The 116,367-nt window shown below is 38.1% G+C and overlaps 1 protein-coding gene across 11 annotated transcripts; it reads left to right on the forward strand.

Annotated features, from left to right (window-relative positions):
• The first annotated feature begins 25,656 nt into the window (after window positions 1-25,656).
• On the forward strand, window positions 25,657-116,160 carry mbnl1 (muscleblind-like splicing regulator 1). Of its 11 annotated transcripts, none has more exons than XM_036556025.1 (13): window positions 25,657-25,782; window positions 28,376-28,531; window positions 58,588-59,306; window positions 92,765-92,935; window positions 94,781-95,032; window positions 98,132-98,371; window positions 101,463-101,510; window positions 103,357-103,510; window positions 106,171-106,206; window positions 107,892-107,983; window positions 108,407-108,451; window positions 110,375-110,446; window positions 112,188-116,160. In XM_036556025.1, the coding sequence occupies exons 3-12, from the start codon at window positions 59,133-59,135 to the stop codon at window positions 110,429-110,431; spliced, it is 1,269 nt and encodes a 422-aa protein (XP_036411918.1). In that variant the 5' UTR covers window positions 25,657-25,782; window positions 28,376-28,531; window positions 58,588-59,132; the 3' UTR covers window positions 110,432-110,446; window positions 112,188-116,160. The 11 variants fall into 11 exon arrangements, with proteins under 11 accessions (XP_036411918.1, XP_036411921.1, XP_036411917.1 ...); XM_036556028.1 differs by lacking the exons at window positions 25,657-25,782; window positions 28,376-28,531 and adding exons at window positions 41,310-41,729; window positions 52,485-52,524; XM_036556026.1 differs by lacking the exons at window positions 25,657-25,782; window positions 28,376-28,531 and adding exons at window positions 44,642-45,195; window positions 52,485-52,524.
• The last annotated feature ends 207 nt before the right edge of the window (window positions 116,161-116,367 follow it).

A 116,367-nucleotide genomic window follows, 5' to 3' on the forward strand; every position in this document is an offset into this window, starting at 1 on the left:
ATTTCAAATTTATATATTGCCGCAATGTTCCTTTTGTGAGTTGGAATCATTCATCTGTTTTGTAAAGTGCATCTTCTTGAAGGAATTTAGGAAGGAAATGTCGTTAGCTAATTGTATTCATGTCCTTATGAAATCCTATAAATGAGATAATGATCTTGTAACAGAACTTAAATAAATGAGATTACAAATGATTAATCTTATTAGGCAAATTTAACGTCAGTTCCTGACCTCAGACTTTTCCAGACGACCTGACAAAATTATATGAATATATGATTTTTACCACTACCCCACAACAAAAATGATTTTCTTTTTGTTGTTGTTTCTTAAGTAGTATCACCTTATGTATTTGATTCTATAAGAGTGAAGCTGTACATACACTCCTTTACATTAAATGACAATAAAAAACGACGATGAATCGTTCTTTTGAAGTTCAAGTCAACTGAATCGACTCTTTGTATACGCAACGTTTACGTCTGTGGCTCAAGACCTCTATTAAAATTCGAATAATTTTTCATAACACAACACAATTAAAAGCTACATTTAAAAAATATTCGTTTCAGAGTGTACCGAGCTTGACTATCTTGTCTTAATCCCAAATGACTCCATACTACGTAGTGCACTATGTGGGGCTTCTACACTCGTTCACCCAACGTTCATGAGCTTTACACTTAAGTCGTGAAATGAGTGCTGTAGCTTATTAGCTAGCTGGCACCTGTTTTGGCCTGTTTAGTGGTGTTTTGAACTCACATGAACAAGAAATAAAATGGTGAATAACTGTACATGTTTAAAATTCACAGACTATTTACTATATTTGTACAATTTATCTGATTGCATTCCATTGTTTGACTGCTCGCTCCTGTCCTCCGCCATGATGAAAATGATGCCACAGCTTGGACCCTTCTGAAATTTAGCCGTTCAAGTGAGACGTCAATAAAGTTGACTCTTGTGAATCAGTGTAACATTGAATCAATTCAGCGTACAGTTCGAAAGAATCGGTTCACTAAACTGAATCGAACTTCCCATCACTAACCGAGACAACTCGGTAAAAGTGTTTCGAGGCCCCGCTGAAATTTCGAGCCGAAAGAGCTGTCGAACTCAGCCCCTCTGGAGCACGAAATAACTCCGTATAAAGGTGTGTGTTTTAACCCAAATTTCAGTGAGTTAATAACGAGTAATTACACAAAGACGTGCGAGCACGTGACATATGAAGTCTCATCTAGTTAACCTTATAGTGCTTCAGCTCTTGCTCTTGAAGCCTGTGGCTCCAGTCAGGCGTAAATATGAGCGCTGCTGGAGTCTCTGACAATAATCTACTTTATTAATAATTTATTATTCATCGCTATTAATTCCTTATTGATTTTAGACAAATGGGTGTTTACATGCATAAATTATTCAGATGCGCTGCTTTTCTAGCTAGAGCTATTGCTGTTGCTGCTATAGCTAACGCTTGGAGGAAAACGTCATTTGCTCAAATCAGACATTTTTAATCTGTAAGCGTGCAGTTTTTGAGAAACTTTAGGTTTAAGCTGCAGTATCTAAAGGTGTCCTACAATAAATGAGTGGAAGTAAATAACCCGACTTCGGCATTCAACCACACATACACACACACACACACACACACACACATCTTCTAAGCTGCTTATCCTTCTGGGTCGCGGTGGAGCTGGAGCCTATCCCAGCAGTCATTGTGTGGAAGGCAGGATACACCCTGGACAGGTCACCAGTCCATCGCAGCGCATTCAACCATGTGTGTATAATTCAATCGTTAAGATGTACACAAAATCATTCTGAGTGGTTTGATGTGAAATTTTGCAAGAAAAACTTACTGATTCTGATATGTCACAATGTCTACAACACAAATATGGCCATCTGTTTATTATCCAAAACGACCAGTGAACCTGCACACGTCTTCTGGGTTTCCATATGTAATGTTGACAACAGTAAAGTAGTGGTAAATCCAGTCTAATTTGGGGTAACGTACTTTTACCAAGTCAGATCCATGGCACAATTAAAAAAGCAAAATTATTTCAATTTCTCTGTTAATATTAGCTTGTTTCACCCTGAGCTGCACTACAGTCCCCAGCATGCACTGCTACATGTTGTGCATTCTGGCCCCCGTTCTCCAACAACAATCTTTGGGCCAGAAAGTATTCAGTGCCTATTTTGTTGTTGCAGTTTGGGCATATTTGGAATAAACAATGGCCAGTTTGGGTCATGGCAAAATGTATAGTAAAAATGACCCACGGATTTGTTGAGATTTTTTAATATGGTCCTTTTAGTGTTTGAGTTTGACACCCCTGCTCAATGCCAAAAATGGATAGAAAAGAGCATTTTAGGCCAAACTTTTATCTCAAAACTAAGGTAAAGCAATGTCTTGGACATTGGCCAACATATTTATAAGCATTTCATAATGTAGCATATTCAAGAAGGCTGTGGTTGACAACAGCTGGAAAATAAAGCACCATGACTTGTGTGATAGCTGTGACTCTTTTAGTATCAGTGAATGCTTCAATATAATCTGGGAAGTAGCTTTTAGAGGCATTAAAAGCATCCAACGTCTGGTTCCTATCACTGCCGTGAACAAGTTTTTCTAGAGTGGAGCACATCAGACCACTCTGAAGGACTTTCTTAACATCTTAACTGTTTAATTACACAGAAGTTTAAAAAAATCAGAGGAATTCCCCTTTAAGAGACTGGTATGCTGTGCCACCTTGGATGGATGACCATCGTCAGGATTGCAAGGCAGCATTCAACCAGCAGATGTCAGGAAATGCTTTCTGTCTCTTAAAACAGAAAGCTTGCTGTAAAAGTAGTTTCTTCCAATCTCCAGGAGGACAAGAACTCTTTTTATTGAAACTATAACATGTGTGATTTCATAGATATGACAATGCTTCCAAGTCAAAATGATTGTATTAATGCAGGGACTGACTTCAGCTTTAATGGTTATTACTCAGGGTATCAAGTCTCTAGCAATTGTGGAAACACTGCTGCAGAGCTTAATGCAAATAATTCAACATGATAATTTACTAATGGGATTTGAATGAGGTACGTTAGAGCAGTGGCAATACTTCAGTGCAGACTGATGTAACCTTATAGACCTGGAGCTTGAAATCCTTGTTTTAATGCCTTTTGTAGACCCTGTTGGAAGGCCTTCTGTTTTACTTTCAACAGCCTGGAGACTCAACATGAAATTTTCAGCACGTACCAGGCCAGGAGTCATTTTATCATGGAGTATAAATTAGGGGTGAGTAGTTTATTTTTCTGAGGTTTGTGAGCAAGTTAGAATGAACATTGAGGCCTGAGCGACAGAGCGATGTAATTGAGTATTGTTGGTCATGTACAAGTGACCCATTGGTGATGCGTCAAAGGCGATAATCGCAGTGTTGGGAAAGAGAACCGAGCGAGAACTAGAAATGACTAATTTACCACTAAAAACTTGATAAAATGTTGGGAAACCGGGGATCACATTCCTTTAGGAAGTGTGCAAATGTGTACAGGGGAGAAAGAAAGAGAGACAGAGAGATTGTTAAGAAGCTGTCTGTTAGTTTTCTCTCTGCCACACACTGTAGTGCTAGCTTTACCACCACAGCTCTTCACCTTCTACTCATTTTACTTCACATTACATTTAGCTTGAGTGCATGGAACAAACAGTAAGTGTTGTGCTATGGAACTTCGGCTTGCTTCAGTGTCTTGCTGCAGTAAAACAATCAAGCTAAAGTGACTGGATATTACCATAGAGCAACTAGCTCCAGCCCTGGAACTTTTACAAGTAGAGAAAGTTCCTCTGATCGCCCACTGAAAGTTGACCTATTTTTCCACAAATCTGGGCTATAAACTATAAACAGATGGCATCTCTTCAGTGATCTGCTCTGTAAAAATTATTTTTTATAAAAAAATACAAAGAGCGTCTAAGATTTTTGGCTTTCAGCAGTAAATTGTAAGCATACAGGAATATGCATATGATCACAAAACACATTTTCTGTTCATTTGAGGGGAACTTTTCCAAAAAATAAATAAATAAATAAAAAATTACATTTATTTCATGCAGTTACTAATTTGCCTGATGGAAAAACCAAAATAAAACCAGTATGTTCTGTACAGTGTTAGTGTGCCAGTGATTATCTGAATTTTTTTAATTATAATACCACAAAAGCATCTATAGGTGAACTCCAGAGTGACTCAGCTGTAACTAGGGAAAACACCTTATTTAACATGTAATATATAAGCATGTGGACATGGTTTTGCAATTTGCTTGCAGTCTGAAGTTTTTCCAGCAGGGAGCAGTATTAGCATGCAAGTGGCCACAAATCTACACCAGAAGGAGCTCAAGAACACGCGTGTGCACAGTAACATCCATTAAAACAACAGGTGAAGTAGTTTTCAAAAGATGTTGGGGTATTCTGTATTATTATTTAATATATTAGTTTTATTAAAATTGGATTTGATTGGTTTTGATTTTCATCAAAACAGTCAATGTTAAAAACTATATAAACTAAAAATAGAACAGAGAGTAGGTCAGAGCTGCAGTGGAATGAATGTATTTGTCAGGTGAGGGGGGATATAATCAGTAACCGTGATTTTTTTTAAGTAGTATTTTTGCATATCTAGTGCCAAATATTCAATATAATAAAGAAGTGGAGGAAAAGGCAAAAAATTGAGGAAAAATAAATGGGACAATCACATAATGAGCTAACATCCAATTAACTGCTTGTTACGGTGCAATTTTAATTTGACATTGTGACATTACTGGTTGCTTACATGCTCTTTACTTCTATTTTTTTTTAATAAAAACACATGCAATTATTAACTGAACTTGGCCCAAAATCAGCCCAGTATCATGAAGGTAGTGGTGGAAATCACCAAAGGCCCCACGATACAAAATTGTCACGATACTCTTGCTATGATATGGTTCTATTATGATTTTTAAAGATATACTAAGCATTGCAATATGACATATAAATTCGTACCCAAAGGTTTGAACACTCCCGGTCAAATTACATGTTTTGTTGCAAGCAACAAACAAACACTTTTTATGCAAATTGTAGTGCACATTTTTTTAATTTATTTGCTGAGTTCAACATACTGGGAAAGATAAATCATAAAATGTAAGTGTGCTTTTGCACATGTCACATTTTATGTTTGATTTTTTTCCAATATGTTAAATTCAGCAAATAAACAGTAATTGTGCATTAGATATGTGCCAAAGTGTATTCTCTGTATAGGATGTGTTGACTTATTTTCACCTAGACAAAACATGTTATTTGACCTGGGGTGTCCAAACTTTTGCATACAGCTGTATAGAGATACTGTGGTGTATTTCTGTGCGATTAATTCCTTTGAAACGTTCTCTGAAAGAAGACCTGGTTTCAATGTAATGAAAAAAGTCTTGTTGACTAACGGCAACAACAAATACAAGACACAACTGTCATAAACCGAGGGGTGGCAGCAGGGTGGGAGTTTCACAGTGTGGTGTAGAAAATAGCTAAAGACAGAAGAGGTCCGACAGGAAAAACACTGGCTGCGGTTGCCCAATGGGAGCAGTCTGATTGCAATCAGCAGGAGGGTATTTGTGTGCATGCTCAAATGCACTCTTCAGGCGGGGGGTATTTTTAGTGTGGGCTATGCTAAGTGTGTGGACTCATCACCAACAATGTGCTCCAGACAGGCATGAAGCTTAAGGCATTTCTGAATCATTAGTGAAGTAATGCAGGAGAAAGTTATTTATACAAATATAGAGAGTCGATGCAAATCATGTACTAATATTGCACAAATCAATATATTTAGGTAGGCAGTTACCTTATAGACACTCTGAAAGAAATGCTACAAGAAATCATATCATGTGGTGTTACCAAGTTACATTTCGCTGCTGTCAGAAGAAAACCTTATATCTCCAAAGTGATAACTTTACAGGAGATTTTATATTTAATGTAAGTCAGTGGAATCAGACTTACAAGTCATTTTGGCCCATTATTTTGTCCATTTTATGAAAATTAAGCAGAATGTAAAGGATAAAAGGCATTTTCAATCCAAAACTGAAAAATGACAGCAGCGATTTATTGCTTGGTGAGCAGTTCCGTTTGTGAAAAATAGGGGGCGACATCCTACTTGGGGGCTTCTCCACTCACCTTGGTCATATTATTTTGTATGTAAGAATGGAAAAGAATTAATATTTCATTCATTTTAATCAGGAAAGAACAATGACTCAATAAGAACAAGTGCTAAATAGAACTAAATTGTAATTGTAAATAAAATGAATAAATAACAAGTACAATTAAAAGTTTGAGCGGCACTGGTGAAATGACATAATGACATAACTGACAGAAGTTAACACACATCCCCTACAGAGAACACACTTCTGCACAATTTAATGTGTAATTAATGTTTATTTGTTCAATTAAACATTTTGGGAAAAAACAACATTAAATATGATCTGTGCAAAAGTTATGTCACCTATTATATTTTATGCTTTATTTTCTTCCAATATGTTAAACGCAGCAAGTAAATAGAAATTGTTTAATACAATTTGCAGGAAAATGCCATATTAGAGTTAGACATGTTAACTTATTGTCACTTAACATGGGATATGACCAGGGGTGTTCAGACTTTTGCATATTATTGTATATAATGACTTTACAACACATATTATATATACTTACTCTATATTATAATAATATAATGTTTTATTGTATGTTATATATAGTAAATAAATAATTACATTGTAATAATTAAAAATAAAAATGTAAAAATAACAAGTTTTGTGATTTAAGGAAATCCAGGTACCCTTCTTCAACGCCATTGCTTGTCTGTGTTTTTTCATGGATTCGGTCTATGGTGGAATACTCGCTAGTCGAAACCTTTAATGAAAACACAGTGAACTTGATAGAAGTGCTTGCAAATTGTTCTGGAAATGATCAATAATCCACAACCACTCCTAGATTGTACCACTAACAATAACCTCATCCATTTAAAACCCTCCACAGTGAGGCTACAGCAATGTTTTAATTTCTAATTGACACTGCATCCATGTGAAGCTGAAAGCATCTCCAGCAGAATTCAATATTGCTAATAAAATCTAAATATAGGTCTTTGAGTGCACAACAACGTTTAGAGTTCACTGTGGTCGATTACAGAATGCATTACTCTGGTCAGGGGATACACCGAGACAGTGTCATTCCTTCCTATGAGCTAACTACATGAAATTTCAGAAATTATGACATAAATTTAATAAATTTAATTTTTTTTTGTCATTTAGCTGAGCGTGTTAAAGGTCCAATGTATTTCTAGTAAAGAATAGCATTTAAACAGCATTATCTACCAGGTGCAGATGATCCAAAACTAGCTGAAAGCTCTGCTTTGCTAGTTGCTGCTAGCTACTGTGTTCAGTACTTGCAAAAAGAAGTGGGAAGTGGGTAATTATTTTCAGCCCGATGAGAAGCAGTAGGCAGGCTTGGGATGTAAATACAGTTAATTTTTTGGCAGAATACTTTAGAAAACTTACTGACTAGACAAAATTGTATGCCATCTTTAAAAGAAACACTGTAGTATACTGATAAATCAGTGTGATGAACCAGTTATCAGTCCCAGCATTACTAAACTCTTTTGAAGAATGATGGAACAGTCTTCTTAGTAGTGAACATGTTCACGAGCGATAAGCTTTGCTATTAGTGTTGTACTGGACTAGTGCATGTGTTTTGTTACATGCCATTAACTGAAAATCACAGCTACCCACTTTAAAGACAAGTTTGCAAGATTGTGTTATTAGGATATGGTCAATTGTTTGTTTAGTTCGTGAGACAGCAGTAGGAATTTGTGAGCAGCAGTGGACTGAAGCAGGCCAGGAGAGCCAAATGACATTGGAAGATTTTGTAACTTCATTTAAGTGAATTTTTCAGGAAATATATTAACAGAAGAATTACATTGTGAGTGTGAGAATGGTGTGAATTAAATAGAAAGTACATCAGCAGAGTTCTTCATATATGGCTTATTAAGATGCATTCTAAATGTATTCTGAACAAGTAATTTTTTATGTGTTGTTATAAAATGCAGTACTGAATACATTTAATATAGTGTGTTCAGTATTCAGCCATCACTACTTTTCCAAGGTGTTCGGCTAAACTCTGACAGTAGTGTACAGCTTTTGTTAAAATACAAAGGTTTTGAGAATATTAATTCTAAATATTGGGCCTCATTCACCAATAATCTTCCTAAGTTCTTTCTTACATTTGTTCTTCAGAAAGGTCCTAAAAAAAGTCTATGTCAGATTCATGACTTGTTCTTAAATCACAGAACTGTTCTCACCTTTGTGCTCTTGATTCTGTTCTTAACTAAGAACAAATCCCAAATAAGAAAATATCAGTGAATGTTAGAATCTTCATGAAAACTGTGTAAGTGGGTTTTAGGAATAAATTTCTTTTCAAGAATGGTTGGTGAAGAAGGCCTAATGATTTTGACATAGCAGGTCACACTGTTAGGTAGTTTTTGAAAGCAAATGTTGTGTAGTTTAGGCCTTTAGGGATAAATATCTGATTGACAAATTAACAGAAAGTTCACAGATCAACTGAAGTTAACATAGCTGACTAGTTAACATTTTAGCCTATACCTGTAGCATTACTGAACCTACTCTAAAGCCATAGTCACAGCAAAGTGTTGCCTTGCTAATTTCTTTGCAGGGGTGGAGCAAAAATCATGTGAGGAAGGATAGTTTTGATTTGATTGGTTGATTGGTTTTGATTGATTGATTGGTGTTGGATGTAATGTATAGTGCTGTGAATAGGCCCTTTTCAAATTTCAGTTTTTTTCTGCTGGAGGTACTCGTCAAACGGTTATGCTGCTTCCACTAAAACAATAACAATGATGGCCGAGTAGAGTTTCTACAGCTTGAGTGTTCAAGCTGAAAGCAAAAACAGCTTTATCTCAGTTTTGATGGCTATTCAACTGATGAGCAGAGAAGAAATGTATTTGTGCAATTAAAAGAATAAACTTCGTCATATAGAGGTAAAGTAGCTTTGTGTCAGCATTTCACCGCTGCTGACTAACGTTACCCTGAAAGCAGTTCACATTTTAAAGTTGCTGCTGTTCCCAGCCGCTTTCAGTGGAACAGTTTTCATGTTCCCCCTCCAAAACTGTCGTCATTCGAGAGAGCAGGTGCTCGGTGGGGAGTAGATGATCATTCACTGGAGCTAGTGGTTGTGGAAATCATCAACAGTAGCTATATGGACCATGATGACGTAGCTTGGCCCCCTGCTGGTATGTGTGCATCTTTACCTTTTCACCAACTAGTTTTTTGTTAGGTAACTGTTGAATCATTTGGTCATAGTTAGTTTCACATATCCATGTTTTATCACTCAGTAGAGGTTACCTGATGTTATCGTGCTCTGACAGATGTGAAAGAATTCTTCCACAAACAGTGCACATATGCTTTATTTAGCTTGGATGAACACAGTGTTGTTTGTTTGGTATTCTCCAACAAAATTGGAAACATCCTCAAATTTCAGTCACGCCATTATTTCTGAGGTTAATAATTGTATGTAAGGCAGTAGCGGAATTTTTTTACCTGCCGTTTAAGTACTTGCATTTCTCGTGAAAAGGGCCTTTGGCTGATGTTACCTACTTAGCTTGCAACGGAAGCTGTGTAAGAGGATAGGTCCGTTGCGGGGACATGGGGGCTTGAAGGCACCACTGAGAGAAGGGCACACTCTTCCACTGAATCCATCATGTTTTTCTTCTTACAATCTTGCAAAACCTTGAACATTTCAGACAGTGTTGTAAGTACCAGCAGTGCAGGTGGGACAATTGCACTGGAACCTGTAGCTTGGGTGGTGACAGGGTGTCCTAACGTTATTGCTGGAGCACTTATACCGTTACTTGCACAATTTTGCACCTTGACTCATGTCTAGCTATGGGTCAGGTGTATTTTCTAGGGAGGGTGGTGGGATGGCGGGGTGGGCTACAGGGCCGCAGCATCAGACCATGCACTGTAAAACATAACAATTACATACTCTTGAATTTTTTGTTTACATTACTAATTTGTTAAAATTCCTAATAAATTCTAGCAACACATTCTATTTCTTGTATTTCTTGTACTCTCCTTCATTACTAAGGTAAATCTAGTTGAGATCAGTTCATTTGGAGAAGTCCTACAGACGGAAGAGTCCCAATAAGCTTCGCAGCATTCTTAGCAGTTTTGTTGGTTTCTGTTAATTAGTTGTTAGTTTTCTAATTCATAAATATAATTCTCTTGGCAACATGTTATTTTAGTGTCATAGCATTCTCTAATGCTAAGTGTTAAGTTGGGATGCATTTTACATGTTTTATTATTCTCACCATGATGGCGTTCTGTGTTCAGGTTTACCAGTTCAGCCTCTCACCATGAATGCTAACAGAATGGCATTTAAGCACATTTAAGCTCTTAGGATCCACAGAAATGGGTGTTTCTAGTTTGATCTAAGCCAATTATTCTTACTGTACTGAATAGTCCGGAATATAATGCAGTTGATTCAGTCGATGACAATATGTTACATAAAAAAAGTATTTGGTGCAAGTTAATCTGACACGTTCAAGAGTGAGCAGAACTTGAAAACTTAAAAATAACATTTAAAAAACTGTTTTCACTTTCCGTAGTCTTAGCTAAAGAAGGCTTCAACACAAAGCTATAGGTGGGATATTTTATTTGTTAGATATAGTTTAGATGCAATATCTATTTAGTTAAACGACAGCAGTACGTTTTACGTTAGTGAGCTAAATTGTAGGGCTCATTCTGCTTCCTGTGAGTGTAGTCATTGATTCCGGCTGTGTGAGTCTGTTTTAGCTGCTTGTCATGAGTGTCATTCACTAGAGGCACAGAGAGAACTCTCCCAGAGCACTTTTAATCCTAAAAACAATGTAATCGAAACTGCTCTGCAGGTTCTGTCATGTTGTTTCTGGTAGAGTTTTAACTTTTGCAGTTTAAAGCTCAACACGTGTAGAGAATTGGAATCAAGGTTTTGCCAATAGAATACAACCACTACAAAAGAAACAGCTGTCCAGGTTTGACAGCCTAAGAGCTGATCACCTACAAGCTGCAGTGGCCAGATTCCCATGGTGGACAATCAAATTTGAGAGGGCCTGATGCCACACCAGGCACCCCCAGACATAACCTAACTTGACCTTTTAACTAACTTGGACTTTAGACTAAACTTTATTAGGTTTATTTTATTTTATTAAAACAGGTGGTTGAACATTCCTTTCCATTCTACCAAAACAATCAATTCACTTTGTCGTATGCTTCAGTGGTGACAATTTTGGCTAATTTTGAGCAGAACTCAAACACACTAGCCACTTTAAACAGTTGTACACATATGAAATCAAAATAATTTTCATTGAAAGACAAAAGTTTACTTAACTGCAGAAAATATGTTTTTCGGTAGTGACAATTCTTAATATTACACATTGATTTTCAGACTTTGGGAAACATTTACTTCATACATTTACATAAACAGTGGGATCTCATTACTCACCATGTGGCTATGAGAGACAGAGATGCAGTCTCACTTCCTGTTCTAAAATGCAGGGGTGTGGCTAAAATAAGGCTCTGCCTGTGGACTAAAACTCTGTGTTTTGGTGGTGACATGAAGTGTTCTTCTTTTTTTTTTTATTAAAAATTAAACCCATGATAAATCTAAATCTTTCAACTTCACTTTAAAAGAAATGTTATTTTTAACAAACAATTTTAAGTATTATTTTCACAAGTTAAAATGTAAGGGTTAGGGTTTGGGACAGACACCTCCCAAGAGAATGATTAAGTGACCCTTATTAGTCCCACAACAGGGAAATTTCATCTCAGCATTTAACCTATTCGTGCAGTGAAACACCACATACACGCTAGTGAATGCACACACAAGAGGGCAGTGAGCACACTTGGCTGGAGCAGTGGGCAGCCCTATCCACAGCGCCCGGGGAGCAGTTCGCGGTTAGGTGCCTTGCTCAAGGGCACTTCAGTCACGTACTGTTGGCTCAGGGGATCGAACCGGTGACCATCCGGTCACAAGGCTGGTTACCTAACCTCCAGCCCATGACTGCCCTAATGTAATCTTTGCCATAGTGTAATCTTTGTACATATCTAAAGTTTAACTATTTTGGTGGAATGGTTCATATAGGCTATGTGTCGCTTGATTATGTGAGCTTAAACTCGCATGCACAGAAGTTTGCGGGTACGCAGTGTACAGAAGACGACATTACCCTATAGAAAGAATTTAGCCAGATGACATGGAACCATAAACAAGACCACTTGATTAACTTCTTTAGGTACTGTTTACTCTCTGAATGACAACCACTGAGAATCAGTTTATAGCCTGAGAACTGCTGTAACATTCCTTTGTCAGTCATCTATCGACCAGGGCTGTACAACAAATTCAGTAGCACAAAGGAAGCAGACAGATGAGTACAGCATAAATATGATTGTTTTTATTAAGCAAAATGCCTCAGTCATTTAAAATTGAAATGAAGTCTTTTAGCTGCTGGGTTAAATCAGTACATGAGCTAAAGCTAGAGCTAACAGCTTATAGTTAGATGAGAATCAGCCATTGTATTCCACATGGAGTGGTGGGAGTTTGGTGGAGGATTAAAGAAAGTAATTCATAATAACTTTTTTTTTGCAATAATTGCACTCAGGTATTACAAATATACAGTTTCTCTTTTGGTATTTATGTTTTTAATTTGACCTGTCTCGTTGCATTATATGATTTTAATTTAATATTAATAACTTTTTCTATTACTTTTAAACTTTATCACTTGTCTTTAAAGGAATTTGAGCTGCCGTCGGTATGAAAAGTGTTATGATATATTTAAACCTAAGACATTATTTGAGACAGTAATAAGCTAAATATAAACATTCATCATTTTTAGGGTACTTTCTATTGGGAGGTGGCTGTTCAAACCCTAACCCCGAAACTTTTTTTGCTTAAACTTTTGTTGTTTGTTTTTTTAAACATTGTTTGGATTTCTTTTAAAGTTAAAGCATTTGGATTTGTCAGATTCAAATTTGTTGAGTTTAATATATTTAAAAAAATGCTGTCCCATGTTTTCGTATCACTACCAAAACAGAAATAGTTTTAGTTCATAGGCGGAGCCTTATTTTAGCCCTGCTCCTGCATTTTAGAGCCACATGGGGCAGCAGTTAGATCCCATTGTTTTGAAGTAAATGGATCCGAAAGTCTGAAAATCAGTGTGTAACATTGGGAATTATCAGTACCATTTCCTGCAGTTAAGTGAACTTTTTTGCGTTTTAATAGTAATATTATAATTTTATATTTAACTATTCAAAGCTGTGTTTGCTAGTCATGGCTAATGTTTTTGAGTTCTGCATAAAATTAGCTAAAATTGTCACTACTGAAAAATTTGGTAAAGTTTAGCAGGCGTTATTATACTTTTGTTAGTGTCAAAATCGAATGTTCGGTCATTTGTTCCAATGAAATGAACGTTATTATTATTCAGAGCAAAAGGATTCTAGTCTGAAGTCCAAGTCATTTGAAAGTCCGAAATATGTTTTCAACTCTGACTTGAAACCAGGTCGGTAGAGTGTTCCAAAAATGGATGGCCTGTTGTGCTACTTTTCTCATTTTCAACCTGAGATCTTTGTTAGTACTGTAAAACTGCAACTAGGTATTCTTTTGAACTAAGAGAAAGAAATTTCTCAACTCTGCTGGTCAAGTGTAGTACCTGGTCAAGTGTAGTACTGTTTTATTCAGTAAAGTTCATTTTTGTATAAGGGGGCCCTTTTATTTCTTCATGCCAACATGTTTTAGTGCATGACTGTTAGTGAGCATGTCTGGGCCTCGTCCGCGCTACCTGAGCCTCGCACTCTGCATTAGCTAATCGCACAGGGGATGTCAACAGACTGTGAGAAAACTACCAGTGCTTAGCCATAATGCAAAGTGGTTGAACACCTCTGTGCACGTGTGGGGGGTGGAAGAGACGAGCACTTTTAGTTCATTTATGCTGCGGAACTGTGGTTTTCTCCTTCCTCTCGCCATCAACTCACTCTGTCTTCCTCCACCGCCACATTCAGTCATGCTATTGGCTTAGCTGATATGTGGTAATGCCCTAATGTTCTAAGGTAATGCCCTAATGTTCTAAAATAAAGAAAAACAGAGCTAGTCTGTCTGTTGTACGTCTCTCGGCCCCCTCCCTACTCTTTTCTTGGTTATGACTCAGTGTTTTGGACTTTTCTGTCTCCTCTCTCCTCCCTCCTTCAGCATGACTCTCCTATAACAAGACAATGACGTGCAGGCAGAAGGCGTTTGTTGACCTCTCGGCGTGGTCAACAGTCTGGGTGTTGGCCGTCCAAGACGCTATTTCCAGGCTCCGTTGTGCGATTGGCTCATCAAGGGTGCAATTATGTCTAACGCTTGAGCAACTCTGTCTCCTGTTTTTCTTCCACCTTCTTTTTCATTTTTTTCCCCTCTCCCTGAGTGGAGTAGGCATTCTGTTGTGTGGCCCAGTCGCTAGGCTATGAGTTGGCTCCTCCTCCACCAGTGAATAAATTCATGGCCTTGTCTCTGTTTTCATTGATTTGATATAAAAAGGTGGGGTCACTGTTCACAGATCATGATTTCAAAAGACATAAACTGACTGACAAGGTCTTTCTTGCACTAAACACAATAAATAAAGCTTTTCTCTTGGATACATTGTGTGCTTGAGGCAATGATGAGGCAAAAAGAAATATGTTTATTTTGTTTGATTTATTTTAAGAAGCAAAGTAAACCTTTGAAGTCTGAAATATTACATTACTATGTAATTATATAGTTGTACAATTATATAATTACATAGTTGTGTATTTAATTACGTTAACAGGTCTACACTTCTGACTTTTTCCCCATATCAAGAAAGGGCACAAATGGAAAATATCTTGTTTCCATAAAACAAGACTGCAGACCCAACAATAACTTTTCATCAAATTTAAATCATTATAAGAAATCTCCTCTTCAATTTACAAACACAAATGTGGTATCGAAAAGCTTTGAATCCACTTGACTGAAAGAATTTCACCTCTTGTTTCAATGAGCTGAGAGTGAGAAATAATTCTGTCTTAATCCCTTAAAATTAAACAGTCTGCTTTTGTTAAGACTGATATATGTACATGATCTCTGTTCTGATTGGCTGCCCTGTATTGTGCCTCATTCAGAAAGCAGTTCAAGCTGAAACACTCCTCATAACTTCATCATAGATGGGTGGGGCTAACCTGCTTTAAGTAAATTTAAATACACTACTTGGCCAAAAGTATGTGGACACATGACCATCACACCTATATGAGCTTCACCGCTCCCATTCCAAAACCATGGGCATTACGGCTGTAACAGCCTTCACTCTTCTGGGAAGGCTTTCCATAAGATTTTGATGTGCGTCTGTGGGAATTTATACCATTCAAAAATGCATTTGTGAGGTCAGGCACTGTTGTTGAATGAGAAGTCCTGGCTCACAATTAATTCATCATAAAGATGTTCAGTAGGGTTGAGGTCAGGGCTCTATGCAGGTCACTGGGGTTCCTCCACACTAAACTCATCAAACCATGTCTTTATGGATCTCGCTTTGTGCACAGAGGCACAGTCATGCTGAAACAGAAAAGGCCTTCCTCAAACTGTTGCCATAAAGTTGGAAGCACATGATTGTCTAAATTGAATTGTCTTCGTATGCAGTCGCATTAATATAATCCTTCACTAGAGCTAAGGGCCAAACCCAAACCCTGAAAAACAGCCCCAGACCATTATCTCTCCTCCAACAAACTTTATAGTTGACACTATGCATTCTGGTAGGTAGCATTCTCCCGGCATCCACCAAACCCAGATTCATCCATCAGACTCACAGATGAAGTGTAGCATGATTCATCACTCCAAAGAATAGTTTCCACTGCCCCAGAGTCCAGCGGCTGCATACTTTACACTACTTCAGCCAACACTTGGCATTGTGCATGAAGATCTTAGGCTTGTGTGCAGCTGCTTGGCTATGGAAGCCCATTTCATGAAGCTCCCAAGGTGCAGTTCTTTTGCTGATGTTACTTCCAGAGGCAGTTTGAAATTCTGTAGAGTGATGCAACAGAGAATAGACATTGTTTCCGCGATGCGTGCTTCTGCGCTTGCAGCCCTGCTCTGTGAATTTGCTGACATTCCAAAAAACACTGAATTCAAAACAGTCTGTTTGTGGTAGCATAGGGTGCTTTCATAGCCACCTTGCTTGGTGTGAACTTACAACTTTTTCTTTAGATGTGTGGACACTCTTCCCATATGGTGCGCACCAAACAACAGAACAATGATCCAGCAAAAATTACAGGTCTCATTCCGCTTCCATGCGAATTGCTGTTCAGATCTCTGCTGGTGGGCATGCAGTTTATGATGGTCTGCACCAAATGAGAGAATTTAACACCAGCGCATGCTTTTCTCTGTGCACATAAGCGCTGTACTGTCTGCATAAGCTGCCTATTTTAACATTGGACTCTTGACAGAGGCCCGTATCATTCTTGCAGCACAAGCTGCTGCTAATAACAGCAGTCGAGCCATAGCGAAGCATTTGGTTTTGTCACATGCACCGCTGATAGTATTTTTGGTTGGGACAGACACTGGCAACCTGATTGGATGAATTCAAACTGACGCATAATTAACTAGAGGTCAATTACTCTTATTGCTATGTGATAAGCATCTTTATTTTCATGCAACATAGTATGATAGTGTATTTTGTCAAGAATTTAAGTGCAGGATAGATCTGGATTTTGTTTTGCTTCTTCATGTTTTTGCTTTTTCGATGATGATTCACCCTCCCTTGCTTTTTTTGTGCTAAATGATAAGTATGATTCAAATTGATTCAGCCGCTTCTGTGTCAAAAATGTGGAAGGCACTCTCTAGAGCCAGTGTTTGATTTGTCCATTCTGGGCTACTGTAGAAGTATGGTGGCACAACAGGGCGGCCTCTGTCGCAAGAGGACCCTGTGTATATATGAGGGGTTTACTCTAAACTAACGAAGACACTACAATTCCTAATTACAGGTGATTATACACTAATTAAAACATGGTTTTGTTTACTTTATTTTATTTCTACTAATAGGTCCCCCTAAATCTTACACACTGCACTTATATGTGAATTTAAGTGCATTCATTTCACTCTGCATGAGCAGCTAATAGTACATAACAAACACTACACTCTCCATTCTGTGCAACCAGAGTTTAAATATAAAAAGTGGACAAACTAAGGTCATCCACAGATATAAGAAATGCTAAAATACTATAAAAGTAATCTAGCTGTCATGAATATTTTTAAATGATGTTCCTATTTTTCAGTGTGTTAGTTCTTGCAGCAGTGCATGTCCATTGATTTGATAGAATCATGCTTTTATTTAAACTCTGCAAGTATTACAGGACTACTCTCTTATTCCTACAACATAAATATATGCTAATATGTCTGTCACAACCTTTAAGTAAAAACATGGAATGTTTTTTAGAAGCTTAAAATATCTGTGTGTAGTCCAGAACTGCCAAATGTACATGCAAATTTCCATTAGCTTAGTGCTAACAAACTACTAATGTTCCATATGGGATGGTAGTAAAATTAGCATTATCCCAGAAGTGTTTTTCCCTTGTTTTGACCAAGTTTTGACATTTATGGCCCAAATTGAAGGCCTAGCCCTAATAATCATGGAAAACAGCCTTAGTTTCCTTATATGGAATGTATGGACGGGGAGTAAATGATATAATTTGGAACTTTCTTTAGTATCCTTATGTCTTTGAAAAGTGAGGAACATCGTTTTTCCATGATATGGGCCCTTTATAAATAAGTGCGTTTCATTTCAGAAACCTATTTCCATTGTGCAGTAAGCAGACTGTCCTTGTGACAAAAATATCACAAGCAGTGGCGGACTATTATCTGTAATTGCTACATTTATAACAGAAAACATACAGAGTTATTAGTGCTGTTGATATGAATCATATTTCAGTAATAATCTCAGAAAGCCATTGTTCACAGTGATAAAGATTGCTTGTGGCAAAAGATTGACTGCTTGCTGCTTCATCTTTTCTTTCTGACTTAATAGGTACTGACACACACACACACACACACACACACACACACACACACACACACACACACACACAACACAACACAGTGAGAGACGTATGCACTGCATTTCACTTTTCAAGAGTCAGTCACTTGGCAACAAGGTCAGTGATGCTGCATTGCATCTGACAGTCTCCTCTGTGCAATAATTGAAAACACTTGTGGTTCTGCGAGTGCTGACGTTATATCGACTCTGACAACATCCACCTCCTAATGGCAGCCTGATTGATTTGTCATGCTAGTCTGCCACTCCGCTAATGTGTGCTTGTGCAAGGATGTGTGTGTGTGTGTGTTGTGTGTGTGTGTGTGTGTGTGTGTGTGTGCTGTATTTTCTTTTTCAGGACTGTCTCAACAAAGGAAAATGTCTTGACACATGCTTTAAGCATTTTTTTTCTATTAAACAACACATAAACATTTCATCGTCTTAATACACTGTGTAATATTTGGGGATGTGGAGACCTCTCTGGTGGAAATATATAATTGCATGCAGCATGCAGAAGCACGTTCTGTAACGTCAGTTGTGCTTTGGACCCCTTCCCTGAGTGGATGAATCTGATAATTTTATGAGTGTGCTGAATAAGTATTCAAAGAGAACTTGGTGAAGGATGTGTCTTCCGAGGATGTGAATTAGCTACGATTGTTATCATATCTTCATCATTGTAATGCTGATTTTGCATTTGAGACCCAAATATCAAGCTGGACCTTCTTTTTACCTGTGTTTGTGATTTTAATACATAAAGATATATAACACGGTTCAAAAAGCTCCCACAAAACCCTACCCGATGCCTCTGACTTTTCAAATATTTAAAGCTTTGCAGAGTAGCGCAACATATTTTAGTGTGAGTTTTTTCTCATGACTCATGACTTCTTTCAGTTTTAACAGGGAAATCTTATATACCGCAACTTAAATTCATATATTTTTTCAATAAAGTAGTTCTTTGAGGTTCTTAGTAAGGGCAAAGGTTATATATGGTAATAATGGTTCATAATGGTTTACATTTCTGACTTTTTTCCATTTGTTTCAATGTCAAGAAAGGCTTGGAAATCTCAACTCAGCAGCAACAGTGGCTCAATAGTAACTTTTCATCAAATTCAAATAATCTTAAAATTTGTTCTTGTCTACCTACAAACACAAATGTATTGATTGATAGAAACTGCTTGTTTGATTGAATTAATTCACTTGTTTCAGTGAGTTGTGACTGCCAAATAATGTCATATTGCGAAACTGGCCAGTGATGGTGGCAAATTTGAAGGGTTAATGGGCCCATATTCTGCATTTTTCTTGTATTTAAATTTTTCCCTTATGAAAAGGTTTTTGGTTCTTGCTAATCAATGGTTGTACATAGAACTGTGACCATATATACTTACAGCACCAATGTAGTGAGATGACTTCACATGCCTGCAACATGGGAGTATTTCACAAAGCTGGATATCTCAGTTACTGATAAGCCCGAATAGTTTTTAACTGAAAAATGGCAGCAATTTTTGAAGTATAGTAATATTTGTAGACCTCGATATGAGCTAAAGCCATAATAATTACACAAAATATTTTGTTTGCTATAGCACTCCATGGCTTCATTTAAGAGGTTTGACATATAAAAGTCACGCTTACTTTAGATTTTGCAAAACATGTTGGGTAGATGGCGTCAAATGGTTGCACTTAAGGTAAATTCAGTTGTTTTGGCCACTATATGCAGCTCAAAACAGGACAAAAATGAATACTGTGCCACATTGTGCAGCTTTTGGGTGTGATTTTCAGTTAAAGATAAAGAATATGGTGTTAAACTTCACTAGCAAAAAGAAGAGAAAAGAAAAGTGGAGAAAGTGCTTGTGGACAAACAGAGCTAAACCAAGAGTGATGCAGCGTGAATGACAAACTGAACGCTTTTTATTTCAGACTGATCAGGCAGAGAGCATCGGCATTCCACATTTTTATTATTTTTTTCATTATCAAAATTGAAAAAGTCCTGCTATTCGAAAGTCGCCATTTTTGTCATGCACTGAGTAGTGACACGAAATGGTTGCACTGGATTGGACTCTGCGTTGTTGACTAATGAGTGAGTGTTTGTTAGCTGGACATGCCTGCTGTTCGGCTTTTTCAGTTTGCACCAGAGCGGAACATTACTCAAGAAAAACAACACCCTGATGGCAGCCTTCATCAGAATTCCGGGGCAAAATGAATCGTGTCTGTGCAGTAACTGCCTAAATAAATAAGTAAATGTAATGAATAAATATTTTTATTAACCATCTCACTTCAGTTGTATCATTTGTAAATAATAAAATTAATAAAGTTAATAAAAATAATAAAGGTCATGTAGACAACATTGGAGTATAATACAGTATACTCACAGCAAAAAGAGAGGACATGAACAGGAAAATCTGACTGTGTTAGCATATGATGCTGCTCTTAAGGGATGTGTTGCATGTGACACAGCAACAAAGTTAAGTTCTCTTCCCCCTCATTTTCAAAAGTACAGCCCACTAAAATTTTGGGGAAGCGCTGCAATGACAAGTGTCATTTCTAGCAAAAGTAATAGTGAAGCTCTTTACAGCGTATATATGCTATTTTACTCTGTTAAGCAGTTGCTACAAAGATGTCATTCATTTTGCCCCAGAATTATGATTTACTTGATGAAAACTGTCATCAAAGTTTTGTTTTTCTTGAAAAAAAGACATGTTTAGACATGTTTAGCTAACCAACACTCACTCCATGATCCTCAGCAAAGGGTTCTATCCAGTGCAACCATTTGAGGTCTCTACCCAGGGCATGGCAAAAATGGCAATTTTTGAGTAGCAGGATCTTTTCAATTTTATAGTGACTAAAATATTTACTGTGCTTTTTTGCCACATACAGTGTTTTAATAGATTTGTGTAGCTGTACTATGTAAGGTTTGGAGATTTGGAGACTTTGCTGGTGGAAATGTATAATTGCATGCAATGTGTGGAAGGACATTTTGTAATGTTGGTTGTACTTCAAACCCCTTTCCCCAAGCGGATAAATCTGATGATTGTGAGTGTGTTGAAAGAGTATTCAAAGAGAACTCGAATCAAATCAACTCAAGTCAAATCTTGGCGAAGGACATGAGGATGTAAGTGAATGATCTACCATTGTCATCACATCTTTATCAATGTAATGTTGTTACATTTGAGATTAGATCCAGTAATTACAATGTGAAATCCTTGTAAAAAATATTATCGCAACACTCTCCTGACCCCTATTACATCACAGTTAGGCTCAAATAGCACGTCTAAATGACACGACTGCACCATTAGGCCTGTGAGACAGGGGATTACACTCTGAGCTTGAACGGGGCAGCGAGGAAAATAATAGCCTATTTAGGCTACATCAAAGACTCATTCTAATGCATTAGTCGGCCCGATATGATTATGTCAGTGAGCCAGTGAGCGTGATTAGGAATGCACAGGCAGAATTAGGATACAGCAGCAACCCTACCAGGCATCTGGAGGTGGCCTTCAAAAAGAGATCAGGACGATGCATGCGTGCATAGGAATCCCTGGATAGTACAACTATAAGAGGGGAAAATTAAATGACAAAAAACCATTTACCCAATGGCTACACATTAACACAATGTATTATAGTAATCATTGTGCATAAAGCACTCCTGTGTAAGCAATATGACCTTTATGTTCAAAATATGGCTCTTGCTTTGATTTTTAGTGGATCTGCCTTGATAAAAAGAAACTAATGTGTCCTTATGACTAAGAATACAGGCAAGCAGAAACATGCATGTAAAATCACCCCAATCCAATTACTTAAAAAGAAGAAACTGTCAAGAGTAATAACCCCACATAATTAAAATAAATCAAAAGAAGCTTCTGCCAATGGAAGTTTAATGCCATTGTAATTGTCCTTGTTCAGTGGCAGAGACTATCACTCTTGGTTCTCAGTTCTAACGTGTTTGCAATACTCAGAAGAATTCAATATTTGACATTATATTTTTGCCATATAGCCCACCCTTGTGCTGATATTCTGGAACAAGCACTGGGAATCAATGTACTAATAGAAATAGAAACAGATTTCCCCATGAATACACTATATGGCCAAAGGTATGTGGACAGCTGTCCTAGTTCTTAAGTTCAATTGCTTCAGCCACATCTACTGCTAATAGTTGTATAAAATCAAGCACATAGACAAAGACTGACAGTGGAATGAGTCGTACTGAAGTGCTCAGTGACTTTAAGGCCCAATGCCATTTCTTCTTTTTACCCCTACCCCTTGTTTTCGAGTGTCACCTTAACCCCTTGGAACTGAGTTACAAGGGGTAGTGGTTGAAATCTTGACCTATGAAATGGGACAACCCTCAAATTAAAAAAAAAACAACAAAAAACATTGCTTCATTAATAGCCTAGTAGTGGTGCTCTGTAGGAGACCCGGCCCGTCTTCAGTAATAGCAGAGAAGGGAAAAGTTCAGCGACCTCACTGCTGGTTTTTAGTTACATTTAGCGCATCATATGCTGTCAAACAGGGGGTATAAGACAATTATTTATTATCGCCCACTGCTAATTCTTTTGTGATACGAAGCTGAAGCCCGCTGTTCACCAGCTTCTTGTTCGAATTTTCCCGTTCCACCTTAAATGGTGCAGCAGTAACATTGTGGCGCTACAGGCATCAATACTGCTGGCCTATTTAAGGTGGATCGGGAAAGTTAGCTAGCTAGCTACCAAGACATTAGCATGCTATTAGCGATTTTTTATGCTTGTTATGAAGAAAACGATCATAATACATTGAAACGCCATTAAACTAAGATAATACAATGGTTATCATATTTTTTGTAACAGAGAAAATTCTCACATTTGTGGGTTTCTTTGATCGCTTGCGCAGCCATCTTGCCGGTTTTTCTTTTTTTCTCATAACACTCCATTTGGAGTTTCTCTGAAAAATCTCCGTTTGGAGGGCCATGTAGCCCAAACACTTCGCTCTACCCATCTATCTCAACAAAAATTGGGACACCCTAACCCTAGACGTGAACGCGCAAAACAGAGGGCTAAGGGCTAAGTGGTAGGGGCAAGGGGTGAAATGGGATTGGGCCTAAATGTAATACTGTCATAAGATGCCACCTTTGCCAGAAGTCAGTTTGTGAAATTTCTGCCCTGCTAGATCTGCCCCAGTCAACTGTAAGTGCTATTATTGTGAAATGGAATTGTCTAGGAGCAACAACAGCTCAGCCACAGAGTGATAGGCCATGCAAACTCACAGAATGGGGCCACCAAGTGCTGAAGTCTAGGATGCATAAAATCAGCTCCTGAACTGCCTCTGGTTGCAACATCATCACAAGAACTGTGCGTCACAACCTGGGTGAAATGGGTTTCCATGTCCAAGCAGCTGCACACAAGACTAAGATCACTAGGCGCAATGCCAGGAATTGGCTGGCCTCTGGAGCAGTGGAAACGTGTTCTATGGAGTGATAAATCACACTTCACTCTGTCAGTCTGATGGACGAATCTGAGTTTGGCAGATGCCAGAAGAACACTACCTACTGAAATGTGATGTGCCAATAGTAAAGTTTGGTGGAGGAGGGATAATGGTCTGGGGCTGTTTTTCAGGGTGTTAGCTAGGCCTTCTTAGTTCCAGCGAGGGTAATGTTATTGTGAAAGCACAGAATGACATTTTAGACTATTAGATGCTTCCAACTTTGTGGCAAAAGATTGGGAAAGGCCCTTTACTGTTCCAACATGAATTTTCACCTGTGCAAAAAGCAAGGTCCATAAAAACAAGGTTTGACGAGTTTGGTGTGGAGGAACTCCAGTTGCCTGCACAGAGCCCTGACCTCAAGCCCACTGAGTACCTTACGATGAACTGGAACATCAATTGCGAGCCGAGCTACGAAAATGATTTAAAATACTTTCATTAAAATATGAGAAGGAGGACAAATAAGTGGAACTAGGAGGTTTCTTTTAGAACCCCAGCCAGTGGCCTCTCTTTTTTGCTGGGACAGTTATTTTACAGTTGACTGCCAGAGAAACAAATTACAAAATTTCTAAAGACCTTGTGTTGATATATAATCACAGTAAAATAGTCTGATCTGTATGTGGTCCAGTGAAATGGATTGCAACAAAAACAGCCCATTAATGGGCAATACTAAACATCTATAAGATCATAATTTACAGAGTTCTAAGCTGAATCTCAAATGGCTCACTACTCCCTGTATGTGATTTGCTGAACGGATTTATCAGGTTCTGTTCAAGAACAGGGCGGCATGGTGGTACAGTGGGTAGCGCTGTTGCCTCACAGCAAGAAAGGCCTGGGTTCAATTTCTGGCTGGGTGACCAGAGTCCTTTCTGTGTGGAGTTTGCTTGTTCTCCCCGTGTCTGCTTGGGTTTCCTCTGGGTTCTCTGGTTTCCTCCCACAGTCCAAAGACATGCAGTCAGGCTAACTAGACATGCTAAATTGCGCCTGGGTGTGAATGTGTGTGTGATTGTGTATGTATGCACTTCTGTCTGTCTGCCCTTTGATGCTAAATTGCCTCTGGGTGTGATTGTGTATGTATGTATGTATGTATGTATGTCTGTCTGCCCTGCAATGGACTGGCGACCTGTCCAGGGTGTATCCTGCCTTCTGCCTGATGACAACTGGGATAGGCTCCAACACCCCACTGCAACCCAGAAGGATAAGCAGTTTAGATGATGTGTGTGTGTTCAAGAACAGCACTGGCGTTTGACTGTTTCTGCTATAAAATGTGAACTTGCAATGCCTTGACAATGGACAATAATGGCTTATGTGACAAAACATAGTTAGGGTTCAGAATGCGCTGTGTGTTAAGAATAACTCACAACATTTAGCTTGTTTTTTAAAAGATGGCATTTAATGTTTTTTTGCAAATGAACTCTTCATATATTCTTAGTACAGTAGTTGGTGTTTAGTTTAGCAAACGCTCAGAAAGTCACACCTGCCTCTTGCAATAAGGCCAGCTCACTCACACCGATATTGATACTTACACTAAAGTTTGTGGACACCTGCTCATGCAGCATTTCTTCTGAAAAAAGGGTAGTAACAAGGAGTATGTTATGTTTTTTGCAGTAACAGCTTCGAGACACCTTCTGAGAAGGCTTTTGGTGTTTGAATATTGCTGTGAGAATTTGATTTCAGCCACAACAGCATTAGTGAGGTCAGACACTGATGTTGGAGGATAAGTTTTGGATCATTTTATCTCATCCCAAATGTATTGGATGGAGCTCCATCATTCCAGAGAAGGCAGTTCCACTGCTCCGCATCCCAGTGCTGGGGACCTTTATACCCTTGGCGCTGGACATGGTGACCTTAGGCTCACGTCCGATGGCTTCTGCAGTGTCCCTTTCTATTGGCAGCACTTTTCTATGTACATTACAAGCTGTGTTCGCACAATTTAACCACTGTCAGCAATAGGTGCATCTTAAAGTAGCTGAATCTGGACATATTTATCATCTTATATGATGAACTAGATCTGCACTGATCTTGTACATGTGGTGCCTATGAAGCTTATATGTTAACATTCTCATCTGTTCTAAGCCCTCACTCCCATCTCTCTTCTCCTCTCCTCCCCTCTTCGGTTGCATCGCTGGGTTAAGAATGCGTCAGGCGCACGGCGTACTGCAGTGTCAGGGGACTGTAAATAGGGACGGACCGATTGTGCTTCCTGTCCACCGCCAGCGGAGAGAGGACACGGTGTGTTGGATGTGAGGAGCATCGCCTGGTAGAGAAACAGGGGAGGTAAGCAAACGCCTCAGTGCGAGAGTGCTAACTGCTAACTCATGCCGCACTGACAGAAAGCAGCTGAATGCCAATGACTTGGGTGGGAAAGGGCTTGGAGGGGTTTGTTTTCTTTCTTTCTTTCTTCTTTTGCAGACACAGAATGCTTTGGCATGTCTGTACACTGAAAGTGCGGAGGTATTTATATAGAAACAGAAAGTCACTGTCTGCCTGTCTATCTGTCCAGTCTTCCCTCCATCTTTCCTCCTCTCTTTTCCCTCCCTTCTCATATCAGTACGCATGTGAGGTTATGCTTTTCTTCATTTTTTTCTTGTTTTCACCAGTTTTAAAACAGGAACCTGAACAGATTGAGCAGAACGAAGTAGCACACCTGGCTCTCGCTGAAAAGGGGAACTGAAATAACCCCGACCATTACACACGCATGCACACACACAGCTGACACACCCCTCTTCCTGTTTAACTCTCTGCACTGTTATCTTAAGCCATGCACGCGGGTCCGTTGCGCACGTTGCTTCCTCTTTCTCACAGGCAGGGGGTAGAGCCTCAGAGAGAAAGGCAGAGAAATAGAGAGAGAGAGAGAGAGAGAGAGAGAGAGAGAGAGAGAGAGAGAGAGAGAGATGGAGTCTGTATCACACCGCATTTGGGACAAGGTCAGGCCTTTCAGTGACAGAATTAGCTTTGAGGGATGGGGTTAGAAGCAGCATTGGGCTCTAAACAAGTCACATGTGTATGTGTTTTGGCTGGTGTGGGTATGTTTTTGTCATTAGGAACCATAGCAGAGTCAGTGTGTGTTTTTTTACTGCAGGAGAGACAGTCGTGACTGTCTGTGGATGATATTGTATGCTCAGATGCAAATAAGATAAAAGCTGGTTTCCATGGCGATAGAGAGAGAGAGAGCCATGTGGCTGGGCTTTGAGGACTCTAACACATCGCACACACCACACACACACAGTCAAACACTCTTTTGCGTACTGAGACCCCTGCTTTTTCCCCCACTTCTGATCAATATCTGAGAACAGCTAACCCACAAACACACACACTCTCTTTCACACACACACTTGTTTTAGTACATTGTGAGGACATGGGGGTACAAGTTGTTCATTTTTCAGCATTAAGAAACAATGAAAAAACATTTATTTAACACAAAAACATCAACAGCTAAACACAGTATCAAATGTTTCAGTATTTAGTGTGTCCACTCTGTGCCTTTATTACTGCATCTGTTCTTGTTGGGAGTTTGTCAAAGAAATCTGAAGGGATGTTTTTCCTCACCTCCAAAGTTCAGTCTTAGAAGCTGGTTGCATTTTCTGCTCCTTACAATCCAAGCAATCCAAAGTCCATTCATTGATGTTGATGTCTGGGCTCTGGGGTGGACAGAGCTGTGTTCTGAGAACACCAACAAATTCTTTGATTGATTTGTAATTTTTGTGTTGCCTAGTTCCTTTTCTCAGTGATAGTTTCATCCTCTTAGACCTACCGTGTTGAGTTGTCTTCTCACAGTATAAAGATGGACAGAAACACCTGTGGATTTTTTTTTTAATTCTAAACCAAGAGTAGAGCTTAATTTTCTTCTCTCTCTCAAAGATGAAAGCTTTAAGTACAGTTTATCTGTTGGGGACAATTTTAGTCTACAAGCTTTTGCTAGGTTGTTAAAAGTCCCATTTTCTCTTTTAATCTTTTTATTTCATTTCACTTTTGAAACCTCCTGTTTTTTCACCTGTTTGACATTCTTCTTCCTTATGCAGGTGAAATATTTCTTATTACTAATATATTGGTTCTGTTTAACTGGATTTAGTGCTGTGCAGTATGTAAAACACTGAATAAAAGTCAATATGGACTGTTTTTAATAGCATATTTTAAAAGTGACACTACGGGTGCATTGTGTTGGTTCCAAATGAGCAAATCTATGAAATACTGTGATGCATATTGTGTCTAGAAGTATTGTGATATCATATTTTTGCCCACCTCTGTATATAAGTAACTATACATAATAAAAACATGTCCTATATTTATTATATATATGTATTGTCTTATATAGTCTTTGTCTGAAAAAAAAACATGCATCTCCAAAATGAGAACTTTAATATTGTAATTAAACTTAATGTAAAGACAGTTTATTTATTTTGGCCCAGTGAAATAGAAAAAATAAAATAGAAAAAAAGAGATACATGTGGTGATATATAAGTATCTATATGAAATATAAGTATGCCCCATATGAGCTGTACATAAGTACTCATATGTAAGAATGATGTGCCCCATGTGTGTGTGTGTATATGTATATAAATAAATATATATATATGTGTATATATATATATATATATATATATATATATATATATATATATATATGTGTGTGTGTGTATATAGGTATATATATATATATATATATATATATATATATATATATATGTATATATGTATATACACTTCAATAACCTAAAGTAATTTTGGATTTTGCTCTGAAATTAACTTTGTATAAAGCCCTGTATAAAGTCAGGAGTGTTTTTGACCTGACTACGTATGAAAACAGATATACACACACACACACACATACACACATTGACACGTCTGTATTGCTATTTTGCTGCTTTAGGTGTCGTTTCCGGTTGCTGTGCACCACACACACACCACGGGGCCAACGTCAGGCTCTCCCCCAGAATGCATTGCGGCGAGCAGCGTGTGGTGTGTAACCCACGGGTGAGTTTCCGTCTTGCTTTCAGAGGGAGCGCTGCACCAGCACCACACACAGGTATGAGCTCACTTAGTAACATCTCTCTCTCTCACACACACACACACACACACACACACACACACACAATCAGATCTATCTGTAATGTACAACAGCATTTAAGTAATTCTGCTGACACATCTTGCTATTTACAGAATGAGGACAATATTCAGTTAAATTTTGCAGTACAAAATTTTCCAGTGTTACTAAATACTGATGTTTTGGATTCAGTGGTTAACCTAGTAACATACACACATGCACACACACCGTTTAGTACCTCTGGTGACATATTTTGGTATTTTACGCAGTTTCATGTTCACAGTATTTAGTGCTCAGTATTCAGTATTTACCATCGCAAAATATCACAGTGTTAGAAATGATATTTTTTGTGTTTGGTGGTTCACGTCATTTGAAAAAAAATCTGAATTTAACAGAATGTAACTAATTCACTTATATCCACTTTTTTATTTTGACTTTTGGAAAGTTGTATAGTGCTATAGGTGAATGCGTGCTGCTTCTTTAGTGTACTTGTTGGAATAGTGCCTACATTTGCTGCATGTACGATTGGTGTCAGAGAACGGATGATGGCTTCCTCCTGCCTTTCTTTGTGTGAGTTGTTCCGGTGTGTGCATCTGCATGCTAGCAAGGTTTGCTTTTGGGGGCAAACGGTTGGTTGTCACAGATCAAACTTGGTTTGAATTAAGGTTAGGTTGATGTCTCTGACCAGGCGGTTCACTTGATTATGGAACATTTTTCTCAGTTTTCTCAGTTTCCAATTTGGTGAATCGTACAGCAACTAGCATTTCATTTTTCTTACTTTAATGCCTACACAGTGTACAGTGGTGAAGTATAATATTCTTAATATTGTTAATAATACTGCTGCTGTTTTTGAACATTTGTTCCACTACAGAGAGATCTGACCCCACTACTTCTGTCTAAGAACTAGTTATGTTGACGGATTGATAAAGTGCATACTATAGTTTGGGTTCAATGACATCTTTGTTTAATTTTCTAAGTGAAAGTAAATTAACAAATCCTCTACAGAGAACAGTCTTCTGCACAATTTAATGCATAATTACTGTTTATTTGCTAAATTGAACATACTGGAAAAAAAGAAACATAAACATATGGCCTGTTCAGAAGTTATATAGTTATATAATCTAAGACACAATTTATAATGTTTAACATCTATCTATCTATCTATCTATCTATATCTATATCTATATCTATCTATCTATCTATCTATCTATATATATATATATATATATATATATATATATATATATATATATATATATATATATATATTTAAACTGTGTATCATTTTAAAGGACTTCTATATACTTTTCTCATAGATACTTTTTTCCCTTGAGATCTACTTATAATATATGTGTGGTTTTATGTACCAAAAAAGATGTCTTTGTAGCTTTGCCTTTAAGGCTGATATATGTAAATAAGCTCTGTTCTGATTGGCTGCCCTGTATTGTACCACATTCAATATGCAGTCTGGGATGAAACACTCCCTGGAATGTCAGTATGAATGGGATGGATGGGGCTAAACTGCTGTGTACATATATGTTTATATATATATATATATATATATATATATATATATATATATATATATATATATATATATATATTACATGTTACTTTCAATTCCTTTTATTAAAAAAAAATGGGAAATTTCATTTTCCATGATATGAGCCATTTAACTCATCACATTTTCAGTTTAGTTAAATATTAATTTAATAATAGTTTCAAATTAATACTTTAACTCAGACAGATTCTTGATTGCTGGACGAACAAACTAATAGGTCTCACTTTATATTAAGTGTCTATAATAACAGTGTTGTTACACATTATTAATACATGCAATAACAGTGTAACTACTGGTGATAGTCTTGTGAAATACTATTGTCCATGCTCATGAGTTAATGTTGACAATATAAAGTAAAACGTGAACCTTCCTGCTTTGGTTGAAGTGAAGGATTCGTTTGCTACAGTCTGTTCACTGATCACACACTGTTGGAGTAATATGATGTAGTATGAGTACTAAAGCTCGATGTGTGGGGTGTTGAGGCTGTTTTGCGCTGGGTTTGGCGCAGCTCTGTTAATAACTGTGCCATTTGCAGTAAGCTGACAGTGCTAATTAAAGATGGCGGAGGTCAGGGAGGGAGGGAGGAAGAGAGGGAGGGAGTGTTTTTTTTTTTATCTGTTTGTGACTTTGTCATTGTGAGATGTGTGTTCACACTTCCCCTTGCTCGCTTCTCTACGCCCTAATGAAACGTTTAAGCTTCCGCTTTCTCACATACACTCTAACAAATGGTGTAACACCCACTTTGTAACCTGATGTTGCTTCATTTTTCAAAGGAAGTGAGTGTTTAATGGAACTGTGTACTTCTTAACCCTACATAGCACTGTCGCATCAGTGTCATACCACCGCTAACGCTGCAGCCTTGTCCTGTGTGAGCATCTGCAGCTGGTAGACCAGCTCGAATGTAAATGCAAATGCCTAGAGCTCAAACTCACATAAGCAAACACAAGACCAAAGGATTAAGCTTGCAGTGCTAAAATTGGCTGTGGCTATCTAGTTGCTGATTTACATATTTCAGTTCATGCACAAAAGCAGTTAAGCATGAATAGGCATAAAGATGGATAATATATATCAGACAGGCATCAGAGCAGGTGTTAGCTGGGCCTACAGTGCACCATTGTGACAGCAATAGCTTTGTGTGTAATTTTATATGGGTTATTGACATAATAAGCATTTTTTTGTCCATTATTTTTATTATTTTTATTATTCAGCAATACCTCTTTTATGTAAAACAAGTTTCAATGCATCCATATAAAATTCATTTTAATTTTTGCCTCTAAAAGTCTAAAAAAATCTCAGGTGGTGCAACCATGTTGATTAAGTCACCAAAAAGGTTAAATTATTTATATAAAATGCTAAATAAAATAGTTTGGCATGAGTTTATGTTGAAAAGTCAGGTGGCCAGTAGTGGTCAAATGGTGCACCCAGACCAGTACAGTTTATATATATATATATGTATATATATATACACACACACACAGTCATATGCAACTTTAGTGCACAGTTTTTAGTTATTTCCTGGATTACACATTGTAAAGAAATTGTAACGCATTTAAAGAAATATTGTTATATTGTAACATATTACAATCTGTGCCATAAATTTTGCACAGGCTACATTTTAGGCTTTATTTATTTTATTATTTAATATGATTTTTAAACTCAGCAAATAAACAGTTATTGTGCATTGAAGTTACAATAATGTGTGTTCTCTATAGAGAAACATGGTACTGGATCAAAAGGTATGTGAGAACATAGAACAAAGCCATGTTTCTGGGCAGTAGTCAGTTGTTTGTTCATAATTTATTGTGATGTGATGTGTATTAGCTTAACCATGTCCAAACCTCTCTTTGATTACTATTTACTTTCTTCAGTTCAATCAATGGTATATATGGTAAGCTTTTCCACTAGGTTTTGAAACATTGCTGTGCGGCAGGGATTTGCTCCCATTCAGCCTTAGGAACATTAGTGAGGTTGGACACTTAGGTGACAAGGCTAGTCTGGGCTCTGTGCAGGTCAGTCAAGTTCATCCACCACAAACTCAGCAAAGCATTTCTTTATAGACCGCGCTTTGTGCATGAGGCCATTGTCATGGTCAAACAGGAAAGGGCCTTCCCCAAACTCTTCCACAAAGCTGAAAGCACACAATTCTCTAGAATGTTGTTGTATGTTGTAGCATTCAAATTTCTCTTCACTGGAACTAAGGGGCTCAAACCATGAAAAACAACCCCAGACCATTATTCCTCCTCTACTAAACTTTACAGTTGGGCCTTTGCATTTGGGAAGTTAGTGTTCTCCTTGGTGTCTACCAGCCCAGACAGTACTAGATAGTACCAGATAGTACTTTACATCACTCTGGCCAGCATATGGCATTGTGCATGACGATCTTAGGCTTGTGCGTGTCTGCTCACCCTCGGAAACCCAATCTCTCAACCAACAGTTCTTCTATTGACGGTGCTTCCAATGTCAGTTTGGAACTCTGAAGTGAATGTTGCAACTGAGGACAGACGACTTTTACTCACTACATGCTACAACGTACAGTGGTCATGTCCTGTGAGCTTGTGTGGTCTACCGCTTCTTAGATGAGCTGTTGCACTTTACAAGCACTTACAGTTGACCGGGACAGAGCTGTGAGTAATCCCTCACCTCCTGCAGTGTACTCAGTCTTACAGAGTTAATGTTAGTCCAGGTTGTTAGTGAGGGAGCGAACATTAGAGAGATGTATAGAAGGAAATGCTGGTCTCTTGGGGTAACAAAGTATGCAGAGAAACAGATGGACTACAGCCTGTAATTGTAGAAAAACAAAGTGCTCCTATATGGTGAGTGGAGCTGATTAAAGGGACAATGAATGTAGATACAAGAAGGTGTGTTTAATGAAGTGGCTGTACATAAAAACATGTACTTATTTGGGATGTGTCTGAGTTCCTCTGATAGGTGGCTTGCAGCCTAAAGTGCTGGAGTAGTTAAATCCTGTTGCTGCACAGAGAAGCACACAGCGCACATTTTCCGTCATAATCTGAATGCTGCTTTAGGAGTTGCAGTTATTGGTACCACTAACAAAAGCTTGTTTTATGTTCACTAATTCATGCTTGTTCCTGAATGAAAAAGAGAAGAAATTCTGTTGAAAGTGGCTTCTATACTTTTAGTAAACACCACATTTGTGTTAGAGATGTTTTACCATTTGTTTTATGATTTTACAAATTTACAATTCTATATATTCACCATGTTTATACCAGTCTTTGAATTTAAAAAAATGCCAAAAATGTAAAAATAAATCAAAAGTGCAGACTCAAACCTGTTGATGCAGAATTGAAATTGAATGTAAATGCAGTTGTTTGTGTAACTAATGATGTAACAAGTGATGTGGATATGTATTTATGGTTAAGTAATTATTTAAATCAAATGTTAGCAAAACATTTTTGGACTAAGTATTTCATAACTTTACACACAAGTTGATTCATATCAAATTATACAGTATCTGTGACTGTGAGATATTGAGAATCTACAGTATACTGAGTGTACTGTGTTTACTGACATGCAGTTTGTGTCTCTGATCTGAGTTTCTGTTGCGTGTTTCCTACTTTGCATCATTCAAAGTGATGAGGAGTTCTATTTCTGCCTCAATGACATAACAAGCCTCAGCTTTTTGAAGCAGGTTGCTTGTTCAACATGTTCTTCACAGTGCTACAACGCAGCAATAGGACTTATAGACCAGTTGTTTGTTTTTTTTACAGTTTCAGATATGAAAGAGTCCTCAGTGTACGCTCTCTTCTGTGCCAGAACATGAAGTAACCAAAGCTCACAGCTGCAATTCTAGCTCTCAAGCTTGTATGTAGACATCTTTTAATGAATTAAATTGCAAATATGTGAATTTTAGGCTGTCAAATGATCAAACCAATCGCAGTTAATCCCTTTATTTTGAGTAGTTAATCATGATTATTTGCATTTGTCTTATTTCAGATTATCTCAAGTTTGACCCTGAAGAAAAAGCTGTGCATTTTACTGTAGATAAAGATAAGTGGGCAAAAAAGGCTTAATACAGTGTATCTACTAATTATTCACTAATTCACTAACATTATTTTCATCATGTGAACACACACTTCACAGTTTTCATCAGAAAAGCAACAGTGAGAGCAACAGTGGCTGCATGTTCCAACCAGTGAGTGAATATATCATATATATCATGCCTACAGTATATGTTACACTCCTCCATGATTGTTTGTTAATTTATTGCTGATTGATGATTCCATAGGTCTCCTGCAAGTATTGTTTATAAAAGCCATTTAAAAGCTGTATTTAAATGAACGGGCTAATATTGCGGATTCTATCATAGCAAAATACAGCACACAAGCAGCTGATCTTCAGCCTGGAGCTGCTACAGATGATTCAACAGGTCAAACTAGAAAAACATGTTAACAGTTTTAAAGAATTAGTAAAATCAATAAATTATTGTATTAGTTTGTTATTAATGCATTAACTTTTACAGCCCTAATGTGAATATGTTAAAAAGTACTCTATGATCATCAGTTCAAAATTCATTTTGTCTTCTGCATTAACAGTTGAATGCTAATCATAGTATAGCGTTCTGGAAGGTGCTGGATGATACATCATTAAACTGTTGCAGAACTATAAACACAAAGCTGAAGGTTCAAATCCATGAAGGTTTTACTATGGAAATAAGCTGAACAACCTCAAATTATATATGCAGTGAAACAAACAATGAACTTAGGAAAGAGTGAAAGAGTAGCCCAACAGTATTGAGCAGTAGGTGTTAAGAAAAAAATGGTAGCATGTTACAGATTGGTAATAAATGGATAATAATATAGTAATAGTGCAGTAATAAGTTGTACTTACCTAGTAATTACATGCTAATTTCCTAGTTGTTACTAAATAATAAGTTAGTAATTGTAGCAATAACAAGCTTGTAATAAAATGGTAAAATAATGGTAGGAAGTTGTACTAACAAAAATGATAAGCTCAGTTGCTAGTTGTTACCAAATAATAAGATTGTAATTATAGGTAAATAATTGATAATACAAAAGGAAAAATAATGGCAACAAATAAAATATTAATTTTCCAGTTGATGCAAAATATTAATTTGTAACTATTGTAATACTATACAATTATTCAGTCTTTTTTTTTTTTTACACTTATAGGGATAAGGTGTCCAGTTCTTAATCAACCTTAATCAACAATCACCCTGAATCTTTTAAAGCATTATGGGGTTTTATAGTATTACCGTTAATAACCCTAAAACAATTATATAGTTCTGCTAAAATGATGTGTTTTTTGGGCTGTAAAATACTAATTCACTTCTATGTTGTTTCTTACCTGTTATGTCTTTCAGTGTTCAGCTGCTGTGTGATGTACAGACCAGGGTTATTATGTTTAGCTAAATTATAACTGAAACAAAACTAGCAGTGTACATAAACTGTAAAAAAAAATAAAAACCACTAAAAATCGTAAACACTAAAAACTAAAACTAAAACTGAAACCAATTAAAAACTAAACCAAAATTATTAAGTAAGAACAAAACTAAGGCTATTAATGTGCCTTTAAGACTAACTCAAACTAAACCAAAATCAAAACTAAACTGATAAATTTAATAGAAACTAGTCAGAATTACATATAGACTGTAATTACAATGAAACTAAATGGTATTAGAGCTTTAAAATCCATCTTGGTTTCTGAGTAGCTGCATCTCACATCAGATATTAGCATCAGCTCTTCACAATAATGTGCATTGAACTGATGACTGAATCACTGCATTTTAATCACCCATGGTTGTTCTTTCACGTTTACATGTAGTCCCTCCTACGTACAAGTGGAACAGAGGAGGAAAATGTGCAGAGATCACACAGAACCTGAGAAAAAACATCACGTTCCTTTTGTGTTACCCATTAACAAACTGTTACTCTATTATAAAGCACAGACCTGGCAGAAGGCTCAGAAATGAATTCAGTGATGGAAAGAAAACTCACATCACACCACATATTTTTATACATTTTCTTTATCTTACTTAATATTTATTAAAAATCAGAAAATTTGCATGCAATTTTTAGGACAACTTTTTTTACTGGTTTATTACTATCTTGTCACTGCTACAGTTACTAACTCATTATTTAGTGAAAACTTGAAAAGCAGCATATATTTTTAGTAAGTTCAATGTGTTACCATAATATTGCTGTATCATTACCCACTTGTTACGGATCTGTAAAGTGTTGAGAAAACAATGCTGAAAGACAGAGTGGCGATATGTTGACTTTAAGGAGAAGTGAGAGACGAAGACAAAGGGGTGAAGACTGAAGGACAATTAGAGGAACAGGAACACAGCAACAAGGCGCGAGCAACAACAAAGAGAATGTGTTTTGCTATGAGCTGCAACAAAAATAGGATACTAGCTAAAGTGTGCATTTTTCTTCCATTGTGATAAAAGTTATCTAAATTATGTCCTATTCACTATTTCAGAGGTGCTCAAAGGACTAGGCACCTCTGCACTATATAGTTCACTGTTTTGAAAGACTTCTATTTTGTAGTGATAAAATATACCAGAGAATATCCAGTATGCTCTCATTGCCCCACAATGCAACACATCAGTGTACCCTAGTTACATGGCATACCCATAATACATTCTGTCAAATGGTTTGAATGTTCACAGGCAACTTCTCTTAGTGTATAAAATTGCTTTCTCAAATAGTAAATCCTGTTGTCTGTAACAGTGTTGTAGGAAGTGCTCTTGATCTTCCTGTAACAGTGAATTGTGCTTAGGGGACCATTTCAAACACAGTGAAAGTGTTTAGAAACAGTACATGGGTCGAAACATAGCAAAAGCAAACATTTCAGCTACATGTTGTTCTCTTCTGGCTTCATTCTTTGTAAGCATGACTATACATTGTACAGTTAAAGCAGTGGTAATTTATATAATGAATAGTCATATGGTTCTAAAATCTGACCTGTGTTTGAGGCCATTATAAGATACTCAATATGTGTGAAGGGGAACCATCAGGGCCTCATAGGCCTTCACAGGAACTGATGAGGCTGATAATGATAATGCTGCGCAACACACAACAGCTTATCTGCGCTTCCGGAAAAAACATAAATCTTCATTTTTTCTCAATTTTTATTTTTCAACAGTATTTGAGCACAGCAGCTGTAAAATTCGTGATGAACAGAACCAACAGAAATGCTCCAAAATTGCTTAAATTAAAATCTTTTAATCTAATTAAACGTTAGATTATTTAATTATTAATGTAATTTCTAGCGACAGTCCTACAGCAAAGTGGATTATAAAATGAACCAAGACAAGTTCATTTCCCCTCACCCCTGGTGCACTGCCCTTAACGCTATCATGCAGTTTTCTCTTACTCATCTCATAATTTATGAGCTTATTTTAACACTCAGGTATGTGGTCCCTTATCTGGTTGAATGTCCAGGGATAAAGCCAAGAGGATAGAATTTACCTCTCAGCCTGTTAATGGATCATATGCAGATGGCAATTTGAGCACGTTAGCAATAGAAAGTTTAGAGATAATCAGAGAAACAGAGAAGCCTTTAATGGAAAGTGTGACTCTGGCTTTGCGACTAACGCCCGCCGTCCTTCTTGAGTGATCACCGTCCGAAAGCCAGGCCCATAGAACAGCAGACGGAGAGACATTAGCTGTGCAAGAGTAGAGGAAATAATCAAGTACAGCCAAGAAATATTTTCCTCATGCGTAATATTTGAATGAATTAGTCATAAAGAGAAGGACAGGGGAGGAGAGAGAGAGAGCTGTTGTTGTTTTAACCCTGTGCTGGATTGTCACAGGGTTGTCACCTAAATGTGCTAATTGGCAATGACTTATCACAACTGTAACACCAATGACAGGATATGCAGCAATGCTAACTGCTAGCAAAACTGCTAGCAGAGCTCAGTGGCTGTCATTGTTTGAACTTCATGGTTTTACACTCTGAGAAAAAACACAAGTGCTGTCACTGGGGTGGTACCCTCAAGGGTACGTCTTCAGGACCTTTAGTTAGGGGAACATTGTACCATATTTCATTGCACTTTCAGAAAAGTTGGGACAGTATTTGAGATACTATTAAAAACAGAAAGCAGTAGTTAGTAAATTCAGTTTGACCTGTAGATGTGTGTCTGTCTGTTTGCCCTGCGATGGACTGGCGACCTGTCCGGGGTGTATCCTGCCTTCCGCCCAATGACTGCTGGGATAGTCTCCAGCAACGCCCCCCCCACCCCCCATGACCCAGAAGGATAAGCGGTTTCAGAAAAAGAGTGTGTGTGTGTGTGTGTTTGACCTGTATTAAATTCAAAACTTTGGCCCAGAGAACATGATGTCCATTGTGCCCATAATTCCTTTTCCACTGTGCATCATTTCATTTCAGATGAGTCCAAGCCCAGAGAAGTCAACGTTGTTTCTGGACATTGTTAATATATGGCTTCCGCTGTGCATAGTACAGTCTTAACTTGCATTTGTGGATACAGTGATGAATGGAGTTACTGGCAACTGTTACCATTTTTTCTGACAGTGTAGGGTACAGTCTTGCACTTAGTAAATCATTAACCATTTACTGATCACATTTACAGAGGGTAGGCCTTGATAATGCAGCTAAAGTGCTGAAAGCTAATCTAAGCTAAAATGGTTCCGTGTTAGTTGGAAAAAGCCTAAAAGAATTACAGAAACTCATTGCATTGACTCATGTAAGTGGAGCAAGCGTCTCATAGTAATGAACACCCAATGTTTTCTTTGTTAGGTCAGTCAGTTTTGGTTGGATTCGAGTAGCAGTGTCCTATGGTTCCTCCTAGAATCTTCCACATGTGATGTTCTCCAAGCTGTCTTCTCCATTCTATCTTCTTCAAATTCACAAGATATTACCAGGTCAAATGAGCTTTCAGCAAGAACTATGAGTGTCTGTAAAGTACACTGTATGCACAAAAGTCCAACATATTTTAACCTAAAGGTGATTAATAGGGAGTTTGTTGCTACTTTGCTGCAGTAACAGCCTCTACATTTCTGGGAATGCTTTACATTAGATGTTGAAACGTTGCATTGATTTGATTACATTCAGCCATAAAAGCATTTGTGAGGTCAGGAACTGATGTTGGATGATTAGTTCTGGATCACAAACTCCACTCCCATTCATTTCAGACATATTGGATGAAGATCCAGCACTCCAGAGAATGCAGTTCTAATGCTCCACAGCCCAGTGCTGCAGGGCTTTGTCCCCTTCTCTGAACACCTGTGTCAGTAATGGTGGCACCTTAAAGCAGCTGAATATATGTATAACTAAGTTTACTTATTTATTTACAAAATATATATAATTAATATAATTAATTAAAAAAAAATTATTATAAGGTCAAAACTTTTTGACATACTGTGTAGGCGAGAGAGCTGTGAAGGCTGGTTTCTCGGGTATGGTTTAAACTTTAAAGTGTTTTGCTATTAAAAATCCTATTTAGTCTAGGCTTAGGCTTAACCTGGGTCTGGAAAACTTAAGAGGCTTAACTGCAGCTCTTATGTTCCTAAAAACATTAAAACCTATATTTATATTAGAACTGAAAATGCAGGGTGCATGCAGGATGTAGTAAGGCAAAATAATCCCTGAAGAAGCACATACCACTATTTTACTATTATAAACACTGCTTATAAAAACTCAGAAGGCACATGTAGGTTCACTGGTTGTTTAGGATAGTACATAAAATCACTGTATTTGATATCAAAAAACCCTGCACCAGTAAGTCCTGTAAGTCAGTAAATTTCTCTAGAATTTCTCAGCAAACCACTTGGAATGAGTGTGTTTACATCTCAAGCATTGAATTCTGCAGAAATTTCCCCTTTAACTTTTTCCCTTTAAAGTTTTTCTTTCCTTTCAGAATGTAGTGGAGTAGATTTTAGTTGCTGAAGCAGAACTGCACAAGTAAAGCTATTTACAGTGCCCTCCAGAAGCAATGGACCCATGGTGAAGATGAACGAACACAAGCTATCTTCATCATCTTTGATGATGTTGTTTATCAGCTTTGTCTTACACTGAAATGTATCAGTGAAAACTAACAGTTTAGTGAAATCTTTTCTAAGGACGACTCTTAAACAGGCTATGATTGAGAAAAACATTCTATTTTTTCCACACATATTTTATTCAGTCGTGTACAATCATCACCCCATGAACTTATGCAATATCAAAACTACAAATACAGTCATAAATACAGCCATAAACAGCACCCTTGATCCATAATAGAGCAGAGTGATGCTGCGATTTCCATTTTCTATTTATGTCAAAGTTTGCCTGCAGTGAATAAAGAGAAATTATTCTAGATAATCTGTAGTCTATTACATTAGACTCCCATCTCCTGATCTGTCTGTGACTGAGTGACTCAAACACCAGTAGAGGGTTTTCTGAGACATCAGTGTTTTATAGAGCCAAGGAAACATTGAGAGAGAAAGAGAGAAAGAAAGGTAAAAAGAGGGAGAGAAACAAAGAGTGAAAGAGACCGAGAGACACTGAGTGAGAGAGAGAAAAACATATAGAGAAAGAGACGAGAGAGAGAGAGCGAGAGCGATAGAGAGAGAGAGCAAGAGAGAGAGAGAGAGAGATTTTATTTTGTTAATTAGTTGTCTAATATGCTAATACGTAGTATCATACTTACACTTCAAACTCTATTAGTTTTATATTTTAATGATATGTCCTAATAAACTTCCTTTATTCTTTACATATTAATGAACTCAGTTTAACATGTATTCTACAGCTTTGGCAACATAGGCCTCACATTCTGTCATGCCAAAAAGCATATTTGATTTGATTAGAGAGAGACACAGAGAGAGAGAGAGAGAGAGAGAGAGAGAGAGAGAGAGACAGTGACAGAGAGAGATACAGAGACAGAGAGAGAGAGAGACAGACAAAGAAAGACAGAGAGAGATACAGAGACAGAGAGAGAGAGAGAGAGAGAGAGAGAGAAAGAGAGAGAGAGAGAAAAAGACAGAGGGAGAGACAGAGAGAGAGTAGCTGTGTGTCAGTTTGCTACCGAGGGGAAGGGGTCTGGTGGGAGAGCTCTCTGTAATCTCACACAGCCACCTTCCGTTTCTGTATTTCTTTTCTTTTTATTCTTTCCCTCGTTTCTCCCTGCCCTCTGTTTTCCCTCCTCCCAGCTCTACTTCCTGGTTTTGTGCTGGTGGGCGGAGTTATGCTTGCATGTGATTGGCTGCTGGGCTAGATGCTCTGCGCTGCTGTATTGCTGTGCTGTTAGACTGCTGTTGCTGCTTATGCTGTTGCTCTCTCGCTCTCTCTCTCTCTCCCTCTCTCTCTCTCTCTTTCTCACTCTCCGTTTTACTCTCTCGCTCTGCTGAGGCACACAGATCACACACACACACACACACGCACACGCACACACACATTCACACACACTCACACACACCCGCCCAGTAGAGCAACGAGAAGCCACACGCGTGTTAGGTTAGGCTGCTCTGTCTCTCCTTCTCTCTCCCTCTCTCCCTCTCTCTCTCTCTCTGAGAATGGTCCAGCCGGTGCCTGGGGCTCTGCTGTCGCGGCCTGCTGCCTGCATCTGATCACGATCACACCACACACACACTCAGACACACTCACATAGCCGGCTCGCAGGGAAGCACAATGTGAGAGGTAAGGACTTCCTTTCTTTTTGCTCTCTCTCTCTGTTCCTCTCTCAGCAGAGCCAGCTGCGGAGCTGTTTTCATTTTTCCTACAGAAAAACCTTCTGGCAGTGCAGCGCTTCGGGAGTGTGTGGGGGGCTGTGTTTTGATTATCAGTGGTCTCTGTGGCTAATAGTTTGTTGTGTCTCTGTGTCTTGATACACAGGCTCACTGTTTCCTCTCATGTTAAACAGGTCACTTTGCTGTCTCTGCGCCAGGTTAGAGCCACTGCACTGTGGAGACACACACATATGTGCAAGTGTGTGTGTGTGTGTGTGTGTGTGTGTTTATCAGGAAGCAGGCTGAAGGCGTGACCCAACTTCTGTTTCCCTCTTTGCCTTGTTTAGTCAGAAACTGCACGTGGTTGTTTAACTGTTCAAGAATTTGTCCTCCCTCTTTTAGACCCTCTACCCTCTTGATCAAATTCTTCACAATATTTTCCAAATACAGTGCTGTCCAAAAGTTTAGACCACACTTTTTTATTTAATATCCAGCCATTTACAAGTTACTTTTTTTAGTGTTAGGACTGAAAGCATACAAGAAAACATATAGTTGCTATCTAAAAAAAAAACACATGTATCTCCATTTTTGTCACTTTTTTATATATTTCTATGTCATTTGAACTCAGAAGGTGTCCTTTACTTTGTGTGAAAATTTCATAATGCTTGGATCAACATTAATGCTGTATAAATAAAACCTCTTTACATTAACTTACATTCAAAGTTGAGAATGTTTTTGCCCTCTCCTGAAAAGTTACTATTTAGAAGATACAGATAATATACATGGCACATGCCAGCGACAATATATTAGATAGAAAATTACACAGAAGCTTTAACAACTAAACATATTTTTCAGCACTTAGTCTGTCCGCCCTTTCCCTTAATTATAGCCTTAATTGTTTTCAGAAAACTCGCTTTCAGCTTTTTAAAGTAAGGATACTGCAGGGACCTCCAAATTTCAGTCTTAGAAGTTGGTTGCATTTTCTGCTTCTCACAATCCAAATAATCCCAAACACGTTCAGTGATGTTGAGGTCTGGACTCTGGGGTGGCCATTGCTCTGTGAACCCTAAATTGAGGTTAGGGCAGGGGTCGGGAATGCGCGGCTCCAGAGCCACATACGGCTCTTGTACTGCCCTGTTGCAACTCCACAGCAGATTTATATTATTAGGTAAAAATAAAATAATCCTCCTTTGCAGTAAAATAAAGCTCTGTTGATCGTTCTAACGCAGTTTTAACAATAAACAGTCTTAAACGCTGGAGTTAATATAGCCTCTATCTGCTAATTCACCCTTTAACCCTGAAGGTTGGTGCGCAGACAGCTGGTCACAGCAGCACAGACAACAGTCTCACCTCGCTAGTAGCTAACAAAAAGGCAAAGAGAAAGATTTAAGACGTACATCGATAATTTGATGACAAATGGATTTATTTGTGTTTACAAGCAATCAGCCGGTTTCCTGATTTTCCTAAGAAGCTGTCAAACACTTAAAAGTCACAAAGCTGAAGTCAGCTCCTCATTCGCCAGCTTCTTGTTCGAGTTCTCTCGTTCCACCTTAAAGGTGTAGCAGTTATGTTTTGAATTACATTTAAGGTGGAATGAGAAAATTGGAACAAGAAGCTGGCGAATGAGAAGCTGACTACAGCCTTGTAAAAAATCAAATGTTGAGAGACATTTTACAAGAAACTATTCTACTTTTGAGAAAAAGTTTCCTGCTGGAGATGCGAGAAATGGGGCTATAGCTGAGCTAAAGCTTAAAGAGCAAAGCAAGTCTGTGGGTTTGTTTATATATTTATATCCTAAACTAGTACATCAGCACGCAATGAGACATATTTACAGCCAAGATGGTTAAATGGACATAAAATGTTGTGGCTCCCAAGGTGGTTTGATTTTTGTTAAAAGGACAGAATGGCCTTTCCCAACATTTGGGATTCCGACCCTGGCTTAGGATTAGATTTAATAGAATCTTTCACACTCAACCTCAAGTTCAGTTGCATTTAATACAAATTTAGCTGAATGTTAGTTAAGGTCAGACTGAGAAGCTACAAAGCATCTACAGAGGACCATCAAAATAAAGTGTTACTGTGGTTTTTCTTCTTTTTTGTCTGTTTTCTTTTCTCAGTAACAGTTTTTTGACAGCTACACATCCTTTCAGACCCATAGCTCTGAGCTGTTTTCTCACAGATGGACAGAAACACCTGCAGACCTTTTCAGATCTGAAGCAATGGCCATTGAGTACAAGTTATTCACTTTTCAGGAAATACTTTTGAGAAGATAAGATATGAGACAATCCACTTGAATAAGGAAGGGAAAGGTCAAAAACAAAAAAAAAAATGGGATTCCTAAAAATGGTACAAGACCTGGTAAACCACCAAAACCATCAGATAAACAAACAAGCTTTTATCTTTGAGAGAGAGGAGAAAATCAAGCTCCACTCTTGCTTCAGATCTGAAAACATCCATCATGAGAAGACTGAACGCTGAGGGTCTGAAAGGAGGTGTAGCTGTCAGGAAACTGTTATTAAGAAAGGAAATAGAAAGTTTGCAGCAAAACACCAAAACTGGACATCTGAGAAGTGCAGTAACGTTTTATGGACTGATGAGTCTAAATTTGTAATTACACAAACAGCAGGCATGAACAACTTCTAAGACTGAACTTTGGAGGTGTGGAAAAACATCCCTGTAGTTTTTTTCTTCGAAAAAACGGAAAGCAAGTCTCCCAAAAAGAATGGAAGTTGTAATAAAGGCAGATGATGGACACATTTAATACTGAAGGATTTGACATTGTATTTGGTTGTTGAGGCTCCTGTGTAATTTAAGTTAAATAGGTTTTCTGCTTTTTTACAGACACTTTCAGATACTGCCCTTAGTGGCCATTGTGAATGGAAATGAAGTAAATGTCTTTCACTCAGCACTGTAGTGGCACCCAGCTAATGACAGTTAACATACAGTTCTCAAAGTTTTTGTTTGCTATCTTAACCGCTAAAGCTAAACATCAGCACTGATACATCGGTATAGACGATATATCACCCAGCACTGTCTCTCGTCCTCTTTATCGCCCTCTTCTCACTGTGTGGTTGTGCGCGTCTGTTTTTTGCATACACTCCATGTGCCGTTGCAGCCTCAGACTCCCCGCCCCCCAAAATGTAAATTACGTGTGACACGTTTAGCTGCTGTTGCCTAATATGGGGTAGTGCAGAGTTTCAGCAGAGCAGTAGGACCCTGCCAGCAGCTCCAGGATTCCACCAGGGTGTGTGAGAGTGAGTGAGAGAGAGAGAGAGAGAGAGAGAGAGAGGGTGGGAGTGTGTGTGTGTGTGTGTATGTGTGTGTGTCACTGGGGAGAGAGCGCGCAACAGTAGAAGGAGCTAGAGAGAGAGAGAGATGTCGACGCAGGGTTTTCACTTCTTCTCTTTGAATCAATCGCTCCACTCAACAGAAGCCATGTAAGTACACTCCGCTAAATCCTAAACACACACACTGTCGGGGTGTGTACGAGGGCCGAGTTTGAGACTTCTGCAGTGGAGCTGCATTGTAAGAGAAACTGAAAGCTGACGGGTTTCATAGGGCCACGTCTTCCTGTGTTAACTGACTGCACTCTAAGGCTGTTCAGTTACTAAGCATGAGACTTATTATTCAGTGGCTATGATATAATAAATTCAGTAGCTATAATTTAGCTGTTACATAGTTATTAGAGTGAGCTGTTGGGTCCACATACAGGGCCCTAGCAGTTTAAGGGGTTCAAGAGGAATTTTGTGCATAATTAAATGGTCAAGATGTAAACAAAGTCATTCAGACTGCTTTGATGTTAAATGCTCCATTCTAACAGCTCAGAATTGCTCACAGCAGTGGTGATAGTAACAAGACGTCTGAAGAGTTTAATGCCTCTGAAAACTACCGCACAGAAAGATATTACTTGAATGTTTCCTGATCCCCGAGATATTGTTATATGATAGTTTTGAAGTGAGCTTGGCTATAAAAATCCATTCAGGTGGAGAAATATTTGCAGGGTGTTCAAAATAGTCCCCAAAGAAAATGTAATTTTGCAGGTTACCACTAGTTTAACATAATCAACATTACCTATAAAAGTTTGTGTAAGTTCAGTGAACAGTGAATAAAATGACTACATATATATAAGTGCTGCAAATTTCATGACCCCTGTTTCCTATCACCATTGTAAAGAAATCAGAGTCAGTAAATTTCTTTCTGATGAAACATTTCACATCAAACCACTCTGAATACCTTCTCAACCTTCTGAAATTTGAAAAATTCAAACTTCCCTTCACTGGGCAGTTAATTTTGTGGCAGTGCCATAAACGTTTCATAAATATATAGGCTGCTGCTTTGTTTGGGTTCCAGGCTAGAGGTTAACCACATTTGGAGGTTATCTTGTTTTATATATTGATATTAAAAGATAACTTAAGAGAAGCTTACTCAGTCAGAATTGTTGGTGATAGGGACAAGATGTCCAAAGGTTTTAATGCCTCTTTACAGAAAGTTAGTTATGAATATGTTTTCTAATGCCTGAAACATTGTTTAGTGATAGTTTTGAGAAAAGATTTTGGCCTTAAAACATACATGCAGGGTGCTGTACGGCAAAATAGTGCCCAAAGAAAACTTTTTAAAATTCATATTTACCACTATTTTACCATTGTCAACATCACATATAAAAATTGTGAGTAGGATCGTTTGGATAGTGAATTAAAGGGCTGTATTTGTGTTGTGAAAGTCATGACCCCTGTTTCTCATCACCACTGTAAAGAAATCAGAGCCAGTAAGTTTCTCTGCAATGAACCATTTCACATCAAACCACTTTGAATAACTTCACATCAACTGAATTGAGAAATTAAAAAAAAAATGGTGGAATTCCCCTTCAGTGGCCAATTTTTTTGTGGCAATGCTACAAACGTATGTAGACTTGACTTATTAATACATAACTTGACTTATTAAGCTTTGTAAATAACCTGACATAATTTAGTAGCTGTACTATAAAATATTGAGCAACTACGATGAAACTGCATTGTACGTTATGAAGTTATTACACTGAGGAGTTAAAGAACCTCGCAGTTTAAGGGGTTAATCGACAGCAGTTGTTATTTTTGCATCACTGGCACAAGCGTTCTGCAGGCTTAGGTTACGAACTAGATGCTAATGTAAAATTTGGCAGTTAATTTTTTAGTTTTCTCACTGTTTTTGGAGCTTTATCTCAGACAGAGGCTCTGGATGTGGTTGTTTTTCAGAGGGAAGGTTGCAGTTTGAGGACAGTAACAGATGTTTTTGAATAGTAAATGAAAAAGAGCAAGTTTAATCTGACGATTACTGGCAGAGATGTTGAGTGGAGGCAGAAGCATAAAGATTACAGACTGCAACTAGTGCGTGTGTGCTGTGCGCCATGTTTTAAGGAGGATTGGGAGTGGTGTGTGTGTGTGTGTGTGTGTGTTTCACACTTCACAGAGGAAAGCGAAAGTCATGAGGAAGTTTTATCACATGCTGTTAGAGGGAGAGGCACCTCTCTACTTCAGCTCCATGCGCTTTACATATGTTTTTTTTTCTTCTAGGCAAGTTTACATGATCCACCTGTGTTTGGACAGGCAGGCTGCATGTAGGATATATACAGGGTTTTATCTTCATATTCAGGATTACAGTACAACCCTTTTAGGGCTGAAATTTCAAGTTCAAATTTAATCTCCTTAACTGCAGCCTTATTATTCAGTTAGTAGTCTTACAGTGAAATTCTGCATAGTGAAATGTTAAGATGTAAACAGAGTCATGCAGATTGTTTTGATGTGAAATGCTGCATTCTAGGGAAACTTATCAGGTCAGAGTAGTTCACAGTGGTGGTGATAGGAACCAGACGTCTGAAGAGTTTAAGGCCTCTAAAAGCTCCCTCACAGAAAGTTAAGTTAAAGAGCATGAAAAGATTATGAATGTACTGTTTTGAAAAAAGTTGTTGGTCTAAATTGTAATTTTATGAACACTTCCTGGCAGAGGGGTACATGCATTTCATTGTAAAGCAAAATAGTCCCCAAAGGAAGCATGTTTTTTTATGATTTACCCCATTTTATTATCATCACGGACATCACTCTAAAACTACATCACAGAAAGTTATTACACGAAATGATGTCTGAGACATTGTTGTACGATAGTCTTCAGATCAGATTTTGGCCTAAAACTTTTTTTAATGCATTCATAGTGGAGTGGTACATGCAGGAATAACATTGAATGGTTTGCATCTCATTGAATTATGCAGAAAGTTTGGGAGTGGGAGTGAATTGTGGACCAACACGACTGAACTGTTGACACATATGACCACTGAGTTGTCGCGAGTCGTAAGCTGTGTTTTGAGTGTGCTGTGAGAGGTTTACCCACATATATGCCCCCAGCAGTAGCTGTTCAGTTTTGTAAGCATGTTATGACATTGTTTACTTATTACTAATTGCAATGCAATAGGAATGTATATTTGCTGTTAGGGTTAGGTTTCAGTCCTGAATCAGCTGGAATTAGGCTGTGCTGGTTTGTTAAGCTCCAAATGAGACCGGGTCTTTCTGCTATCGTTTCGTAAGATACTCTCTCTCTCTCTCTTCTCTCTCTCTCTCTCTCTCTCTCTCTCTCTCTCTCTCTCTCTCATGAGCATGTAGACTACCAGTCAAAAGTTTGGACATATTTTCATAATATGAGATACTTTGTAATCTAAAAACCTTTATGTTTAAAAACAAATGAAATGTATTTATATGACAAATGCAAATAGTCAAGGTAAAAAAATACACTTTTGCAAAAAAACATACACCTCCAGTCAAATAACATATTTTGCTGATGGTCCAATTGAAGATAAGTTAAAATCCTTTACAGAGAACAAATGTAAATATGGCATTTTCTCCTAATTTTAGTGCATAATTTTTATATTGCAATGTAAGTATAATTATAAATATACTATACTTCAATATATAATATTTAAAGTGTGTGATTTGCACATTTGTTTGGGAGGCCCTGCTCAAATTTCATGTCTTACTGAAGTGAAAATGAGCTATAAGTAGTAAGTTCCTCTACAGAGAACTCACTTCCGCAAATTTTAATGAACAGTTACTATTTTTTTGCTTAATGCAACATATCAGAAACAAATAATCCAAATATATATTACAATTTCTCTTTTATATTAAATTCAGCAAAAAATAGAAATGGAGCACTAAAATTGCTAAAAATGCCATTTTTAAGTGTGTTCTCTATAGAGGGTGTGTTAACTTACTTGCACTTAGAAAATCAACAAAACATGTCATGTGCACTTGCATCTTTGACCATGAGACACTGCTGTAATCTGGAAAATATCACAGTCATTCATGTTTCAGTACCAGCTGGTCCACGGCTTGCTGTGAGAACAAGGTGCCTCGTCTCATGCAGCTGATTGAGTCAAGCGGCTCCTCAGGTGGAAGTGCACTAGTGTCAATGTTAAGCTAAGGCTAACTCTAAAAGACCATTCATTTCTTTATGTTCGCTGCCTTGAAAACAAGGTGGACTACTTCGGATGCAATGGACTAGACAGCGGGAATCCCTAGCTCGCCTAATTGGGCTAACTTGTGTGGTTTGCACTGTTCATGTGCTTATTTGTGGCAAACTAGTATAACCGTTATGGCAAAACCAGATGAACCAGTTCAGTACTAAACAAGATCTTTTCTCATTAGGATACACTAGAGTTACAAACATTTTTTCCTCCTGTAAAGTTGGCATTTTTTGAGTTAAGAGGCTTTGTTACAAACAGCGACAGTGTACCCATGTCAATGAGTCACAGAGAAAGTCAGAGACACGTGTTCATGTGTCTGCATGTCCTTGTTTGAGACTTGCATGCAGTCTCTCTGCGCTGTGCTGTTGTGCCCTCTATTGTCTCATTCTGTAATGAAATTAGTCCAAGTATGACTGCAATCTGCATCACATGCGCTTCCATACACAGTTCATACATACAGGTTGAATAAGGAACTGAGCTGTGACTGCCAGACCGCTCCCATTCCTGCAAGCTTTGAGCAGGTTTTTTACGAGTCAATGCCCAACAGAACCTGAATGAGTTTATCTTCAGTTTTACAGCGTAACCATGGTAACAGCAGTATTTCTAACCCTCCTCCCCAATTGAGGCTGTAGTCACCTATACGCATGAGTCAAACATTAGAGTGTCTCGGTTTTGCTAATGACTGTAATGTCCACCCACACACCTTTCTCTCCACACTCGATACCCAGAACCCCCCACTGCAGCGGCAGAAGCTTCAATGACCTCGATTATATGCTCCCTTTATGAATTGGCAAAAACAGAATTTGAATTTAAGCAGTGAAATGCTGTCATTCAGCCAAGACCAGTTTTCGTTTTGAACTGGAGCTATGAGGTAATGTAGCTAACAAGTAATGGATGCTAATACATTCAACCTGCATGCCTAAATCATCACATGCATCTTCGTTTAGACATAACAATTGTAGTCAATTATTCACTGTCAGCACCTCCTATTGTGCAAAATAAAAACAATGAAATACTAATAGCTACTTACATCTGAACAAGACAACACAGTGCCACTGATGCGAAGCACTGCTCTTATAAAGCATCAGGTGGTGCCCCCTTGTGGAGAATTTGTAGCCTGCGAAACGTGAGTGAGTTCCATGAGGTGCTTCAGTCTAACAGACTGACAAACAGTCAGCCTTTTTTTAATTGGTGTTAACAGTCAGCTACAAAAATATGTATATTTGCATTTTCAATATAGACCTACAAAAATGAATAAATATATATTTGATTCTTTAAAAAGCTCCTCATGATGCAGATTTGTTGTGACAGTAGCCATCACTGCTTCTAATGCAACTTTTCTGCCAATCTAATTACGTCACTTTGGCCCTACATGTGAGGTAATTTGATACATTCTGTCCTTGCAGCCTAATCACCATAAAAAACCCTGTTACTAAAATCCAGCTCTCTTTATCAGATTTCTAGGCCTTGGTCCAATGTAAGAAATTGGAGAGTGCTGTTTACATGACCACTTGAATAATCAGATAACTACTGAAATCCGATAATGGTCGGATTATTAAGTGTGTGGAAATGCACTCGGTGTTAAGTGTTTTATGTAAAGAAACCCACGGTACTAAGTTTGACTTTTGACTATCACCTCATTGTGGTACTGGTTTTAACTTGCCTTTACCAAGTTAAAAGGCAAGTTATGACTCACCAATCAGAAGTGCGTCACACCTGCATAAGTGTTCAGTCACAAGACAATGGGAGGAGGGGACGGCGAGGAGATTCTTTTATTGAAACACACTTGCCCTCAGTTAGCATAACCTCAGCTAACTAATTAACCATGCTAACTTTGTAATGTATATTGTTTCTTTGAGAAGTCTGATCATAATGCAGCTTAATTTTGTGAATTATTGCTTTGTCTGGCTATTAGCTTTGCTTTAGAACCATGGTGTGTTGCCTTTATTTTTTGTTGTGGCAATCCATGTAGTGTGCTACCTAGCAAGCTAACAGAGCAGTGAAGTGACATTACCAGTCTCGCATAACAGAGCAGTTTGCTATATAAATCCCAGTATGAGCACAGCAAATGAAATGTGTTTTGAAATAATAACTTTTAACATACAGCCGTGTGCAAAAGTTTGCACACCCCTGTTTAAATGATGATTTTCAAGGTGAAAAAAATGATAACATCCTGTACAGAGAGCACAGATTTTAATTTACAGTTACTGCTTATTAGTGGAATTTGACATTCTGGGGATAATAAAAATAAAACACAAAATGTGGCCTATGCAAAAGTTATGGCACATTTTATATTTTGTTTTATCTTTTTCCAATGTGTTAATCTCAACCAAAAAATTTTAATTCTGTGAAAATGTAATATTTGAGTTGGTTCTCTGTATAGGAGTAAATCAAGTAGAAAGTCAACAAAGGAAGATGTAATTGGATGCAACTATATGTTTAAACATTGAAATGCATCTGATTGCAATGATTTCTGGGCTCACAAACTTCATTTAAACTAACACAGTAATGGAACAACGCTTGACCCCTTAAAATCCCAGGCTTATTATTCAGTAACAACAGGGAGTGAAATGCAACCTGGTTTAGCTATTCTTAGGTTATAGAAGTGTGTAATAAAATGTTATTTTTTATTTAAGGGGTTAAGATGGTGATGGGAATTTCCACAAGATGAAATGACGTGGCCAAATCGACAAGGGCATGTTATAGAGTACTGAAGTGGGCGTACATTTAGATGTCAAAATGAAAACATGCTGGAAAAAGGCCTGTACACTGTTAGCTAAAAGCTGCTCAGATCGATGTAAAATTGGCAAAAAAAAAATACATTTAAAAAGGCTAATCATGCTAACTGCTTGAGGTAAAATGGTTAAAGACTCATAGTCATATTGTCATATTGACTCAGTCATGTTGATCAAGTTGGTATAGACTGTCAAAGGAAAGGCCCCAGACTGCTCTCAGTCTCTGTAGGCCACGTCAAATCAAGCATACTATACTGTTAATAAAAAAGTGTATAGATTGTATCTGATACATGCATAAAACAATATTTCTGGTTGAAAAACATGCAGATTAACACTATGAAATAACAAATATTAAATTTTAAACTTCTAGGAATTGCTTTCAGCTGTGAAGGTGTTTAGAAGTTGTTGCTGTTATTATTATTGCCTATTCGCAATAATGATGGTTATGATTACTCATTTTTTCTTGCCAGATTAATCTGCTTTAATCCGTTTTTTATTGTTTCAGAATGAAATGGCTACGCATGCCTCCAGATCTCTGCGTTGAGGTTGGCAAAGCATTTTATTGCCTGCGTTTCTCGCTTTCAGCCACAATGAAAAGTTCGGCATGCAGTTTACAGGAATGCAGGACTTTCTGTCTTCATAAGTATCAAATTATGGCTCAGAAGTTTTGCCAGAACTTTTTCAATTATGGCCAAAACATTTTGCTAAAGGTTTTGTAATTAAGGCCAAAAACGTTTGCATTGTGTTTGGTAACGGAGGCCAGGAGGTTAGCAAGGAGATGGAAAAAAGGTAGTACGAAACAGAAAAAGAGAGAGAGAGAGAGAGAAAGCGAGAGAGAGAGAGAGAGAGAGAGAGAGAGAGAGAGAGAGGGAGAGACAGAGTGAAATAAGTTATCAGTATAGCAGTGTATTAAAGGGGAATTTTGCTGATTTTCAACAATTTTGCATAATTAAATGGTTAAGATGTAAACAAAGTCATTCAGAGTGGTTTGATGTGAAATGCTTTGTTCTACAGAAACGTACTGAGTCAGAATTATTGACAGCGGTGGTGATAGGAACCAGACGTCTGAAGAGTTTAATGCCTCTGAATTACATGAAACGGTTATGAATGCACTGCCTCAAGCCTGAAACATTATTTTATGATAGTTTTGAGATACAATTTTGGCCTAAAATGCGTTTTGAAAAACCATGATGGAGAAGCAAAGCTTTTTTTAGTTTTTTCAGATTCAGCACTATTTCACCATCATTACCTTTACATATAAAATTCAGAAGACACTGTAGGTTCATTGGTCATTTTGGATAGTAAATAAAATGTTGTAGGCATCGTGACCTCTGGTTCCTACAGTGTCAGAAAAAAGGCTCTGTGGAAGTACATTTTTCATTCACTAAAGTACAAACAACGTAAAGGTACAACAGTGGTTTCAAAGTCCATCTGTGCACCTTGAATACGTTTTTCTCAGGAGAAAAGTACATATGTATACCGTTTTATAACCAAAAATTTTAAAACAGAACAATAAAATAAAAAGCCAATAAAGAGTCAATAAAGTTTAAAAATTATATAAATGCAATGGATTATGGTACAGTTTTGTTCCTTGACTGAAGACGTACCCTTGAGGGTACCACCCCAGTGACAAGAGAGGTACTTTCCCATTGAGAGTTCACTACCTTTTTTTCTGAGAGTGTATCACCACTATATCCAAGTCAGTACATTTCTCTACAAGGCACTATTTCACATCAAACCACTCTGAATGATTTTGTTTACATCTTAACAATTGAACTTGTGTAAATGTTGAAAAATTGGTGGAGTTCCCCTTCAGTGTGAATGTCTTTTGATTACTGTTGAAATATTTTCTCAGTTTCTCCTGAACGTGAGAACGTCTTTATTAGTACGTGTCCTGAAAGCACCCTGTCTCTCTCTCTCTCTCGCTCTCTCTCTCTCTCTCTCTCTCTCTCTCTCTCCCCTTCATGCCAGAGCAGCTCTATCGCAGCACATTTCATTGCAGTGATGCAAATCAAAAGCTCCGAGTCTAGACATGATTCTCCTTTAATCATCACAGTAATGATGATTCCTCTCAGCAGAGAGAGGCGTTGGCCCGCTCACAGAGGGATCCAGTAGGGCTGCATGATAAGGACAAAATATTGCATTACTATTATATTGCCATGTACTGCAGTAGTGATATAACTTGCAATATGTTAATGAAGTGCTAGTGCCATAATACTGTATACCATGGTTAAAGACTGGCCTTCATTACTTTGACCAAACTGACTTATTTACGGTGGATTATTTGAATACCTTGATTCATCAAAACACCCACAGGAACATCTGAGGTGGTTCTGGAAGCCTACAGCAAGTAATAAAAAAATTGACTGTTTTGCTGGAGAGTTCATTTACATGTTGCAGCCTTCCGGAATAGCAGTATTGCAAAAGCCAATATTGCTGTAGTGAGTTAAAGGAGTATTCCATTGTTTTCCAGCCAAATCTCTCTCTGCTGCATTCATATTGTACCCTTAATTTCTATGAAAATGATTAGAAAAGGAAAGAAAACGTGTTGGGTATAATAGGAGCCATTGGGCAGTTCCTGAATTTAGTGAAAACACATTGGATACTGTAATATTGCAAACCTTAGGATGGCACAGACAACTTTCAAACACTGGTGCTATGGGGTTCCAGTTGCCTTCACCTTCCCTATGGTTTTGTGGTATCCATGCATGATCAGTCACTGGTATGAATGCTGGGAATGGAGAACTACAAATCCTACCCTCTGGAAAACTGAATGAGGCCCAATGTTACAGCTAAATTTATACAGCTATCTTTGACTGAATATATAAATAAATAAAGTCAAGAGTAGTTGAAGCCAGTTAATAAGTCAGTTAATAACAGAGGTTGTGATAGGAACCAGGGGTCACCATATCTACAACACAAATATAGCCATTTTATTTACTATCCAAAATGACCTGTGTTTTCTGTAATGTTGATAGTGGGGAAATATTGGTAAATCTGTCTATTCTGACTCACATCACCCTGCATTTACCTCTCCACCATGCATGGATTTTAAAAAAATACGTTTCATGCCAAAATCTTCTCTTCTCTCAAAACTATCATAAAACCATGTCTCAGACATTAGCCATTCATAACTGTAATTACTATGTGATGTAGCTTTTAGAGGCATTAAATGCTTCAAAAATGCTGGTTTCTATTACCATCTTATTACTGTTTTTCATGTATTAAAAATATGTTTCGTAAAACTATTGTAAAAATAAGTCTCAGACATCACACAGCATATTTTAGAATAATTTTAGGTAACATGTTTCTGTGAAGTAGCATTTAGAGGCCTTAAAAGTTCAAATGTCCTGAACAATTTTGATTCAGCAAGTTTTGCTAGAGTAGCACATTTTACATCAACTCACTCTGAATAACTGTTTAGATCTAACAGAAATTTAGAGAAATCGATGGAATTCCCCTTCAGCAGAATTCAGCAACTGCGGTTTGGTTTCTATTGTAAGTGGGTATTAAGTTTGAGTTTTGTGTCCTATTCTAGCCTGCTAACTGACTGTATGCTACAGGCTGAGAAAGAGATTCAGTTGAAAAATGAAAGAATATGCCTTTAAAACGCCCGTATCCTGCATTTTTCTTGTCTGTTTTTTCTCTCTCCACTATGACATTGTTGTGGGTTTATGCACTAGTCATATTTCATTTTTATGTGAATAAAAAACTGAATTCAAAATAGACTGTTTTTGCAGCTTAGTTTCCATACATGGACCATATGGACTGAGGAGTGTACGGCATGTTTTGAGACTTGAATGATGTTTGCATACTACATGAAATTCATGTAGTATGTAAATATTCAATTCAATCTATGATATTGGGCCTTTAATAACTGATATATTGTGGGGCTGTAGAATCAAGTGACGGGTATCACAGTTAAACCTGGAAGTAGTGCTGCACCTTTCAGCAGAAGGGTCACATATTGCCACTGCCCAGCCCACAGCTTTCACATCCTGCCCATTCACTCTTATCTTTCAGACTGTTTAAGTTCCAAAGGTTCATTCCGTCAGTGTACTGGAAGTCATCTGAGGAGAATGACTGGTCTTCTGTGATCAGGTTCATTTTCTTGTACAGTTTGTGTGTGTAGCGGTTCTGAGGTTTTGTAGCCTGTTGCAACAAATCTTGACGTAAGTTGAGGGTACGCAGCAAATTATAAAGATGTCTAAGACTTGGAACAGTGGTAGCAGTATGCTTTCTCTCTCTCTCTCTCTCTCTCTCTCTCTGTTTCTCTCTCTCTTCTCCTGGCACAAGGCCCAGAATGTTGTTGCAACATCGGTTGCTCTGATTGGCTGGCTGGGGTCGTGCAACACTTCTGAGAAAGGGGAAATGACCTCGCTCGCCCGCTCTCCACTTCCTCCCCCCAAACTCTCTCTCTCTCTCTCTCTCTCTCTCTCTCTCTCCCTCTCTGTCTCTTCCTCTATCTCTCTCTCTTTAAATAGATTTGCCATGGCTTGCTGCTGAGTGCTCTGCTGTAAGTGATATGCTATTTGATTTGATTTTCCAGAGCCTGGACCGAAGCTGTTGAATCTGTAAAGGGCTGCTTTGTGCAGGCCATGTGCGTGTGTGAGTGTGAGTGTGTGTGTATGAGAGAGAGAGAGAGAGACTGAGAAGTAGAGAAGAAAGGTAGAGAGAGAGAGAAGAATGCGTTTGACAGAATGCTTTATTTGCTCTAGCTGACGGTGTTATGTAGACTGCGGTGCATTTTTGGCATTTTTGAGTGTGTGAAGAGTTTGTGCAGCTGGTTAGAGACAGTAAGAGCGAGCGAGGCAGAGAAAGATAGAGAGAGTCAGAACGAGAAAGAGAGGGACAGAGAGAGAGACAGAGTAAGAGCAAGCGAGGTAAAAAAAGAGAGACAGAATGAGAGAGAGAGAGAGACAGAGTGAGAGAGATAACAGGAAGGAGAGAGACAGAATGTGAGCGAGAGCTAGAGTGTTGGAGTAAAGGAGAAGGAGAGAGAGAGATAACAAGAGAATCTATTTTAAAAAGAGGAAAGAGTGAGAGTAAAAAAAAAATATAAGAGAATGAGAGAGACAGTGAAATAGAGAGACTCCATGTGAGGGAGATTATAAGGAGAGAGAGAGACAGCATGAGAGAGAAAGAGTTGAAGCAAGAAAGAGAGAGAGAGAACGAGAATGAGTGTGAAAGATATAAGAGAAAGTGAGAGAAGGGTAGAGAGAGTCACAGTCAAGTAAGAGTGAGGTATAGTGAGTCAGAGTGAGAGAGAGAGAGAGAACAAACATTCCCCTTCAAACTCTAGGCTTAGTATTTAGTTATCAATCTTAAAGCTGGTTGTAATAAACCTCACAAACTCAAACCATCGTTTTGGCCAAAAAGACATTGTTTTGCTTCAAACACATCTTTTATTTGAAATATACTGCCAACTTGAGGCCTTTTATTCAGTTACTATTATAAATTATTCAATAGCTACTATGAAACTACCATGTATGGTCTGTAGTTACGCCAGTGAAGAATGGAATTTAAAGTGGTCTTAAAAATGGTCTTTGTGAAATCTACATGTACCCTCTTTTTATGTTGTCAGTTGTCCCTGGTCCCTGGTCATATTAAGCATGATTGCTCATATCAACTCAAAGTCAGTCTTCCGAAAACAATAATAGTAACAAAAAAGAACATATTAGCTAATAATATCATGTCACACCTCCCACTTCTTACATCCCACCTATCATTGAGAAAAAATGCTCAGCTAGCTCAGAAACCCCCCAACACTGAGTTGCACTCCGAAATAACATCACTGTTCAGACTGAAAAATGTGTTATGATTCCCGATACATATTGACTAAAATATTGCCTTTGTAATCACTTTCTATTACAGAAATAGTGCACTATATAGATTATCAGGCAATTTAAAGTGTAATTTGATTCTTCAGTTCTGTTTAGCAAGCAGCAAATGAGTTACCCCTGAGCATCCTGCTGCCGACACATTTAGAGAATTTGGTGATGACCCCTTAAGCTTATTTAAATCTGCTGCCAGAAGAATTATGGCATCTGCATGTCCCCATAGGCCAGAGTGAAAGAGCATCAGTGTGTAGAATTGGAGCTTTCTGTGTGTTACCTTGTTTTCTATCACTGTATAAAATAGACACAAGGTTTCTTTTACAGTTGGAAACTGTGTTTTTTCTGACCAAGCATGTGATCTTATTCAGAACAGGATTCAGTGTCAGTGTAGAATCAGATTTGTTGTAGAATATTCATGCTATTGTGTTTCCTATAACTGTATAAAAGATGCACAAGGCTTCTGTTCTTCCATGCTATGATTTTTATATAGAGTACAATTCAGCTCTATAAGAGCTCATTACTGTTTTGCTCAATCAGAGTAATGATATAAAGTGACTGACGTTTGAATTACATTCCCATTCGTTCTTCAAAAAGTTAGTTACACTTTTTCAGCTTTGATAGATCACATTCTTTACATATCCATTATATGTGGCAACCTGCATTGAGACATCAGGTTATCACAAAAGAAGAGCAGATTACACTGTAGAAAAGCCTTGTAGAGTGTTGATGAGTGGGTTAAACTGATGATGATGATCTCTCTCTGTTTTGCAGGTGGGTACTGAAGATAGTGCCCTCTCTTGCTGCAGCTTGGACCCGCTTGTAGTGCCATTCCCTGCTTTTCCGCCAGCTTGCTGCCCAAAGCCAGGCCAAGAGCACGAGCTTTGACCTTTGACCCCAGACCCTGCGACCCCCTTAGTGACCCTGGTCAAACCCCTCCTGAATCTCACCCACCACATCACACCACCAACTTCCACAGAGCTACCGTAACCCCGGGATCAGCGGGAGTTTTAGCACTTGGAGCTTTCTCTGTGTGTGTATGTGGAAGGAAGAGAAAAAAAACAGCCCGCAGAAATCTTGGAGCAAAGTTTTTTGTTTTCGTTTCGGCTGCCCGGGATTTTTCTAGCGCTTCTGTGCCTCCCTGCCTCGACCCCACACTCTCCGCTGTGGAACAAGAGCACACTCCATGTGGATCGCTTGAGCGAGAGAGACCAACAGACACCACAGACAAATAAGAACGCAAAGTGGGTCCTCCTGACCTTGGATACGCACACGCACATTAGCAGTTAGCTTGCTGTGGGCAGCTTTTCACGGTCGCCATGGCAATGAGCATGGCACACATCCGAGACCCCAAGTGGCTGACGCTGGAGGTGTGTCGCGAGTTCCAGAGAGGGACATGCTCACGCTCGGACGCGGAATGCAAATTCGCCCACCCGGCCAAAAGCTGCCAGGTGGAGAATGGCCGAGTCATCGCCTGCTTCGACTCGCTGAAGGTAAGAGGCGGAGGCTGCTGGCTTTTTTTTCCACTGCAGGACGAGAGAATGCAGCAGAGTGAGAGAGAGAGAGAGAGAGAGAGACGGAGAGAGGCTCAATCAGAGAGAATGAAAAAGAGAATAAGAGACAGAGAGAGCGAGGTAGAGATGCAGAAAGCGAGAGAGAGAGGGAGCTTGAGAGAGATAGAGAGAGTGTTAAGTGAGACAGTAAGACAATGAAAGAGTAAGAAAGAGTGAGAGGCGCAGTAAGACAGCATGAGAGAAAAGAGAAAGAATAAAAGAGTGAGAGGGAGAGATGCAGATAGAGTGAGAGCGAGTAACAGAGAGACAGGAAAAAGAGAGATGCATAAAAAGTGAGAGAGAGAACTTGAGAGAGATAGAGAGAGTGAAGTGAGAGAATAAGAATGAAAGAATGAAAAGTGTAATACGACAGTGTGAGAGAAATGAGATCTAGAGAATGAAAGTGAGAGGGAGAAATGCAGAGAGAGTGAGACAGAAAGAAAGAGTGAGGCAGTGTGAGAAGTGCCATAAGAGAGAGTGAAAGAAACTAAACAAGCTAGAGGGAGAGAGACAGAAGGAAAGAGTGAGAGAGGAAGAGGTGCAATAATAGAGAGTGAGAGAAAAGAGAGAAAGAACAAATGAAAAAGTGTGAGAGATAAACTAAGAAACAGAGGTAGAGGGAGAGTGGGAGAAGGAAAAAGTGAGAATGAGAGTAAATGAAAGAGTGAGTTTGAGTGAGTGAGATGGAGAGATGCAGAGAGACTCAGAGAGACAGAAAGAACGAGTGAGACAGTGCGAGAAGTGCCGTAAGAGCGAGTGAGAGAAATAAAACAATAAGACAAAGTATGAATGAGTAAAACAAAGTAAGAGGGAGAGAGACAGAAGTAAAGCATGAGAGAGTGAGAGAAAAGAGAGAAAGAGATTGTATAAATGTGTGAGAGGAAGAGATGCAGTGAGACCAAGTGAGAAAAAGTGAGACAGAGGAAGAAAGAAAGAATGAAAAGAATGAAAGAGTGAAAGAATGAAAGAGTAAGACAGAGTGAAAGGAAAGCAAGAAGGAGGATGAGGAGAGGGAGAGATGCAGAGAGAAAAGAGTGAGAGACAGAATGAAAGGAAGAGACAGGCTGAGCGGTGCAGTAAGAGACAGTGAGAGAAACAAGTCAATAAGACGAATGAAAAAGAGTGGAGCAGAGGTAGAGGGAGACAGGTGAGAGTGAGAGTGAATGAAAGAGCAAGATTGAGTGAGTGGAAGAGATGCAGTGAGAGAGTGAAACTATACAAAGGGAGAGTGAGAGAAAAGAGAGTGTGAGAGTGACAGAGAGAATGAGTACGACAGAATGAGAAGGAACAGTTCAGCAAGAGAGAGTGAGGGAGATAAGAAAGAGAAAGAAACAAAATGAAAGAGTGAGAGAGATATATAACAACAGAGAGCGAGAGAGATGCAGGAAGGGAGAGTAAGAGAAGAACAGACTCAGTGTATCTGAGCCCGTCAGGGTGAGCGATGCAGTGAGAAAGAAAGACAGACTGAATGAAAGAGTGAGACAGAATAAGAGGGAGAAGTGCAGTAAGAGAGAGTGATTGAGAGTGATACAGAGTGATGAGGTTTATTTTGACCACGTGCATCATATGACTTTCACCACCTCCCTGAATTAAAACCCTGAACTGGTGCTGTTAAAGCTCTGGACACGCTAAGCTTGTTTTGCATTAGCGCGATGATCCGGCATTTGTTTTGTAAACCCTGCCGATGTCTCATGCCTGAGAAGGTTTGGAAAGACAGCAGTCCAGATTCATAAAACTCAGCAGTAACCGTGTTACACCGCGCAAAATGTGCACCACAGTAATTAAGTCCTGTTACCGTGGTGATGATCAGCAGCCTCTCCGTAACACTGCAGTATTTCTACGTGTTCTAGGTAAAGGCCAATCTAAATCCACATGTTAAAGAGTTAATACATATTAATGCCTTAATTAAAGTTTGGGTGCTAAAATGGAAGTGCTTCTGAATCTGCTACATCCCATAATCAGAGCTACAGATGCTAAGAAAAAAGCAGAAGTATTTTTATTCTGTGTTTTGTTGCTGTTTTATTATTTCAGAAATCTAAATCACTGTAATGCACGACCTCTCGCTGCTTATTGCTTTAATAGTGTGCTCCTGCGTGTGCACTACTTAGAAGAAAGAAAGCGGCCTTCCTCTTCGTGGACTGCAACTGCAGTTGGATTGTTTGCCATGATGCGTCCAAACAGAACAAAGTTTGGAGTTTGTGTACATGCGTAATTTGTTGATGTCTTGCATGCATAACCAAACATTAATAAAAGGATTATAAAAAGGATCTTCAGCATCTTTCCAGGTTTCATTTTTTAGGGATGCTTGAAGATATCCAAGTCACATTGCTCTCTGCAGATATCTGCTTTAAAGTGATCAGCACAGGGCAGATGTTTAAATTTTTGGTGACACTTTTATTGTACTCTGGAAAAGCAGAATGTTTAGGCAATGCATTTTAATACATTTTTAATCCTCTACAGATAAAAGTTATATTTCCCTGTAATGCTAATCCAAGTATATGAAGTCCCAATTTCTACACTGAATAAATGTTTATGTATCGCTGTTGTCCCACAATTCAGTATCAGTGTATCCCTAGTATTTTATATGAGCCGACGTTCTGCTGTGAATTGCTAATTATACATGCAAATGAGTCACAACAGTAAAACAGGCTGATAATCCTCATTTATGGATGGCAAAATGATATCACAATGTTATTTGCTCTTTATGGTAAATCTGGAGGTGCGTTTTGAAAATCTGGCCAAGTATTGTTTATAAATCTAGTATTTAGAGTGGTTAGAATTTAACTAAATCGCAAACTCTTCGCTCCTCTATAAGAACAACATATGGAGCTACATGTGGCACTAAAAAGAGATTTAGATTGGCATTTATTTCACACATACACAAGCTAGGACTGTCACAATTACTACATAATTGCCTAATCGCAATTATTTGAGATGATCACATTTAGAATTTTTCACCAGATGTAAATGTGAATTTAGTGAGCTGAGTTGAGGCAAAGAAATGTAAATACAAGAAAGCAGTAAATGTATTCTTTGAGAAATCTAGCTTGGTACTCTTACATGTTTAGATGTTTATTTGTTAGCTATGTAGCTAATCTGATGTTTTTAGCATGCATGCTAACAGAATGATGCTTTTATGTTCACTTTCAAGAAAACATAAGCTTTGCCTAAATACACATGATTCTGCGGATCTGAGACATTTGTGTGAGTGCCAGTTCAACAGTACCAGTGTTGGCTACATATTCAACATAGCTAGGAAGCAAGATGGCCAACAAGCCTGTTTGGCGGCTTTTGGCTTGTACTTTAATAGATGCATAGAAAAAAATCATTAATCGTAATTATTCGTATGGCAGTTAATCATCAGCTAAAACTTCATGACTGTGCCAGCCCTATCTATATCTCTGTAATCTTTAAAAATGTGTTTTATACACAGGCTGCTAAGAATGTATTACACTTGTTACATTTAGTCCTGCGCCTGGCATCAAAACCAAATGGTGGTTGGTTTCCACAGCTAGATGTTTCCAGCATAAGTAATAAACAGCACTCTAAACATGTCTGCACCTTCATTTACTCAACTGGAATGTGCGATAGAAAGCAGTGGAAGAGTATCACAATGACAACACATGCTGCTCATTTACAGGAAGCCATAATTGTTTCTTGGCTGCGTTCAGTAGCGTTGGTGTGAATTGTTAGTCTTTGCTGAGGCCGGTTTACTGCTCTTTTCTATACTGGTTAAGATTTGAGTAGGTGGAGCTGGTCCTTGTTCTGTGTAAAACTTTCTCAAAGAAACAGTAGAAAATCTAAATATTGAGCCAGTGTGTCTCTAGAATGTTCTCCCACATTCACCCTGGTTTCTTTTGCTTTGGGTTTGAGTTGGTGTGCCTTGTCTAAAATGGGTGATTAACTAAAAAATGTAAGCAGTTTTCCTCTTTCCCTAAATGTAGTCAGTCAGCCAGGACATGTTTAATGTCCAAGACATGTTTGATTGCTAATTTAGCTAACAAGTAACGGAAGCTAATACCTCACCCGTTAGCATTGTGGATTACTACACTGTGTGGCATGTTGCTATCTATAAGAATGATTCTGCTGTTTTTAGCTAAGGAATATGCTTTTACATTGTTTTTTTATAGATAACAGCATGTCAAACAGTGTAAGAAACCACATAAGCAAGTCTATTTGAGATGTTTTAACAACTCAACATGGTTTGAGGCATGTCTGTGATTATTTAAGCGTGTAGCATGATGCTAACCTGGCAGCTGTAGATTTCAGTACTTGTTACTAGACTGGTAGCTCCAGAGCAAAGCTTAAAGAAATGGTTCACTGAATAGTGGTTCACAATTTCCCCCTTACCACAAAAATAGCTGATCGGCCAAGACATATTTGGTGTCCAGACGTTGCTTGTACGAGGCTAATGTAGGTAACAAGTAATAGAAGCTCAAAACATTAAGCATGATTGATCAACTGTGTTTATGGCAAGGAGATTTTTTTGGTTAACTTTTCATTTAAGAGTTCTGTCATCTGTTTAAGTGCCGTTGACCACTGTATATTCTCAGTGTAAGCACTAGTTTTGTGTACTTTACAGTGCACAAAGTTTTTGAGTCACAGATGTTGAGGCTGCACTAAAGCTGGTGGATTCTCCAGTGTGTTGTTATCTGGGCTGAAACGGTTCTGATGGTGCTGTTTTGGAGTGTGCGTCTCAGACTCTTCTCTGCTGTTACTGTGGTCGAATCCTCCAGTGGTTTACTGTGTAAACTAGGAAACTGACTCAGAGAAGAAGGCCGTGCAGTATATCTGAATGCTTGTCACATCTGGAATCAAGTTCAGCATTTTAGCAATCTAGACATGCAAGGATATATATTTACATACATATAACATGTCTATTAGTCCATTAGTCCATATATACATATAGTCTAAGACTAAATCCTTTTTCAATGACCCTAATGAGTTTATTTCATTACAACGAATGATTGAACATTCCATTTTGTCACTACCAAAACAATCATAATACTACCAAACCTTTACCAAATGTTTCATAAGTGACTGTTTCAGTAGTGACGGAGCATAACCCAAAAGCCCTAGCCAATACATGACTATCACATACAGCTTTTACCATTAGAACACACATAAATTCGTAATATTTTTCATTAAAACACAAAAAAAGTTTCCTTAATTGCAGAAAATGTGTTTCTGTAGTGACAATTCCTAACATTACACACTGATTTTCAAACTTTGGGACACGTTTACTTAAAAAAATGAGATCTAGCTGCTCACCATGTGGAATTTTTTAAAAAAAACTTTTTTTTATTTAAAAATTGAACTCATGTGGATCTAAACCTTTAAAATTTATTTCAAAAGAAATTTAAAATCACTGAAAAAATATATTATGTATGTTTTAATAGTAATGAGCATGTGTATTTTTTCAGGAGCAATTTCTGAAAAGATTAGATATGGTCATCCACTTGAATAATGAAGGTTGAAAGTCAAGTGAAAACAGTTTATAACCTATAATAAGCTAATGGTGCTGGGTTGGAGACACAGTTCTGTTGTTTGCAAGCTGTGTGTTACAGTCTTGTAGTTGCTAACTGTTGTGACCCCACCGTTTGTGTGTGCAGCTCTCGCACTGAGCACCACTTCCTCCCAGAGCAGTGAGGAACGCCACTCTGTAATTTTCCATCTATTTTTACGCTGCAGGAGGAAGACAAACACACACACACACACACACACACGCACACACGCACACACACACACACACACACACACACACACACACACACACACACACACTGAATATGTGGGAAGGCTGTGTGGCGAATTGGACTACATCATAGGTCCACTGTGAAACCTTGGCAACAGTCCAGGTGTTCCCCTTAAAACACACAGTGCACACACACACACACACACACACACACTCATGAAGGACACACTCACAGCCCCTCTCGGTGTTCACACACACACCTATACTGCTCTCCTTACCCAGTGTGTGTGTGTGTACAGATATAAGACAGAGTGGGGTTGGAGGGAATTGTCTCACTGCAGATGTGGACAGAGAAATTGTATCTGAGCGCCTCAGCAAGTGGTCCGCAGCCAGTGTGCGTGTGTGTGTGTGAGTGTAATGGTTTCCTTGGCTGAGTTGGGTCTTTTTGTGTGGACGAAAACACGCTGTGCTTCTGCTGACTCTGAGTACAGTCGCTGTCCAGCTCCCATACATCCAACTGGCAGAATGATACATCTGTTATTTATAGCTATAGAAGTAAGGGGGAGAGAAAGAAAGAGACAGACAGACAGAGGCAGACAGAGGGAGATACATAGGTGTCAACCTCTAGAGACAGTAACCCTTATATTTCTAGGTTAGATTTCTAATGTTAAAATCTAATGTTTCTAATGTTAAAATCATTAACTACAACAGCAATTTAACATATTTTGATTGTCTGTACTGATAACTTATACTAATTACTTATTACAGAATCAGAAAATGTATCAGGTTGAAAATGAGTCAGGTTGTCTAGGGTTTTGTCTCTCTAACGATTTAATTATTGAGTCATTCCATGGAAAAGTTCTGTGTCCCTAGCCTTCACAGATATTATACTTGAAAAACGTTAGCGTCACAAATTATTCATATTTTAAAATAAAACTATAAGTTATTTTAACAATTACACCTTCTTGAGCCATCAATTTGGCAATATTGTTTTTCAAATCAATCATATAGGATTCCGAGCACCACAGAAGTGCTCGTCCTCACAGTCATGTGTAAAGTATGAGTGCCATATTTTCAGGTAAAAAACATTTTTCTGCAATTTTAACTGCAATAATCTATACATGACTATGAAATATATGATTTAAGTGACATAAAGAAAACAAATGCCAAACAAATATTAAAGAATATATAATGAAAGTTATCGTGTCACTGTTGTTACTGCGTAACAAAAAATCTCTTATTTTGAAATAAAAATCACTCGGATGACATCACTTGACTTCTTTTTACCTATTTTCTGAAGATCTATAGCACATGGTAAGTCCACTGAAGCTTTCAGTTGAAATCACTGCTATGACCTACTTTATTCTTAGGTAATTGGCTGTCTTTACTGTCTCTGGTTTTACGTTTCTTATGTGTAACACCAGTGATGATCAGTCACACCAAGTGACTCCTATGGATAGATAAAAAAAGTGAACGTTTCTGTAGAATGACCTTATTACTACAACACTCTCTTTTTTAATTCTGGTGAGAGACGCTCTCATGGTTTGGCTCATTTCTCTCATGTGGCAATCTGATTTGTTCTGTATATACACAGCTTACACACATCGGCAACATTTCACTTAAATGAGTGCACCACCACCCACAGCCTGAGCCTATCACTTAGTAAGTGCAATAAAACAAACAGGGAAAAACAAACCTGAGCGCAACAGAATTATTGATATTAGTATGTTCAAAGAGCATGAACAAAACAGATTTTCCATATCCAGCCTTTTACGGCCATATACTTCCACAACTCTGGGAAAAATGTATATGGATAAACCATATACGTTGACATCTATGGAGCCAGATAGACTGACCGAGAGAGAGAAAGCGAGAGATGAAGAAAGACTGAGAGAAAGAGAAATAGAGAGAGAGAAAGAGGGAGAGAGAGAAAGAGAGAGAGAGATCAAGCGAAAGAGGGAGGGTGTGAGAGAGACAGAGAGAAAGAAGAAAGAGAGAGAATAAGAGACCAAGCAGGAGATGAAAAAAAAAGACAGAGAGAGAAAGAGATCCACCAAGAGAAAGAGAAAGACAAAGAGAAAAAGAGAGACAGACAGAAAGTGAGGGCCTGTTGTGCTAAACCTTTTTGCATCGGTTTCAGGTGCAAATTGATGCCCACGTACGTGCAGTTTATGGCCCGTGTGCATGGAAAAACACAGCGTGCACTTCTCTCCCTTATGCATGTGCATTTGAGGGAGGATCATGCGAAACGTGGGACGATCGCACAAGAAATGGGCGGAGCTATTTAAAGTGCGGCTGATTACATATTTTGCTAGATTTACTAGTTTGAGCGACTCACAGCGGCCTGTTTTGCATGGATTTTTCGCCGCCTTTTAAAACCAAGCATAAATTTACACTCATGTCTCAAAGACTTGTTGTTGAGAGACTTCCAGCAGACTCAGCAGCTACATAGAACACACACTGAGAGATGTTTACTATCAGAATATGACTGTTTAACCCTCGGCAACAGATTTACAAGGACATGCAGCACAAAATGTTCCCGTGTTATTGTTTCACAAATTCTTGTTTTAATTTGTAGCCAGAATACAACATTTTAGTGGGCAAAACTATATTTATCATTACCATCTTTTTATCAACTTAAATTTTGTATTCTGTTGCAAGCTTGTCAACTGCTTCATTTAAGCCCTGCGCTTCAGTTAGTAGGTGGAGTTTGAGGTCCTACACAAATCCTCAGTTAAAGGGAATTTTTCTAAATTTCTGCACAGTTAAATGGTTAAGATGTAAACAAAATCATTCAGAGTGCTTTGATGTGAAATGTTCTAGGGAAACTTACCAAAGTCAGAATTGTTCACAGTGGTGGTGATAGGAACCAGACGTCTGAAGAGTTTAATGGCACTGAAAGCTCCCCCACAGAAAGTTATTACATGAAATATGTTGCCTTATGTCTGAGACATTGTTGTACAGTAGTTATGCAATAACATTTTGGCTGAAAATGTGTTGCAGGGTGCAGAGGTACATACAGGGCATTGTATGGCAAAATAGTCCTGAAAGAAAACGTATTTACTCAGATTTACTGCTATTATACTATTATAAACATTACATAGAAAAACACAAAAGACACATGGAAGTTCACTGGTGGTGTTGAATAGTAATTAAATGGCTATGTTTGCATTGTATACATTATGACCCCCTGGTTCCTATCACCACCACTGTAAAGAAATCAGAATCGGTAGGTTCCTCTACAATGATGCGATCAAACATTCATTTCAGGTGCATTGTGTTTGCCTATTGCAGTCACATCAAGACACATTTCGCCCATTTAAAAACTAATATACATAATAGGAGAAACTGGGAAAAACATTTGTACCATAGATGTACAATGTTAAATTGAGAGGTTATCTAAAATTCAAAACACCAGTTCATCTGTTTTAACAATAGACCCCATGAAAAAAGACAACGGATGGGGTTGACTCTTCACTCTAACTGCACCCGAACAACACCTGTTGCACATTATGCACACCTTCTGGGATTGTCCAGAGGTGAATGTTTTTTTGGAACAACACAATTGGAATTATTTCGTCACTATCCAACCCAGATTTTCCAGCTTTTCCAGACTCAGCTTGACACCTTCTGCTTGATAACTCCAGGTTTACAGTCACAGAGAGAATTGCGTAAGTTGTGGCTGGCAGGCATGACAGCTGTGAAAAAAAATAATTGTTTAAAGATGTTTTTTTACCCCATACTCTCACAACTAAGCACTGACTACTACCTCATTAGATATCCTTTATTTAGAATTATTCTCAGTAGAGTCAGTAGAGCTACACCATTTACACTGAGGATGCAATGATGGGATGATATTGAAGATGAAAGCTTCAGCATAGTTTTTTTTAAGCTACACACTATGTTAGATGGAATGGGAACAGGCTGGGATAGGGTTTATTCCTTGTTGTATTCTTGCTTAAAGGGAAGCTCCATTATTCAGTGGTTGAGATGTGAACATTCAGAGTGGTTTAATGTGAAATACTATTTGTACAGAAACTTACAGGCTCAGATTTTGTTACAGTAATGGTCTCTAGAACAAAGCATTTCACATCAAACCACTCTGAATAACTTTGCTTATATCTAAATCATTTAATTAAGCAGATATTTTGAAAGATTGGTGGAATTCCCTCTTAAGTTTATCCTTTGTGGTAAACATAAAAATAGACATGGTTTATTTTTATTATTTAAAAAAAATGTATGAGAGAGAGAGGAACAGAGAAAAAAGGGCAGAGAGAGAGAGAGAGAATGAGGAGAATGAGAAGGCACTGAATAGTAAAATTTAGACAAAGAAGTAAAAAGCAGACAGAGAATGTTAATGTTGTGCAGATGTTAATAAGCCAAAGAAAACAAAATGAAAGAGGTGGTCAGACCTCCTACAGAAGAAAGAAAGACAGAAATGCGTCGCAGAAAGGAAAGAAACAGAGGTGGAGGGAAGAGAACGGAGTGTCGTTATTTCACACACTTGCTGGGAAGGAGATGAAAGTTCATGCAGTGGAAAAGCACCTCGATGACGTTAGAGTCAGTTTTTAGCCCATAGGCCCATTTTCCTGCACTCTAATGAGAAACAGGCCAGCGCAGGGCCACCAAAGCTACCATATGGCAGGCCGAGGCGGAGAGAAGGAAGTGCTGCTAACAATAATTCCCTGTGTTAGAGCGCGCTGAGCACCAGTATTTACATACGAGCAAAGCCACAGCCAAGCAGGGAACACACTCAGCACTATGTTCATGCTTTAGGTAAGAGCACTTCAGCTCCAATGAAAGTTTATCACAGATGAAGTTTAATTGAGGACTTTATTAGCACCATTCATCCAACGTCATAAACATTCTTCAGGAGAATATTTCATCATAAGACAACGGTCCGTTACCTTTTTCAGCATTTATTCTTTTACGTGATCTGATAATGCCACATTGCCTTTATGTTGTGAACATTGCATGATGAATAGAACTATTTTAAGTTTATCAAAGATACATTAAAGGGAAATTCCCCCAATCTCTGCATAATTAGATGTGAACAGTCAGAGTAGTTTGTAGACAAATGGTCTGTACAGAAGGTTATTAACTCAGGTCTCTTTACAATGGTGGGAATAGGAACCAGACATCTAAAGCTTTTAGTGCTTTTTAAAGGTACACCACAGAAAACTATTACATGAAATGGCTACAAATATGATATCTGTTGCCTGAGACCTTAGGGGCTTTATATTAAGCATTAATGGCTTTTGAGATGGCTACTGAACGGCTGCTGCACTGAATTAGATTAAAATGAAATTAATTAAAATTTGTCTTAAATATGTGACTGAATTAGTTTATTATCTACTGTAAATAAAATTCTAATTCTATAGAAAAATGCAAAATTAACTTGTTTGAATCTCATGTTAGCCACTATGGCAAATTTGGGGTTGCTTTTGTAGCAGAATAGCAGGCTACGATGACAGCAAAGGTTTTACTGGCTGTCGTAGCTGCACCTGCAACTATCGTTGCTTAAACTTGCTATTTTTTTTTGATAGTTCTGAGTTTTGATCTAAAATGTACTTTTAGGACTTTGTAAGGGAAAAAGTAACTGAGGAAAGCATATTTTTCAGATTTGCCACTACTTTAGCATTATCAATATCACAAGAAACTCAACTGGGTTGACTGTATTATTATATAGTATTATGCAAGAATCAGCCACCATCTTTCATTTATTTAGAATTCACTGAATATTTATTCAGTGTCAGGATAAAAACAGAAAACATAGTTAACAGAAAATTACACTCATGTCTCAACATCTAAACATAATATGACACTTTTCAGCATTTAGTGTGCCCACACTTTCCCTTTATTACAGCTTGCATTGCTTTAAGGAGACTTGCTTTCAGCTTTTCAGGCAAATCTGCAGGGACATTTTTCCGTATCTCCAAAGTTCAGTCTTAGAAGTGGGTTACATCTTCTGCTTCTTAGGATCCAAGTAATCCCAAATGCATTCAGTGATGTTGAGGTCTGGACTTTGGGGTGGTTGTTCTGAGAACACCGGCAGCTTCTTTGTTTGATTTGCAAATTTTCTTTTTTTGTCTATTTCCTTTTCTCTGTAACAGCTTCTTGATAGCTACACATCCTTTCATGTCCATAGTGTTGAGGGTCTCCCCTCTCTCAAAGATGAAAGCTTTAAGTACTGTTTATCAAGAGTTTTGGAGGTAGTAGTTTTACTTTTGTACAGAACTGTAAGCATTGTAAACATCATGACATCTGGTTTCTATGACCACCACTGTAAAGCAAATCATTTAGCAAGTTTCTCTACAATTTTACACTCCGAATGACTTTGTTTTACTATGAAGGAACTTTGAAAAAAAAATTGGAGATACAAGATTTTATGTCAGCAGCTTTTTACTAAAAACCATAAAGAGGTCATATATCGTTAGATGTGTGTTGACACGTGTGTGTGCATGTGTGTGGGAGCTCCTCAAGAGGCTTGCAGTAAGAGGCAGAGGATGGCCTTCTTTCAAAGCATATAATTAGAACAGATATCACATGACCAGACAGAAAGAGAGAGTAGGTTGCACAAACACTCAAGCCCTCAAGTCCTCACTCTCTTTTCCTTATAAACAGTACAGATAGCAGTGTTATTTCCGTAGCCGGCTAACTGCCCCAAGGAGCACGACACACTGAGACAGGCTATTGATACGCAAGAAATGACCCTGTACAGCCTGCCCCTTACACAGGTCAAGATTGCAAAGACTCAATTCAAGTCAGTCCAATTCAGTTTTATTTATATTGCACTTTATAAAGCTGATAATTCCAGTTCTTAAATCTGATTGGCTGAGCCGCATTCAAAGCCATTGTAAAGTAAACATGTATCACCACAGACATCAGTTTATTTCTGTATCAGTATGCCAAGAATGTGTGTAATATTCTTTGATCGTTATGTTGCTTGGCAACCACGGCATAGTGTTAAAGAACTACACCTCTTGGTGCAAGAATTAGTTATTGTGATTTTTAGTGAATTCAATGATGTATTGAACATTGATGTATTTCCTCATAACTTGAGGAGGAACCAAAACTCAAAAGGGGAAGCTAGCCTCTTCTAGGCCACACTGGAGCTATGAGATTGGACATGTGACATTACAGTGGTATGCAATAGTTTGAACACCCCTGGTCAAATGGCATGTTTTGTTGATTTTCTACGTTAAAATAAGTTTGCACATCCTCTTCAGACAACAAATTAAATGTGATATGTATCTGCTAATGCTAATGCTTATTTTCACTTTAAAATCACAAAGAAGGTGATTTGACCAGGGGCGCCCAAACTTTTGCACACAACTGCGTGTTCCTACATTGCAATTATGATTAACCTTGCAACATATTAAAAATGCATCTGAGAAGAGTTGGCCCTATCATCAGAAGATCAGGAGATCCCCAGTGATGACGTAGCTGACGTAACAGAATTGGAAGTTAGTGTTCTCCTCCAAATGTGTTGAACTGTCTGAGGTCTGTGTTAATGGCAGTTCAAAAAGATGCAGTAGCTGACCTCATATGTTTTAGCAGAAATGTGATAGCACCAGTGCTGGATCTAGCATTTTGGGGGCCCTAAGCAGGAAATAGATTCACTAATTGTTGGATAGCAAATAAAATTGTGTTGTATACATCGCAACCTCTGGTTCCCATCACCACCACTGTGAAAAATAAGTCAGTAAGTTTCTCTACAGTGCACCATTTTGCTTCAAACCTCTGATTGACTTTTTGTGTATGCCTCAATGGCTAATTCCATTTAAAAGAAGCCTATGGTGCCAAGTAACGCAACCATCAAAGATTGTTCTATGAACAGCCTTGAGTGTAGCTCAGCCAACCAGATTTTAGAACCAGAACTTTCTCTGGTTTGGAAATGAGGACATGGTAGATAATAAGTTCAATATGAGTGTAAGGCAGGAGAGAAACAACGCTATGATTATATCATTTTATACACAATTGTACAGTCTAAATAAGTTAAGTGTACATTGGCTCTGGTTTTGAAGCTTAGTCTACATACGCAATATTCAGGCAGCCTCCAGCTGAGCCAATTCAGGTTTTCCTAAAATGATTTTTACAGCTGTAGACTTCTCTCGCTAAGCGTAGACATTTCGATCGGCCTGCGGCAGGAGGAGAACAGAAGCGGAGGAGAATGCAGTGAGGTCATAGCGGAAGCCGTGGAACTTCAAACAGAGGCCAGAAGAATGTTCCATTCCATTTCAGTTACTTCAGGCAGGGCAGTAGCTGCTTCCTGAGGAATTCTAGAATATTCTCACTCTCCTACAATATTCAGACCACCAGTTCTAAACGTAAGACCTCACTCTCCTCCACAAGACACATAACCCAGATAACTGTTTGTCAGTTCAAAGCAATAGATTGCTGAAACGTCACATTTACCCGGTTTCAGTGTAGTCGATGGCCACATTTGCTGTGAGTTTTGTATTCATGCTGCCTTACATATGTTAAACGTTTGCCTCAAACTGCACTTTTAAGTAATTTTATGTGGTTTATAACATGGAATAATGCAGCAGTGTACATACAGTGTAAACCATCTCGTTTAGCAGAATGGCAGAGCCAGGGATATTTCAGACATGTTTCAAATGAAAATGGGCCAGACCCTCGATCACCTCCTGCTGTCTAGTTTGTGCACCTGAAGTAGTCCACTTTGTTTTCAAGGCAGTGGATGTTGAAGAATTGCCAGTCCTTTGTGGTTAGCCTTAGCCTGAAATGGACACTAGAACTATGAGGCTTGGCTGATTAGTCGCCTGACTCAGTCAACGCTGTGGTCTGTGTGTCCAGTGGGTGGGGCTGCATTGAAATGACTTAAATGTATGTTAATCTTGAAATAGGTCATTTAACATCATGTACACTGTATCTAATTTGTATTTCCATTGAGCCTCATGCAACTTATACCTCACTTTGAGTTAAGTAAAATTATGTTATGTATAAATATAAGCAAAAAAAACTTCTTTCTGCTAGCATGCATGCTAAAAGGTTAGAATGAGCTTCATAGATAACAAATAAACAAACATAAGCATTTATTTGCCTTTAGCCAAAACACATAATTCACATTTTGTTTGTTGTAGCAGATGACTGTGAAATTTAATGACTGTGGAAAATGACCATTTAAATTATTCCAATCATCTCAAATGATTAAGATTAGGTGATTATGTATGTAATTGTAGTATGTCACATAGCTAAAAGCAGTAGTAGCAGTGATCTTGAAGTCTGAATTTAGTCTTTACTTTCCCTCGTATCATAGCTGCATTCTCTGGTGCAGCCCAGAGAATGATGGATGGGTTCCCCTTGTGAGTCTTGTTTCCTCTCCTGCTCTTTAGGGGTTTTTACTGCCACCGTCACCCTCGTCTTAGGCCTTGTGGCCATGTCTGTTGTTCAAAGCACTAAGCAGCTAAAACTGAATTGAACTGAATGTTCCAAAGCAGAGGTGGGTGTTTTGGTCTGTTGTAATTGGCATCCTGTTCTTTTGCTTCTGGCACGGAGAAGGTGGAGATGTGCTTCACCAGACGTCCCCCACGGCAGCAGAAAGAGCAGTTAGGCACCTGCTTATCTCCACTCACTGCTGAAAGTCCCAGACCTCCCCTCACACGCACACGCTCTAAACGGCCCCCCCACCCAGCTGTCTATCTCCAGCCAAAGTCACTGTAGAAGACCAGCCCAGTCTCAAATTACGCAGCCTCACGGCTTCCACAGCTGACATCATCAGATACCCTGAGTGAACCCAGCAGTGTCTGTGTGTTTCTTTGTGATTATGGTTTTTGTTTCTATTTTTCAACCTCAGTGTCATTCTGCTGTTTAGTGGGCTAAAGGACAGTGTCCTGTTGTCTGCGTGCCAGTTTTACTTGAGTTGCATAATATCAGTGTTCATTTGAAATTCTGCAATAGTTCAACCGTCTCTTATTTTCATGAAACTGAAGATGCATCATGTTGACCGACATCCTTTCTGACGGTTTGTTACACCAGATCAAAAGGCGAGAAAATAAAACAGATGATTGTTTATTGGATGATTGAAAATGAGAAACAAAGAAAATCTAAGTTCAGAGAGAGAGAGCTACGAAGTTCAAGAGAAGAATTGCTGGCAAATAATAATAAGTTGTGTGGAAAAAACTTTTAATGAAGAAGCTAAGTTTCTGTATCAGAAAATGTTGTTAATACTAGAAATTGTAGGAATTATATTTTAGTATATATGATTTAATTTCTCATTAGTAAAAATCAAGCCTTTTCCAGTTCATCATTGCAGTAGTAGTTTTGACATGAACTAAAGATTAACATATGGTCATTTTTTTCACACAATTAAAAACGTACATGCTGAAATTCTTTAGCTTTTGTTATATTTTGATCTTTAACAATTCAATATTTAAATATTAAAAAATATTTAAAACTAGTAAATACGTAAATCTTCATATACACACACACACACACACACACACACACACACATATATAAGCATGAGCATAAGATTAATGGCTATATTAATGACTCCTCTTTGTCAGTTTGCTGTTTTTGATTAATCTTTCTTTGTCTGATGATGTTCTCATTGTGATGCCTATCAAACTCTCTCTCTTTCTCTGTCTCTTCTCTCTCTCTCTTTCTCTCTCACTCTCTCTCTCTCTCTCTCTCTCACTCTTTCTCTCACCTTCTTATTCTCCTTTTCCTTCCCCTCTCATTCCCTTATTTCTTCCTAGCTTCCTCTCTCTTTCTCTTTTTCCTTGCCCTCCTCCTCTCTTTTTCTCCTTCTCCCTCTTTCTCACTTTCTTCTCTTTCTACCTCTTTCTCTCTCACCTTCCCCTTCTCTCTCTCTCTTCCTGTCTTTCTCCTTCCCCTTTCTCTTTCTGTCTTTCTCCTTCCCTCTGCTCTCTCTTTCTTTCTTCTTCCTTGCTCTTTCTTTTTCTTTTTCACCTTCCCTCCTTTCTCTTTCACCTTTTCTTCTCTTTCTCTTTCTACATCTCTTTCTCTCTCTTTCTCTTCCCCCTCTTTCCCTTGATCTCTCTTCCCATCTCCCTCTATTTCTCTTCTCCACTTCTCTCCGGCTCCTCTCTCTCTTGCACGTGTGCTGTCAGTATCACATTCCAAAATTCCAAGCAAGATTTACTTTCATTCACCTCTGTATTTCATTTATGACTAAACCTGTCTAACACACACACACACACACACACACACACACACGCGCACAGTTTTGATGTTGATACATGTCCAAAATGTGAAATTAATTATACTCAGGTCAAGTGCTTTAGACTATGTGCTACATATTAAGGTGCTGTCTGAAGCTGTTAGCAGTAATTACTTCTGCTTCTCTCTCTCTCTCTCTCTCTCTCTCTCTCTCTCTCTCTCTCTCTCCCAAACACACACACACACACACACACACACACACACACATCTGTTGCCCACGCGCAGCTTGGTTGCCATATCACTGTGAGATTACGAGGGTGCCTGTGACAGATTACAATAGGATTATGGCAATTTGCCAGATTACACAGGCTACAGTTTGACCAGTCCAGTGTAACTCAGGATAGGATTATCTCTCTCTTTCTCTATCTCTATCTCTCTCTCTCTCTCTCTCTCTCTCTCTCTCTCTTCATTGCCTAGAGTCTTCTTATTCAGGAAAATAACCACGGTTAAACTGGGTTGTGTGGGGGATGTTTTTTTCCTCTGCTTTACCTTTTCATAAAGGTAATTTTGTAATGGTTCCTAAAAGCTGTGGTTACAATAGGATGTCGTCTTTAATTTGGCCACAAACTGCCTGAGGCTGCTTAGCTTAGCCTAAAGCCATGTCCCTGATTGTACGAGAGTTGAGACACGATTTTTGGTGATTTTCCCAAGACCCGAGGCTGTTTTGACTGATGTGTGAAAGCTGACGTTATGGTGTGAGGATGTGCTAAAAAGTACACGGGTATCCTTTTTTGTACACATTTGATATCTGACTGCCACATCAAGCAACAATAGTACAATTGCATGGGACTCTTATTATGACAGCATTATAATTTCTGCTGAACGCAAGTGAAACTTTGTGCTGGAAATGTAGAGCAGTTAATTCTGCATTCTCAGTGGATTCATTTGATAATTCTGTTTATCCTGAGTATTTTTAAATCATAATTACGTCTACTTAAATATATTAGTTAGTAAAAGAATCTACTTTTTACCAATTTAAGTTTCGTTTTCAGATTTGTGCTCACTAAAGTTCTTAGAACTGCTGTGGTTAAAGAAGTTTAAAATTCCAGTAGGGCCAATAAATGGGTTAATTCTTTGGACAGTTAACTGAAATCTAGCCATCACTCTTATGAACTCATTACAGTCTCTGATATTTATAAAAATGTCAGTTTTGTGCTTTGTTTCTGGCCATCCCCATTTTTAAGATAATAAAACATTTTCACAGTTTCTCTTGGTTTAAAATTGGTCATTTATGCAGCAGTATTTACATATTTCAATATTTTAGATATATCAGCTTTTTTCCTTTGACTGCATCCTTTTTGCAGGTATAATATCTCTGACCTTAACTTTGAGTTGAGAGAACAGATGCTTAGTTTTCACCCTGTATGCTCTCAAATTATGATACAAGTTTTTTTTTTCTCTCCATACAGTGTTTTGTAATTCTGATCAAAGTAAAAGGTTCAGTCAGAGAGAGACCTCTGTTGCTAGGTTACCGTTGCCGTGACAGACACGACAGTTGAACAAAGTGGTGCACGGAGAGAGCTGGGCACTGCCTATGTGTGTGTGGTGTATGTGTGTCTGCATGAAAAGGAGACGAACTGCCACACACACAGAAAGATTAGGATAACATGCATCACCCATGACCAACAACAATAGTTTACCAATTCATGTGCCACACTGAGAAGCACCATTACTCAGCTGATTGTGAACATCCGGCCAATGTGTTTGTGTTTATGTGTAACCATGTATTTAGCTCTTTGTAGGGACCGGCCATCTGCAGCATGATGGAAACCATGTGGGAACATCTCCAGGTCCGCATAAGGGGAAATGCTATTTCACAAAAAAATGCAGCTTTAATTTGAAAAGGTTTTCTGCAGTCAGTGGAGATGTCCCACAAAGATAGGAATACAGGCTTTTTTGTGTGTGTCTGTAGCGCATATGACCCTAACACAGCACTACTTGCTCTTTTGCTGCACACTTCACAAAAATTCATCTGCGGCGGCTAGTTTGATCTCACCTAGACCTCTTAACTGCTATTAGGTGTGGGCAATGTGTCAACACACTATAATGTAACGATAAATAACAGTACAATACTATGTATATAATTTACTATTATATATTAGTTACTGCTAAGTGAAAATAAGTATGCATCCTCCACAGAGAACATACTTCTGCATATTTTAATACACACAATTACTGTGTATTTGCTAAATTTAGCATATTGTGCTAACATGTAGTGCTTCTCTATTTTAGTGCTGGAGCTACAAGGCTAACATTGCTAACATATATATACATTTAAATATTATATTTTAATTTTGGTGAATATGTTAAACTAAATAGCAAATAAATAGAAACTGAACACTAAAATTAGCAGAAATATATATATATAAATATACTGTGTTCTCTGCAGAGGGTGCGTTATTTTCACTTAGAAAATAAATAAAACATGTCAGTTGACCTGGGGTGTTCACACTTTTGCATATAACTGTAGTATTTATGTTTATTTTTTATAAATATGGCACTACTGTGAAGCATTTTGAATGCAGCTCAGGCTGGATTTGTTAGCCTGACTGAAGAGTGAAGTATAAAACTCTCAGACACTGTTGGAGCGTATAGGTATCAGTGTTAGAGAGTGTATATAATGAGTCAGTGTGTGTGTGTATGTACATGCCTGTGTGTGGGTGTGTGTGTGTTTAGGCAGCACAGATTTCTTCGTCCCTCTAAGTGGGCGGATGATTGCAGAAGGCGGTGACTCAGCTTCCTGGGAATTCTGGGCCGGGATGGACAGCACATTTCCTGCCCCTAAGAAAGTGCTGAGTCACCAAACCTCAGAGTGACAGCAAATCCATCGTCCAGTCCAACACATTAATTATTCTCAGTCAAAGAGACAGAGAAAGAGAGAAAAGGAGGAAGCATGAACACCTTGCGAAAGGTTTCAGAGTTGTCGTGCTTCTGTTCATAAGTTAAGATAGGATAAGACAAGATAATCCTTTATTAGTCCCACAACGGGGGAAAATTCACAGTGTTACACTGAAATTGGTAGGTATATTGGTAGGTGCCTGAGGTCTAATGGGGATGCAGGGGGGTTCTACTGGGAGCAGTGCTGGTTGTACAGTCTAACAGCAGCAGGAAGGAAGGACCTGCGATAGCCCCCTTTCACACACTTGGGGTAAAGCTGCCTGTCACTGAAGGAGCTGCCCAGTGCTGCCAGAGTCTCATGCATGGGGTGGGAGCTGTTCTCCAGCATGGATGCTAGTCTTGCTAACATCCTCCTGTCTCCCACCACCTGCACTGGGATTAGGAGACTCCCCAGGACAGAGCTGGCCCTCTTAATGAGCTTGTCTAGTCTCTCCCTGTCCACAGTTGAGATGCTGCTACACCAGCAGACCACTCTGTAAAAGATGGCTGATGCCACCCCAGTGTTGAAAAAGGTCCTCAGGAGCCCCCTGCACCCCAAAACGACCTCAGTCTCCTAAGCAGGTCGAGTCTGCTCTGGAATTTCCTGTAAAGTGCACTAATGTTATCTGACCAATCCAGTCTATCGTTGAGGTGAAAACCCAGGTACTTGTAAGAGTCCACTCTCTTAATGTCCATTCCCTGGATATTCACTGGTGGAGGGAGGTGACTGCGCCTGCAGAAATCCACCACCATCTCTTTGGTCTTCCGCGTGTTGATCAGCAATCGGTTCCTCGGACACCAGTACAAAATGTCCTGGGTCAGTTCTCTGTACTCTCTGTCGTCCTCATCTGTAATGACTCCGACAATCACTGAGTCATCAGAGAACATCTGTAGATGATATTTCAGTGAGCTGTGCATGAACACTGCAGTGTACAGGGTGACGAGGAACGGGGCCAGGACTGTTCCCTGTGGCCCCTCTGTGCTGCTGACCACCGTGTCAGACACACAGTCCCGTGCCCTCACATACTGTGGTTGGTTGGTGAGGTGGTCCAGGATCCAGTTTGATAGGTGGTGGTCCACCCTTGTGTTCTCCAGCTTGTCCCTCAGGAGCCCAGGCTGAATGGTGTTAAATCAAAGAACTTGATTTTTGAAGTTAAACTGGAGAAATCAAAGAACTTGATTCTTTTAGTGCTCTCAGGCTTCTCCAGGTGAGAAAGAGCTCTGTGTAGGAGGTAGGTGACATGCAAAGTATATTTCTGTTATATAAATAGATGGTGCCATTTTGCAAAAAGAAAAACGAATGGTTTAAAATTAGTTTATTAATGGTCATTAATTAGGTCACAGACCTACTATATAGATTTAGAGACAGTAGCTCATCTATTGCTGCACAGTTTGTGTTGGTTACCTATTAGTCCTTTATCAGTGGTCACAGGACACTGTCCACAGTAAGCTGATGACTGTTTCTTTTTGATTGGTGGACTATTCTCAGTTCACACACCAGTAAAACAGGTCAAAACCAACAGATGCCAGCTAGCTAATAAACTCCACCACCATTTCACCAGCTCAGCGTTCGGTTTTTCTCTGACATGAACCACATGAACGCATATGCTGGATGAACGAGTTCCTCCTGGGAGGAAACTGCCGCCCCACTTGTGCTTGAAAGCAGCATTAGTACATTAAAGTTCACAGCGTTTGCTACTCCCCGTATTAAAGTTTACATTTTGGAGATACAAAGATTTGTTATGACAGCGACAATATTGGAAAAGCCTTCAAACTCTTTGTTGGTAATGAGCAGTTTTGTATTTGCCTGATTTAGCACGTCTGATTCAGTTCATAAGGCCTTCAGGAGAAACTGAATGTGACACTCAGGTCTGTCTGATTGGACCTGCATTAAAACACTGCAGGGGAATCACCAAAACAATGAATCTGTTTTACACTATTGCTTCAGGTATGTAGTCAAATGCTTTTGTTCTATGTTAATAAACTATGTTAATAAAGAAAATGTTAATGTTTATTTTTGAAAAATTACTTAGTTTGCTAAACTTATGTTCTACATGTTTGAACGAAGGAAACGTTGTTTGCCGAAGCGAATCGCCAGAACTCTTTCAGTACCTGAGAATAAAACCATCATGGTTTCACACAGGCACTTTGTACCACTGTGCAGCTGTGCAAACCATCAAAAAGCCCTCTGGTTAAGCTTTTAAATAGAGGAGAAACTGAAAATATTTTTGATGAAATTTGCTGGATTTAAAATTAGTACAAACTGTTATCAGAACAAAAAGGTGACCTCAGAGTTTCTGGTCCAGAGCACATCTTAAGTCAGTGGTCTCCAACCCTGAAGAGCTACCTTTCTGCAGAGGCTAGTTCCAAATACATTGTGCCACACCTGCTCCTGCAACTCAACTTCCTCCCCAGTCCCTGATTTGTTGGATCAAAAGTATTAGAGCTGAGTAAGATGTGGAGCAGCTTATTGGATACAGGTTGGAACTAAACTCTGCAGGAAAGAAGCTCTTCAGGACCAGTGTTGGCAACTTCTGTCTTAAGTACTAGGTCTTAAGGATGGGATTAGTTTTCCATGGTGAGGTGGGATGATATAAATTTACCACAGGACATCTATAATGGTTATGTCTAATTCACACAGGTTAAGAAATCATGGTATAAATGACAGAGAAGAAAGGTGCACTCGATGTACGCACTTCCTCCTTTTACACCAGAAGAGAGCAGAAAACAGCTTTTAATTTAGCCGTCATTTACCCTAAACATCTGTGTTGCTGTCTTAAGTGAAGTTAGCTGGGAAATTCACAGCCAGCAGTCAACATCGCAGCATAAAACTTTTTTTTTATCTTTTAGTTGTACACTTGAGTTAAGACAATACATATCAGCTCGATTTTAGCACAAGTAAACGCTTCTTCAAGTGCCTCCATACTTAAAAAACTCCTTTTCCACAGAATATAATAGCATATTTACCAACATGTCGATTCGTAGGGGATTAATATAACCTTGGGTTATTTCTATGGCTCGTTTTATAGTAGGGGCCTAAGCACGCAGCCTGTAAAAATGACTGACATGGTGCATTCAGACAGGACTAAAATCCCTAAAAACGCCAGTAGACATTATACTCCCCCACCTCCTCCTGTAAAACTAATCCCATCTGAAATAGTGCTTTAAACAGAAAACAAGCACCAGCAAAACAAGATAAATCTTCATGTATATAATAATGTCTTTTCTTCCAGTCTCTCTCACTCTCTCTGTCTCTCTCTGAGCTGCTGAAAGGTCGATTGACAGGCGCTCTGATTTCCCAGACAGAGATGGTTGTAGAGTGCTTGGTCTGAATTTCATCTTGCAGTTGCTTTTCCTGTGATAGGCAGCTCTGTCATTCACTACTGCAAAAACAATGACACCACTGCTGTCCACACAGAGCACAGTTCTGAAATTCAACCCCTTCTAGAAGAGCTTCTGGAAGACTGTTATAGAAATTGTGTCGAGCTTCCTTCGTGGTTTGATCTTCAAATAACTTCATTCCTCTTTCTGAAGACTGGAATCCCAATAAATGCCCATTTTGGAGTTCTTCCCAATACGTTTTCATATCTTCACTGTCATATGAAAAACTTGTATCTCCATTTTTTTCTTTGGATTTTAGTTTTTCTACTTTATTTCAGCACAGCAGCTGCTCTTAAACCAATAGAAATGGTCCAGAATTCCTTGTATGGAATACAATGTTATGACAATAACTTGTGCTAAAAAGATTTAAAAGAATTTGGATATGCTTCGTTTAGTTAGGACAGAGATGATATCCAACAAATTTGACGCAGTCAGTAGTCAACCAGACAGTTGAGTGACCTTCAACATTGGTCAGCTTATCCCATTGATTTTTCCTTTGTATGATTTAGATGACGCTGTTTAGTGTCACTTGATATACTTGTATTGTAACTCTACACAGGAGGATGGGTTCTTTTTTTAAGTCTTGGTTTCTCTCTGTGTTTCTTCCTCATGTTCCTAAGAAGTTTTTCCCCTCCACTCTCGTCCATTGGTCCCAACCTAGACCATTTTTTGTTATTGTTGTGTAATCAGTGTGGCTAGAATTAGAAATAGTTGACATTAGCACCATAGCCTACACTACCAGATACTGTAGCATTGCTGAAGTTAATGAAAGGGATTTGTTGACATATTTTCCTTGTTATATATCGCTGCTGTCAGAAGAAAACCTTGTATCTCCGTTTTTGTCGTTTTTCAGTTTTTGACATAATGTAAAAATGCCTGTTGCCCTTCACATTGTGTGTAAAAGTCACGATGAATGGATCAAAAGAAATGGCCAAAAGTCACTTGGAAAAAATTCTGGTTATATTGACTTACATTAAAAGTAGAGTAGGTTTTTTCCTTCTCCAGTTACCATTTTGGAGAGGTTTTGTTCCGACAACAGCAACATACTTGTTACACCCACTAGTCATGGCCAGATCCGCCCATAGCTAAGTCTCAATACCATCAAGTTGGAAGGGTGACATGTGAAGCACCACTGCAATTTTTTGAACTGCTGTTAAAGGAACATCATTGGACAGTTTAATGGCAGGGCCATCCTGCCCACCCAGAGAGAGCGAGGTGTCATTTATGCTGTCTTGGACTCTCGGCCACGAATGGCTGTGGCATCACCAGGGATCAAGCTATGGCCAATGCTTTATACAGTTGCATCACGCAGTTGAGCACGTTTTGTTGATTTTCTAAGTGAAATAAGTTAACACATCCTTACACACTTAAATATGGCATTTTTTTCCAAATAGTAGAGCACAATTTCTGTTTACTTGCTGAGTTTAACATATTGGGAAAAATACAGTAATTGTACAGTTCTTAGTAAAGGACTTATTTTTTTATTTCTACGTATTTTCACTTAAAATCAACAAAACATGTTAAAAAAAACTTATGACTGTATTCGAAACTATAACTATTGTTGAAGTTGTGCTTCAGTAACTAGTGGTGTAGGCTAGTGTGCCAGTGTGACACACATAAAAGTCATTTGAAAGTAATAACATACTCTAAATGTAAGTATTTCTTATTTGGCTGAATAGAATTTACGTCTATGAAGCTATGGAGGAATGTGTTTGTGGGCGGAGCATGGATCGGTCAACTGAGGTGAACTGAGGGGCTGTTCTAGAATCAAACAGTTCCAGATCAGCAAGTGTTCAGCTACGCAGGTGAAGCTCTCTCAGCTATCCAAGCAGATTTCATTGACAGGTCTATAGATTCACTTAGGCCAGCTGTGAAAGTTTGGATTGAATAAAATGCCAGTGACTCAGCAGAAAGGTCCAGGTCTATGGGCAATAAAACATCTACGAGGTATTTGCAGGTATTCTAAGCCAGACCAGCTGATCTAGGATCAGGTTCGCTGCATTGACCGCGCCTGTTCACCATGTTCCATAAAAAGCCAGACTGATTCATAAGCAGCGGTCCAGGTCTGAAATGCTTTCTGATGGATGGAATGTCTTTATGTGGAACTTGATGAGGGTCGAAAGAGGTCAAGTAGGGTAATGGCAACGTGATTCCTCTGACCACCCCCCCCCCAAACCCACCTCCACCACCCCCAAAAAATACTTTCTTTCTCCCCCACCAGTCTGATTCCTTTCTTTCCTCTCTCTTTCCCTCTCTCTTCTGTTTGTTCTTGCAGCTAGCTCTCTTGCACATGCTCAGTTGATTCCCTCGAGCCTTCTCACACCTTTTCCAAACATTAGCCCCCCCCCCACCCCAGGAACAGGACAGGCGCAGACACGCTGCACCCTCCACCTTCATAACGTCAAACCTATTTACCAGCAGCATCCTCTGAACTTTCTTTACCGTAATGTTGCGTTTCGCCAGACATGCGTTTCTCCTTCTTTTAAACTAGTTGCTAAGAGACCTTGCTCTGTCTGACGGTTCTGGGCGCTAAAATTAGCCCAGAGAATATTTCACAGACACAGACCATGGTCGTATTCCTCATAAAGCTTATCAGAAGTGTTCAAAGCTAGATGCAGCAGCACAGTAGAAAGATGTGCAGTTTTGATGTTGCTGCATGAAGCAGTCAGTTGTACAGAAAACATACAGAATGTGGTTTTAAGCACAAACATAAAATCTCTCCTCATTTTAAACTATTAAGTAGCCATAAAAACATACCTTTGATCTCATAAAAAAAAACCTCTGAAACATCAGAATGTCTGCCAATACCTTACTTAAGGGCAGCATTAATAAGACTACACGACACCCAGATAAGCCTTTCATGATGAGAGACATAAACCTATATAGACATTTATGAAGGCATTTTCCAACAAGCATCAATTGTCATAATACTTACTGAGGACTATTAAGAAAAAGAGGGGGCTTGTTGCCCCACCTCCCTTTCGCCCCCAGCCACCACCACCTGCTTTTGCTGCAGAGCCACCTGGGTCAAAAATCAGGTGTAGTTCTGTGGCCCTGTTGCAGAACTGGAGGCGGGGTTCAGGAAGAGCTCCCACAGCTCTCGCTCATGCTCAGGGGTCGGCTGCTGTCCTCACGCCACCCCCCGTGGCTCTCATTGGTGCTCGGGCACTGGCCTCACACCACCTCCTGCAGCTCTTGTTGCCACTTGGGGGTCAGGCACCGTCCTCACGCCACCTCCTGCGGCTCTCTCCTGCTACCTTATTGATGTCTCATGTTATATATGTCAAGAAATATAGTACATATTCAGCGTAGAGATTCAATGTTGTTGCAAATTACACTTTTTGAAAGCTGCATTAGAAAAAGGAAGAACTGTTAATAACTGCTATGGCAACAAGTCAGCAAACAATCATAGTACAGTCATATGTCAGTTGTCATTTGAAAGGCTTATGTACATGTCATTAGCTTTATGAATGCTGCCTTTCAATAAAATATTACTAAATCTCTAAAATAGTAACTTTATAGGAGAAGGAATTTTTTTTTTGGTTTTAATGTATGTTGCAGTCATTTTGAGTCATGTTGAGTAATTTCTACTGGTTCATTCTTCATGAAATGTTCACACAATGTAAAAGGCAGCTGCCGTTTTCAAATGGGGTACAAAAATACTGAAAACTTGGAGATTTTACTTGACGGTGACGATATGCAAACAAATATAGGGCATCTTGTCTACCCATTTTACTTTACATTAACTCTACAGTCATTCAACCACTTACAAATATAAAAATGCAAGTTCTGCTTAGAAAAAGAATAATTGGATCAAAATCATGGTCCTAAATGACAAACCTATTGATATGAGCTACTACATGTGTTCAGTGGTGCAAAACAGCCCTGGACTAACCACAGGCAGTACCATGGGGTTCTGCATAAGCCGGAGTGTGTAGCATCTGCTGAAGACATTAGGAAACACGCGGCACCTCGGACGTCACACCGATAAAGGAGAGAATGCTGAACACAGCACTCTCTCTCTCTATGTATCTCTCTATCTCTCTCGCTCGCTGCCTCTCCTTCTGCACTGACCCATTTCCATTTACTCTTACAGCCCTGTCTGCATGAAAAACTCTTATGCATATCTAAAACTTAAAGGGGAACTTTTTACATTTTTATTATAATTCAGCTTTTCCTATGTAAACATAGTCATTTAGCGTGGTTTGGTATAAAATGGTGCACTGTAAAGAAACTTACCGACTGATTTCTTTACAGTGGTGGTGACAGGAATATATTTTTACTATCCAAAATGACCAGAGAACCTATTGAGTTTGAATGTAATGTCAATAATAGTTACATAATGGTAAAACAGATGTAAATCTGATATAGTAAGTTTTCTTTGGGGACTATTTTGTCTAACAATGCTTTGCATGTACGTCTCCACTATGAATAGATTTAAAAAAAAAACAAAAAACATTTTAGGCCAAAACCTTCTCAAAACTATTTTAAACCTGTCTCGGACATCAGACAATGTATTAGTAAACATTTCATGTAATAGATTTCTGTGAGGGGGCTTTTAGAGGCAGTAGACACTTTAGGTTCCTATCACCACCACTGTGAAAAACTCTGACTTGGTTTCTCCAGTTTCTCCAGAATGGAACATTTCACATAAAATCCTTGAATGCCTTTTATGTCTTAATGATTTAATTATGCAGATATATTGAAATAATGGTGGAGTGCACTTTCAACCCACGCTAAAAACCCAAAGTCATCTAATTTATTTTGGTCTAAATTATTTTTATATGTGCTCAGTGGTTTTCAGTAGGTTGTGGAAGTGCACAACAACATATTTGATCATATTTATTTTGATCTTTTTTATTTTATGTGTTATTCTATATTATTTATTTGTATATATGTGTATATGTTTATATATTCTATATTTATTTATAAATTATTTATTACTTATTTTATTTAATCATCTTTTATTTTTTTTTACATGTTTATTTGTTTTTAGTTGAATCATATTTAAAGTTTAGTAAAGCATAATGTTTCCAAAGTCAGTGACTTAGTATGAATAACATTCATACTAATTTAAGTTCAGTCTTTGGCACATTCTTAACCATTTAAAATTACTGCCATAAATCAGCTGTTTCTGCCATTTAGTCTGCTGTTTATGTTAATAACATGATTTCCTAAAGCTTTAAATAACATAATTCAACAAATTAGTAGATTTGTTGAAATTAGTAGATTTGTATCTGCTTTTGTCATAAACTACCACAACAGATATTCAGAAATATAAAAATCCATAGCCAGCAGAACTGAAAAATATTATATTTGTCTGGAGTTGAAATGTATTACTGTGCTGGTATGACTTATGACACTGATTTTTGTTCATTTGCGAGCATAGCAGCTGAGCCGGAGTTTACCGCATTTGCTTGCTCAGATTTGCTGCACCAGTGGTTTGTGGGATGTTCTGTTTTCTGGATTTGTTAGTATAGTGTTTGATTTATGGATTATGGATTAAGGATGGTGGTGGAAGAGGCTATGTGTTGAATGTAGACGCAGGTTGCAGCGCTGCCTCAGCAGCAGAAGCGACCATCTGCAGCCAAACGCCCCATCGCCGGGCTCTGCTTTATATTCTAGAATTTTCTCCCATCTGCATAAACATAGTGATTAATTCAAGAGACTGACAGCACAGTGGCTAAGGGCAGCCTTAAAGAGCTACAATACACAGAATATTCCAGAACTAACACTTGAGTCTGCATTGATCTGTTGGTAGTGAGTCATAGGACTTCTACTGCTGGCTGTTTTTTAGTGCTACCTGTTTTTGTGGTGGTGGATGTTTTTGTCTGCTACTATTGTGTTATAGGCCACGCTTCTCAGTGCTAACCAAGCTCCTTCCTGTGTTAACTGGAACAGGGTGCACCAGCGTATAGCAGCTGCCCCAGAAGAGCACCGCAAACTTTACCTACTTGTAGGTCAATGACTTTAGTGCCCTTTGTAAAATGACACCATCAGTTCACTGACATTATCTAACTGAAATGACTTATATATCTTACATAGTGATACTCAGGCATTCATGACTGACACACCAATAAACTCTGAAGCAACTCAGATGCATCAACATTTTCTGTGAATCATTTAAGGAAGCTCAGTATATTGTGATTGCAAGGGGTGTTTATCATAAAAGCAACTTTCACAGCTACCTTTTCGGTACCCATGCTCCGCCCACAGATGTGTTCTGATGTTACTACTGTTGCGACGTTAGACAAGCTTTATAGAACAGTAGCAAAAAGCCCATTCTGATTAACCAGAAGAACCGAGAGTATTGCTGGCGACCCATTCTAAGAATTAAATCTGCCTTCAGTGATGTTACGATGCCACAGTAGCAACAGTGGAATGTATCAGCATGGGGAATCTGAGCTTTCTATGTTCTAATGTGTTTTCTATCACTGTGTAAAATATGCACGAGGCTTCTTTAATGGTAGACTGTGATTTTTTCCAAGAGCTCATTCGGAGTGCAGTTTGCATTCTTATGATTGACTGGGTTTATCACAGTAACAATGTGTGAATTATATTGCCGTTCATGCATTTGCTTATTCAGAAATGCAATGCAAGTCTTTACACAGTTTTTTTTTGTTTTTTATAAGTAAAACATTGAAAAGATAAAATAAAATAAGTAATTTGAGTTACTTGAACATCATATAATAAGTTAAAAGAATGCAAAATACAGAACAATAAATAACCTAGTTGCCTTAAAATTTGAGTTAATTTAATTTTAAACATAATTATCTCAAAATTTTAAGGCAACTTTAAGGTTTTACTTTTTTTTTTTTTACAGTTTAGGCATAGTCTAAACAAATATGTTTCTATTCTGGATTTAAGAACACTTCAGTGATCTTGCCTTACTAAACATCTATGGAATACTATTCCAGAGTTTAGGAGCTACCCTACCCTTGCCCAACCTCGCAGCCGCTTCTAAGATAAATACATTTGTGGGCGGAGCATGGGCAGGTCAGGTGTATCTGATAGTGACATTGGTATGACAGAACGGAAAGCTAGCAGGAACCTAAACCCCTCCATCATAAAAAAGTCTGGTTTCCCAACACTGTTGTTTTGTAGGATTCACTGTGAGGCAGTAGTGAAAGTGCTTGTATTGATTCTTGCTCTGGCGTCTAATGATGACTCATCACACTGGGTTTGGGAAACTGAATCAGAGCAGCAATGATTCCTTTTCTAATAGCATGGTGGGCTCGTTCTGGTTACCTGTTAGGCCAGCAGCCTTGGGCTTCTTGATTTGAGAGCCGGTGATAGGCTGATCATTAATTGTGTAAATTTGATTACAGTTCCATAGGAAATGATTCAGCACATCATCTCAAATTTCCTTATTCTCTTTGATATATATATATATATATATATATATATATATATATATATATATATGCATTTTATATAACAATGCTTACATTTTTGGCCAAAATCAATTTCTCAGGCTGTTTTCAAATGGAAAATAATAAATACATATTATATATGTATATATAAGCATTTCATATAACATTTCACATATTATAGCAGCTATGAGAGAGTTAGTGAGAGATGAATGAGGGAGGTACTGCATCTTCGTTTCTTTATTACGTTATTTTATGACATTGTGGGGAAAAGTTCATCGTGACTCAGCATGGAACATTCAATTTCACTGTGACGTGACTGAACAGCTGCATCCACTGCAGCATACAGACCAGGTTATTGTTATAGTCATCCAGCCGGTAATTTTTGTCCAAACTGACTTGGTACGTGATGCAAATTATGGAAAAAGCTGACATGTTGTTTACATGGAAAACAAAAGCAGACTGCAGTGCACTACAGGGAGTGTTGGGGGCGATAGGGTTTCTGTTGTTTTATTTCATCATAGAAGCAGAAATCGTCTGTTGCACAGATGAAACTTAAAATGTTATGGTGCAATTATGATGTAATTAGTCAGTTAATCAAAGAATAGTTGGTAAATTAATATACGGTATCATAGAAAAAAATCATTATCTACATTAATCATTAACTCTCTGACTGATGAGCTACCACTACCAGTCCAGTGCCAAATTGAACGACTGAGTGTCTGCAGGAGTAGTTTGCAACTAACCGATTCAACCTAAATCAGAAATCATAACACATTTTTTTTTCATGTGACATATTACGGAGGGTCTCTGACCCATGACTTTATTGGTTAATGTTATTTTTCCTCCCCTGGTGGTACACACTGACAAAAGTCACTATGCTTCAGTCAATTCGAATTTTGTCTCTTAATTACTAGGACAGGATGGATTGTGCTTAAAATGAACAAAAACATACACTAATAAGGTAAAAAAGGTACATGAAAAAGAAACTGATAAATCACTGTCATGTCTGCGCCCAGTAGTAGCTTTGTAGTATATGAGTATATGTACCTATTGTATATTTTAGTGTTCAGGTTTTTGAAGGCCTCAGTTGTTCATTCTATCATTCTAATGTGGCCTACACATAAGACCAGTCCCTGATTGGGTCTATTCTGACCTAAACTCCCCCTCGAGTCTCAGTCCGACAAGCTGGCCAACAGACAGAGCATCAGATGGGTGTATTAATAGCTGTAGACGGATAGTGATTTTCAGTTTCTCAATAGTAAAGGGTTTTCCAGTTCACTGAGGCCCTGAGGGGCGAAGCTAAATGGATGGCATCCAGAATGAGAGGCAGACACAGGACACTCGCTCTGGGTCAGCCAGGAACACAACAGGCACTTGCTGTTAGCCAGCCTGTGGTGAGAGCATTGCCTTGGCTGTGAGCTATTAGAAGAATACTTTTTCTTCATACAGTGCTGCCAGCCATATATGCATATTATTCACTGAAGCTGAAACTGAGATTAAAACAATTGATATTGTTTTAGCTATGTCATGGCTATTTTAAAATGACCTGTCTTATGCACACTGCACTTCATATATGGATTACAGTGAGATATGATGAGATAATGAGGTAAATATTCGCTAAATTTTGCTTCTTCGTATTGGTATTGGCATTGGTATTGGTTATCATTATTGGTTATCAACCCAGAAATGCTTGATTTGTCAATGTCAAATTATATTAATAATTGTTGTTATTTAATTGAAATAACTTTTACAGTGTAGGAATACTGTAAGCTAGACACCAGGCGGTATTAAATCATAGAAAATATACTGTAATTATCTAAAGTTTTTCATGTCATCATCAACTGTCTCAAGATTTGATAGAAAATGAGGCGTTTTGGATGTTAATTTAACTATAACTTCATTCTCAATGCTGTACAGCTTTCCCAGTTATCGTGGCATCATCTTCAGCTTCTCCTGCTCAGTTACCACTTTTGGATATACGGTTTTGTCCCGACATCAGCATATTTAGGGTGCATTTGTAGTACAGTTGCCTTAGTCTATACCATTTTAGTTCTAGTTCACTTAGCGTTCATAATGATGGTACCTACAGTATTTGACAACTGATCAACCAATTCAGATCTCATAAAAAGATGCTAAAACTCATGTGGGAAAACAGCATCAAAAATTCATCTTCTACAGATACCAAGGAAGATAGGTAGAGAACTGATGATGGTTTGGTCTGTTTAAATGTCTGTGGTTAAGTTTGCATTCATATTTCAAATGAGTACCAGAGTTTGTTTAGAAGTGACTTCCTCGGGGGCTCTCCGCTGCTACACCAGGGTTCAAATGGCAGCGTTGTTCACTTTAATTGACCCAAACCTGCCGAATGTGAACGTGCCCTAACACCCATACAAAATCCCTTTAAAAGAGATGTGAACTTAGAGAACGTGTGGGTCACTCAGGCACAGATCTATACACAAATCAGATGCATTACTACCCCACAGACAGAACAGAAAGACACATCACGAATCAATACTGTCATTTTGCACAAAGCCTGACAGCTCTGTTTTGTTGATGACACTGCACTCTCTCTCTCACCACGGTCCTACAGGGAAACTGGCTTAGAGCTGGATCAATCACATCCGCTGTAAAAAGTGATAGAGAGGCAATACATGACAAAGGAATTATGGCTTATTTACTGGATTCCATTAGCAACTAAAACAAAAGATCTATTGACTTCAATTTAAATGACTGTAATGTAACTAATGTATCTCTCTCTCTCTCTCTCTCTCTCTCTCCCCCTCTTTCTGCTCTCTCTAACATCTCTCATCGACTCTCTCTGTTTTCCTCTCTCTCTTTCCTGTCTCTTTCTCTCTTTCCTTCAGGGTCGCTGTTCCAGAGAGAACTGCAAGTACCTGCACCCGCCTCCCCACCTGAAGACGCAGTTGGAGATAAACGGACGCAACAACCTGATCCAGCAGAAGAACATGGCCATGCTCGCCCAGCAGATGCAGCTAGCCAATGCCATCATGCCTGGCAGCCAGCTTCAGCCAATGGTGAGGCTCCCCTCCAGCTCGGCCACTCTTAAAGGAGAAGCAGCGCTGTAATGTCTTAATCAGTGTGTGTTTTAGAGCTGCATTGCCTGCAGATAAATCATTGTAAATAAGTAAGTCAGTACAACAGAAAAACTACTATGAAAAATGAGGAGGTACGAAATGCAACTGTGGTGAAACTTGGCGGATTGATTTCTCAAAGCAACGAAAGATGTGACAGTGATGCTCAAGGACGTCAACTTAAACCGCCCCAAATATCCCAGTGGGGCTTTTAAATCTTAAAATATGGTGGAAAAAAACAACAACAACAAAAAAAAAAACATTTTTTGCCACTTTATGAATCATCTTCTGCTCTGTTCATCACTCTTAATCTGTTCGTTCCTTAATCCGTTACTTATTAATATGTATATATTTATGATAATTATTTCAAACCTGTGACTTTAAGGATTATTTTATACATTATCTTCACATTGAGTTTACTTTATTAAACACTTTCTATCGAACAGTGATTGCAAACTTTTTAGTGGTGGTAAATACTTCTCTACCATCACTGTGTTTACCTGTTGGATACTGTGAGTGTAGTATGTTATTAAACTGCACTGTGTTTCTTCTTGACCGTTCAGTCCTTGGTCAGAAGACAGACATTACAATATTATCCAAAACATCACATTAGCCCACTTCAGCATCAAAGGCGAGCTCCCAGTGTCTTCTTTATTTCCCTGCCACTTTAACCACGCCTCCTCTGCTCCATTCCCAGATGTTTCAGAATAGAAGACAGTCTGCGCAGAATAATGTAATTACAGAAATGCTTAAATTCCCTCCACAAACCAGTAAAGAGTGCCCAAAGTTCAAACAGGCCAGTCCAAGTTAGTGTACTTCCAGCAATTCCATTTTAGTCATGTGGCTCCAATTTAACCACTAATATCTTCTGCAGGTGACATACTAGCACTCCTGTCCAGAGTTGGAAAAGTACAGAAAATCTGTGTTATTTTTGATTTTTTGTTGTCAGTGTAATATAGATTCAAGATGCCAATTGCAAATCTGCTGCAGGCAAACAAACTAATCAAAGTCTGTGGATATTCACTTATTATCTACTCTGACGCAGCCATATTTCATGATTTCCTTCACCGTGCTGCAGTTAATTGACATTTACGAATAGTGAGAAAAAGAACAGAATTTTAGAGAGTTTAAGCAACCTCAAAGCAGCTTTGAGAAGGTATGGAATTTATTCTAGAGGAAAGGGCAAGAGCCCTGGTGCAAATAGGAATAACAAGATAATTTCTTACATTAAGGGTCTGTGGAATTGCCTGCATCTCTGCACTGTGCAAAAGTCCAACTACCAGCAAGTTCACTTTTTTATACTTTTAAATAGATCAATTTAAACTTAAATAGGTCATAACATAAGCCTCGCAAATATCAAAGGTCTGAATCCTTAATTGTTTTTTTTTTTAACTGTTGGTCTGCAGTTTGAACTAATGAAAAGGTAGAATGGTCCCTTTTGGGTTAGGGTCAATTCATACCAGATTATCGATCCATCCGATCCTTTTGAGCATTGATCCTTACAAAAATTTTGATACTGAGAGTTTTCTTTTAGTCAGAATTTTAATATCCAAGTTCTGAAGTGGGTGAGAATCAGGAACATTTTGAAATTTCACTGTAGAAATGACATATCTTCCCTTTTAATGTGCGCAAGACAACTAAAAGTATCAGAGTTGTTACTGATATCAGAATGCTAGTATTAATATCACTTGATATTAGAACAAAAAGAAAATCAGGGTAGATCCCTATCACTCATTCATGTCCTCTCCCTCTCTTTTTATCTCTCTCTCTCTCACTTTCTCTCTGCAGCCTTTATTCTCCGTCACGCCGAATCTCGCCACTAACGCCGGTGCAGCAGCAGCAGCAGCCGCAGCTACGTTTAACCCGTACCTGGGGCCCGTGTCTCCAGCACTGATGCCTGCAGAAATTCTGCCCAGTGCACCCGTGCTGATCGGTGGGAGTCCCGGCGTAGCACCCGTTCCCTCCTCTGCTAATGCTGCTGCTGCTGCTGCCGCCTCCGCCGCTGCCGCACAGAAACTACTGCGCACCGACCGCCTGGAGGTAAGAAAGACGGATACTTTTGACTTTTAAAGTCCCCTTAATTTAACCACCATCAATGAAAAGTAAATGGTGGTTAAATGAAGGGATGAATTTGGGGAGGAAATGGAAAAGTCACTCAAGACTATGACTGTAGCTGTCAGACTATTTTTTCTCCCAGCCAACTTTATTACAAGTACTTTTTTTTTGCCTGATTTTACCAAGACTTTAAACAGTGTTCAAACATCCGTGACCAACTCTTCACACACTGTCTTGAGGGATTTCCAAATTGCTAGCTTTTCATGGCCCTCTGAAACACATGGAGCCCCCTGGGCCTGGGATTACCTACAACCAAAAATAAACTAAATGCTAGTAAATAGGAACCATGGGGAAAAAGCGAGACAGAGCAAGATGAGTTTAGTAAATTACAGGAACTTAAAGGGAAATTCCACATATTTTTCAGAATTTCTCCGTAATTAAATGCTTTGTTACATTGTTGTCATCTGAGGGGTTTGATGTAAAATGCGCCTTTCTGGAGAAGAATTTTTCACAGTGGTGGTTATAGGAACCAGACATCTAAAGAGTTAAATGCCACTAAAAGCTACTTCACAGGAAGTTATTACATGAAATTGTTACACATGATGCTCGAGATGTAACTGCGACAAAAGATTTTGTTGGTGGAGATGTACATGCAGGGCATTGTAAGCCATTCTAGTCCCCAAAGAAAAATCTGTTTTTAGATTAAGCCCTATTCTACAACATAACATCTAAATCTCAAAACACACAAGTTCTCTGGTCATTTTAGTTAGCAAACAAAATGCTTATATTTGCAGTGTAGTTATCCTGGTTACTATCACCACTGTAAAAAAATCAAGCCAGTAAAAACATCATTTCTCATCAAACCACTCAAATTACTTATTTACTTATTATCAAATTAATTATCTCAACAATGGAATTATGCAGAAATTTAGATACATACCTAATAAAACACCACAGCACATAGAAAACAGCAATTGTGGCTGTCCCAGCCCACTATAACTACATTTACCTTTAAATATAACCGTTAAAATACTTCAAAAATCATATTATTTTTGCATTGATATGTGAATCCATTTAACATCTCATGATTGAAGCATCCTTTTTCATGAGTCATCTATTAGCGGTCAAGACAATGTGCATTGTAGTTTACATTAATTTATTTTCTGGACATCATGTGAGGAAGTAAGAATGTTTTCTCATTCTTTTTTTCTTTATTTTCAATGATATTGTGCAATTGACTGATTAGATCACATTTAAAAGTGCCCAAAATAATAGATTCATAATTTGTTACCACAATTATTGACTGAAAGTAAATTATTTATTTAAGTAAATCATTAGAATGTCCTCAATGTAATCAGGCCATTAGCATGAATGTTAGCTAACCACATTTTGTGTTGGTTTCCCAGACAAGGATTAAGCCTAGTCCTGGACTACATTTTTCTTTCATCTCCATTAAAAATGCCGTATTATCCACCATTCAAAATGCTGTATAGTCCAGGACTAGGCCTATTCCCTGTATTTGCTTATTCAATGGTTGAAAAAGTCTGCTGTTACTCAATTAAGCCACTGCCAGAAAAGAAACCTCTTCAAAAATGAGATGTTGTTCCTAAGATGGGTTAACACATTTTTGAGTGGTTAATGTTTTCTTAGAATCAATGTTCAAAAATGGTGACTTTTAAGAGCTACAGGCTAAATGGCACCCCCTTCATGGAATCACCCGAAAAGGTGTAAGAGTTATCTAGAACTATGTTACAATCTTTAGAGAGAGAGTTTAGTTTATTACTTTACTTTGCCAACATACTGTGAACATTTTAGTCAGATAATAAGTCATGGAAAGGTGGGAGAGTTAGTTACAAGCTCATTTACATTCTACACAGTTTAGTTAATTATTGTACATCACATAAGTCAATATTTAAGCTAGATAATAGTAGCATGGAATCTGTGAGTTAGCTACAAGCTAAATTAGGCTACATCTTTAGAGATAGAATGAAAGGCCCACAGAGATGGATAGTGCATGAATGTGGAAAAGGCTTACTCATTTGTACTGATACACCGTATAGTCATATGGAAATCTGATATATGGCAATATATGGATTTCAGATACACTATGTGTATAAGCATCCATGGATTTCCCTTATATCCAGCTTATTTTAGTCACATGTGGGCATATATGTGACATATATGCCAACTTATTAGAAATTGGCCATTTTCAAATATCTAAGCCACTTATTATCCTAGGTCACGGGGGCGTGCGCTCATTGGTCAAAAATATATCAACATAGACAAACATGTATGTGTAACAAATATATTTATCAAAATACGATAGAAAACGTTATTTATAAGGATCACAGATATTAATTAAATATGCTTGATGTTATGTGGTAGAAGATTTTTATGCATCTTTGTTTCTTCCTCCTAAGAAAATAAGAAAACTAATGAGAAAAAAATGGTTTAATAGCTACATAAACTCTAAAACCATGCACACTGTAAGCTGTGCAATAAAATAAAGCAATAAAATATAAAATATAAAGGAAAAAAATATATTTATCATGCAAATGAGAATATTGTTCCCAGACACACTTAAATAATTTAATATTGAAAAGCAAACAGTTAATATAGTAACAATTATAACAGTACAGGGTTGTATTTATGATCCCTGTCTTATGCATATATGTATTCACCACCTATCAGACATATATGTGAGCCATATATTACGCAAAGATGTCCAGTATGTGATCCTTACATGTGTACACAACATATATGTCCATATATTTTCAAATATATGCCTGACCCTTTATATCTTTGCGCATGTGGGCATATATCAGATTTCAATATGGGTATATCGTATATTAGAAGGAACAGGCTCACAGTGCTCTCTAGAGAAAGTTTCTCATGAAACACTGTTCAAGAGACAGTCTTGAGTGCCAAAAAAGCGTCAATGTTGTGGGCGTTGCTGCCCCCTGGTGTCAATATGCTTGTAATGAACACATGTCTGTTGGGTTGCAATAGGAAAACACTGCCAAGCATTAAAGATATGCGTTATAACTAGCTTTTGTGTGTGTGTGTGTGTGTGTCTATGCACAGGTGTGTCGTGAGTACCAGCGTGGTAACTGCTCCCGCGGTGAGACAGACTGCAGGTTCGCCCATCCAGCAGACAGCACCATGATCGACTCGAGTGATAACACAGTGACCGTGTGTATGGACTACATCAAGGGCCGCTGCTCCAGAGACAAGTGCAAATACTTCCACCCTCCAGCAAACCTGCAGGCTAAGATCAAAGCAGCACAGCACCAGGTGAACCAGGCCACAGCCACCGCTGCCATGGTGAGTACTGTCCATGCAACTGCTCACTGAAGGACAGGACATGCATACATATTTAAATGTACAAGCACAGATAAACATTTACTGTATGTTCATATAGACGTGGACCACTCATACAATGCAGGCTCAAGTGTTCATAAATGTTTATATTTTATGGATTTTTCTATATCACAATACTTATGTTTGGGAAACCAACTTGATTAATATAGCATTTACAGCTCCTAAAGGACAACTCTGACAGTTTGGCAATAACTTCATAGTGGAATGGTCATTAATTTTCTACAGTGTCTTCAGAGTGAACTGGGTCTGTCTATGAAACTGAAGCAAAATATTTTCCTATTTATTTTACTATTCATTTATTTTGTTACCACCTACAAGGTTAGTTGAAAAAGCTATTGTTAACACAAATGTTATCTCAAAAGGAGCCATGATTGCTCATGCTAGCATCTGTGCTTGAGTGTGTCTCATGGTAGAGTGGAAATGAATACTATATTTTTATGTAAATAACTAGTCTGGCAATGGCATAAAAGCTATTCCTAGCATTCCTAGCAGTAGTTTGTGCGTGAAAATGACCTTTGTAGTATGGTTTTCATTTCAGTCTTCTTGATAACATGTTCAAATGAGTAATTAACCCCATAAAAATCCCAGGCTTATTACTTATGAAGGCTTATTACTCAGTAACTACAGGGACTTCAATGCAAACTGGCTGGGCTGTTCTTAGGTTATAGAAATGTGTAATAAAACTTTGCATCCTGGCCTTTTAAGAGATTAAATAATGGTAAACATTAGCATTCTGACATTACGGTCTTTCAGAGACTTCAGGCTTTTTTGAAAATCAGTATGTTATCTTTGTGGACCTCAACAGTTTCAGTTAATCTAAGTGCCATTATGAAAGAAAAGACTGGTGATTTGCTTTTGCAGTTTTTCATAAAATGACCCATTTCACCCTTAGTTTATGAAAATCTTTGTGTCAAGTGAGTGGAATATGACGTTATCTGCAAACATGTCAGAGATTTCCTTTAATAGCTCTTTAATGTATATACACTATATGTCCAAAAGTTTTCAGGCACCTCTTCTAATTAATGAATTCTGTTACTTTAAGCTTGGATAGCTCCGTAGAAAAACACTAACCTATAGAATGGGACAGCACATGAGCCTAAGATTACTGTGCCCAGCGCCTGTGCCCAAAGTGTCAGCTAAAGGGATACAAAGCATAAAGCCCCCCACCCCTGGGCTAAGGAGTAGTTAAACTGAGTTTCCTGGAGTGATGGAGCTCGCTCCAGTGCCTTTGGGATGAGTCAGAGTGGCGTTTTTGTTAGAAATCAGTACCTGACCTTAGTAATGCTCTTGTGGCTAAATGCAATCAAATCTGCAAATCAAATCAAATCAAATCAGCAATGTTCCAACATCAAGTGTAAACCCTTCCGAGAAGAGTAGAGACTGTTACCGCAGCAACGCAGGGACAAACTCTCTATTAATACTTCATTTCAGAACAAACGTTGGATCAGCATTTGTCTGCACATTTTTAGACATATAGTGTATGCCATATGAATATGTCTTACAATTATAATCCTAGTAAAGTGCCTCTTAAAATAATGTTTCAGAGCACACTGTGTTTCATGATTCTGTTCCACAGACTGATTCCTATAGTGTTGTGTGAGAATGTACAGGTCAACCCATTCACTTCTGTCCACTAGGGGGTGATATGAGCATTCTAATGTAATAGAGACTGAAGTACTCTTGGGATGGGAGTAGTTTTACATGGGGTGCAATGTAATTATAACACAGGACATCTGTAATGTTTATGATTGATTCGCACGGGATATGAAATCAACATATAAATTACAGAGATTGGACCGGCTACTCACACCAAAAGAGTTCCATTTGCGAAGGTTTCCACTGCTCACAAGTAGACATTATTACAAACGTTTAATTGTAATTTCATTTACTTTTACCTTTTCTTAAGTGAATGAAGTGGGTCACTCGCATTGTCCTTAGCTTGGGAATTTACAGTAAGCAGTCAGCATCACCCCATAAAATCAACTTGTTTTCTGTCATTTTTCATATTTTAATGTGCAGAGCCATGCTTTTGTAACAAGGGATTAATATAACCTGAGGTTATTTCTATGGTACATTTTAAAGCACGGGATTAATATAACCTGAGAATATTTCCATTTTATGGCATGGGATTAATGTATTTTGGAGACATTTCTAGGATACATTTTCTAGCACAGATTAATATAACCTGGGGTTACTTTTTTGCTTTATAACACAGGATAAATATAATCTTGAGTTATTTCTATGGTACATTTTATAACATGGCATAGGGGTGAAAAAAACTGGTGTTATTTCTATGATGTGTTTTAAAGCATAGGATTAATATAACCTGTTTTGTTTTTTCACAGCATGGGATAACCTGGGGTTATTTCTATGGTACTTCTTATAACACAAGATTAATGTAACTGAGGTTATTTCTATGGTATGTTTTGTAGCACAGTACTAACATAACCTGGGGTTATTTCTACAGTTCATTCTATAGCAGATCAATGCTGTCGAAATTATTACTGACGTAAAAATCTGTGAAAATTACTGACGCAGTATATTCATACTGGGCTAAAATCACTAGTGATCATTGCATTATGCCCCATGTCAAATTTCCCCATGTAAAACTAATCTCATCTGACTAGTACTTAAAGTGTATAAATCACATTTAGTGGGTTGGTGTAACACTGTGTAATATTATGCAATGTGTTGTATTTTCATTTTGAGAACTGTGAAATTTATGATGCTCTCCAGATGTCAAATACTGTAGTTGGCAGCACCCCTGTGATACTGATACTGTAGTCAATGTAGCTTTAAGTATTAATCTACTATACTTCAGTAGACTTTCCTAAATGACTTTAAAGTGCATGTCATAGTCCTGATATCCCCTTTGTATACTGCATTCCAAATGATTTGTTTTTATTTGTTTTTTTTTCTCACCCACCCAAAATGCACTGCTGCCCCCATGATGCACCTCTGCTTGCTGTTTATGTTTATGCGCTTGAACCCCATTGGCCCATTGCCATCATGTGCTCGCTGCCTGCTAATTAAGACGGCTGTCAAATCACTGAAGCGACCCCTCGAGGCCACCTTTGACCTGGTACTATGACCTTTCACCTTTTTGCTTGGCATGTTGCTTTGTCGTAGTGTCTTAACAAACGATAATTTGCAAGCGTAGAACTTTTTTTTTTTCTTTCTGTTTTATTTATTGGCTTTGTGTTCTCTTCCTACTGCTGTTTTAATAACTTTTGTGATCAGCTGATTGTGGAGAATTACAATGATTTGCATCACAATATAGTATCACAAAATACCCATATAAGGATGAGTAATCAAATATACTGATATCTGAACTTATTCACTTACTTAATGAGGTATTTGAATAAAGCACATGTAACTTCATATAAAAAAATAAAGTAAAAAAAGTTAATCGTAAAAAAAACACACTAACATATGGTGTGCGTGTGCATCTGTGAGCCCTATAAAGCCTGAAATAGTAATTTTACAATTACTATTTTATGAATTGCAATCATCGGATTCCTTCTCTCGGGAAAGAGGTCTGAAGCACAACCTACATTCCAAAGTGTTCTTTTGCACGTTGCGTGTAATTACGCTTTTCTACCAGAGAGGTCTCCAAATCCCCAAAGCTTACACAGTGTATATATTATATTATATATAGTATACCATGATATAAAGCTATTATATTCAACCTACAGCAGATTAGCTCTGCCAATTCACATTGAAGTTATAAGGAATGTTTCAGCACAGAGTGCTTTTTAATAAATACAGCACAGCCAATCAGAACATCCTTTACATATACCAGTCTTAAAGGTACGGTAACAAAAACAGCCTGTTTAATTCTAAGGGATAAATAGATGTTGGAAAATGGCCATTAAAAGCACTGTCTCAAGTTTATCATACGTATTATCATTGTATTCATAACAGTATAACACATTTTTATTGGCATAGTTTAAAACTGTTGAAAACATGCAGGTATCTAAGTAGCTTAAGTGTTTAAAATGCCCATCCTTATGTCCTACGTTCATAAAAGACCCAAATCCAGTATGTATTTTTTATTCCAGTCAGCTCCCATCATATTGTAAGTTTCTACAGCCATTGCTTGCATGGAAGCTAAAATAAAACAAAAATAAGATTTGATTGGGATGTCTTTAAGAGCTACACAAAAACCTAAACATAAACAAGTTCAAAAAGGACTTTTAAGTTTTACGAAAACCACAATCAGGTCATCACGTGTAGCCTACTCCTACAGCATATAGGTCAGGATCAGGCATACTAAACTGGTGTGTCATGGCTCTTGTGTCTGTACAGTATCTACGTTTACTTCAGCGTCTGTGTATTATGCATGTTCAGTAGCTCTGTAGTGCATGGGTAACTGGGTAACTGGGGAGTAAATACACTGGCAGTCTGGGTATCAGCTATGTGGTAGCCACCTGAGCAACAAATTAATAACTTATGTCTCATATTTCGCAGATATCATGGAGAAAGCAGTGCAGCTTTGTTTTCTTTTCAGTTTCTGTCTTTATTTATTTGTTTATTTATTTCTTTTTTGTCCCTCTTTGTCTGCGGTACATTTTTAGTAGAGCAGCGCTTGCTTCATTTGCACTGGAGCCAGCTTAGCTAGCAATAGTCACGTAAATAGTGGAAGTAGTATGCTAATGTAGTTCATGTATGTTTGAAGCCGTATATGTGTTGTCGTGTATATATCTAGTCAGATTTGGCACTATTGCTTCTGCTTGTGGCGTAGTCACGTGTAGGCTGCTGCTTGCCTGCTGTTTAGTTTTTGTTTTGGTTTGTTTTTTTTTTTCGTTTTTGTGCTATACTGTCATGTCTTCTGACAATAACACTTGTTTATTTTCTCTTCCCTTTCCTTTCTTTTGTTATTGTCCACTCCATCTTTGTCCCACGTTTTTTCCCCACATGCCGAGCAGGGCATCCCTCATAGCGTAATGCCTCCTTTGCCAAAGAGACCAGCCCTTGAGAAAACCAACGGTGCCACCACCATGTTCAATGCTGGCATGCTGCAGTACCAACAGGCTCTGGCCAACATGCAGTTTCAGCAGCAGGCAGCATTTATTCCTTCAGGTAGGGCTTCCTGTCACCCCTGATGTGACTTTTCACCCCAGGGCCAACAAAAAAGGTTTTAGAATGGCTAAATCTATTCAGAGCAGGTAGTGAATTGCGCAAAGGAAGACTTCGGAGGCTCATGAAGATGCACACATGTGAACGCACCAACATGATTCCATCATTGTAACTTTTTTTCAGGAATTGACTAATCAAAGCTCCACCCACAGTTGTATTCTTTAGTAGCAATTGTTGTGAGGTTGGACAAGCTTTACAGAGCACTGCCAAAAATCCCATTCAGTTAAGAGACATCGCAACGCAGACGTTCGTTTTTGTAAAAATATGTACTGATTTAACATGCATGTGAATGATCACACAGTTAGGATAGATCAGATGTACTTTTGTTGCGTAATCAGGTTAACATTAGCATAGTCAATAGCCAATTCACTGCCAACCTGCCTAAATTCAATTAGCTAACAGCTGAGCTAAAAGTTATTTAAAATTGGAAACTGATTAGTTTAATTTTTTTTAGGTTGAATGGGAATAGCTAATATTCTGTAAAGCTTGTCCAACTTAGTTGCAGTATGCACTAGTTTGGCCCCTGGCCAAATTACATGTTTTGTTGATTTTCAAAGTGAAAAGAAGTTAACATTTTAGGAATAAGTCAAAATTAAATAAGTAATTTATTTGCTAATTTTAGCACATAATTTCTGTGTGTTTAGCATATTGGAAAAAAATAAAAGATAAGACATACAATGTGCCATAACTTTTGCACAGGCCACATTTTATGTCTTATTTTTTTCCCAATATGTTCAGTTCAGTAAATAAACAGTAATTGTGCATTAAAATGAGCAAAAGTGTGTTCTGTGTGGAGAATGTGTTAACTTATTTTCACTTAGAAAATTAATGAAACATCATATGACGTACATATGAGTGTACACATTATATTTCTGTACTATGTTTACATTTAGTTTAAAAAAAAGTACATCATTTATCATAAGTTAAATTTTGAATGAGCTCAATTGCGTTTAAACCACATAAGAACACTCCTACACTGATTATTCTGGGGGTAAGTTTAAGGTGTGGGGATACACTGAACAGAAATGTTTTAACAATGTGATTTTAGTGCTTTTCAGTATTTTATTGTGAATATGAATGAATGAAATGAATATTCAGTTGCACAAAGATTAAAAATACTTTGGTTGTCAGTCATAATTAAAGATATGGTTCAGAAATGAATCAAATGTACACATTTTTCTACTTATCTAGATATAACCACTCAGCCAAGACATATTTGGTGTGCAGTTGTGCTTCTTTAGTTTAGTGCTGGAGCTAACATTGCTATCAAATGCTAGAAGTCAACAGTCACCCAAATCTTTTCTGTAAAGACATCCCCAAAACGTCTCTCTTATAAACATATGTCTGTGCAACTTTAGTGAAGAGCTGGATGTGGTTTGAGTGTGTTGAGAGAAGTTTTGAGGATGTATGTACAGAAAGGATTTGGGTGACTATTGATATGTAATGTTTGTTAGCAACTCTAGCCTTGCAGCTGCAGCACTGAACTAAAGAAACAAAATTTGGACACCAAACATATCTTGGCTGATCAACTACATTTGAGGAAAATATTCTAATATTTTAGCTACAATTACTACATTTATAAAGGTCCATATATAATTGTGTGCAAAAGCTTGAACAACCCCTGTTAAATAAATGTTTTGTTAATTTTCTAAGTGAAAATAAGTGAACATGTTCTCTAGAGGCACATACATATGACATTTTTCTGCACATTTTAGTGCACAATTTCTATTTATTTGCTGAGTTTAACACACTGGAAAAAATAAAACATAAAATATAAAATGTGTCATTTTGCACTGGCCACATTTTGTGTTTTATTTTTTTCCCCACTATGTTAAATTCAGACTGTAGACTTTATTTTTTTAATTGTGCATTAAAATGTGTAGAAGTTAGTTCTCTATAGAGGTTAATTTATTTTCACTTAAAAAATCCACAAAACATGTCATTTGACAAAGGAAGCTGAAACCTTTGCTGTATGTCACACTCGGATAAAATACCTTTGAACTTGTGGTTAACAAATGTCTGAGAGTAAGAGCTCTGATCCAGGACTAGGTTTGTCTTATATGTCCAAATGAATACATTCATACTGATGGGCCAGGAACCTGATCCTAGATCAGCATGCTCATTTTGAGATTCTTGACAATTATGGACCCAGATGTGTACATTCTTATTCTTACCGTATGTGTTCTTACTCTGAGATGCTTGATAATGATGGACTCTGGTCCCAAACTATCACTGTGAGACATGTGACATGGGCTAATAATGTCTTTTTGATGTCATTACTAAAATTGCAATTGTAGTAGTAAATATAGTAGTAGTTCTGTGTTTGAGGGTGCTTTATAGTCTCATCACTGTTCTAAAAGCTCATTATTGTCTTGCTGAGCAGCCTCACACTTACAAGTTCACTTCCCTCTCGCTTCCCCACTGTAGATCACACGTTCCACAACTAATCAACCTTTGTGAATGTCATGATTCCCTATAGTTTTTTTTTTTAATGTTTTCCTTTGTGTTGTCGTCTTTCTTTGATCTAACCAACCTTGTGATGGGCTGTTTTGATTCTTCTCCCTTTTTCCAATCCACTTCCTGTTGCAATGCATGATGGGCAGGCTCAATATTGTGCATGACTCCTGCAGCGAGTGTGGGTAGGTCTCTAGCCTTCCTCCCTTTCGGCTGCTCTCACACCATCAAAATCCACACAACTCATGCTAATTCCATATAATACAACCCTACACTCACTGACTCGTCAGATGACGTACTAATTTTTGGGTTCTGCAGGTAGCACAGAAACAAATGGGTTTTTCAATTCCAAAAAAAATACATTTTGCCCGATTTCTTGAAAATAATTCTGCATCAGCTTATTGTACATTGCTCCACAGCCACCAGTTTTTGAGTAATGTGGGTTTTGGTGGTTTGTGAGACACATGATTGATAATGGGGACTTAACTCTGTAGAATGAAGGTCACAGTGTGTTGATTTGCAATGCTGACATCAATGATAATGGCAATGTTTAGGGGTCCAAGCACTTACAGTACTGTGGAAAAATCGGAGGCTACCTTTCATTTACTTAATTTCCAGTCAAAACGGCCAATAAGTACAAGTTACTCATTTTTCAGCATCAGGAAAGAACAGAAAGTGTATTTAACCAAAATTTACACAGAAGCATCAACAACTGAGTATCTTTTTTTTTTTTCAATATTTAGTGTGTCCACACTTTGCTTTTATTACAGCTTATATTCTTCAAGAGAGACTTGCTTTTATATTTTCTGCAGGGACATTTTTCCACACCTCCTAAGTTCGGTCTTAGAAGTTGGTTGCATTTTTTGCTTCTCTCAATCCTAGGAATCCCAAACACATTTAATCATGTTGAAGGCTCTGGTTCTTGACAGCTACACATCCTTTCAGACCCATTGAGTTGTCTTCTCTCAGTGAAAGGATGGACAGAAACATCTATAGATTTTTTCAGATCTAAAGCAATAGTGGAGCTTGATTTTCTCCTGTTTATCAGGCAGTGACAATTTTTGTGGTCTACCAGCTCTTGCATGGTTGTTAAGGGTCTCATTTCCTCTATATCTTTCAGTACTCCAGTTTTGGAAACTTCTTATTTTCCTTCCTCATGCAAATCTAATATCTAATACTATCTAATATTTTAATGGCCGTTCTGAAAATAAAATAAATGAAGGGTGATCACTGACTTTTTCATAGTACTGTATGTGCTGTAGATGCTGGAAAATTCTACTGATTTGTTAGAATCTGTTTATTGTTTACTTTGAAATGAGTGTTTATGAACTGTCGTGCCTTGCATTTCTCTTCTGTTCAGCTCTTAATGTATCAGCTCACATGACACTATGGTTTCCTGATATACACAAGTTTACCTCAGTTTTCTTATATTGCCTTTCTGCTGTAAACTCTACACAACAAAATCACCAACAGTAAATCAAAAAGTACTGTGTTTAACCGCTCTGTTGGTTACTACTGTATCTTGCGTATAGGAGCTAGCTTGACTAAAAATGCTAATATGGCTAACAGTGAATGAGACCAAATGAGGTGAAACAGTGAACTTGTACATAATATAGCCAAAAGCTACGAGGCTAATGAGACCATGCTTTCGTTATTTGCTATGTTTCATTCTTTGTTAGCCACATTAGCATGTTTTTGTCAAAGTAGCTAGTCTTTTGGTTTACCATGGGTGATTTTATTGTGTAGGGAGGCTTTCTCGCTCTCCTTTCCCAACCCCATCTACTCATACACACTTTTTCCCCTTCACATGTGTACACCTGTTGGCCACACTCCTTTGTATGTGTGCTTACATGATTTTCCCTCTGAAAAGTACCCATGATGCACGGCGCTTCACCGGCCGCTGTGTCCGCAGCAACCACGTCCGCCACTAGTGTTCCCTTCGCATCTGCATCAGCCAATCAGGTTTGCCCCCTTTATGGCTCTCTCTCATTTTTCCTTTTTTCCCTCTCTCTATCTCTCTTGGTCCACAAACCCTGAGGGATGATTCAGACTGTTTGGAGGGTCATCTCTCATCTCTCCCTCTTGTTGGCCTACACTTCTTTTATTTATTATTGACTGTTATCAGTGTCAATATATAACATATTTGGTCACCAAATCGCATAAAACAGCACTTGTTCAACATATCATTAATAGTGAGGAAAGTGTTGCAGTTATCAAAGTATTTACTCATGGTGGATTGTAATCTATAGACTTCATTCTGTCTATCATCATGTTAACACCACTTGTAAATTTTTCAGTATTTTTTTTGGTGGAGTTGCTTTTTGATTTGTTTGCAATGATGAATAGCATTTTAATATTGTCCTTTTTGTCCCTTTTCACTTTGAGGACTCTTCTCTATCAAAGCTGACTACCAACGAATACATGCAATTGGTATGTATATGGTAGTTTTTCATATAAAAAAAAATCTTGGTCATGTTAGTTACATACATGCAGGTTGTGTTAATCTTTTACAATTTTACACACTTTGGAGGATTTATTTTTCCCAGTCAATAATCACACGTAAACACCAAAAGCTTTGCACTATTCTCAGTGTCACATTTACCTAGACCTATGCCAGGTGCCAGTCAACCAGGGTACCACCATATTAAAGACACTTACACAAATTGTTCCAGCCAGTATTTTTTTTACTGCAAACCAGTATGCTCTCAAAGTGAATTTTCAGAGCCAAAAATCTTTAAAAAATGCTGCTTGTACAAATATTCAACCCTTCAGACTAGTACTTGGTAGGACCACCTTTTGCTACATTAACAGCTTTGAGTCTGTTTCTATCACCTTTGCAAACAGTATGGGAGTGATTTCTGCCCATTCTTCCTGGCAGATTTGCACCAGGTTGTTTAGGTTGGTCGGATGACATTTTTCAAATAGTGCCACAGACCCCTATTGTTGGCCTCTCTGAGGCCTCCCTCACAAGCCCCCTTCTTGCACCTTGCACCTTTTTATCTAGAAGAGGTGAACTTTTTGGAATGATTCTCAAGTAGAGGCCAATTGTAAGCCAATTGTGTCCTTGTTATGGCAATGTTTTTCATCTATGTAAACTAGGAGCTTTCACAGCAGGGAGTTGAATACAGCATTTTTCAGTTAGTCATTCTTTAATCACAGAATATTTTCTTACATCAACTAATATCACTTTAAATTAGTTCATTTTAAGGGTCCATTTTTTAAAATATGACACAGCACAAAATATCAGTGTCATTTGTAATGAGACGATTCTGATGAATTTTAAGGAGGTTTAATACTTTTGCACTATGTTGGGTGAATTAATGTCCTACATCAGTACCACATTTAATGAACCTAATGCAGATGAACGCAGCTGCTGAGCTGCACTGGTTAAACATGCTCGGTGCTGCAAGTAGATATGTTACGGCCAGTGTGGACATACATGCGACAACCACATACTACAGCGTCAGGTTTCACACATCAGACAACTTCAAATCTCAGGAAAAATACAGAAAATCATGTCTTAGCTCTTGTACATTAGGCAAATTGGCCCATTTTAAACAGCCTTCAGAGAAGAAGGCTAAGCAGGCTCAGATGGTTCACCTGACATTTTCAATTCCTTTCTTTATTTTAACATTAATTACAGTTTCATAGCTAAATCTAAGATAACAGTATATTACAACCCCAAATTTGTACTGAACTGCGCTTTTATTATGTTCTTTTATTAGACAAAGATTAAGTTTCAACTCATCATTGTGTTTGATTCTGCTTCGGAGCCAGGGACCATCTCAAAATTACCAGACAAAAAAGTGCTGCTATTATTATTATTATATTGTTTGATTAAAAAATATATGGTTAAACCATTCACCGCAGTTGTTTTCCACATGGTTACCCAAATAAGAGGACTCTGGTACTGGCACAGGCCTACATTTACTCACATGAGATTTTCCATATGAAGTATATGAAGAATGAACTACTTTAGGCAATTTATTTTATGATGTGAAAGGCTACCTAAATCACTCAATTCCTCAGGTACCTCCTAAGCCCTGATTAAGGGCTACTAATCAGTCATCACAGAACTGCAATTTTATTGCCCAGGTCAACAAGCAGGAAGACTGGAATGTGCATGTAGAACACCTGCCTTTTTCCTTTCTCCTTTTTTTAAAAAAGCTTATACTAATAAGCAACAGGCCTCAGTTTTGTCCCTTTTTGGTACTTGGTCAAGTTTAATTCCAATCTTTTTTCTTTTCAGCTTTTAAAACAGAAAATGTTTGGAAAAATTGTCAGACTTTTGCATTGGTAGCAGTGTTCAAAAATACCTATTTGTACTAATGTGTTTTTTGTGTCCTTCTTTAGATTCCAATAATATCTGCAGAGCATCTGACTAGTCACAAGTACTTGACTCAGATGTAGTCACAGTCCAGACCAGTGAGTGTAATCCTTTAGTTTCTATTTCCAAGCAGTTTTATTTCTAAATCTTTCCATTGTTGTTTATTGTTTAATGCAGGGGTGTGAAACTGGGTTCCTTCCAGGCCACAGCACTATTACCTTAAACATTTAGCTCTAAAGCAATTTCGCTATGAATCATCTCCTTTCAGTTAACTCTTTAAGGCCAAAGCAAATACAGCTATTTGTGCTGTTTAATCTGCTTCTCTCTGTTAATAACATGATGTCTCAGAGCTGTTGTTGCATTTATTTGATATGTAAAGAACATGATCTCACAAAGCCGAAAATCCGGCTTCGGTTTTTATTTATTTTGTCCCACAAGTTACCTTTTTGAACAAGAAAACATATGAATGGGTATTTAAGGGTGTGTTCACACTTTTTATCCAGATGACTTTTGCTTACAGCTTTGGTTTGATGCCAAAAATATCAGTGTGAAAGCTAAGCAAACCAGAATTAAAATACAACAATGTATCCTTTCCTGCTTTGGTCCGGACCAAAGGAACCAAACTACAAGCGTAAATGCAATGCAAGTTGCACAGCAGTCAAGTTTGATCATTACTCTGATAAACCCAGTCAATAGTAAGCGCTTACCGATCCCAACTGTGCTCTGAATGAGCATGCACTTTTGCTCAAATGGAAAATCACAGGACATCCTACAGCAAAGGAAGCCTTGTGTATCTTTTATACAGTGATAGAAAATATGGTAGCACAGAGAAGCCTCTGATTCTACATGCTGATACATTTCACTGTGGCCAGTGTGGACATACATGCGTCGTAACTCCTCTGGTGGCAGAATTAAAGGAGTTTAAAGGGCCATCACCAAATTCTCAGAAAGGATTACTGACGTGACGGTTCCTTCGGATAAATATCCTTATTAAAGCAAGGGTCATACAGTTCTGTTCTCCGCCTTGTGGTTTAGCTTCTCCTCATCAATTTTTGTCTGGTTTAACCCTATTTTGTCAAATAGCAGCTGGCTTAACTTCAGTCATTTTGTTCAGGTAGAACATCAGTGCTCTGGCACTAGCAGGACAAGGTTTAGATGAGGGAATACACTAATCTCTGCAGAGTTCTGACCCAGAAGGAACCCAGTTTGACACCTCTGGTTTAATGCATTTAGCAGATGGGGATAGCTGATATGAAGCAGCTTGGTTCTGCCAGTGTGAATCTTGTGAGCGTTAGCTTCAACTGTACTGTTCTGAGATTCCATTCTAGTGCTTCTACTTTAAGTGTAAACCTTTTGGGGGTCCTTTTTGGGCAAAATTCTTCAAAAAATAATTGAATGAGGCAGTAGTTTTTGTCACCAATGAAGTAGTTTGCATGTTGTCGCTGTCATATCAAAACCTCACAACTCCATTTTGGTCATTTTTAGATGTAACTCAAGCACTCAGATAGACATTACCACAGTCATGTTTAGCAGACTGAGAGTCTTCCACAAGTAAATAAACATCAAATAGCCTTTGATGCTTCATAAGAGCAGTGCTTTGCATCAGTGACATTGTGTCCTTGTTTCTTTCAAAATGCAGGCTGCCCTGTACATCTGTCTGAACGTTTTATAGAAATGGTCCAAAATTACTTTGAATAAAATCTCATTATATTAACTTAAATTTAAGAACTCTATTTCAGATATGCAAGGTTTTATTGTGACAGTGACAATAAGATTAAATTTAAACTGTTACTCATTTCACTTATTTTTCACATGCTTCTTTGTTGTTTTTTTTTCCAGATCAAATGAATGTGCTGACCCATTACCTGGGACAAACACAAACAACTTAATGCCAACAAATGTAAATGTCAACATTTCAAACATTAGAACAGTCGAATTTATACTAATCAAATATACCCTCTTGTGGTATTACTAGTTCACTGATAAGAACATTTAAAGGACTAGTCTACAGTACACTTATCAGCAGAAAAATGGAGTGCCCTTAGATGTGATATGTAGAACTTGGAAGAACAGCTGTACATACAACTGGCCGAGACACACATGTACACAAAAGCAGTCTGCTGGCATCGTGTCTTAGCATGTATAGTGCTGGTACGTTGACAGACCAAGAGATTCTTTTTTATTGACTTCTTTTTCAAATTCATCTTGAAATTGATTCGCCAGTAACACTTTACTTAACGTTAAAATTATAGAGCTGGTTTTCCAGATCCAGATTGCATTGGAATTAGACAAAAACTGGGCTTAGTCCATGTTCAGGAACCTGGAGTAAAGTATTAAAATGTCTTAAAAAGACAGACAGACACAGTATCTTGTAGTGAATTATGTAATATGGCCATTGTAGTGGTTAAAGTCACTATTAAGTGATTTACGAAGGTCGGTGTGAATAGTCTTGCTGGGACAGACGTAGAATCTTGTTACAAGATCACAACTTGGGGACAACTTGTTAAAATTTTGGTGCTGGATTGCGGCAAAATCTGCTGTAAACAAGATCAGGCCCAGAGGTCGAGTTGGAAGGTGGATGAAACCAACCAAGTCGGTGGGTCCAACGCTCCCTCTAAAACTCGCACCCACATTCCTCTAATCTGTGCTCTTTTAATGTCCTAAGTATAATCAATAACAAAAGCAAAACAAGCTAGCTAGCAAAGCGCTACTGTTAGCTAATGGAACTGTTTTTCTTTTGAAAGAGGTCATGTTTATTTTTTACTGCATGAATTTGTTCTCTGCACATCTACATGCTTAACTGGAGCTTCTTGGGCGACTTTTCAGCCATGCTAAGGTCCAAAGGCCTAACTGGCTAACAACAAACTTGTTGAGTGGACAGTGTAGAAGAGCGCACCATTGCTCTCTAACCTTTGAGCCCCACCTTGATTAGGTGTTGGTATGGTTTAGAAATGTCACACATGTTTATACCCTGATAGGTCCACAGTCTCACCAACATTAAGCCCAAAATTTCTCATAGTTGTCCCCAGACGTTCTTGTTACGAGATCCCTCGAGACTAGAGTGTGGGTTAACAATAGGAACATACAGAAGCAGTGTTTCTTCAAATGTAAATGGAAGAAGCAGGTCCATGTTTGTGCTTGTGTACCTGTAACAGCACATACAGTTCACCTTCCAGTCTTAATTAGAGTACCTGTGAAGTTCGCCCATTACAGCACATTAGTCTGGATACCCCCTAGTGTGGTGTACTGCATTTTAACACATTATGCCTATCGAACCATATATTCAACGCCTATATGTCGATGCCTATTGATCTGTGTTTAACTATAGATCACCATTTGTTTTGTAAGTAGTCACAGCGAAATACTTTTAGCCAATATAGGTGTATTATAATTGTTTATAAGATGCGTTAATTGTAACGTCAAGTGAAGCGTTACTGATTTACCATATGGTTTACACAATTTGGAAAGATGCACCTTGAATTTAAAGCGAATTACAATTCTACATGGCACAATACATTCAGCAAAACAGTCAAGTAGTTTGCTGCATTTACAGTTCTGACCTCTAGTCGAGCTAGCTGGTGGACAAAAGATCAGGATAAAAGAAGACTAATGAATGTTTCGGGTTAAAAAAAAAACAAAACAGAATCCTTCTGACCTTTTCAAAGCACATCTTACCAAGCTTCACATGGGCTACACACCACACAGTCAGAAAGTGTTATATCGGCAGTGTTATTCTATTTACCAGAGATTGTTTTTAAGGCTCTTGTTTTTATACATAATTTCATAACCGTGTGAGGTTTTTTGTTTTGTTTTGTTTTGTTTTGTTTTTAATGAATTTTTATTGTTATTTGTCTGTAATGCTTGTGATGGCTTCTCCATTCAGCCTTGTAGTTCTTATTAGGCTTTCAACTTGCATGAAAACAGGGTTGCCTTTTCCTTCCTGTTGCCATGTGTATATATATATATATATATATATATATATATATATATATATATATATATATATATTTATAGCCTCATCTGATGGAGTGTCTTTTTATTGATGATGAAATGGAGAATGGGTATCGGTAATCACCGCATGTCTTTACATTTTCAAGTTAACAAACTTGTTCGAAGAGTCTGTCTTGGAGTTTAGAGACTGTTTCCAGTCCCCAGAGCAGGGACTCTAAAATGCTGAAAAAAGCACTGCTTGAAATGGTGTGGTTGGTTACAGATTGATTGTGTTTAGACTTTAGATTTGTTTTGTATATGGGAAGACCAGATATATATTTGGTTCAGGTTTTTCTTTGGGGGGGGCATTTTCTTTTTTGTACTGATTTTGTGCCATTTGTGTTTTTATTTTATGATTTCTAATCTCAGACAGCCTTTAGCCTATGTACAGCAAAAAAAGATAAATAATGTCAAACATTAAGTCACTGTTAAGTTGTGCCAAAGTCATTTTCCTCTTTATTTTAGTGCACTCTTTATCTCAGTAGGTTTGGCCAAAGCCAAGCCTGGTTATCAGACATACGAATGAAGTTTCATTGCTTCAAATTTCAAAGATATGGCTCTTCTGAAGAAATTCCAGACTCTCAATTGGTTCTAGACATAGAACAATGTTGTAGAGACTAAATCTTTCTTTTTTTTTTGGTGTACAAAAGGGTTTGGGTTCAGTTCGATCAATTTAATGCACAAAGTGATTTAAATTATTTAAAAAATTAATGCTTTAAAAATGCATCACTGAATGTTGTCAATTGTAAGTTGAAACAGAATCGACTGAACTGAAATGGAATTGACTCCAACTCTGGTGTTCTCGCTGTTCCTTCACTGAGGCCTTAGATTTCAGTTAATGTTCTCTCAAATCGCAAATGCTCTAGTTCACGTATATTTTCTTTTATTATTAATCATACTACACTTACCGCTCACTTTTACTTCAAAAAAAAAAACGTAGATAGAAACATATTGCTACATGTTTGCATGTTTAGTTTGTGGAACTCATTTATTTTGTATTTGATAATATTGTCATAGAACTGTTTTAGACCGTAAGATATGTATTCTACTATATATTTTTTTTTTCATTCTCATTTTTATTTCAAACAATTCATGTTTAGGGACTTTCAGCGATTTATGTTGTACATTTAACTTTTTATTGAAGATTGATGTTAGAATGTTTGACATTTCTCCTTTCTGAATTCTCTGTTTCAATCTGATATTGATTGTTTTGATATTGATTTTGAGTTGTACTTATTGAACGGAGGCAGTATGGCAGTTGTTAATTTAACAAATTTCATTTTGTATGTAACAAATCGAGATCGTTTCAAAATATTTAGTTAACATGTTGATCATTTGTGCTAGAGTAAAAAACAAACAAAAAAAAAAAACTTATTTTCTACTGTATCCATTTCAGAGACATAAAATCGTATTTTGATATATTTCAAGCATCCCTGAATGTCAGGCCAGAAAAATGAGCAGCAGCATATATCCAGAGAATTTTGAATATTTACTAAGATGCTAAGATGATGACATTGTAGGGTTGTGCCTCCGAGGGCAGGGACTTTGGCTGAAAGCGAGAGAGAGAGCCATAACCCAAGGGACAAAGGTTGACTTTTTGCACTTCTGTACATAGTCAATATAAAACAAAGAAAAGAAACATGTATAATATGGAGATCTTATTTTGAATAATAAAAGATTCTATGAGAAATTTTGTTAGGATAATTTAAGGAATAGAGTAATAGACCAGCTAACAGACTATGCTTGCAGAAGTGGCACAGCTGTTTTTATTATTACTTCAGATCATCGCTTAAAAAAAAGGACAGAAAAGGAAAAAAAAAAAGCTAAGCGTTGCTCCGCCTTAATTACATGTGCTGCCTGTCATTTGAAGGTCAGTGCCAACCCAATTTTGGTGAGTAAGCTCATGTTTTACATGTATGTCATGCAAGAAAAGCAGATGCTTTTACATGAGCTCTGTCTTTCTGTAAGAAATTTCTCAAAGTAGCTCAATAATAAACAAAGTTACTAAACAATTACATTCAAACTTCTG

This window comes from Colossoma macropomum, unplaced genomic scaffold, assembly GCF_904425465.1.
Source record: "Colossoma macropomum unplaced genomic scaffold, Colossoma_macropomum, whole genome shotgun sequence".
Lineage (NCBI taxonomy): Eukaryota > Metazoa > Chordata > Actinopteri > Characiformes > Serrasalmidae > Colossoma > Colossoma macropomum.

Coding starts and splice junctions, on each gene's coding strand:
- mbnl1 (XM_036556025.1), top strand. CDS start 59,133: ATGGCAATGAGCATGGCACACATCCGAGACCCCAAGTGGCTGACGCTG. Junction 98,372..101,462: donor CCACAGCCACCGCTGCCATG/GTGAGTACTGTC, acceptor CTGCTAATTAAG/ACGGCTGTCAAATCACTGAA. Junction 107,984..108,406: donor CATCTGCATCAGCCAATCAG/GTTTGCCCCCTT, acceptor TTTCACTTTGAG/GACTCTTCTCTATCAAAGCT.